Source organism: Hyla sarda, chromosome 7, assembly GCF_029499605.1.
Source record: "Hyla sarda isolate aHylSar1 chromosome 7, aHylSar1.hap1, whole genome shotgun sequence".
NCBI lineage: Eukaryota > Metazoa > Chordata > Amphibia > Anura > Hylidae > Hyla > Hyla sarda.
Window position 1 is genome coordinate 168637578 of NC_079195.1, and position 110198 is coordinate 168747775.

Consider the following 110198-nt stretch of genomic DNA (forward strand, 5'->3'; position numbering starts at 1 on the left):
ATGAATATTAGTTTATGTTAATCCATGAATATGGTTAGAAACTCCTTTACTATACAGTGGGGTTTATTTACTAGCGTGATCCCGATTCTCGTTTTTTGTGGCCAAATTGTGTCACACGTGCGACACATTTTGCGACCAAAAAAAACCCAAAACCCTCCATTTTATAAGAAAATCCTGAAAGGGGGCGTGACCATGGGAGAAAATGGGTGTGTCCCTGACAAAAGGGGCGTGGCCCTGGCCATTTTGAAAAATCCCAACATATTTACTAAGGTTTCCACAGAAAATGTGGTGTATTTGAGCTGGGATAACCCTGACAGATCAGAACAGTTGTAAAAAATAAAAAAATAAAACGTACGAAAAAGTGCAAAATGTAGGGAAACCTTAGTAAATACCTTGGGAAAATACCTGTCGGAAATCAGAACCCACAAAGAAAACTACACTCCACTTTTAGTAAATAAACCCCAGTATGTTTTGATTTGCCTGTAAAGGGACATGGATTCCTGCATGAGGGACTGGATTAACATTCATTAACAATGAAGGGGTGTTCCTCGTAAAGTTACGGCATATCTCCAGAATACATTTCATTTTTTTAATTTTTTTTACAAGATTGCATATTCCAGATGAAGGGGCACATCTGGTGAGTCTATGCCGCCTCTAAAACATTGCAACATTCACCGGCCTTAGTGTCTGTTACGCCTAGCGCTCCGGGTCCCCGCTCCTCCCCGGAGCGCTCACGGCGCCTTTCTCCCTGCAGCTCCCCGGTCAGTCCCGCTGACCGGGAGCGCTGCTCTGTCATGGCCGTTGGGGATGCGATTCGCACAGCGGGACGCGCCCGCTCGCGAATCGCATCCCAGGTCACTTACCCGTTCCCGTCCCCTGCTGTCATGTGCTGGCGCGCGCGGCTCCGCTCTCTAGGGCGCGCGCGCGCCAGCTCCCTGAGACTTAAAGGGCCAGTGCACCAATGATTGGTGCCTGGCCCAATTAGCTTAATTGGCTCCCACCTGGTCCCTGACTATATCTAACCTCCTCCCTTGCACTTCCTTGCCGGATCTTGTTGCCCTTGTGCCTGGTGAAAGCGTTTTGTGTGTTTAATACCCTGTGTACCAGAACTTCTGCTATCTCCCCTGACTACGAACCTTGCCGCCTGCCCCCGACCTTCTGCTACGTCCGACTTTGCTTCTGCCTACTCCCTTGTACCTCGCCTATCTTCAGCAGCCAGAGAGGTGAGCCGTTGCTAGTGGATACGACCTGGTCACTACCGCCGCAGCAAGACCATCCCGCTTTGCGGCGGGCTCTGGTGAAAACCAGTAGTGTCTTAGAACCGGTCCACTAGCACGGCCCTCGCTATCCCTCTCTGGCACAGAGGATCCACCTCCTGCCAGCCGGCATCGTGACAGTAGATCCGGCCATGGATCCCGCTGAAGTTCCTCTGCCAGTTGTCGCTGACCTCCCTACGCTGGTCGCCCAGCAAGCTCGTCAGATCGCCCAGCAGTCGCAACAGATAGCGCAACAAGATCACCAGCTGTCGTACTTGACCACCATGACACAGCAACTCCAGTCACAACTACAGCAAGTACAGTCGCAGCTACAGCAGCAACAACCATCTCCTCCGCCAGCTCCAGCACCCCTTCCGCGGCGAGTGGCCGCTCCTAGCCTCCGCCTGTCCTTGCCGGACAAATTTAATGGGGACTCTAAGTTTTGCCGTGGCTTTCTTTCCCAATGTTCATTACACTTGGAGATGATGTCGGACCAGTTCCCCACTGAAAGGTCTAAGGTGGCTTTCGTAGTCAGCCTTCTGTCTGGAAAAGCCCTGTCATGGGCCACACCGCTCTGGGACCGCGATGACCCCGTCACTGCCTCAGTACACTCCTTCTTCTCGGAAATTCGAAGTGTCTTTGAGGAACCTGCCCGAGCCTCTTCTGCTGAGACTGCCCTGCTGAACCTGGTCCAGGGTAATTCCTCCGTTGGCGAGTACGCCATACAATTCCGTACTCTTGCTTCTGAACTATCCTGGAATAATGAGGCTCTCTGCGCGACCTTTAAAAAAGGCCTATCCAGCAACATTAAAGATGTTCTGGCCGCACGAGAGACTCCTGCTAACCTGCATGAACTCATTCATCTGGCCACTCGCATTGACATGCGTTTTTCTGAGAGGCATCAAGAGCTCCGCCAAGAAAAAGACTTAGATCTCTGGACACCTCTCCCACAGTCTCCACTGCAATCTGCGCCTAGGCCTCCCGCCGAGGAGGCCATGCAAGTGGATCGGTCTCGCCTGACCCTGGAAGAGAGGAATCGCCGTAAGGAAGAGAATCTTTGTCTGTACTGTGCCAGTACTGAACATTTTTTGGTGGATTGCCCAATCCGTCCTCCACGTCTGGGAAACGCACGCTCGCACTCAGCTCTCGTGGGTGTGGCGTCTCTTGATGCCAAGTCGGCTTCTCCACGTCTCACGGTACCTGTTCGGATTTCCACTTCAGCCAGCTCTCCCCTCTCAGCCGTGGCCTGCCTTGACTCTGGAGCTTCTGGGAATTTTATTCGGGACTCCTTTGTGAATAAATTCCGCATTCCGGTGACCCGTCTTGTCAAGCCACTCCACATTTCCGCGGTCAACGGAGCCAGGTTGGATTGCACCGTGCGTTACCGCACGGAGCCCCTCCTAATGTGCATCGGACCTCATCACGAGGAGATTGTATTTTTTGTCCTTCCTAATTGCTCTTCTGAAGTTCTCCTTGGACTACCCTGGCTTCAACACCATTCCCCAACCCTGGATTGGTCCACTGGGGAGATCAAGAGTTGGGGTCCCTCTTGTTCCAAGGACTGCCTTCAACCGGTTCCCAGTACTCCCTGCCGTGACCCTGTGGTTCCTCCTGTATCCGGTCCCCCTAAGGTCATTAAGGACTCTGCCTGCCACAGGAAATGCCCCTCCCCCCCTCCCAGTTCCATCAGGCAAGCTTCTGTGTCCCCTCATGGCCCTCGTCCTGGTGTCACACTGCCCCGTGCCAGGTCTCGCCCTCTGCCCTCTCTCCCCATTCCTACCCCTGCGGTTCTGCCTGCCGTTGAGGAATCCCTCCATCCTTTCCCGGTGTCCTCATCCCAGGGGAGGCAGTTACCCGATAAAGAGAAGGGGAGACCTAAGGGGGGGGGTACTGTTACGCCTAGCGCTCCGGGTCCCCGCTCCTCCCCGGAGCGCTCACGGCGCCTTTCTCCCTGCAGCTCCCCGGTCAGTCCCGCTGACCGGGAGCGCTGCTCTGTCATGGCCGTTGGGGATGCGATTCGCACAGCGGGACGCGCCCGCTCGCGAATCGCATCCCAGGTCACTTACCTGTTCCCGTCCCCTGCTGTCATGTGCTGGCGCGCGCGGCTCCGCTCTCTAGGGCGCGCGCGCGCCAGCTCCCTGAGACTTAAAGGGCCAGTGCACCAATGATTGGTGCCTGGCCCAATTAGCTTAATTGGCTCCCACCTGGTCCCTGACTATATCTAACCTCCTCCCTTGCACTTCCTTGCCGGATCTTGTTGCCCTTGTGCCTGGTGAAAGCGTTTTGTGTGTTTAATACCCTGTGTACCAGAACTTCTGCTATCTCCCCTGACTACGAACCTTGCCGCCTGCCCCCGACCTTCTGCTATGTCCGACTTTGCTTCTGCCTACTCCCTTGTACCTCGCCTATCTTCAGCAGCCAGAGAGGTGAGCCGTTGCTAGTGGATACGACCTGGTCACTACCGCCGCAGCAAGACCATCCCGCTTTGCGGCGGGCTCTGGTGAAAACCAGTAGTGTCTTAGAACCGGTCCACTAGCACGGCCCTCGCTATCCCTCTCTGGCACAGAGGATCCACCTCCTGCCAGCCGGCATCGTGACAGTGTCTCAGAGCCTGAATGCTGTGTAATTGGTCACAATATCTCTAGCTATCCTTAGAGAGAAAAAGAACACAACTTTTAGTACTGACTGATCTCAGTGATGGGGTTAAAATCAGGGGTCAAGTTTTTTGGGGGAAAAAGTGTGGGAATTCACCCATGATTTCCACTCAAGGGCTGCTCCTGCTAATCGGAACATTGTTCATGCTGTGGAAAAAGTGCAGGGACTCAGTTCCCAAGCGTTCCTGCAGGACTTGAGCCATGGTTAACACCCTCAAAGACTTTTAAAACATATTTTTGTATGGTGTTGTATGGTGCTGTCTATTTTCAAATGTAATGTTTATAAACTCAGCTGAAGTGCTTATTTGGACAACTTTGAGCCAATATGAGTGTAAGCAGATGGCTGGGCTGATCAAGTTTCTTTAAAGCCATTAAAGCTGGTCATTTAGTCCCCTATTGCACTATTGTATCAGGCCTGCAAAATACTTTAAAGGGGTATTCCAGGCAAAAACTTTTTTTATATATATCAACTGGCTCCGGAAAGTTAAACAGATTTGTAAATGACTTCTATTAAAAAATCTTAATCCTTCCAATAGTTATTAGCTTCTGAAGTTGAGTTGTTGTTTTCTGTCTAACTGCTCAATGATGACTCACATCCCGGGAGCTGTGCAGTTCCTATGGGGAAATTTTCCCATCATGCACAGCTCCCGGGACGTGACATCATCATAGAGCAGTTAGACAGAAAACTTCAGAAGCTAATAACTAATGGAAGGATTAAGATTTTTTTTTATTGAAGTAATTTACAAATCTGGATAAGGAAAAGATAATAATGTGTAGCTCACTTATGATATAGAGAGAGTATAGTGCTTGAGGTTAAAGGTGATACCCCCACCCAAGGGGCCTAATCTAATGTAGGAAATTTTTTTTATATATAAAATATATAAAAACCAGTCCTCTAAAGCACTAGGGGTATGGAAAAAGAAAATGAGTGAACAGAATGTGGATCCAATTGTTTTAGTGAAAATAAAATTGTGTTTATTATGTAGAACAATATAGTATACAGCCAATCACCTGGCAGGGCCCTGGCAGGTGAAAGGCAATAAAATGTTAAAATATTAATAAAAAAATAGCACAAAAAAAAAAGATAAATTAAATTAATATCCGCTGTAAAGATAAAAAGTCTCTTTTCAATGATCACAAGTCTCCTTGAGAAGAATTAGAATCCATCAATGCTGTATGCTAAAAATCACAAATATAGCGCGGATGCCGGGAGTGTCACAAGTATCATATAGTCTTGCAGAGACTCAATAGTAACACTTATCAGGGGTAAATCAATTATAAGTCCTGCAATTATAAGTCCTGCAACAGTGTTGTGGTCTTGGATGCAGTAGCAAGTAAGCTGAATCGGTAAGTATAATTGTAGTGAATGTATCGCGGTGCACAGCACCACTCACCCTCCTCAACAGCCGCGATGGATGCAGTGCCTGTCTGTATTCCGGTCGGGGTGAGTGGCTCTCCGGGGGCTCCGAATGTCCTGGGCTGGCACGGAGAGGCGTCCGGCCTAACGGAGTAGTGTCCAGGAGTGGTGTCCAGGAGCTCTGCCGTCCGGGGCTGCGAATGAGTAACCGACAACAGGTGCGTGTCCCAATGATGCACTAGCAGTGCGCGCGTAATGGTGGTCCCGATACCGCAGGCATCCAGCAGTTGCAAGTTGGTAATTGAGCGGATAGGTTCTTTAAAGTTATATACACCTAATGTCTTTGTGCTTTAGACAAGGTCAGACGCGTTTCAAAGCCACTGGCTTTTTCTTCAGTGACCAAAAAGAATGAGACATTAACATTTTATTGCCTTTCACCTGCCAGGGCCCTGCCAGGTGATTGGCTGTATACTATATTGTTCTACATAATAAACACAATTTTATTTTCACTAAAACAATTGGATCCACATTCTATTCACTCATTTTCTTTTTCCACACCCCTAGTGCTTTAGAGGACTGGTTTTTATATATTTTATATATAAAAATTTTTTTTTCCTTATTTACAAATCTGTTTAACTTTCTGGAGCCAGTTGATATATATAAAAAAGTTTTTGCCTGGAATACCCCTTTAAAGCTTTGTATTTTAAAGGAATCCTTGTCCAAATGATGTTCTGGCAGTTCTTCTGGCAAAAATGAAGCAAAAAAATTATTTATATATATATATTCATAAATAAATATGGTCCATATAGTCCAGGCTTTTTTTCTCGTATTTTTTACCATTTATTTTTTTTTTTGTTACAGAAAATGTTATTATACAGCTTTGTATTATGCAGGTGGCTGAATTTTTTTTTTTTTTTTGGGGGGGGGGGGGCTGAACATATCATAGAGCTGTAAATTTCTTGAAGAAAAAAAAATGTTAAATTATACTGAATGGGAATTATGAGCTGTTTTTCTATTGAATTTGAATACTGAAGAATTTAGCATTAAAAAAAAACCAAAATACAAAAAAAGAAAAACGGCATTTTGGTCATTAACCAATATTGTGGGGCATTTCATAACTCACAAAATGGATCAAAATACTGTGTGTGAACATTTAAAACTGTGTTATTATGCTTCTTTATCCCTGTTGTTATTATACTCCTTTACGTTTTCTTGTGTTACTAATAGTCCAGACCAAATAATGTATTAATCTGACAAAATAAGCTGTCTGACCAATACAGTGCCCCTAGTACAGTGTTTCCCAAGCAGTGTGCCTACAGCTGTTGCAAAACTACAACTCACAGCATGCCCGGACAGCTGCAGGCACACTGGTTGGGAAACCACTGTCCTAGAAGCTAATGGTTAGGACTCATTTGCATTCAAGATTTTGCCTCTATTTAAATCAGTGGTCTCAAACTGGTAACCCTCCAGATGTTGCAAAACTTCAACTCCCAGCATGCCCAGACAGCCGTTGGCTGTCTGGGCATGCCGGGAGATGAAGTTTTGCAACATCTGGAGGGCCACTAGTTTGAGACCCCTGATTTAAACAGAAATGTATCTATCTATATATATATATATATATATATATATATATATATATATATATATACATATATATATATATATATATATATAAAAACTCAACGTGTGTGTGTATTTATGTATGTTCCACAAAAACGTCCAAACGGCAATGGATATTAACATGAAACTTGGCACACATGTTACTTATATGTCAGCAACAAACATAGGATAGGTGATTTAACCCTTACTTACCCCCATTTGCCAGGGGCGGGGGTTTTGTTTAAAGTCCCATACAAGTCTATGGGAAATATATGTTACTGCATAACTTCCAAACAGCTGGAGATATTTCGATAATACTTGGTCACATGTTACTTACATGTCCAATTAAAATATAAGATTGTTAATTTAACCCTTAACTACCCCAATTTGTGAGGGTCGGGGTTTTTTGTTTAAAGTCCCATGCAAATTAATGGGAAATGTATGTTCCCACATAACTTCTGTCTGGAGATATTTCAATACCTGGTACACATATTACAAGTCGGGATATGAGGTCGAGATAGGAGGTCGAGATAGGAGGTCAAGATAGGAGGACGGGATGTGAGGTCGAGATAGGAGGTCGAGTTAGGAGGTCGGGATATGAGGACGGGATAGGAGGACGGCATAGGAGGACAGAATAGGAGGTCGAGATAGGAGGTCGGGATATGAGGATAGGATAGGAGGTCAAGATAGGAGTACGGGATAGGAGGACGAGATAGGAGGTCAAGGAAGGAGGACAGGATAGGAGGTCGGGATAGGAGGTCGAGATAGGAGGACGGGATAGGAGGTCGGGATAGGAGGTCGGGATAGGAGGACGGGATAGGAGGTCGGGATAGGAGGACGGGATAGGAGGACGGGATAGGAGGACGGGATAGGAGGACGGGATAGGAGGTCGAGATAGGAGGAGGGGATAGGAGGACGGGATAGGAGGACGGGATAGGAGGACGGGATAGGAGGTCGAGATAGGAGGAGAGGATAGGTGGTCGGGATAGGAGGACAGATAGGAGGACGGGATAGGAGGTCGGGGTATGAGGATGGGATATGACAACAATGAATGAGGATGGGATATGAAGTCAAAAGCTTCCTCCTTTGTTGATTTTGCTCCCCAACAAGGATTAGGAAGGAAAAACCGGGCAACGCCGGGTACTCAGCTAGTATATATATATATATATATATATATATATATATATATATATATATATATTTATATATATATACATATTGAAAGCAATGACACTGTGACATATCCAAACTTACATTTGAGAAAGAACTAAGTTCAGATAGAAGCAGCTTTTTTTTCACTTGGAATAGAGAAGATTTGTTGCTCTCGGCCTCTGTTTTTTGTCTCGGTGAAATCGATGTTTCTGTCTATCTTGAACACAGCTTTCTTTATCTGGCCTTCCATATTCTTTGAAAGCCGTTTCTATTTGGCATTTATTTGAATTCCATACTTCAGACAAAAAGCTTACACATCAGAAATCCTTATATACAATTGATAGGTCTATTAAAAGCCATTGCTATGTATGGAGAAACTCCGTTGCACTTAGAAATAAAATCCAGAATTCTGGTAAGTGAAAGCACTTAACCATTTCCCTCCATGACAGAGAGGACAACCTTTGCCCCCACGTATGCTGTTTTAGTGGAAAACTACCGTTTTCTCTAATAATCAGACTTTCCATGCTAATGGATAGCAGGATACTTGCTGACCATAGATTCCAATAAGTGAATTTGTTTTCAAAGTAAAAACTCAATAATCTGAATTATCAAGCCATCTTGTTAATCATTTCAATTGGGAACATGGTTGGACTGACAGCTCTTTCATTCTTCTCCCAAATAAGGTTTCCACTTTTCTGACTTGTAAACTAGCTGAATTGCAAAAAATGGTCCTATTCTCAACATTGCTGAATCGCTAATATTTCCATCTATGTATCACACATTATGCATTTGATACACTGGCTACATTGTACTTTCTCAACATGTCTGCATAGCAATATAAACAGATTTCTAGAGTAAATTAGAAAAAAAAGGGGGCATGGCTTAGCATAAAGTGGGCGTGGCATTATTGAAATGGGGACATGGCTTACACGTCACGCTTTGTGGCAAGAGAATTGCCAGATTTTGATGAATAGTGTTGGCTTAAAAGTAAGCCAGTTTAAAAATGATTCCAAACCTAGACCAATTTTCTTAATCCTGAGCCACTGTTAAAAATCTGACAAACAATTAGGGTCCAATTACAAGGGCAATTGTCAGCTGAACAGGCCAAAATGACCATGTGTAAAAGGGTCAACAAGCAGCAGATCACTTCATTGTCTGGAAAAGAAAAACATTTCTCATTGGCTGCACAGCTCCCCGTCAAGTCTTGTAACAGGCTCTGTAAATGAATGCAGATCTACGAGATAAGTGCTCATTTATTAAGCATGTCGGGCCACCTAATAGGGCCCTTAGACTGTTGTCTAGTCTTAGTTTATATGGTCTAACAACTAGGCACATATTATTTATCTTCCTCAGTTTTTAAAAGAAAAATTCCCCTTTTTCTTGTTTTTATTTTACATTTGTTATGCCCTAAAACACTGCAACCAGATGTTACAAAAATATAAAACAAACTACATTGTACAAATGCATTTTACATTGTCGCATTTTTTTCAGGTATCTTTTTTTTTTTTGTACAAAACTCAGTATGCTCTAGGCATAGCATTTTTTCCCACAGGTTCACATGATTAAGAAAAAGTACCAAAAAAGGCCCAAAAATGTTTGTAGAAAAAAAAACTTTAGGTTACAGAAAGCCTTACAGTGGCTTACTCAGTTGTTTATTCCCATTATTAGAGATGAGCGAATCGAAGCTGACGCACCCAAATTCAGTACGAATTTCATGAAATATTCGATTCACAATGAATGCGAATATCGCTGCGATTCTATCGCACAAATCGCTTCATTAAACTCCACTTACTGCGGTCCAGGCTCCAGGGCATCTAAAATGGTGGATCCACATGTCAGTACATGGGGCAAGGGACGCTAGGAAGGCGAGAAGGGAAGCAGGCGGGATCACCCTAACATCACATGCAGGATGCAGCCTATCAGCAGCCAGTCACAGGGTGATGTCACACCCCCATATATTCGGCAGCCATTTTGCGGCTTGCCATATCATTCATTACAATGCATAGAGATAGGACGGACATCGCTGTGTGTGTGTTACACAAAAAATATCGTTCCAGCAGCGTTTCACATCCTAGTCTCTTCAGCATTCTGGTGGAAAGAGAGCAGTGTTTTTTTTCACAGAAATTTTTTTTTACTGCAGCCAGTCACTTTCTTCAGCATTGTATTACAGAGAGGGGGATAGAGCTGTGTGTTGCATCATACATTTCAACAAGCTGCCTCAGCTTCATAAACCTTAGCAGAGGAGGCAGGAATAAGTTTTCTGCGCAATTCTGTGTCTTTGTTCCACAACAAATCATCTGCTGGTTATACTAGTCTGTAGACGCTATAATACCAAGCAGTCTATTTCTAATAGTCTTTGACAGAGTGCAATTTTGTGTTTAGTACACAGCTTTTTTGTGCTGCAGCACTGTTGTGTACTGCTGGTGTTGTGTAAAAATAAGTTTTTTTTAAGTGTACTGTACTACTTTTTTCTGCCCTCATAAGTGCATACCACATACGTACATCCCAGTAGTGTACTATTTTGTACCTGTTAATCTGTCAAGGGCCTACATACTGTGAAAGTCCAGGCAAAAGTAATCAACGGCTGGTGTTTTACTAAAATAAACATTTTAAGCGTACTGTACTGCATTTTTCTGCCCTCATAAGTGCATACCAAAAAGTACATCTAAGTAGTGTACTATTTTGTACCTGTTAATCTGTCAAGGGCCTAGATACTGTGAAAGTCCAGGCAAAAGTACTCACCGCCTGGTGTTTTCACTCATACTTTTTTAAGTGTACTGTAGCACATTTTTCTGCCTTCATAAGTGCATACCACATACTTACATCTAAGTAGTGTACTATTTTGTACCTGTTAATCTGTCAAAGGCCTACATACTCTGAAAGGACAGCCAAAAGTAATCACCAGCTGGTGTTTTACTCCAATACGTTTATTAAGCATACTGTAGTGCATTTTTATGCCCTCATAAGTGCATACCACATACCTACATCTAAATAGTGTACTATTTTGTACCAGTTAATCTGTCAAGTACCTAGATACTGTGAAAGTCCAGGCAAAAGTAATCACCGGCTGGTGTTTTACCCCAATACGTTTTTTAAGCGTACTGTAGCACATTTTTCTGCCCTCTTTGTTCCACAACAAATGGTCTGCTGGTTATATTAGTCTGTAGACGGCATAATACATACCCAGCAGTCCATCCCTAATAGTCTATGAGAGAGTGCAATTTTGGGTTTATTACGCAGCGACTGTGTGCTGCAGCACTGTTGTGTACTGCTGGTTTTGTGCAAAAGTATGTATTTTTCCCCCTTTGTTGGGGAACACCAAACCCCCCAAACTTTTTCAAAGGACATGTTTTTTTAAACTAACTATTTCACTTTTTAATTGCTGCTCAACAGATGATAAGGGTGCTGACTTCATTTTTCACTCAAGAGCTGAAAAGTGTCAATTCAGTTTTCTAATACAAGACAGCAAACACATAATTATTTAAATCACAAAATCATTCAAATATTAATAACAATTACAAAACAACACAATCATATATTGTGACTCCTAACAAACAAATATTTAAAATAGTTATAAACTCTTTAAGCAAGTGCCCTGAGGAAAACTCTTGTATAAAAAATGGAAAAATAAATGAAAAGTCGCAGCAAACACGTGTAAAAATAAGTATTTTTAAGTGTACTGCACATTTTTCGGTCCTCATAAGTGCATACCGCATACCTACATCTAAGTAGTGTACTATTTTGTACCTGTAAATCTGTCAAGGGTCTATATACCGTATAAACTCGAGTATAAGCCAAGTTTTTCAGCACGATTTTTCATGCTGAAAACACCCCCCTCTGCTTATACTGGAGTGAACTCTCCGCCTTCACTGGTCTTCAACCTGCAGACCTCCAGATGTTTCAAAACTACAACTCCCAGCAAGCCCGGACAGCCAACGGATGTCCAGGCATACTGGGAGTTGTAGTTTTGAAACATCTGGAGGTCAGCAGGTTGAAGACCACTGCGGCCTTCGTCATCATCCAGACCCCCCCCCCTTTAGTTTTCTACTCACCTCCCCTTGGCGGGACGTTAGGGTGAGCCATCTGTGCTGCAGGACCGTCCGGTGGGGAGGGATAGTCGTTCCGGTCTGTCCATCTTCACCGGGGGGGGGCCTCTTCTCCGCACTTCGGGCCCAGCCCCGGAATAGTGACGTTGCCTTGACGACGACGCACAGGGACATTCATGAGCAACATCCCTGTGCGTCGTCGTCAAGGCATCGTCTCTATTCCGGGCCTGAAGCGCGGAGAAGAGGCCCCCCCGGTGAAGATGGACAGCCCGGAACGACTATCCCTCCCCACCGGACGGTCCCTGCAGCACAGATGGCCCGGACCAGCTCACGCTAACGTCCCACCGAGCGGAGGTGAGTACAAAACTAAAGGGGGTGGGGGTTCTGGATGATGTCGAAGGCCGATGTGGTCTTCAACCTGCGGACCTCCAGATGTTTCAAAACTACAACTCCCAGCATGCCTTGACAGCCGATGGCTGTCCAGGCATGCTGGGAGTTGTAGTTTTGCAACATCTGGAGGTCTGCAGGTTGAAGACCACTGTAATCAGACATTGACAAGCGATGATTATGAAGGGGGGGTGGGCTGATGACAGGTGGTGATGATGAAGGGGGGTGGGATGATGACAAGGGGATGATGACAGGCGGTGATGATGAAGGGGGGAGTGTGAAATGATGACAGGGTAATGATGACAGGCGGTGATGATGAAGGGGTGTGTGGGATGATGACAGGGTAACGATGACAGGCGGTGATGATGAAGGGGGGTGTGGGATGATTACAGGGTAATGATGAAGGGGGGATGATGACAGGCGGTGATGATGAAGGGGGGATGATGACAGGGTGATGATGATGAGGGTGTTAATGACGGGGGTCTGGATGATGACAGGGGGGATGATGTATTTCCCACCCTAGGATATAGTCGAGTCAATAACTTTTCTTGGGTTTTTGGGGTGAAATTAGGGGCCTCGGCTTATATTCGGGTCGGCTTATACTCGAGTATATATGGTACTGTGAAAGGACAGCCAATAGTACACACCTGTTGCTGTTCTAGACAAATACTGTTTTAAACGTAGTGAAGCGTATTGTACTCCCCTCATATACGCAATAAGTATGTCAGGCAGAGTAGTGCCAGGACATTCACAGTGGAGTGGCAGAGGCCTAAATTCATGAGGCGCAGGCAGAGGTCGCAGCAGAGTAGGGGCGTGTGGCAGTCGGAGTCGCAGCAAGAGGTCTGAGCTGCCGGTGTAAGCTAGCAGTCATGTCTTGACCATCAACACAGCAGCCATGATTGATCAGTTCACTCGATCATCCACTTCATCCTGAGCCTAGGCCTAAAAAGTTTTATGGTAGCAGTAGCTACCATGAATCTTCAATTAAAATTTCTAAATTCATCTTTTAATCTTAGGGATTGTGAAGCCCTAGTCTCTGCTCATACTGCTGCCAGCTCCAGGCTGTGCCATTCAGACACTATATGGTCTCCCCATGCTGCCACAAACTCCAATCATTCAGCCACTATATGGTCTCCTCATACTGATGCCACCTCCAGGCTCTGTCATTGTGCTGCCATGTGACATGTGACTCCTTGTTAGATTTGGTCCTTTGTACCCACACGCCATGGCCCGGGACACTAAAACTTGGGAGTTAAAATTTCAAAACGCTCATTTTCAATTTCAAAATCTTAATTGAAACTATATGGTCTCCTCATGCTTCAGCCACCTCCAGGCTGTGTCATTCAGCCAACATATGGTTTACTGATGCTGCTGGGCCTCAAAATTTTTATGGTAGCACTAGCTACCATAAATCTTCAATTTAAATGTTAAAATTCATCTTTTAATCTTAGGGATTGTGAAGCCTACTTGTCTACTCATGCTGCTGCCAGCTCCAGGCTGGGTCATTCAGCAACTATATGGTCTCCTCATGCTGCCAATACCTCCACGCTGTGTCATTCAGCCACTTTTTGGTCTCCTCATGCTGCCAACACCTCCACGCTATGTCATGTAGCCACTATATGGTCTCCTCATGCTGCCAACACCTCTATGCTCTGTCATTCAGGGACTATATGGTCTCCTCATGCTTCAGCCACATCCAAGCTGTGTCATTCAGCCACTATATGGTCTCCTCATGCTGCAAACACTTCCACGCTGTGTAATGTAGCCACTATATGGTCTCCTCATGCTGCCAACACCTCCACGCTGTGTCATTCAGCCACTATATGATCTACTCATACTGATGCCACCTCCAGGTTCTGTCATTGTGCTTCTAAAAGCGATGCCTGTAATCTGCATGTCATACTGAATAACAGTATTAGTTCACTACCCCCAGCACACTCCATATGTGTATTAGAACAAAGAAAAATGTTCTACACCCCTATTGAGGCTCTCTGTAGGACAGAAATAGCCATTTTTAATATAGATTTGCTGCAAATAATTTTGGATCGAAACACATTTTACGGATCGAAACTATTACATTCATTGACTATTCTTAAGCTTTCGTAACATGTTAAAAAAATGTTTATTTCTTTTCTGACAATGGTAACCAATCAGGGACAATCTATAGGAATAAACAGTTATCACAGTTATCATAGGAGTCACTGCTATTGAGTTGTAGATAAATGCAGTAAAGTTAAATGTACGATGAATAATTATCATATTAACCTTAATGTGATACAAAATAGAAAGATAAAAACCATAGACATATAAGGAAATGAATGGCAAGATGGCGTTGATAAGTAACATCTACTCTTTACTCTTACTCTTGTTTGTAAATCCACAATAAAGGTTGTCTTCAAGTTGTATTCCAGCATGGTTAAAAAAAAAATGCATGACTGGAGTGATACAGAAAACCAAAAATACTGGAACAGCTCCTGTTCCTTGCAGGTCTGACAGTAGCTCATGTTTCATTTTATTCCAGTCCCTGCTGCTTGATTCTTCTGTATATGTAGAGCTTGAAGCAGCACTTGTCACAGTGTCCCATTTTGGCCAGTGGTTGACTAAGTGGTCAGATCCTTTTTCAAGCTTCCTTCTCGGAAGCAGACAGAAGAGATGAAGATCAGGGGACCTGAAGGAGCTGAATGGATGCTGCAGCGGGACCTGAGAGGGGATAGAGGGTAGGTGAGTATAGCTTTTTTCTTTTCTGTACAGTCCCAGCAATGTATGGATTTAAATACAACCCATGCTTGTGGAGAATTGCTTGAAGTCTTGGTTGTCTTCAGGATAATCTTGTGCAAGTAACACACCCTTGTTTACATCTTCTCCAACACTACTTGCTGGGGATCCTGAATGTCTATAGTTGGGATTGTGCTAATGATTCTTATGTATCAAATTTACTAAATTACTGTAATAATGTTGCACGCTAATGCAGAATTTACTATAGAGCCACAAGGGCCCCAATAAAGTGTGAGGGCCTATCAACATAGTGGAATTTTCACTTGCAGAATTCTGCTTGGGAGTTCCACCTCAAATGAAAGCCCAATACACTTCTATGGGATTCTGCACTCCCATTGACACTTCTGAATTTCCAATTTCGGAATTCCATAAGCGGAAATTCATAAGTGTCAATGGGAGTGAGGAATCCCATAGAAGTGTATTGGGCTTTCATTTGAGGAGAAAGTAGGCAAGCTGTGTGAATAGGCACTTAGAGAGCAAAGGGCCCCACACATAACTATTCCTCTATAGCATCTTTTTGCTGTCTACCCTCTTCTTCTCATCGCATGTTACAGTTGCATACAAAGCAATATTAATGAGCACACTGCCTATAATAGCTTTTAAGGCCTGTTCATCATACAATAGTATACATTATGTAGCGATAATATAGGCCATAATTAATTCATTTTATACATAAGTAATGCTTTTCTCCTTCCATATGTTATTAGATATTTTAACCGAAATGAATAACTCAGAGCCTACCAATGGCTTTTTACCATTATAATATATGTATAAATATGAATGTGTTTCTTCATCAGATTTTTGGCTGAACATGGAATAATAAAATAATATAATCAAATATTTGCTTATTTCCAGAGGAATTTAACTTGTCATTGTTCTGAAACAAAATATCCCAAAGGGATTCAGCACATGGAGCTGCAAACCAGATTCGGTTATCTTTCAAAATCACACATATTTATATTATTGTGTGTATATTATTTATATTATTGACCTGGTGTTAGAAGTGTTTCTCTGTGGTGACATTCTGCCCTTGTATTTACATAACATACACATTAGTGTATATACAATACATTTACTCTCCAGGGTTGTTCACACTTATTGATTCACTGCTGCTTTTCCTCTTGTGATTCCCTCCCCCTCTGGGGATTAGGCAGATCTGCAATTCATATAGATGTGTTTGTGTGTATGTGTTGGGGGTGGATATCTAAGACCTTTATATAGGGGTGCAGGCGTCACACCATTACACTGGATTCAAGCAGGTCACAGGTCTTGGGTAACAATTGGGTCTGCTCTATAGTATGTGAGATTAGTGAGGACATCTATAAATGTAGTTTTACTATTAGGAAGAACTTTAGATAGATACAATTTTCTAGATACTGTACGTTACTATACAGACAAGCACAGGGCTTTCAACAAGTTTCAAGATGAAAGCTATATTAGCTATTTTCTTTATTCTGGTCCTTCTTGACCCTGCCACACTTTTACATTTAAGTTTGAAGGAGAGAAAATCTCCTCTAAGAACTTCTTCTTCTGAGGTAGTATCGGAGGCCATCCAGAAGTTACAGGAAGTTTTTGCCTTCGGAGAACTGCCTCACAACATCACACCTGCCAAAAAGCCTCCTCAGTTCATGTTGGAACTCTACAGTCGAGTTGCTGGACCAGATGGAAGCACCAAGGCACCTGGAATACTAGAAGGCAATGTTGTGAGAAGCTTTGAGAACAAAGGTAAGAATAGTTGTGAGATAAAAAAAAAAAAGATATATATATATATATATATATCAGCAATGAGACACAGCAAATAAGATGTCAGAGATATAAATATATATATGTGTGTGTGTGTATATATATATATATATATATATATACACTTAAATTTGTATTTATTTATTTATCTCTTCATTAAGTCCATGTTCACACACTATTTAAGGCCTGTATTTTATCAGCTGTAAAGAAATCATCAATTTTTATGAAGAAACAGCTATAAAAAATATCTGTCATTTTAGTGTGAAAATTTTTGGTTCTTAAAAAAAATGCAACTGTCAAAAAAGAAAACTTTATACATTTTACAGGCATATGAATGGCTGTGGTAAAATGAAAGTGTTTGAGTGCTCAATTTTATCCTGTTTTATTGAGCAGTAAAAATGGCATTTTACAGTCCAAAACTTGTACAAAAAATAATTGTGTGAACATGGCCTTATTCTAAGGAAATGACATCAAGTAAGCAAACCTTTAATACTTCTGTATTTAACAATTAGTAATATGTACAAAGTTAACTTAATACCATTATCCCAGCACTATCTGCTCCATTTTGCTGTCCGAACTGAATATTCATGGCATCCAGCTGGCTAAATTGTCTATACGTAGCTTAAGTGTATTCATGTGACTTTGGATAGGATTCTCCTGATATGGCCTCAATTATTCAAAACAATGTAAGCAATTAGAATACAATACAATGAACAAACATTTAGGCTAATGGTTAAAAACTAAAGTCCATTTCTTAGAATTCTTATACTACTTAAGCTTTATTTGCATTAAGGGTAAATATTCTCTGTAGAGTAATCCACTAAATCAGTTCCTCATAATGCTACATTAAATAAGATGATAACAAATATCTGAAAAAATAAATGTGTTACCCCTATACAGTACCATCACTCTACAGGTATCAGTAAGGCTGGCATCAAACAACAGTGTGAATACAATGATATTTTCTGAAGTTACAATGTAGCTATTTTACTATCTAGATCTACTAACTTCACTACTGATCTTGTTTTTCTACAGTGCTCTCAGAAGCAGGAACTTCATTTTTTTTCTTCAACATTTCATCGGTTGGAAGGAAGGAACGAATGTTGAAAGCTGAGCTTCGAGTGTTCAAGTGGAAGCCTCTTGGAATGCCAGCCAGATATCATTTTTGTAGGGTAAGTTTAAATGGGTACAAAGTATAGCCTAGTGGCATTGTTCTTATAGTCCTTTTTCTTCAGCATGCTGATTCACTAACATGTTGTTGCGGCCTGGATAATACAGATAAAGAAGTACTTTAAAGGTAAAAAATTTTTGAAAATCATTAGACTTCCAGTACTTATCAGCTGCTGTATGCTGCAGAAGAAGTTGTGTAGTTCTTTCCGGTCTGATCACAGTGTTCTCTGCTGCCACCTCTGTTCATGTCAGGAACTGTCCAGAGCATTAGCAAATCCCCATAGCAAGCCTCTCCTTCTTTAGTTAGTTCCTGACATTGAGGTGGCAGCAGAGAGCACTGTGGTTAGACTGTGAAAAGAACTACACAACTTTCTCTTGAGCATACAGCAGCTGATAAGTGCATGAAGGATTAAGATTTTTTTAATAGAAGTTTATTTGAAAAAAAAAAAATTCCCCTCCGGAACACCCCTTTAAAACAGCAGCAGATTATCGGTCAGTTTAGTGTTGGAAGGCATCTCTGAGTTAAAGAACTCAGTATTTCCTCAAATGGGTTCTGGATTGCCTATACATGTTTTTTATATACTCAAATTTAAAGGGGTACTCCAGTGGAAAACAAATGTTTTGAAATCAACTGCTGCCAGAAAGTTAATGGGGTATTCCAGGGAAAAACTTTTTTTTATATATCAACTGGCTCCAGAAAGTTAAACAGATTTGTAAATTACATCTATTAAAAAATCTTAATCCTTTCAATACTTATGAGCTTCTGAAGTTAAGGTTGTTCTTTTCTGTCTAAATCCTCTCTGATGACACCTGTCTTGGGAAACACCCAGTTTAGAAGCAAATCCCCATAGCAAACCTCTTCTAAACTGGGCGTTTCCCGAGACAGGTGTCATCAGAAAGGATTTAGACAGAAAAGAACAACCTTAACTTCAGAAGCTCATAAGTACTGAAAGGATTAAGATTTTTAACCCCTTAAGGACCAGGCCATTTTACACCTTAGGACCAGAGCGTTTTTTGAACATCTGACCACTGTCACTTTAAACATTAATAACTCTGGAATGCTTTTAGTTATCATTCTGATTCCGAGATAGTTTTTTCGTGACATATTCTTCTTTATCATAGGGGTAAAATTTTGTGGCAACTTGCATCCTTTCATGGTGAAAAATCCCAAAATTTGATGAAAAAAATGAAAATTTAGCATTTTTCTAACTTTGAAGCTCTCTGCTTGTAAGGAAAATGGATATTCAAAATAATTAATTTTTTTGGATCACATATACAATATGTCTACTTTATGTTTGCATCATAAAATTGGTGCGTTTTTACTTTTGGAAGACACCAGAGAGCTTCAAAGTTCAGCAGCAATTTTCAAATTTTTCACAAAATTTTCAAACTCACTATTTTTCAGTGACACGTTCAGTTTTGAAGTGGATTTGAAGGGTCTTCATATTAGAAATACCCCATAAATGACCCCATTATAAAAACTGCACCCCCCCCAAAGTATTCAAAATGACATTCAGTAAGTGTTTTAACCCTTTAGGTGTTTCACAGGAATAGCAGCAAAGTGAAGGAGAAAATTCAGAATCTTAATTTTTTACACTCGCATGTTCTTGTAGACCAAATTTTAGAATTTTTGCAAGGGGTAAAAGGAGAACATTTTTAATGGTATTTGTAGTCCAATTTCTCTCGAGTAAGCACATACCTCATATGTCTATGTAAATTGTTTGGCGGGTGCAGTAGAGGGCTCAGAAGGGAAGGAGCGACAAGGGGATTTTGGAGAGAACATTTTTCTGAAATGGTTTTTGGGGGGCATGTCACCTTTAGGAAGCCCTAGGGTGCCAAAACAGCAAAAAACAAAACAAAACACATGGCATACCATTTTGGAAACTGGACCCCTCGGGGAACGTAACAAGGAACTAAGTGAGCCTTAATACCCCACAGGTGTTTCATGACTTTTGCAAATGTAAAAAAAATATTTAATTTTTACATAAAATGCTTGTTTTCCCAAAAATTTTAAATTTTTTAAAAGGGTAATAGTAGAAAATACCACCCAAAATTTGAAGCCCAATTTCTCCCATTTCAGAAAACACCCCATATGATGGTGAAAAGTGCTCTACTGGCGCACTGGTGCCAGGACAGCAACCCCCCCCCCCACATGGCATTATATTTTGGAAACTAGACCCCTTGGGGAACGTAACAAGGGGTAAAGTGAACCTTAATACCCCACAGGGGTTTCACGACTTTTGCATATGTAAAAAAAATTATAATAATTTTACCGAAAATGCTTGGTTTCCCAAAAAATTTTCATTTTTACAAAGGGTTAAAGCAGAAAATACCCCCCCCCAAAGTTTGAAGCCCAATTTCTCCCGATTCAGAAAACACCCCATAGTGGGGTGAAAAGTGCTCTGCTGGCGCACTACAGGTCTCAGAAAGGAGTAGTCACATTTGGCTTTTTGGAAGCAAATTTTGCTATGGGGGCATGCCGCATTTAGGAAGCCCTTATGGTGCCAGGACAGCAAAAAAAAACAACATGGCATTATATTTTGGAAACTAGACCCCTTGGGGAACGTAACAAGGGCTAAAGTGAACCTTAATACCCCACAGGGGTTTCACGACTTTTGCATATGTTAAAAAAAAAATTACCGAAAATGCTTTGTTTCCCAAAAATTTTTCATTTTTACAAAGAGTAAAAGCACAAAATACCCCTCCAAATGTGAAGCCCAATTTCTCCCGATTCAGAAAACACCCCATAAGGTGGTGAAAAGTGCTCTGCTGGTGCACTACAGGTCTCAGAAGAGGAGTAGTCACATTTGGCTTTTTGGAAGCAAATTTTGCTCTGGGGGCATGCCGCATTTAGGAAGCCCCTATGGTGCCAGGACAGCAAAAAAAAAAAAAACACATGGTATTATATTTTGGAAACTAGACCCCTTGGGGAACCAAACAATGGGTAAAGTGAACCTTAATACCCCACAGGGGTTTCACGACTGTTGCATATGTAAAAAAAAAAAAAAAATTACCGAAAATGCTTGGTTTCCCAAACATTTTTCATTTTTACAAAGGGTTAAAGCAGAAAATACCCCCCAAAATTTGAAGCCCAATTTCTCCCGATTCAGAAAACACCCCATGTGGGGGTGAAAAGTGCTCTGCTGGCGCACTACAGGTCTCAGAAGAGGGGTAGTCACATTTGGCTTTTGGGAAGCAAATTTTGCTCTGGGGGCATGCCGCATTTAGGAAGCCCCTATGGTGCTAGGACAGCAAAAAAAACAAACCACATGGCATTATATTTTGGAAACTAGACCCCTTGGGGAACATAACAACAGGGATTTCACAAAAATGTGGGTTTCCCCACAAATTTCACATTTTTGCGTGGGTTCTTAGTAGAAAAGACCCCCCAAAATTTGTAACCCCATCTCTTCTGAGCATGGAGGTACCCCATAAGTGGACGTCAAGTGCACTTCAGGAGCGCCACAATGCTCAGAAGAGAAGGAGTCACATTTGCAAACTTTTCTGAATTGGGGGGGGGGGGGGGGGCGGGGTGCCAGGACAGCAAAATACCCCCCCCACATGGCATACCATTTTGGAAACTAGACCCTTTTGCATATGTAAAAAAAAATAAAAAATTCACTAAAATGTGTGTTTCCCCCCCAAATTTTACATTTTTACAGGGGTTAATGGCAGAAAAGACACCCCACAATTTGTAAATACATTTCTTTGGAGTAAGGACATACCTTATTTTTTGATGATTTAGGCTTGGCGGGTGCACAGCAGGTCTTGCTTGAGTGGGAGCGCAGTCAGGGACCTTGAGCTTGATATGGAGCCAGGATGAAGGACCCCCCCATAAGGAGCGTTAATGGGGGGAGCACTGAGCTCTAAAATAGGGGAACACTATGGGGGACAATGGGCCGTAACTGGGGTAGACAGGTGGGGTACAGAGGCCCGTAATAGGGGGTACAGTGGGCCAGAAAATTATAAAACATAATAAAACAGGATATGTTCCCAGAATGATGACCCAGAGCATAGCCAAAGCTAAAAAAAATATGCCCGCCCCAAACCCTATGCTCTGAATCATCATTCTGGGAATGTGATGTGTGTGGCCGTCCCTAACCTGTTGCCTCAAATGCGCACCCGCTCAGGTGGAGAGAGAGCGCTGCACATTTGAGGCAACATAAAAAAGTCCCCGATGATAGTGACTCAGTGACCTATGACCCATTTTTGACAAAACACCCCCAGAGGTCTTATCAAGTTTTTGTTTTTGTTGGGCAATTTAGTGATTTATGGGGGTTATATTTTGGAATGTACTCTTGACTTGGTATATTGGTCAAATTATGGAAAATTCAAAGAATAAGGGAAAATTTAGGGCTCCGTGGAAGTGTGATACTCCCTGAAGCAGCCTATGCAGAGGCCCGGATTATCTGGGCAAGTGTCACACTGAATGGTGGTGTCCCTTCGTCTCCCCTTCCTGTAACACACTCTGCATTTTTTCTGGGATCGTCCCTTCTTTCCACTGGGGGTGGGGGGGGGGACCTCACCTGGAAAGTGTTGACCTGGGACGATCCTGGCGCCTATAACTCCAGACCCTTGGGAAGTCTGGCCTGATCTTTCCCGGTCAGCAAAGATCAGGAACCTTAGGACTTCTTCTTGGTACTGGAGGAATGTCCCTGTGTTGCCAGCGTACTGGGATAGTACAAAAGCGTTGTACATGGCAATCTGTACCAAGTAGACCGCAACTTTTTTGCACCATGCCCGTGTTTTCCGCATGGCGTTGTATGACTTGAGTACTTGATCTGAGTGATCAACTCCCCCCATATACCGATTGTAGTCCAGAATACAATCGGGCTTGAGGACCTGTCCCACAGTACCTCGCACAGGGACAGTGGTGCTGCCATTCCCATGAATTGTGGTGAGCATAAAGACATCCCTCTTATCCTTATACTTCACCAACAACAGGTTATCATGGGTGAGGGCACGGGAATCACCCTTGGGGATAGGTGTCTTAGCAAAATTTAGAGGGAGGCCTCTCTGGTTCTTCCGCACGGTCCCACAAGCGGACGTGGATCTGGCAAAAAAAGGGATTTGAACAGAGGGATGCTGGTATAAAAGTTATCCACGTATACGTGGAAACCCTTATCCAGAAATGGGTGCACAAGGTCCCAAACGAGTTTCCCGCTAACACCCAGAGTGGGAGGACATTCTGGGGGTTCAATACAGGAATCTCGTCCCTCATATACTCTAAACTTGCAAGTTTACCCGGAGGTACTCTCGCAAAGTTTGTAGAGTTTCACGCCATACCGCGCCCACTTCGAGGGAATATACTGGCGGAAGATGAGACTCCCCTTAAAACTGATGAGAGACTCATCTACCGAGAGGTACCTGAGCGGTACATAGGCCTCCAAAAATTTGGCCCCAAAGTGATTGATGACCGGCCTCACTTTGTAAAGCCGGTCATGGGCGGGATCACCTCGGGGCGGACATGCCGCATTATCTGCATTATGCAAGCATTTACGAATGGCCTTGAACCGCCTCCGTGTCATCGCCATACTGTAAAGCGGGGTCTGGTAGAGGACGTCCCCGCTCCAGTAATGACGAGCACTTGGTTTTTTGACCAGGCCCATATGCAGCGAGAGGCCCCAAAATGTCCTCATTTCCGCTGCATCAATGGAGCGCCATTCATTGGACCTGGCCAAAAAGGAATCGGGTGTTGGGCAATGAACTGCTGGGCATACAAGTTTGCACAGGGACAGTGGTGCTGCCATTCCCATGAATTGTGGTGAGCATAAAGACATCCCTCTTATCCTTATACTTCACCAACAACAGGTTGGTTCTGTGTGGTGCTTGGTGTAAAAAGTGTATAACAGTAATAGGTAAAAAAAATTTTAAAAAAGCTGCGGCCAAAAAAATAAAAGGGGTGGCAAACGCAGCTCCCTGAACCCCTAATTGGACCCGGGGTAAGGGATCAGACCCTAATAGGACCCTGGGGGACCTATTAGGGGGTCAGAGGGGGGGATTAACTTTTTTTTTTACTTTTATAGAACTTTTTTAACCTATTAACTCCTACTTGTCCCTGCAATCAGCTTTCCCTATTCTACGGCTCCTGAGGGGGCTCCGGCTCCGAGGGGGGATCCACGGCTTCTTCTCACTGCGGCACCCGCTGACTGAACGAAAAGAGCGGGTGCAGCAGTGGGAAGGAGGCGTTAACCCCTCCTCTGCCGCTCTGCTATTGGCCGGACGATCGCCGGCCAATAGCCGCGTTGCTGGGGCGGTGACAGTATTGTCACCGCTCCCCAGCTACGGCAGGTGATTGGCGGTGAATTGTACACTGCCAATCACCATTTATTACCGGGTCATCGGGTCAAAGTGACCCGAATGTCCCGAATCACCGAAGATCGCTTGCGTGATTTTGCAAGCGATCTCCGGTGATCGCTGACATGCAGGGGTCCCGGGACCCCCCTAGGCATTTGCACGGCATGCCTGCTGAACGATTACAGCAGACATGCCGTTCTGATCTCTGCCTGGCACGCGGCAGAGACCGGAGAAACACCAGGACGTTCTGGAACGTCCTTGGTCCTTAAAGCCCAGGGTGCGGGGATGTTCCAGAACGTCCTTGGTCCTTAAGGGGTTAATAGAAGTAATTTACAAATCAAATTACAAATGCCATATAACTCTTTGAAGAGTTAGTGTACTGAGGACTGGTATATTTTCTTTTCTTTGATTCAACCCCTTTTTTCCTCTTTTGGGTGAGAGGTATCCAGTTAACCTCGTACATTTTATGTTGTAGAGCTACGCATCCGCATTTCTAATTTACAAATCTGTTTAACTTTCTGGAGCCAATTGATATATATAAAAAAAGTTTTTTTTTCTGGAATACCCCTTTAAACAAATTTGTAAATAACTTCTATCTAAAAATCTTAATCCTTTCAGTACTTATTAGCTGCTGCATGCTCCAGAGAAAGTTGTATAGTACTTTACTGTCTGAACACAGTGCTCTGAGTTGACACCTCTGTCCATGGCACGAACTGTCCAGAGCAGGAGCAAATCTTTATGGCAAACCGCTCCTGCTCTGGACAATTCCTGACATGGACAGAGGTGTTAGCAGAGAGCACTGTGGTTAGACTGGAAGGAACTACACAAATTTCTCTGTATCATACAGCAGCTGATAAGTACTGATAGGATTAAGATTTTTAGATAGAAGTTATTTACAAATCTGTTTAACTTAAAAAAATATATAGAGCTGATATAGTTAGTTGGCATTGAGGTTACTTAATTACATGAAATGCTTGGTGGATATGGACGGATATTATTTTTCGACTGTGTTGAATGCATTTGCAGGTGTTAATAAATGCAACAATACTTGGACAAACAAAACTGTATTTCTGACATAAATTTTTACATTCTTTTAGTCTTGGTATAACATGTTCTAGCATTGTAGTTTTTCTCTACATTTCATAGTTTATCTTGCCCTTTTTTACAGGTAGACGTGTATGAGCTCTTAGACAGTGCATCAAGACCATGGAGAGGAAACTTAATTACTTCTCGACTTCTTCCACTGCATTCACAAGGCTGGGAGATGTTTAACGTCACTCAAACAGTGAGTATCATGACACAACATTCTCTTTTTGTAGTCTTTTATAGGATGAATAATATGTCACTTGTTAATCCTTTTTGTTTGTTATCCTTGGGTAACATTGATGAGCCTGACTACATACCTTATAAAAATTGTGTATTATGGATCCTCAAAAGTCTTTTAACTTGGACTCTGCATCTGTGTTAGTTGCTTCCATCTAGGTTGTTGTAAGCCTTTCCAATATTTCTGATGGAAAAAATGTCACAGCATTATTCTTGCTGGGCCCCTGACGGACCCCATTAAAGCCAAAAAGTTCTCTCAGGATCTGTTTAAACTTATCAGAAAATCCACCTGTCACAGAGACTGCGGTTCTGTTATAAACAGTAGCCATGTAATGGTGTGAACACGGCTTTTTCTTGGTAAGCTGATAAGTGACAAAATACTATAATTTTACACACATTATTTATTACATGTTATGAATTAATAAACATTACTTTGAAAATTAGTTAATTTCCCAACAGATGTTCAATTAGGAAATCTCTTTGATATATGCCTCATATGTCATACCTCACATTAAGTGTTCAGTTAGAAGTTAGATTCCGTTTCCTCCACTAAGTAAATATAACATAAATATTAAATGTCTACATACCCCTGTTAAAATGGCAGGTTCTTGTGATGTTAAAAAAAATGGAACAGAATATAGTATGCAATTTTTTTTTCTTTCCCCTTTAAAGATTTTTTTCCCCTTTAAAGAGTTGTTTACATTATAGTCACATAATTTCTTTTTGTCTTATTCTTTAACATCACAAGAAATTGGCATTTTACAGGGATGTGTAGATCTACTGTATATACATCTCAATGTTGAAAATCCTGAGCCCTGTTGTAGTTTATTGTTGTGTAATTTGGAGAACAAGGCCGCCTCTTAATAAAAATATTTACATTTGCCAAATTACTGGTGACTTGTAAGTGGTGCGATGAGAGAAGTTTATCTATTATTGAATGACTTGGTTTAATTGATAAAATGAAAGGGGTATTCCGGCCAAAGACATCTTATCTCCTATCCAAAGGATTCGGGATAAGATGTTCAATCTCTGTGCAGCACCAGCATTTTATACGGGGCTGCAACTCCAGTCTCGGAAACCTCAGTTTTTCCAGGACTGGAGACGTGACGTCATGCCACGCCCCCTCGCAACGTCACGCCATGCCCCCTCTCAACGTCACGCCATGCCCCCTCGCAATGTCACACCACGCCCCCTCCATTCATGTCTATGAGAGAATGCATGGCGGCCATCACGCCCCCTCCCATAGTCATGAATGGAGGGGGCGTGGTTGTCACAAAATATCGGAAAAAAATCGGAAAAAAAAGTCAAATAAAGATATGTTTAAAAATAAAATTCTAGTCAAATAGTATAGTTTTTTTTCTTTTTATGTTTTACTTTCACCAGTATCCAAAGGAGGGTATTTTATTAAAACAGTATAGAATGATGTGTTTTGAAATGCTAATTAATTGTAATATGTGAAAATGTAAGTGAAGCGTTATATAAATAATACAAATATTAAAGAGAGTTTTATTTTTTCTTTACCAGGTATCTGGATGGGTTGGAGATGACAGCACCAATCATGGTTTTCTTATTACTTTTACTTTACCATCAGGGAATTTCCTAGATACAGATCTCTCTGGGCTGACTAAGCAGAATCTAGATAGTAAAAGATCTTATCTGGTCCTCTTCAGTGATGATGGCAGAAGAGGAGTTCCAAACCCATACATGCCACCAGCAAAGGCAAAAGAGACAGGTATGACCTAAGTTGTTTTATTATATATATTGATTATTAACATTTATGTTACCTTATGACTGGGATAGGCATATGAAGAACCCCTTCAGTACTGATTTGTCAGTTGTAGATTATGTTTGTATTAAAGGGGTACTCCGGTGGAAAACTTTTTTTTTTAAATCAACTGGTGCCAGAAAGTTAAACAGATTTGTAAATTACTTCTATTAAAAAAATCTTAATCCTTCCAGTACTTATTAACTGCTGAATACTACAGAGGAAATTATTTTCTTTTTGGAACACATAGCTCTCTGCTGACATCTCTGTCCATATTAGGAACTGTCCAGAACAGCATATGTTTGCTATGGGGATTTTTTCCTACTCTGGACAGTTCTTAAAATGGACAGAGATGTCAGCAGAGAGCACTGTGCTCGTGATGTCAGCAGAGAGCTCTGTGTTCCAAAAAGAAAATAATTTACTCTGTAGTATTCAGCAGCTAATAAGTACTGGAAGGATTAAGATTTTTTAATAGAAGTAATTTATAAATCTGTTTAACTTTCTGGCACCAGTTGATAAAAAAAAAAAAAAAAGTTTTCCACCAGAGTACCCCTTTAAAAGTATCAGATTTTTTTTATCATTATTATTATTATTGGTATACTTATGCCTCCTGAGTGTTTATCATAACTTGAAAGGAGTCTTTCAGATGGTTTCGCCCAGTATAACTAGACACAGCACCAGGTAGCTGTTGAGGCACCTGCACAAGCATACCTTTAGCTTTTCTCTTACTGGCAGCACACAGCATAAATATTATGAATTAAATGGAGGAAAAGGAGGCTAACAGTGATAGAAATGCTGACACTTGAGGTGATCGGCAACACCCTATGGACACTTGCTGCTCATTTGCATATATTATATCATCTAATTGCTCAGCCCAAAAGAGGAAGTTTACATACTTGTGAAGGTGCTTCCACATTCACGTGCTGTGATTAGTTACACTACGTGAAACCATTCAACACATTCCTATTACTGTCTCTTTCAATATCTTTTGACATGATACACAGATATGTCAAACATTGTAATCAGTCAGGGTCTTAGTGCTGAACCCCCCACCGATCCCTAGATTTAACTATGAGAAGCGAGACTCATTACAGGAGACACATTATGTAAACAGTCTACTGCAATGAGTCGGATCAAGCCACACACTCCTCCCAGCTATATCTTGTGATCAGTGGAGCTCTCAGGACTAACAAAACTGACATGTTTGCCATGTGTATCATGTTAAAAAGTTTTTTAGTGACAGCAACTATAGAAAACTATAGAATTTACACCAGAAAGCTCCATATTATAACACCAGAAAGCTCCATATTATCAGATCATATGCTCATATGTTTTTGACTTTCATACAGCAGAATACAATATTAATGATCTTTCTTTACATTTCCTTAGGTATTTCCCTCTCATCTGAAGACTCTTTACATCCAACAACATACAAAAGTCGGAAAGCTAGGGACGTGTATCCTGATAGATATCCTTCATGTCAGCGGAAGCCCCTGTATGTGGACTTTGAAGACATTGGCTGGGCTGGCTGGATTATCTCCCCCAAAGGATATAATGCTTATCATTGTACAGGCACATGTATCTTCCCTATGGGGAAGGGGTTAGGTGCCACAAATCATGCTACTGTGCAGTCTATTGTTCATGCTTTAAAGCTAAACAAGGATATCGCCACCCCATGTTGTGTCCCTGATAGGCTTAATTCTATTAACTTACTATACTTTGATGATGAAGAGAATGTCGTACTAAAACAGTATGACGACATGGTGGCTGTAAGCTGTGGCTGTCATTGAGCTGTATATCTGAGGAAGTATATGGACATATACTACATTTATAGAATGCATAGTTTTGCAGAGAGATCATCAGGAAGGATGCTTGGTAAAGAACCAAAATGTCAGGTCTTTATAGTATTTTTTGAGAGAGAACCTAAGAGCTAAATCGAAGCATTTTATTTATCTTCAGGATGATCCTAAATCATTCCTATGTAAATAAATGGTTAATCGCTCTCATTGTAAATCATTTGATAACAAATTTTTTAAAGGGAAACTGTTAGCAGGTTGGACAGAATTTAATGTACTGATAATGGCTAATATAATAGGGGCAAGAACATACCTTTAGTATCCCTCTCCACTGCACAGTTTCTGTGTATTATACATTTTTATTAATATTTTAGTGAGAACGTCTGGTGCATTGTGGGCATTACTGTGCCACTATGTGCACTGACCTGCCGGCCCCCTCCTATACTAGCATCTCCTCATAAACATTTATCCGGCTCTCTGCAGTGAGGAGTGGCCTTGACTTACCCCACTGTGGAGGGGCAGATGAATATTCATGAGGAGGCATTGTTACAACAGCAGGTGGATCAGTGCACCTTGGGCTAAAGAAACACCACTTGTGCAACAAACGCCCCCTCATTAGCATATTAATAAAAATGTATGTTACACAAAAACAGTGCAGCGGAAATGGACAATAAAGGAACGTTATCAGTCATAATCTGCCCTATTATCCCATGTCAGCAGTTTCCTGTGAATTATTCTAGAGCAGCTATCCATGTCTGTGTGTTGGTTTAATGTTGTACATGTGTAGATTAAATTAATTATATTTTCATGTCATTTCATATGTATATTTTATATTTGTATTTTCACTGTAATACTTTTATATAATTATAAATCAAATTATTTTTGATTCATTATTGAATGTTTATTACTAGTAATATTAAAGGCAAATAAGAATAAAATGTTATAAAGAATAGGAGAAAGGATTTGTAGGCTTAGATTTAAAAATAAATAGACCCTCATTTTATAACACATTTTAAAAACACCCTGGCGACTATCTGACAGTGTCGTAAATGAGTAGAAATGGCACCATTCAACATTTTCTGTAATTCTGATTTGAGACTGCATTGCAAATCAACATGGGTTTATTAGTTAACGCAGCCAATCTAAGAGAGAGTTTAAAGTGTACCTGTCATATCACTGAGAAAAGTTAATGCTTATATATGTTACTCACTAGGTCATGCAGATGCTTCGCATGTCTTGTTTTTATATGTCTATAATATATATTGGCCAATGCAAATGTGGCAGGATTCTCAAAGCCAAAGTAGTGGTTCCCCATGCTGGGGGGGGGGGGGGTAGCCCTGGTCGCCCCGGTCGCCCCGGTAACCCCCCTTAACCCCCAAGAGGAGGTTTGGACTTTGCTGAACAGTATCCCTAGGTCTCAGTCTGCAGAGTAATCACCAGTTGGCAGCTGGAGGTTGGGCCCATGACAGCACACAGACAAGATGACAGGGCCATCACAAGGCAGTAGGACAGGAGCGTTGTCAGATGATGCCAGGAGTCAGAGCTGATAAAGAAGAACAGAGAAGTACCACAAGTTCCAGATATACTAAAGGGCTAGGCTTATGCGGCTACCCCCCAAAAAAGTGCTCCACATATTGCGAAAAATACTTATCCTGGCTTCATCTTTGCTCCACGCTGTAAGCAAGGCTCCCTGCCCGAATCATATGAGCTCTGTTGCAGGAGGGGGTGGTCAATATGAGTGTGGAAGTATAGACAAAGTGGACAGCAACTAAAGAGTTTTACACCCCCCCCCCAATAAGGCTGATGCCAATTATTCCGTAACTGACTTCAACTCCTTCTCAACTCCATTATAGTGTTGCTCGCAAATATTCGCAATGCAAATTTTATTTGCGAATATCACATATTCGCGAATTTGTGAATATCCGCGAATATAGCACTATATATTCGCAATTACGAATATATATATATATTTTTTTTTCTATAGTACACATCACAGTGATCATCCCTCTCTGCTTCCAGCTTGTGTGGTGTAAAGAAGGCTCTAATACTACTGTGTGGGACTGGCGTGCAAATTTTTGCATATGCAAAACTTTATATATGCTAATTTTTTCATATGCAAATTTGCGCATATGTAAATGTTGGTATATGCTAATTTCCGCATATGCACATTTTTATGAAAAACGTGAATATTACGAATATGTGAATTTAGCAAATATATGACGAATATTCGTCCATATATTCGCGAAATATCGTGAATTCGAATATGGCCTATGCCGCTCAACACTACTAGAATTTAGAAAAAGTCCCCGGATCAAGATACTATCCCCATGAATCTGATATGGATAAGAGGGAAAAGAAAAAAACACCAGAAATTCTGTTAAATAAGACTTAAACAAAAGGTCAATTTCTAAAATTTCTAATGATTCTCCTTAAAGGGGTACTCCCGTGGAAAACGTTTTTTTTTTTTTTTTTTTTTATCAACTGGTGAGAGAAAGTTAAATAGATTTGTAAATCACTTCTATTAAAACATCTTAATCCTTCCAGTACTTTTTAGGGGCTGTATACTAAAGAGATATCCAAAAAAGAAATGCATTTACTCTGATGTCATGACCACAGTGCTCTCTGCTGACCTCTGCTGTCCATTTTAGGAACTGTCCAGAGCAGCATATGTTTGCTATGGGGATTTTCTCCTACTCTGGACAGTCCATAAAATGGACAGCAGAGGTGAGCAGAGAGCACTGTGGTCATGACATCAGAGGAAATGCATTTCTTTTTTGGATTTCTCTTTAGTATACAGCCCCTAAAAAGTACTGGAAGGATTAAGGTTTTTTAATAGAAATAATTTACAAATCGGTTTAACTTTCTGGCACCAGTTGATTTAAAAAAAAAAGTTTTCCACGGGAGTACCCCTTTAAGGGTACTTTCACACGTACGCAGATTTGATGTGCAGGATTTGATACTCAGGATTTTCTGCTGCAGATTTCAATGTAAACTAAATGACTGAGCACAACTTCTAATCTGCAGTTATAAATCCTGCACAACAAATCTGCGCAGGATCTTGTATGTGTGAACGTACCCTAAAACAAGATGGTACAGCATGAGCCTTCCATACTGCTGTCTGCCATAGGAAATGAACCGCTGTGTTTTCTACAAGATTTCTACAAGACTGCATGTTTTAGGAAAATTAAGAAAACCATTGAATCCTCAGTTTACTGTTCCTTTAATCATATTTTTAATACTATGTTTGAGACTTGAATTGTCCTATTGATCTACTGATACTGACAAGACTCATTTTAACTGCGTTTACAATCGTGTTCTAGTTCGTTTTACTGGCAGTAATGATAAATGAAGCTAACTTTTTGTTGGTGACGCTTTTGCCTTAGGCTCTCATTATTTCGAAATGAAAACACAGGATTTCAATGTGACCCGATATATTTAAATCTTAAAAATCGACACCAAAGTTCCTCTGTGGTCTCTAATGAAGTACTGTAGTTCTAAGAAGCCGTCTCCAATTACTCTGTTAATTTTGTAACTCCAGGAGTCTCAATTACAGAATAAATAAGACGCGTACATTATTTTTGTTTCAGAAATGGGGAACTTAGAACGTAACCTTAAAATTATTAGGTAGCTGACAAGTGTTTTTATCAGAGGACAATACTTTGCAGAATGTACTTCTGATGGTGAACCTCAGTTAGGTGCTTGAACAGGTTAATATATCCAGACTCCCCCACTCTAACACTTTGAATTGATAGGAAAGTTACTCTACACACTTCTGGCAGTAATTATTTACTTCTTTTCCTGCCCTGTGTGATTCTGCACCATTAAACACTGATAATTAAAGCCAATTGCTATTGTTTATTCTGGGGCTGGCAGTTATTAAGGCTGAAGAAGTATTCACCATGCAGGGTTGTAATATGAATATTAATTGCCAAACACTTTTCTGGGATTGAAATTATACAGAAACCTGAAGATTAATCTTAAACATTATATGTATAAATATATATATATATATATATATATATATATATATATATATATATATTATCATATGCTTCTTTTTATATGCGCTCTAAAAACTTCTCTAGTTATTATGGCTAAATACACTGTAATGTAATGTACAGGCAATTTTTTTTGCCCACGTACAGTATCCAGAACAATCTGAAATGTTGGTAATTATGGTATATATAAAAACAGGGCTGATGTGTCCATAATTACAGGTCTTACAATAAAGTAATATCCAGATCCAGTGTACAGATGAAGTGACCTGTGCCCCTGATCTTTATAAATCCTTAAAAAAAAAATCCTATGACCTGCCTACTTTTCTTAGAGGGGTGTTTCTATCTAGACCATTAAATGGCATATCCACATGTTAAATGCCTGAATACTGAGTCTTTCCTTTGGGACTCTCACCTTTTGGGAGAATATGGGTCTCATGATTTCCTTTGGCTGATTCAACTTAGCTGTCACTGGGCATTTTACTATTGAAATCAATGGAAGTCAATTGCACTTGTGTGAACCTCTCTCCATTGACATCTAAGAGAGTTACTAAAAGCTGAGCACAGTAAGAAGGTGAGAATCAATAGACAGCCTTCAGATAGTGCTACTCACATGAAAGCATTCAGTACTGTGACAGGAGAAGTTCATTGCTAAATTCTTTGTATAAATCTTAAGAATGGTGCATGATATGCTTGCCACTAATTGTCTCTGATAAACAATCCCTACCTGTTCAACTTTTCAATACACTTATAAACAGATACAATAATGTAGAAATAATATTAAATGTTCTACTTTGATAAATACTGGTAATTCAAGTTGATAAAATAAGTGTCCTAAAGGCGTGACCAAGCTGATGGTTCCCTAGCCTCCTCGAAACCCTCCTACACCACCCCCTTCCCCTTCTCACCCCCACCACATTGTTCCTCTTGTTTAGCAGTTTGGGCTTAGCATACAGTGGGGGATATAAAGACTGAGCTTGATGATCATCCAATCACACCACATATGGAACCCAAAACTTAGACTATTCTGAGTTCCATATACCTACCCAGTTAAAGAAAGTTGGTTCTAACAGAATTATTTGTTTCCTACCATCAAAATTCTATAACAGCACAGAGTAAGGCCAAATGGGAAACAGTAGTAGATGTTATTGATAAGGAAGACTGTGAAAATATCCTGTCCATTCCTAACAAAGTTTCCTCAAGGTACCCGAGAACCTCCCAATTATATGTTATTCATCATAACAAACATGACTGCCAAATTGTGATCAAGGTGCTCTACTTTTACATGTTTTTTTTATAATGTTACTAAACTGACCCTACTATTTTATTACAAACTAGCTGAGAACCCGGTGTTGCCCAGTTTTTCCTACTTAATCCTTGTGGGGGAGGAAAAGAAACAAAGGATGAAGCTTTTGTCCTCATATCCCATCCTCATATCCCGTCCTCAAATCCCGACCTCATATCCCGTCCTCATATGCCATCCTCTTATCCCGACCTTTTATCCTGTCCTGATATCCTGACCTAATATCCTGTCCCCATATGCCCCCTTCATATTTTGTCCTCATATCCAGACCTCATATCTCATCCTCATATCCCGAACTTATATCCCGACCTCATTTCCGACCTCATATCCTGACCTCACATGCCCATATCCCGTCCCCATACCTCATCCTCATATGCCGTCCTCATATACCAACCTTTTATCCCATCCTCATATCCCAACCTTTTATCCCGTCCCCATATCTCGTCCTCAAAATAGAAAATAGAAGGGGCGTGGCTTTGTGGGAGTGGGCATGATTTGCAAGCCAGACTGATGCACAAAAAGGGTAGAAAACAAAAGGGTGGGCATGGCATGCAGGGGGGGTGTGGCTTGCAAGCCAGACTGCTCACACACCAAGAGATGCACAGTGGAGCTTGTGGAGTAAGGGTATGTTGAGATGAGCGGATCCATGGCGTATTTTACGCTGCAGATCTGCGGCTAAAGGACCCCTAAAGGGTGCCTTTAGATGTGCCTGCTCGGAGCAGTAATACGCAGCTACAAGCAGACACACTGCTGCTATGTGCGAGTTGCCGATGTGGTGTACTCGCACACATTGTGGCTGCTCCCCCTGCTCTTTGAGTTGGAAGAGAGCAGCCGCGATCTACAAGTATTCTGCACATGCGCGCAGCGACTCGCACATCGCAGTGTGTCTGCTCGTAGCGGTAGATTGCCAATCTGAGCAGGCACCTGTAAAGGCAGCATACAGCGGTCCTTCAGTGTTGGATCCGCAGCATAATACGAACTGGGGATCCGCTCATGTGAACGTATCCTAAGGTACTGGAAGTCCCATATATTTGCATGGGAGTTGAAAAGTAAATAACATCCGTCACTTAAGTAAGTAGGTTAGTGTTAATTTAACTATCATATATATTTTAATTTGACATATAAGTAGCATGTGTACCATATATTATTAAAATATCTTCAGTCGTTTGGAAGTTATGCTGGAACATACATTTCCCATAGACTTGCATGGAACTTTAAACAAAAGCCCCGACCCTCGCAAATGGGGGTAGGTTAAGGTTAAAAACCCATCCTATATTCTTAACCTCTTAAGGACCAAGGACGTATGAGCACGTCCTTGGTCCCGCTCCCGTAATATAACGCGGGGTCCCACGGTGACCCCGCATCATATCATGGCGGGCCCGGCGTCATAGTGAAGCCGGGATCCAACGCTAATAGCGCGCGGCACTGATCGCGGTGCCGCACACTATTAACCCTTTAGCCACGCGGCTAAAAGTGAAAGTAAAAAGTGCCGGTTAGCTCAGTGGGCTGTTCAGGATAGCTGCGGCGAAATTGTGGCATCCCCAACAGCTTACAAGACAGCCGGAGGGTCCCTACCTGCCTCCTCGCTGTCCGATCTCCGAATGACTGCTCAGTGCCTGAGATCCAGGCATGAGCAGTCAAGCGGCAGAATCATCGATCACTGGTTTCCTATGAGAAACCAGAGATAAATGTAAAAGATCAGTGTGTGCAGTGTTATAGGTCCCCATGGGAGCTATAACACTGCAAAAAAAAAGTGGAAAAAAAAAGTTAATAAAGATCATTTAACCCCTCCCCTATTAAAAGTTTGAATCACCTCCCTTTTCCCATAAAAAAAAAAACACAGTGTAAATAAAAATAAAAATAAATATATATGATATCGCCGCGTGTGGAAATGTCCGAATTATAAAAATATATCGTTAATTAAACCGCACGGTCAATGGCGTACACGCAAAAAAATTCCAAAGTCCAAAACAGTGCATTTTTGGTCACTTTTTATATCATGAAAAAAGGAATAAAAAGAGATTAATAAGTCCTATCAATGCAAAAATGGTAGCGTTAAAATCTTCAGATCACGGCGCAAAAAATTAGCCCTCATACCGCCCCATATGCGGAAAAATGAAAAAGTTATAGGGGTCAGAATATGACAATTTTAAACGTATTAATTTTCCTGCATGAAGTTAGGATTTTTTCCAGAAGTACGAAAAAATCAAACCTATATAAGTAGGGTATCATTTTAATCGTATGAACCTACAGAATAAAGATAAGGTGTCATTTTAACCTAAAAATTTACTACGTAGAAACGGAAGCCCCCAAAATTTACAAAACGATTTTTTTCTGTTTCACCGTAGATTTTTGGGCAAAATGACTGACGTCATTACAAAGTAGAATTGGTGGCGCAAAAAATAAGCCATCATATGGATTTTTAGGTGCAAAATTGAAAGAGTTATGATTTTTTAAAGGCAAGGAGCAAAAAACGAAAGTGCAAAAATGGAAAAAACCCCGGTCCTTGAGGGGTTAATGAACATATAAGTAACATGTGACCAATTATTATCAAATATCTCCAGCTCTTTGGAAGTTATGCAATAACATATTTTTCCCATAGACTTGTATGGGACTTTAGACAAAAATCCTGACCCTCGCTAATGGGAGTGGGTAAGGGTTAATTTACCTATCCTATATTATTAGTTCCAAAAATGGAACTTCAGACGCTGAGGGACCAGATAGCATTCTGGGAATAAAGCTATTTGCTTATACTACTATCTGGTCCCTCAGCGCCTGAAGTTCCATTTTTGGAGGTGGATTGTGGTTATTTCTGGTCACTTGTGGAACTTATTGATATATACTCCTCTCCATGTTGTGCTGCCGTTGCACAACATTTTATGGTAAGCGCTTGTTCACATTTGGCGTTTGTCATTACTGGCGATATTACACTATGGATCGCTCCTTCTCTCCCTTTTTCTATATTATTAGTTGGCATATAAGTAACATGTGACCAAGTTTTATGGAAATATCTTTAGTAGTTTGGAGGTGGTGCTTGAACATACACATACATATCCACATACATTGGCCCTGATTTACTAAGAGTGTAGGGTTTTTTCTGTAATTTTTTTTGTCCTCTTTTTTTGTCTGTTATTTACTAAGATGTCATTTTTTTTTTTTTTTTTTGGGGGGGGGGGGGGGAGGCACATAAGGTTTTTTTTTTGTCCACACCAGAAGGGGCAAGAGACACCACCCCATCAACCAGCCATGCAAAAGCATGACATTTCCAAAGCATTTGCCGAATTCTGGAGAAATTGAGTTGGGTGTAAAACCTGCTCTGTGAACCATGATGATTTTATTAAAGAAATAACACTCTTTCACAATTTTGACACTGAGGCTGCGAGCCATAGGGACAATATTCTACAGACCAGATGGAAGAAAAGGCTAATAAAAGTGGATTATGTTAGCAATCCTAGAAATAAAGTTGTGCAATAAATATTGAATAAATCACAGATAAAGTTAGAAAGTACTACCATGTAACAATGCAAGCATCAAAGTAAACAGTAAAGTTTCCACACATTTAAAGTGTACCTTTAAAGTGGGAGGAGTCCAAATACAGGAAGTGAGTACACGACAAGAAGGGCTCTGTGCAGGCTCCTGGCTTGTTAACCCCTTAAGGACCAAGGACGTACCGGTACGTCCTTGGTCCAGCTCTTCTGATATAACACGGGGTTACACAGTAACCCCGCGTCATATCATGGCGGGCCCGGCGTCATAGTGAAGCCGGGACCCGCCTCTAATAGCGCGCAGCACCGATCGCGGCGCAGCGCGCTATTAACCCTTTAGCCGCGCGCTCAAAGCTGAGCCGCGCGGCTAAAAGTGAAAGTGAAAGTTCCCGGCTAGCTCAGTCGGGCTGTTCGGGATAGCCGCGGCTGATCGCGGCATCCCGAACAGCTGACAGGACAGCGGGAGGGCCCCTTCCTGCCTCCTCGCTGTCCGATCGCCGAATGACTGCTCAGTGCCTGAGATCCAGGCATGAGCAGTCATCCGGCAGAATCGTTGATCACTGGTTTCTTATGAGAAACCAGTGATCAACATAGAAGATCAGTGTGTGCAGTGTTATAGGTCCCTATGGGACCTATAACACTGCAAAAAAAAAGTGAAAAAAAAAGTGAATAAAGATCATTTAACTCCTCCCCTATTAAAAGTTTGAAACACCCCCCCTTTTCCAATAAAAAAAAAACACAGTGTAAATAAAAATAAAAATAAACATATGTTGTATCAACGCGTGCGGAAATGTCCGAATTATAAAAATATATCATTAATTAAACCACTCGGTCAATGGTGTGCGCGCAAAAAAATTCCAAAGTCCAAAATAGTGCATTTTTGGTAACTTTTTATATCATTTAAAAATGAATAAAAAGTGATCAATAAGTCCTATCAATGCAAAAATGGTACCGGTAAAAACTTCAGATCATGGCGCAAAAAATGAGCCCTCATACCGCCCCATACACAGAAAAATAAAAAAGTTATAGGGGTCAGAAGATGACAATTTTAAACGCATTAATTTTCCTGCATGTAGTTATGATTTTTTCCAGAAGTCCGACAAAATCAAACCTATATAAGTAGGGTATCATTTTAATCGTATGGACCTACAGAATACATATCAGGTGTCATTTTTACCGAAAAATGTACTACGTAGAAACGGAAGCCCCCAAAAGTTACAAAACAGCGTTTTTTTTTTTCAATTTTGTCGCACAATGATTTTTTTTCACGCTTCACCATAGATTTTTGGGCAAAATGACTGATGTCATTACAAAGTAGAATTGGTGGCGCAAAAAATAAGCCATCATATGGATTTTTAGGTGTAAATTTGAAAGAGTTATGATTTTTTAAAGGCAAGGAGCAAAAAACGAAAAATGCAAAAACGGAAAAACCTCCGGTCCTTAAGGGGTTAATCATCCTCATGTTTGAGCCTGTAGCATGTCACAGAGCCTCACTGTACAGAGCCCTGCAATAGCTGCAGGGACAAAAATATGCATAGTTTTTAACCAATGCATATAAAAAATGTACATATAATGGTATTATCTATGGTATATAAAAAGATTTTGTTGATGACAGGTACACTTTAAGGTATAAAAATAAAATTTGTCCGTATATCCTTTCAAGTCAGGAATACAAGTTCCGATGAAATTAGAGTTAAGTGAACGAGTCTTTTTAGTTTTGGTTTACCTAGTTTATGCATATTGCCCATAAGAAACCAACCATTTTTCCTGTTTTGCACCAGCCTCTGGCAGTCCGGTTTTCAAAATTCACTCTTCTCCGCTTTTCTGTGGGGTTTTGGAGAAGAAAAAAAACAAAAACGGAGGGATTTTTTAAAAATGTCGGGTTACGACCATTTTTTATAAGTTACGCCCCTTTGTAGGGTTTTCTCAAACTCTCTGAGTGATTTGTGAGAATGTAGACTATTTTTTGTCCAAACATGTTGCAAAAAGTGTCGCACAGGGGTGCGCCTAAATTTAGTCCACAACACTCAATGAAAACTGTAGGGATTGGCTTCGTAAATGAGACCCATTGAGTTTTATATATATAGATTTAATACAGATTTATTTTCTTTGTTTAGTATTGGTATGTTGACCCATGTATTACATTCTCCTTTGCTCTGTAAGGAACCACATGCCCACACAATATTTTCCATACATTACAGCGGCTAGACCATGCTTTCCCAGCAGCTATCTAGCACTGAGTACATGAAAAATGTGCTAACAGATGCCCTATAAGCTGTCTCCCAGAAAAGGTGCAGAGGTACCCCTAAGATAACAAAAAAGTAATGCTATCTATACCAGCTTCTTTCTGATCTCATATAACCCCTTCCGTTCCATCCTTTGTAGATGAGGCAACTTTGTATTTTTATTCATGACTTAAATCTGATGATCCTTTATGTTTGTTTGTTTTTTTTTTCTTACTTTTTAATGATGTTACTAACCAGTTCCTGCCCATAAGAGCCCTTTTTGGTGTGTTTATGTAGCATGCTGTGTTTTTATGCTGCCTCTTCCCATAATGCCATTTTTTCAGTATTTGTTTTATTGCTCTTGAACCAACACTGCTTATGACCAGTCTGTTTTCTGTGTAGAAACATTGTTTGACTGGAAGGAACTTGTAGTTCTCCATACCTCAGTGTGGGCAGGTTAAATTCTGGTTCTGGAGCTGGTTGAGTACCTATAAGCACAAATAGTTCACCTGGAAATAGAATCAATAGGTGAATATCAATATGCACTGTGTCACTTTTCCTGATCACCTTGTTGTACTTCAGGATACATAGTAATTACATTCTAACCATATAAAATAGACTGTCTATTAATAGCAGCTTCATACATCCATGTAATTTATAGATATATAATAATACACTGCATACCACTAATAAACCTAGTTTGAGAAAGGAATGATGATATTGTTTATTAAAACGTTAATAATGCCGTCATAGCTTGGACAGCCTCTGCAGTCCAGCATGTTTTCATTAGAACTCTGCATCCAACTGTCTTTAGCAAGTGGCTGATTCGATAAGAAGTCAAACTGTAGATTATAATGATAGGCCCTAAACAAGGCATGTAATAAAACTAGTGGGTCTCCCCACATTATCTTCATTAAAGCAATGATCCATGCACAGAACCAATTAACGTAGGGGGGGGGGGGAGGGGGGAGAGGCTACTAACTGAGACCAGTCACCTTGCTCTTCAGAGAGATATGTAGAGACCTAGACAAACATCCTAGAATAACTTAAAAGATTGTCCAAGCGAAGCAAATCTGCCCATTGAGCTAATTGCAAAATACATTTTATTGCAGAGGAGTTAAATCAGATCCAGACTATTTATGGCCATTCTAGATAGAGAAGTATTTTAGGGAACAAACAGAAGTGGAGCCGTCCTTTCTCACTACTAAGTACCACTTAATTTTATGTATCATATACACAACTGAACAAACTAGTAAACAAATGTTACTTGTGACAATAAACATAATACACAATCAAATATTTCATTTTTATATTTAAATAGGCAATATTTCCAGGGCTATGGTTATGTCTAGTAAGCACAAGTCTGTTCATTTATATAGGAGTACTTTAATGAAAACATTTAATAGTGTGTCACCTTTTTACATTAGACTTTTACTCTACTATATCTTTGAGTGTATGCTTGGAAAACCATTGTATGGCAACAGACAGCATTAGATTGGAGCTTTCCACTTTTGGACTGCTTGTAAAAACAGCTCCACGTACTGGTAGGCTAAGCTGCTGCTGAAGGTGACTACAAAAAGGAGAGCAACTTATGACACATTTAGGGAACAAAACAGAAGTAGAACCGTCCTTTCTCATTACGAATCTGGTTATGAGAGCGAAAACCGACACGAGGCGCCTTCATGTATGATCTAAGTGACCCTGGGAAAAAACTCAAAGGGAGATAACAGCCCATAGGTAATGGCCGCTCACCTGGAGTAAGTTAACTACATGCATAGCTGCTTGCCAAAGGTCCCAGGAGATGGGTGTCTAGTCCTGATGTGTGGAATGTGTACAGCATCCTAGAGAACATCAAAGTTGAAGGAAGGTAGTAAAAGGCAAATGTACAGCTCTGAAACATAGGTACTTCCTAGAAGATGTATACAAAAAGGGATGACAATTCCTTGAAGGGAAGGGACGAGTTGGAAACATTTCAAGAAAATACAATGAAACAGGCTTTCTTTTTCTTTCGACCTTACAACCCATGTTTTTATGACTCAGGAAAGTATACATGCATATGTTTAAATTCAATGACACATCTGATATGGTCTTAAATGAAAAATTAGTTTATTCAATTATTATTAAAACCTGATATGCCTAATTTTCTGTAGATCCTACCAGTGACACTAAAACAGCTCTGGCCTATTAGGGATTGGACTCCACAACACCTCTGAAGATGCCCTGTGATGTCTTGCATGAAAGCAATAACAGCAAATGACTTAAAGGGGTTGTCCACCTTCCAAAATTCTGTCCTAAGGAGAGGCTATGAACATTAGCTAGGTAGGGGTCTGACTCCCAGCACCCCCACTGGTCAATTTTTTATGGAACTGTGGCATTTGTGCAACTACCACAGCCGATTTAATGTTCACAAGTGCTCTATACCTAATACCAATACCCAGTGGCATCGTGAGGAATGGGCTAACGGGGCTATAGCCCCAGCTCTGATGCCATTAGCCCACCTAACTACCTAGCTAGCTAACTGGCTACCTTACTACCTAGTTTGATACCTACCTATTGTTAAGATTCGGCAGGCTGGAGGTGGATCCTCTGTGTCAGAGAGGGATTGGCGTGGACCGTACCGGTGGGCCGGTTCTAAGTTGCTACTAGTATTCACCAGAGCCCGCCGCAAAGCGGGATGGTCTTGCTGCGGCGGTAACAACCAGGTCGTATCCACCGGTAACGGCTCAACCTCTCTGACTGCTGAGACAGGCGCGGTACAGAAGGACAAGGCAAGAGCAAGGTCGGAGGTAGCAGAAGGTCAGGGCAGGCAGCAAGGGTCGTAGTCAGGGGCAACAGCAGAAGGTCTGGAACACAGGCTTGGGACATACACAAAACGCTTTCACTAGGCACAAGGCAACAGAATCCGGCAATGCAGGGAAGGGGAAGTGAGGTTATAAAGGCGTGGAGCAGGTGGGAGTGAATTACACTGATTGGGCCAGGCACCAATTAGTGGTGCACTGGCCCTTTAAATCTTAGAGAGCTGTCGCGCGCGCGCCCTAAAGAGCAGAGCCGCGCGCGCCAGGGCGTGACAGCCGGGGACCGGGACAGGTAAGTAGATTGGGGTGCGATCCGCGAGTGAGCGCGTCCCACTATGCGAATCGCATCCCCGCCAGCAGTGTCAGTGCAGCGCTCCCGGTCAGCGGGTCTGACCGGGGTGCTTCAGAGAGGAGAATGCCGCGAGCGCTCTGGGGAGGAGCAGGGACCCGGAGCGCTTGACGTAACACCTATGTACCTGACTACCTAACTTTCTACCTACGTACCTTGCTACCTTACTTCCTAGCTAGCTGCCTACCTACTTGTCTGGCTGCCTACCAAGCTGGCTAGTTACCTAATTACATACCTGACTACCTAACTACCTAGTATGCTACCTACCTGGCTACTTACTTACCTGGACTTTTAATGTGCAAGACACCAAGGTGGGCCAATAGATGGGGAGATTCTGTAGAGGAGGAAAGAGCATTGGAAAAATGCAAAGTCTGATATGTCTGTCCTGCCGATGCTGAAGAGATGAGTTTTGGCTTAAAAAAGTCATCATGGCAGTCTCATCTGGATGGAAAAAGAAAGATGGTGCCACCGTTCAGAAAATATGTCAATTGTAAGTCCCTAGATGTAACTGTAATATATCCACATCCTGTGTACAGCTGGTATCTACCTCTATATAGTCCTGTATGTAATTACTTACTGTATATGGTATACAGATCCTGTGCATAGCTGGTATCTACCTCTATATGTCCTGTATATAATCAATTATATAGTATACAGATCCTGTGTACAACTGGTATCTGCCTCCATATTGTGATTTTATGTGAGAATATTGGTCTTTTGTATAGTGAATGTTTTTCAGTAACAATATAGTGGTTTTACTTTGTGCTAATGGTAATGGTGGTCATGGAGTGGTCGGATTAGTCAGTGGTAATGGTATTGGTGGTCATGGTGTGACAGTATTAGTCAGTGGTAATGGTAGTGGCAGTAATGGTGTGGTGGTACTATTTGTCTCTTACAGGTAACACAAAAAACTAGCATTGTGCCAATATTTCATTTTGTTTTTTTTGGATATGATGAGCGAGCATTTTTTTTTACTGGTAATATTAATATTATTAGCCTCAGTTTTGGTCAGATTTGGTCACAGTAACAGTATAATGGTATGTGTATAATATATGTATGGTGATAATATTTCTACTTGTATACTGGTATTATTTGTAACATTGATCTCAGTATACAGGATTTGGTCAGTAACAGTATGAAGGTAATAAACCAAACCTCAAAAAAAAGTAAACACAGTAAGTAAACACAACCTCAAAAAATGTAAATGATGGAGAATGTTTAGTAGAGCACTAAAAATGTTCACACTCTCAGGATAAATGTCATTATATTTTAATTGTTTTGATACATTATCCCTTAGACAACCCTGTAAATGTGGATCTGCTTTGGCCCCTTCACTTGACAAACAGCTAATTTTGGTGGGGAGTCCAGGGCAATTCAGACATTTCCCATGGCTTTCTATTATTACTATACTGTATTAAACACAGGGGTTCCAAACAGGGGACCGCCATCTATGATAGTTCATAAAGGAGGTGAAGGGAACGGGTATGGCTGAAAAAAGAGGAGGGAATTCTATATTTCTGTGTAAGCATTAATGTGGTTTTGTTCTAGCAATGTATCTAACACCGTTTTGAAGCTCTCATACCCCCCCCCCCCCCCCCAAGTCTCTTCTCAAGACTAAACAAATGTAAATTATCTTAATCTTTCCTCATAGCTAAGATGTTTTATGCCATTTATTAGTTTAGTTGCGTGTCTCTGCACCCTTTCCAACTCCAGAACATCCCTTTTATGAACTGGTGCCCAAAACAGCATATTCCAGGCGAGGCATTACCAGTGCTTTATAAAGGGGGAGTATTATGTCCCTTTCCCGCGGGTCCATGCCTCTTTTGATACATGACAATATCCTGCTGGCTTTGGAAGCAGCAGCCTGACATTGCATGCTATTCTGTAGTCTATGATCTACAAGTACACACAGATCCTTCTCTACCAGTGACTCTGCCAGTTTTACTCCACTTAAAACACATGTTGTATACAGGTTGATTGTACCCAGATGCATAACTTTACATGTATCCACATTGAACCTCATTTGCCAAGTGGATGCCCAGACACAGTCTATCCAAGTCATATTGTAACCTATACACATCCTCTATAGACTGTACCGTGCTACAAAGCTTGGTGTCATCTGCAAAGATAGAAACAGAGCTGTTAATACCATCCTCTATATCATTGATAAATAAATTAAACAACAGCGGTCCCAGTACTGAACCTTGGGGTACACCACTAATAACAGTATTTTTCCTAAGAAACAATAGAATGGAAAAGAAAGAACATTGTATAATTCTCCCTTCTTTTAGATTTACTCCAAATATTATCAAGGCCTGTAGCTTAATTTCAACGTTGCAGGTTTTGTGTGCTTTCCATGACATAGTTCATTTCTTAAACATTTCTTAAACATTCCCTCTCCCAGGAATTGGTGTAGCCTTCAATAGGAACTAACAACTCCTGGCAGGAACATCACATGAAAAAACACTTATGATTCTGTTTTCCAACAGAAATATTGATCATATTGAACATTTCCTGCAATTTCTTCTGAAGGAAGGGCAACTTTTTTTTTTTTTTTAAACCATTTTTATTGTGGAACATGCAAACACTTTTAGTATGTCAGAAGTGAACCATATAGTATTACATTAGGCATGAAATAATCAATTGACATTTGTTCTATAACAATGTTCTACACTGTCCATTTATTATTTTGCTAAACTATTGTGAGTTATCTCAATTCTAAACAGTATTAACACAATTATAAAGAGAGAACAAAGAAACATTATTCAACCCATCATCTCCCTCGGTGACCAGTTGTTATATCTCCCTGGAACAATCTTTCAATCTGCCCCAAGTGCCTTTTAGGTTCTGTGCATTGTGCCAGGCTGTACAACTAAAAGGTTACATTAGCCTCGGTATCTAGAACATGCTCAGTAAATTTCCTCAATTTCCTATAAAACAGCCTGTCTGTGCATTTGTGTGTCTTTCTATATCTCTTTGATCCAGTACCAGGTGTTTCTGATTTTAGCGGTGTTGGAATCTGTAGTTGTAACCAATGTCACAAAATACATTTTGTATCTATCAATAATAGCAAATGTATGCCCTTAAAGGGGTACTCAGGTGGAAAACATTTTTTTCTATTAACTGGTGCTAGAAAGTTAAACAGATTTGTAAATTACTTCTATTAAAAAATATTTATCCTTCCAGTACTTATTAGCTGCTAAATACTACAGAGAAAGTTCTTTTCTTTTTGGATTTCTTTTTTTTTCTGTCCATGGTGCTCTCTGCTGACACCCCTGTTCATATCAGGAACGGTCCAGAACAGGAGCAAATAAATCCCCATAGCAAACATAGGCTGCTCTGGACAGTTCCTGATACAGACAGAGGTTTCAGCAGAGAGCACTGTAGACAGAAAAAAAAATGTAATCCAAAAACAAAAGAACTTTCTCTGTAATATACAGACGCTAATCAGTAATGGAAGGATAAAGATTTCTTAATAGAAGTAATTTACAAATCTGTTTAACTTTCTGGCACCAGTCGACTATAAAAAAAAATGTTTTCCACTGGAGTACTCCTGAAATATATCATCAGTGTTCACCTTCACTAACCTGTTGGTACAGACAGGTAGTGCAGGTGACACCGATGACAACCATACTTACAATGTCCCATTCTGTGCTGTCGTTCTCCGGAAATCCACTTCGGTATCTTCAGCCCCGGGCCCGTCTTGGAGCACAGGCCTGGCTTGGTTATGTCACCACTGCTGTTTCCTAGCAGCTTGACCCAGCAAAGAACAGCAGCGGTGCTGTCACCAAGCTCTTCCCATGCTCCATGTCGGGCCCAGAGCTGAGGATACCGAAGAGGATAGCCGGAGAACGACAGCAAGGAATGGGACAAGGTACAGTTGTCATCAGTGTCACCTGCACTGCCTGTCTATATGAACAGGTTAGTGCAGGTGATACTGATGACAGATTTCCATCCATGGACTTTGATGCTACATTTATAGGATCCATCGGGATAACTATAACAGAATTGGCCATAGCAGCTTCTATGTGGCTCAGAGGTTGGGTGGACCCACTCAGGTACAAGAACATCATATATTTTGTTAGGAATAACAAGTTGGCATCAGTAATACTATGTGGGTTCACTGATATATGGTTCCATCAGCTATACTGTTATTTATTGTTATTTATACTGATATTACAGTTCTCTGTCATTAGGTGGTAGGGGCCCATCTCTTTTAACTATGAGGCCCTATGAATTCTAAATACTTTCCTGGTAGAATATATGGGGATAAACTAAAAAAATGCAACTTTAAAGGAACTATCTGGACATAAGAAAATGTTTATGTAGATGGGATAAAAATATAAAATAACCTATACTCACCTACAATGATCCCATGCAGCTTCCATATCAATGCTCCTAGTGCCTGGTCCAATCGGCTACTTCCTGATGCTAATTGCATTTTCCCCAAAACATCTGAATTGTCCACGTCAACACCGCTGAAGCCAGGGATTGGCTTGTTGAGGCAATGCCAGTGGGGATGGTGCAACCAGGAAGTTTCCTAGAGGACCAAACACTGGGAGCGGCTGCAGCTGCAGGGGATTATAGTAGGTGACTAACAGTTCTTCTTTATTTTACTGCACCACCAGCCACATATACTTTTTTAAGCAGGATAACCTCTTTTGTACCTTTTGCCATTTTGGATCTATTTGTGGGCATTCCCATGATCCATGAATAAAACTGGCTTTAGGTAAATAGCTTTTTGGCATTTCCTGAGATGTAATGTGCAGGTGTTTTTTTTTAAGTATATTAGTGACGCTTATGCATGACCCTAGTACTGCACTGTTATGGTCAAGTGTGTTTTTGACCTTACAGAAAGAAAACTGAGTACTTCAGTTTAAAGAGTATTTTTGATGACATTACTAGTTAAAGGGGTATTCCAGGAAAAAAACATATATATATATATATATATATATATATATATATATATATATATATCAACTGGCTCCAGAAATTTAAACGGATTTGTAAATTACTTCTATTAAAAAATCTTAATCCTTCCAATAATTATCAGCTGCTGAAGTTGACTTGTTCTTTTCTGTCTCGCAACAGTGCTCTCTGCTGACATCTTTGCTTGTCTCGGGAAATGCGAGAAGAGGTTTTCTATGGGGATTTGCTTCTACTTTGGACAGTTCCCGAGACACGTGTCATCAGAGAGCACTTAGACAGAAAAGAACAACTCAACTTCATCAGCTAAAAAGTACTGAAAGGATTGAGATTTTTTTATAGCAGTAATTTACAAATCTGTTTAACTTTCTGGAGCCAGTTGATATATATAAAAAAGTTTTTTCCTGGATAACCCCTTTAAACAGATTGACACTATAATAATCTGCTCACCGTGGCCAACACTCAGTGGTTCAGGAAGATAATCGTGTATTCCATATTTAATGGTTGTAGCATATTTCACTGCTGCATTCAATTAGATCAAAATGTGAGAAAATGAGCCTCAGTTTAAGTGGATGTATATATATATATATATATATATATATATATATATATATATATATATAAATATACAAGAAAGTAACCAATAAAGGTAAAGCATTTAATTTATAATTGACAGCTGGGGAAAGATAGTACAAGAATTAGCACCATACTGTTAATCTTAACTCTGACAGATTAGCAACATACTAAAAACATCTGCTGCCTGGCATTTGAGTCTGCCACATCCTCCATGCCTACAGCTTATACTGGCAGCCTACAGAGTCCTATTGGAGCATAAACAGCTAAGTCCAGTATTCTTCACTATTGTTCTTACTCAGCATTTCAATTACTTCCAGGGGTGGCATAACTTGGAGCTACTAGGCCCCACTGCAAAAGCTGTAACAGGCGCCAATGTCAACTCTGTGCCATTTATAAAACTAGTGTCTTATTTTGTGGCAGATGGCACTATATAAGCTTATTGGACATCTATTTTTCAACTATGGGTTTTAATGTGGATTTGGGCTTGCTCTTGCCAATATAAAAGCCACTATTCTTCTGGTAAGGATTTCTACAAGATTTTGGAGTTTGTGACAATCTGTGCATAAGCAGCTGGAATAACTGAGATCAGGCAGCAATATTGGACAGGAAGGTCTAGCATGGTGTTTAAAGGGGTACTCCACTAGAAAACATTTTCTTGAAATCAACTGGTGCCAGGAAGTTAAACAGATTTGTAAATTACTTATATTTAAAGACCTTTGGCCGGAAGAAGCGTCAAGTCTGTGACGCGAAACTAGTTGCCGCTGGTGGTGTGCCCCCGGATCTTGAGAGCGGCTGCTCTTACTCCCCGCGTGTGTGACCGTATTTTACCTTTCCACTCTGCCGGTGTGAATAAAGGACAAGACTTTTTATATTGCTTCCAGTGGTGAGTGTGACTTCTTTCTTCTTCGTCTAACATATTGATCTGAATTACCTGCCTGTTTGGTCTGCACCTCCACGTAGCTAGAAAGATCTACCTTTAAGGTCACAGCAGCGCTTTTCACCCCATGCATTAAGGCTGATATATTGGATTAGCCGTGCCTGGTGCTATATCTGTTCTTGCAAACTTCACAGTAATTTACAAATCTGTTTAACTTTCTGGCACCAGTTGATTTAAAGAATTTTTTTTCCAGCAGAGTACCCCTTTAATGAGGTAGGGGTCAGGGAGGGGTGTTGACCATTTAAGTTTATCCGTGTTAAGCTCATGAAATGTCTTTATTGACCTCACTTTGTACACATACATGCTAGAAAAAATTAACCAAGCCCAGATAGTTCCAGTAGGCTGTCAGACAGTAAAATGTAAGAGAACATATTTCCACTGCTCTGGAGACCAGTGTTGAGGTACTTTTCACTACTCTTAAACATGGTAACCTTAGGCCTTATAGGTAGAGGAAGAAAGTTCTCCCGTGGTAATGGTGCAGTCAGCGGCGCTCTCCCCACAGTAAAGTAGGGTTGGTGAATAAAACCCGGCAAGGTACGGACTTGATGAAATAACAGACAGGTTATTTCACAAAGTCATGTGAACAACACGTTTCGAGGGGCGGGACCCCCTCTTCATCAGGTTAGGCCTTAGCTGCTCAGCCTTAGAATCTCTTTTCCTGAACCTCTTGAGGCACAGTTCTTGTGCTGAGGTCATTTCTAGATAGATTGGAAATCTGCAGTGATACAGCAAAAGATATTTACATGCCACATGCTTGAGCACTCAGAGGCCGTGCTCTGTGAGCTTCTGTGGTTACTGTTTCAAGGCTGAGCTTTTGTTAAACATAAATACGTCCACTTTATAGTAATGGTACTTCCAGCTTACAAGAAAATCTAGTAGATCAGTAATTTCACAAATTAACTAGTAACAAAGGTGGCATCATATAATCCAAATTAATGGGCTGTGTGCTTTATTTTAGGTATCCGGTGTCAATAGTTGTGGCTAAAACACCTGAACCAAATAATTAGGAGGGGTGACCCAATAATTGTCATATAGTGTACTTCTGTATAAGCTTGGTGGGTGCTCCAGAAAGCAGCCACAGATTTTCTCCATCACAAAATGCAACAGTGCCCCTACATGCATTTTCCCTGTTCAGCTGTACAACAATGTCTGTATATATATACATATATATATATATATATATATATATATATATATCCAAATAGCTGCAGGAAAGGCAACAAGAGTCAACAAGCAATGTGGTCAGCTGGCACCCATATCCATTATTGTGGGCAGAGGCCACCAATATATGCAGTAGCCAATACAGCAATGCCTTAAAAAAAAAGTTTCATGCCTGACAGTACAGAAAAACTTTTAGAGGGGGGTAAGTTTTAGATTGCGGTGATCCGAGCGCTGTGGCCCCCTGCCATCACTTGTATGGAGCTCTCCCACAGAGTGACACGTCACGACCCCCTGCCCGAAGCGGGGCCCATCATGCCCCCTCCATATATCTCTATGGGAGAGCCATTCGGCAATCTTCGGCTCTCCCATAGCGATATATGGAGGGGACGTGGCGGCCCCCGCTTCAGGCTGGGGTTGTGAAGCGTCACTCTGTGGGAGAGCTGGGGCTTTGTACAGATGATCGCGGGGAGCCACAGTGTATAGGGGATACGTTTTTCTGTACTATTGGAGCATGAGACTTGTCCTTTAAGGAGGAGGTTCAGTTCCTAGGGTAGGGCAAAAACTATTTTTAGGAAAGGCTCCCAGGAATGTGCATTTGTTCTAAAAGTAGAATAGCTGACTATAACAAAATAAATAAATAAATATAAGAGAAAAATGCTTTTATGCATGAATCTCTTATTTTTTGCATTTCACACATTCTCATTATATCTAAACCTAAAATGCCAGATTTGTCTTCCTGACATGATATCTACCCCTATTCGTACATTCCTTAAGTAGATATCCATTCCTATATTTGTACACTGTATTATATTCATTATTTCGTACCTCCATGGAGTGATGAATTGTTCATCACTTCCTTTTCCCTATACCCCAGAGAATAACCTGACAGGGACTTCACCTGGGTGTACATTACATTTTCTTAAATGGAAAAAGCTAATATATTCCCTAGTGAATCCCTGAAAAGCTTCCTACTAATGGACGGAGTCTGTGTGAAGTAATCTATTTCAGCAGCGTTTGTTGTATAAACACATTGATTAGAACAGATACAAGACAAGGGAGAGCTCCAGAGGCTTAACTCGAGAGGGTAAACACCCCGGGTGATGTCTCAGCTTCACATCCAGACCTGTATTAACCCCTCATTTCACCCTGGAGCCTCTAGAACTGGTAGGAGATTGCCAGATACTGCGCCATGTTCCAGGCTACCATTCTCCTTGGTGTTCACCACATTCTAGCAATGAATATTTCCATGTTTATAAAATATTAACTCTGCTTATTCTTGACCCTAAAACTAACAGTCTAGACACCAGGCAGACAACAGCAACCTATCAACAGCTGTCTGACTTTAGATCTCCTGATGTATCTTGAGTGGGTCATCAGGCAAACTTTATTTTCAGTGGTGCATAAATTAATTACACGCATTTAATAACCAAAATATCATTAGATTTCCCCTTTAATATCATCAAGGCAATGCGCCAGGGAAGCTCTTAATAGTTCAGAGGGCCATAACAGGCTATTATCCTTGTGTAATGCTATTACAGAACCAATTAGGTACCATTACGCTGGGGTTTTTTTCGTCTTTTTTTTCTGTTTATGTGATCTGATCCAATCAGTAGCCTCTGACTTGAATGTTTCAGGCTTGGATACTTTAGAGCTGGAGCTGAGAGACGCTCTCCATCCATCCATCCATCGCTCCCCTCCCCTTCGTCTTTCGCTGTCTCTGATGCATTTTAAAAACTAATTGCTGGGGTCCCGCTGCATATTATTTACAGGGGAAAGAGGCCATAAATCCGGCTACCCCATGCTGAGAACAAAATCAAACTTTGTCTGTGCTACCGCTTACAAAGCGCAGCTCTGCGCTAAGAGCTCCCTGAAAGCCATCCACACTGACAATTAGAGGGCTGATTGCCAGTTACATGCCAGCAGCTCGGATCCTAAGGGCATCTGGAGCAATCTGTGCCACAGAAGGAGGAGGCTGCACACACTGGAGAGACTGTCACATGCAACTTGGGAGCAAAGCTTCAATATCCTGAATATCTGCACAATCCTGTAAGTACAACCTTCCAACTTCTCTGGGTCAGAGACTATGCCAGTGTTTCCCAACCAGGGTGCCTCCAGCTGTTGCAAAACTACAACTCCCAGCATGCCCGGACAGCCAACGGCTGTCCGGGCATGCTGGGAGTTGTAGTTTTGCAACAGCTGGAGGCACCCTGGTTGGGAAACACTGCACTATGTTATACTGCAAGCCCCATACACAGATCCAAGATCCAGCTGTAGTAGTAGAGGCAACTTGCTGCAACCCAGGACTCAAGTCCTGCAGGAACGTGACGTGTGGGAACTGAGTTCCTGCACTTTTTCCACAGCGGGAACACCATTCCCATTAGCAGGAGTTCTGCAGGGCCAGCCCTTGAGTGGAAATCTTGGGTGAGTTCATGCACTCTTTCCACAGCAGGAACACCATTCCCATTTGCAGGAGTTCTGCAGGACCAGCCCTTGAGTGGGAATCTTGGGTGAGTTCCTGCACTCTTTCCACAGCAGGAACACCATTCCTATTAGCAAGAGTTCTGCAGGACCAGCCCTTGAGTGGAAATCTTGGGTGAGTTCCTGCACTCTTTCCACAGCAGGAACACCATTCCCATTAGCAGGAGTTCTGCAGGACCAGCCTTTGAGTGGAAATCTTGGGTGAGTTCCTGTACTCTTTCCACAGCAGGAACACCATTCCCATTAGCATGAGTTCTACAGGACCAGCCCTTGAGTGGAAATCTTGGGTGAGTTCCCGCACTTTTTTTTTTTTTTTGTTCCCAGGGCTTGACCCCCCCCCCCCCTCATCACAAGGCTCATAGTTCTGTAGGTTGCCCTATGAATAAAGCATTCTGAATTAAAAGTATACAGCAGCCATGTGAGCTGCACATACCCATGAGGGAAGCCGCCTTTGCCCATCACCCAGGAGCCAGGCTCAGCTCTGCCTCTTTGCCAACAGGAGAAGGAGGCTTTTAAACGTCTTGCAATTTGCTGGGACGTGACGTGCTGCACCTCGTGACTGAGTGGTACCCAGCAGACCTATCCATGTTACTGACTGTACACAGCGCAGCAAATAATCCGATTAGGGCCAATTATGCGTGAGATTATAAAGGCAAGTGCTGAAAGGCGAGGCAGCAGCATCCAGGCGCGCACACACTTGGCCTTTCAGCACCGGGAAGGGGACAGCTCCGTGCTGCGCTCCACATCACTTACCGGCATCATCTCTCCCACTTCAACTATTTCTCACCTACTCCCTAGTTAGTCCCCTGATAAATCTCCAGCTTCCATCCATTGGACTGCATCTCAAGCAAGCTTACACTTAAGACAATTTATTACCAGCCCCCTCCTTCCCCATATTATACCATTACCAGCAGTCCTGATACTGGTTCTGAGTATTGACCATCCAGAGAAAGACACATCAGCCCCTGCTGAATCCAGGTAAGACACCATGGCATGGGTAGACATAAACTGGGGTCACCTGCTGTCTCTTGTGTATTACTGCTAAAAAGACTTTGGTGAGTTCTCAAACAGATTTTAGGAAGCTTTTTTACTTTAATATTGTTTAATAAAACATCGCAGGAAGGGAAAATACACAGGTCGATCTTTATTGGTTTTGGAAAACTGTATAAAGATTTGCTTTCTGGTGTCCCTCAGGTCCCTTCATCAGGAGTTTTATCTCCATGATTAGAAATTGTATCTGAATCAAAGTTCCTGCTGACAGGGGCTTAGGACCTACTTATTGTACAGGAGGACTGTGAGGGCAGCTATAGACCTGATGGGAGATAACATAGCCTGACACAGGATTTGGGGTTTGTTTTATTGGAAATGTGAATATGTGAAGAGCTAGTAGAAGACTGAGTGATTGAATGGCTTTTATATCATCTATCTATCTATTAATCTATATGTTTGTCTGTATCCATCTATCTATCTATCTATGTTTGTATCTATCTATCTATCATCTGTCTACCGTATATATTTGTTTTACATCTATATTTCTGACTATCATCTCTGTAGCTCTCTATGTTCTATCTATCTATTTATTTATCTCGTATCTATCTATTTATTTATCTGTTTAAATGTATTGGTGCAATATCTATCTATCTACCATCTATCTATATCTATCATCTATCTATCTATCTATCTATCTATCTATCTATCTGTCTGTCTGTTTAACTACCATCTATCTATATCTATCATCTATCTATCTATCTATCTATCTATCTATCTATCTGTCTGTCTGTCTATTTATTTAACTCATATCTATCTATTTATTTATCTGTTTAAATGTACAGTATTGGTGCAATATCTATCTATTTATCTACCATCTATCTATATCTATCATCTATCTATCTATCTATCTATCTATTTATCTCATATCTATCTATTTATCTGTTTAAATGTATTGGTGCAATAACTATCTATCTACCTACCATCTATCTATACCTATCATCTATCTATCTATCTATCTATCTATCTATCTATCTATTGTAATATGCATGTATCTATCGATCTATTTGTTATCACTTTTCCTGTGTTGTCCCAGCATGTATTCTTAAAACTCATCCAGATCCTTGTTAATATAACTTTTTTTTTACTGACTACTTTTGCAGGGAAAGGAAATGTTTTACTTTCACTGCCCCCCTCAGCTGGAAGGTGAGAACCTATTTTTAATTTCATTCATAGAAATAAATAAATAATAATAATAATAAAAAAAAAAAATATATATATATATATATATATATATATATATATCCTGTACAGTAATTTTCCATCTTTATTCATTTATGCAGTATTCAGCAGTATCTTCTCTACTTTAGTTGTACTTTCTCCCCCTTATGTCCAGATCTCACTCCAACTGTTATTGAGGACTCACTAATGTTGCATAAAATATGAAGCAATCCTAAAAGTGTTGTTCCATTTGGTTCAGTAACAGACTGGGGGGGATGTAAGTGGGGTGTGTGGGGGGTGAAGCCTGCCTCTCCCACCTGCTCACTGGAGCCTGGGGGCACAGTACATAGATCTGGTGACACAGATGTTCACTGTCCAGGCTTGTGTCACAGCTATAAGGCTCTGGAACTGTTTTTCCAGCCCATCAATCTTTCATGTTGTTTTACAAACATCCTGTGGAAAAAAAAAAAAAAAAGGAAAACAATAAAAGACTTTACAACCCTTTTAGTGCCTGGGGGGGTCAGCAGCAGAATGGCACTACCACGCAGTGTTTGTTGACCCCTTTAGTCCCTCAAGGGGTTAAACATCTAATCTCAATTAACAGTACAAAGTTTCGCCTCAGGTGCATACATGGAGAATAAAGGCAGCTACTAATTAATAAATACAATCAATTATCGGCGTAATTAAATGCTAAATCTTCCTATCTGATATTTTGTTTTAAAATAATGACTGGATATTGTCTTGTCCCAGACAGTCCTGATCTTATTACTAGGGGACTGTTCACACTTAGGGAGAAGTTATACTAAATTATGCTGTTTCCTTTCTCTTATTGGAATGTTTTTATTTATTTTTTTATTTTTATTTATTTTTATTTTTTTTTCCAATTTTTTGGATAATATGTCAGGCATTTTTAGTTCTTCTGAAATATAAGTTGCGACTCCTTTACATTCACTGTTTCTCCGTCCACAGAAAAAGTCTATTTCGTCATTAGAATTTTATATCAGATTGAATTTATATTAAAAATCCATTACAGAACTTTAATAAAGAATGTCATAACGTCTGGGGATGAACTGCTGAGGTCACTTTCAGGACTTTATACTATATCAGTGGTCTCCAACCTGCGGACATCCAGATGTTGCAAAACTACAACTCCCAGCATGCTCGGCTGTCCGGGCATGCTGGGAGTTGTAGTTTTTCAACATCTGCAGATCCGCAGGTTGGAAACCACTGTACTATATTATTAGACTGTTTTTTTTGGAACTCAGTGAGGATTTCCCTTTTAGAGCCTAAAGATAGTTAAAATGAAGTCATATTTTGGGAAGTTTTCCGGGAAGATCGAGAAAGCTCCAGACACGATATTTCCGTCACTTTTTAGAATAAGATTCGTTAGAGGGAACGATATCGTGATGCGATTTTATGTGCAGAGATGAGATAGTTTATTGCGGATTGTATCGGTGGGTGTAGAACAGTGTTTCCCAACCAGAGTGCCTCCAGCTGTTGCAAAACTACAACTCACAGCATGCCCGGACAGCCTTCGGCTGTCCGGGCATGCTGTGAGTTGTAGTTTTGCAACAGCTGGAGGCACCCTGGTGGTGAAACAATGTTGTAGAGGAATGTGATCGGTGGTGCAGAGAGGACTGGTCTGGATATAACGGGATCCGATCCTCTGCGGATGTTTTGGACACTTCTTGTTTGTAGAATTGGCGTTTAGGTTCAGAGGAGTCCTAACTCTGTCTTGTTCTCAGTAGGGTCTCCTCCTTTTGGGGGACATTCGTCTGCAGAGTTTGATGATGGATTCCTACGCAGAAAGCAGCGGAGGAATAGAACTACTTTTACTCTGCAACAGGTAAAGAAAATATGGGTGAAAGTGCTTTTCTAGATGATGGAAGGAGATAGATGGATAGATACACAGGCAGATGGATAGATAAACACTTATGAGATAGATGGATAGATACACAGGCAGATAGATAGATAAACACTTATGAGATAGATGGATAGATACACAGGCAGATAGATAGATAAACACTTATGAGATAGATGGATAGATACACAGGCAGATAGATAGATAAACACTTATGAGATAGATGGATAGATACACAGGCAGATAGATAGATAAACACTTATGAGATAGATGGATAGATACACAGGCAGATAGAAAGATAGATAGATAAACACATATGAGATAGATGGATAGATACACAGGCAGATAGATAGATAAACCCATATGAGATAGATGGATAGATACACAGGCAGATAGAAAGATAGATAGATAAACACATATGAGATAGATGGATAGATACACAGGCAGATAGATAGATAAACCCATATGAGATAGATGGATAGATACACAGGCAGATAGATAGATAGATAGATAGATAAACACATATGAGATAGATGGATAGATACACAGGCAGATAGATAGATAGATAGATAGATAAACACATATGAGATAGATGGATAGATACACAGGCAGATAGATAGATAGATAGATAGATAGATAGATAGATAGATAGATAAACACATATGAGATAGATGGATTGATACACAGGCAGATGGAGAGATAGATAGATAAACACATATGAGATAGATGGATAGATACACAGGCAGATAGATACATAAACACATATGAGATAGATGGATAGATACACAGGCAGATAGATAGATAGATAGATAAACACATATGAGATAGATGGATAGATACACAGGCAGATAGATAGATAGATAGATAAACACATATGAGATAGATGGATTGATACACAGGCAGATGGATAGATAAACACATGAGATAGATGGATAGATAGATAGATAATAGATAGCTAGATAGTTATGAGGTAAATGATAGATAAACACATATGAGATATATAAATAGATAGATAGATAAACACATTTGAGATAGATAGATAGATAGATAGATAATAGATAGCTAGATATGAGATAAATGATATGTAAATAGCTAGATAGATAAACACATATGAGATAGATGAATAGATAGATAATAGACAGATAGATATGAGATAAATTATAGATAAACACATATGAGATATGTAAATATATAGATAGAGATAAACACATGTGAGATAGATGATAGATAGATACATAGATAGATAATAGATAGATAATAGATATGAGATAAATGAAAGATAAACACATATGAGATATATAAATAGATAGATACCTGTAAGTGAATGATAAATAAATAAATAAATAAATAAATAACTATGATAACAGGTTTATTTAGCTAGATAGACACATAAATACAGTCAGATAAGTAAATAGATAGATAGATAGATAGATAGAGAGATAAACACATATGAGATAGATGGATAGATAGATAGATAATAGATAGATAGATAGATAGATATGAGATAAATGATAGATAAACACATGTGAGATATATAAATTGATAGATAGCTGTAAGTGAATGATAAATAAATAAATAAATAAATAACTATGATAACAGGTTTATTTAGCTAGATAGACACAAGTCAGATAGATAAGTAGATAGATAGATAGACTAATACATATGAAATAAATGATAGACAGATAAACACCTATGAGATATATAAATAGACAAATAGATGTAAGTGAATGATAAATAAATAAATAACTATGATAACAGGTTTATTTAGCTAGATAGACATATAAAGACAGTCAGATAAGTAGATAGATAGATATTTGATACTAAAAAAAAACTAGAGATATATATTTATGTAACCCAAATAGCTAAGAGGTTAGAAGGATAGACAGATAGATATAATATAATAGCTGTAAAGAGATGAGAGCTAAAAAAAAAAAAAAAAAAGGATAGGTACATAGATATGACATAGATAAAAAGGAGGGAGAGCTAGATAAATATAATAGATACAAACTGAAGAGCAACAGACAGAATGATAGATAGAAAGATAGATGTAAAGATGCAGTAGATATGAGATGATAAATGTAAATAGATAAAGATAGTCAGAAGGGTGGGATAGATGATACATGTAACAGTCATAAATAAGAGATCAATAGATAGATATGAGATAATAGTTGTAAATAGGTAAGATCTAGGTAAAAACATGAATAGATAGATATAAGATTGCATATTTTGTGGTAGTTATGAGTTGATACATTTTAATAAATGATAGATAAATAAATAAATAGATAGAAAGATACAGATTGATAGATAGATTCATTTTATCTATTAATTTAACATCCCTAAATGAAATGAAAATGTTAATTTTTCGCTGCACAATTCCCATCAGGGGCCCCTTTTCTCCCTATAGTAAAGTACTGATGTAATATTAGGCATGGACAGATTTGCCAGTTTATGAGGCTCATTGGATCAAGTAGACAGAGAAGTTACAGTCATTTTCTAACAGTTTATTATTAATTTAGACCAGAACAAGATGGAATACAATATGGAGCTCTGGGGTCCTGTGAGAATTTCATCTTCTTTAAGTGTTCCTGAAGAATCTTCACTTTCTGTATATTATATATTAATCTTCTAGAAAGCTCAACTTGCAACATACGATGGATATAATGAAAATGCAACTTTGTATAAATCTTATATAGGACGAGTTTTGGAATAATAATGAGATAATAATAGTGATATGTTTCATAGACAGCTGAGAATACATAAGCACACATCTTATTCAGTCAGGCTTAAGGTAGATTTACAGAGGTGTTCATATTGTAGACTATATGTTTTTTTGTTCTGAAGGGATTATTTTCCCTGGGCTATTTCTTAAAATAAAAAAATATTACTAGAATTGCACCATAAACAAGCCTTAGTTTTTCTCTCTTTTTCTTGTCATAGTTTCACCATGAGTTTGCCTAGTCCTGGGCACTTACTTGATGAACTGTTAATATTGTATATTACATATCCCACAGAGGAATGTGCTGAGTAGTTATTGAAATATGAAAGACGATAGGGATAAATATATCAGGCTTATGAGTAGATATACTTTGCTATAGTACTCATTATTGTTCAATCCTATGCTTTCTGCAGTAAGTGTTATTACTCCTTAGTGATTTCTAATGTCCACTAATAATAGCTTTTGGAAGGGGTTTTATATATATATATATATATATATATATATATATATATATATATATATATCACGTGTAAGGTATAAATATATTCAGTATATAACATACATATTTCATGAAAGGAATCGTATTAACAAAGGCAGAACAGAAATCTTCTCGTAGTCCGGCAGACACAGCTGTGCTTTAGAATCCTCCAATTAGAATTAATTTTGTATTGATAGGTTTAGTATGATTTAGTGGATTATTATATCATGGAAATGATCCTGGAGCATAGCCAATAGGCTTCCTCATCTGGTATTTCGTGCAATCTTCCACAGTTGTGCGTTTTCTGTTCAAGTAGCTAAAAGTCCTATAGAACAGCTGGAATAATTCAGAAGAAAGTCAATAGTTTATCTGTACCTTGTTAAAACCCACCCCTTGTGCCTGGCATTTTTCCTACCACCACCATCCGCTTTGTTTAGCTTTGAAATCTTCTTGTAATTGGCCATGAGAGGTTCACCCTGCTGATACTTGCCTACTTTACTGCAGCTGGAAGCACTAGAAGCTGTGTTTGCTCAGACTCACTATCCCGATGTCTTTACCCGAGAAGAGCTTGCCATGAAAATAAACTTAACGGAAGCCAGAGTGCAGGTAAGAAACCCAAAGTGTCAACATTTACTGAGCAGACTCACTGCATTGGTGGTAGGATGGGATCTTGTTTATTTATTTATTTATTACACACATCTGTTTGCAGACCAGTTGCCATGTTTATTTCATGACTTTGGGTTGTCCTCTGTTGTGTTTGAGTGGTTTTCACTGCTACAGATCCCCCTATCAGCTGAATGACTACCATGTGTGCTTTTGTCCTAATGTCATGGCACCAGAATGATTGTTACAGAGCAGCCAATGGGATTCATTCCACCTACAAGACACTTAACCCTCCACTGCACTTGTGATCCGAGACTGTAAACATTGCTTAACACTACTGGCCACTCAATTACTCAGTGGTCAATACAGGAAGATGCATTTCCTCTTTGTGTTGGAGGGATCCATTCAAATATAAAGGAACAAAAATCTAATACAATTTCTTTTTAGCGACAGTTTTCTACAGGTGAGGACCAGGAATTCAGTTTTTCAACCTAGTAAGGAAAATTCCTCATGATAAATTAGGACACAACATTGATATCTGAGCCAGCACGCTTTCATGGACAATAGGCAAACAATGCAACTTACGACTAAGATAAATAGAATAGTTTGTAGAATTATATTTTAAAATTGTAACAACCCATGAGCATGTGTTGGAGAAAAGATCTTTACCTCTCGAGCATGGCTATCTTCGGAAAAGAGTTTACATGAATAAGGCCCACTGGTTGGCTTAAATTAGGCTATAACTTGATGTTGCCTATTAAATTGAATACCTGCCCGCTATCGCTGCTCTCAATGAGTGACTCTGAGTCAGACTGAAACAGCAGTAAATCATACATGCGCCATTTACATCTACTTATATGCTGGTCATCTTTTTATACTAATACTTATATACATAGAAAAGGCAGCTAGGCTTATGATATGAACAATTTTGGGGATAGTTTATTCCATTTTATTTAAACTTGAGAAGGTGACACCAGTAATGTAAATAATTAATCTTACCTAGAAACCATTTCCGATTATGTAACATTTTATTATGCTTTTTCTGACAAGCTGTAGATGCAGATGCTTTAGAGGTTGTAAGCATTACAGAACTAATAACTTTATTATCTAGTCATGCACTGAGGCCTAAAATCTGAGCGAGCTTGAGGCCAAAAGCAGATAATGGATTTTTTTTTTGGTTTGTAGTACTTCTGTGTTTTGAAAATGCAGATATTGTTTAATAGAAGAGTATAGAAGAATAATCTATTAATAAGAGTGATTTGCATATGTTACATAGGGTAATGAAAGCAAAAGGTAGACCCTTGCTCCCGAGACTACCCATTTGGTCCTCTGTCCCATTAGAACACACCATCACTGTCATAGATGGGAAGCACCATTACAGATTTTGCATCAGGCCATTGAAGCTTGAAGTTGCCTTTTTTTTTTAAATTAGAAGGCTTTATTGTAGATGCTAAATCTCCTAGGCCTAGAGGTGTTTAATGGCAGAAATTTCAAATAATAATAATAACAACAATATTATTTGTATAGCTCCATCATATAATGGCACTTTATCATTCTGAGGGTACATATGTACAAGAAAATCAAACACTGCAAAATTCGTCACTAAATATTTAAACAAGAGGAGTGAAGGCCTTGCTGGCGAGAGTTTACAATCTTTGGGGAATGGGGTTTAGGCAAAAGGCAGAGAGTGCTTTATTGATACAATGGTCCAGTCATGTTTTATAAATATTGTAGATTACATAAAGGTCGGTCAACTAGTCAACAACCAATCTGTGAACGTCTAAAGCGCAAAAAGCGTAGAGGGACACTGCTAAATAAGAGTAAGTGGAGGAACGTAGAGATAGTCGGGGAGACCAATTAAGTAATGTCAAATTATTTTTAACACTGTTTTCAAAAATATTAAAAAATAATGCAAATAAATATTTATGATAGCACATGAATTATGTTTAAAAGCTTTTCTTTGTTATCCTCAAGCAATATAAAATTTTTAGTTATCACTCACATTTTTTTATTGAGTGATTGATTGAGTAAATGTGCCTGGGCAAGCTTAGTTAAATCATGTTAAATTCGCACACACATCCAGAGATAAGTGTGTTATCAAGCTCTGGGTAATTTCACACTTCAACAAATTTCTAAAGAATCTTTTCAATTAAGATCTTTTAATTAGGATTGTTTTGTGGTAGAAGCCGAGTAGTAAACAGATAACATAACTGTGTTATATGACATACGACTGCGGTAGCCTAATATATTTGTTGCATGCATGGTCAACTTCCTTTTCATGTATTCAGTGCAGTACGATACCCCCATATGTACATGCAGCTGCTGCAGATGACATCTATTTTATCCCATTAATACAGCAACATTATACATATTAAAAAAACAAGCTTTTTGTATGATTTCATACCAGAAGAACTTATAAAAAGAAGTGGAACCAATAGCACAAGTTTTTGGTGCGAAATCATTCCATTTCACCTTCTATCTCCAACTCGTCTGGTAAACCAATTGCCCCTAACATTTGAAGAAAACAAAAACGCCATGACCATTTCATCAGTGCATTATGTAGACAAAAATATGTATCTGTAGAAATTGTGGCAAAAGCAACGTGGTAAATTTATATACATTATATATACATTCAAGTATTACTAAATTTAAAGGAATTGGACATTTGGTTTTAGATGGTGTCTTGGAATGGCACAAATTTTGCAGTATTCCTCCCTCCCCAACCCTTGTCTCCTGACATCAGTTCATAGAGCACATTTGGCCACTGAGAGCAAATGAAGGCTATCTGTCACTTTCACCGTGCACTTTAATAACATCAACATAATGTGGAATATTAGATTAGCTTGATTAATCGGTCATTCATAATTAACTAGTGATAATGTTCTACACTAATTTGTCCGCGTCTCTAAGGTACTGGATTGCATCAGAGAACATCCATTTCCTTGCACTGGGAAAAAAAAAGGAGAAAAAAAAAAACTGAGAGAATAGCGGCTCCCAGCTCCTGACTCAGGTTTACCATCATACTTGCTCTCTGAATACAAGACCATTAACCATTAATATTATAATATATATATATATATATATATATATATATATATATATATATATTTGTGTGTGTGTGTGTGTGTAGTTATATAGATTGTTCACACTTTTAATAACTGTTTGTAACCCTTGCATTTATTTACATACAGCTTGCTACTATTGCCTTTATAGCTATGTGCATATTAGCTTTTTTATTCACTATGATCAACGTTTTTGTATTCAGGGAAAGAATATCTTGTTCATACTTAATCTATATTTTTGTAACATAGACGGATGACACTATATTAAATGTGACATTTCTGTTCTCACTGTGTGTAATTTAAGATGATTGCACATATATTGAAGTTTACTTGTTGTGTCTCCAGTCACAGTTCCCAGGTCAGACAAATAATTAAAGCTAAGTTTCCCTTAGTCTCACAGCCCCTATCATCAATGTTCACAACTGTAAGTGAGATGAATTGGACAATTAGTGGCTTGGGGGTGGTATCGCTGAGACGTTTCCACTCTCTCTAAAATGTACACCATCACTGTGTCTGTATTCGGGCCAGTTTTGCTGTATCAGTACTTTTTTTTAGCCCCTTGTGTAGGATAGTAAATTGAAAATGTTCACAATTAGGAGGTGACCATTCAATATGGGATCTTTATTCGATAACCCAATAATGTTCTAAAATTCATTAGAACAGACATTAAAATGGAAACATCTGCTCTCCCAGATCTTTTATGCCATAGTAAGGTCCTTAAGTAATAGTAATGATTGTGTTCTATTCTGACCTATGAATAGCTACACTGCAAGATTCTCAAGATGGAAGGTCAGGCCCTACAACCCCCGTTCCTCAGATTTGAGTTCAAGATCTCAAAGTTTATAATTTCTGTTTTTGTAAATGTATTACGTCTGCATTACCTGTTTGTAAATATATCATGTTTTTGTGAGTCTACCACCAGTTATTTGCCATGTACAGTGCTTCAGGAGTGATTATTAAGAACTAGCATACTCACTTATTATTTATTCAGATCTATAGAAATTGTAAAGATGTCCATGAATTGAGATGTCCCCATTTACCCCTTGGTCATAATATTGTTTCAGGTTTTAGAAGGTGGGTGTCAGTCAGACATGTGCTGGGTGTGTGCGAACCAACGGGAGGGGTTCCATATAGAGTACCCTATCACCCATTCAATGATGATTAATGGGAAAGAGATAACAGCTTCATGTTGTCAAACAAAACCTTAAATGGGGAAATGAACGAGTTTCTCCCCAGCTCGCTAGTGCAAAGTCATTAAAATATGATAATGAAAAATAACTCAATTAAAGAGCCTTCCAGCTCTGACCTTCTCTCAATTAACAGACAAAGCTTCTGCACAAGTGACCTAAATTTAGACTAAAGATTCTCATTACTCAGCGATTGCCGATGCGTGGGATTAAAGGCTACTTAAATATAATAAAGAGAATCATTAATTACCGATAACTAATAAACACCCATACATTGAACCGGCAGCAAAACATTAACTGTTTCACTTCTGGGCTGAACACATGTTGCTAGTATCGTAAACACTGTAGTTTATAGTAATATTATAGTAAACAATAAACAGGCTTGTTGTTTTAGGTTTAGCATATAGTCATTATACACTCGGACTTCAGCATTTTCTGTCTCAGCAATTTTATTTCATTTGGAAACGTTTACATTCCACGATCTCCATGGTCATATTATTGTTTTAGACTGAGTTTTTTTCTTTTATAAACAGCACAGTGGCTCAGTGGTTAGCTCTGTTGCTTTGCAGTGCTGGGGACCTGGGTTCAAATCTCACCAAGGACAATATCTGCAAAGAGTTTGTATGTTCTCTTCGGTTTACTCCCACACTTTAATACATACTGATAGGATTAGATTGTGAGCCCCAATGGGGACAGGGACCAATTTGAGTTTACAGCGCTGCAGAATCTGTGTGTGCTAAATACATTTTATTATGAAAAGCCAGGAGTGGAACCAACACAGAGAAAGAAAATCTTAATGGAAAGATCTGCAGCTTTTTCTGTGTCTTGGGCCCTCTCCTGGTTTGTCTAAAACTACTGACCAAAATACCAGCCTCTCTTAAAGCTTTAGGAAGCAGTAAATCAAATATTAGTAGATACAGATAGCTTTGCTAGTCAAAGACGGAGAGGCACAGTGAGACATGACTTCATACTGTTCTACGTAAAAGGCTCCTCAGCAGGCTGTAGATGTTGCTCTCCTTGCAGAAAGATATTACTTGCTTTTTAATCAGCATGTTCAGTGGGTACATTACACTGTTGAATATTAAAACCAGAAATAGCTTTAGGTTTTGTGACTTGATAAACATTTTTTGACAGACTCGTTTCAGCAAACACACTGAGTTAATGTCTTTAAGTGTGCATGTATTACATTAGTAGAACCCCATATTGTATTTATGTCCTGTTCTCATAGAGCCTGGCACTCTACAGAGACTGCCATCACTCACATAAACCACTCCCTTTCTGAAATATGGAGTATGGAAAAAAACTAGAGTACTCAATTAACCATGCAAAAACACTAACACATAACAAAAAACACGGAGAGACTCCATGCAGATGTTATACTTAGTTGGCATCAATCCCAGGATCCCGATTCTGCAAGACAACAGTACTTGAGGAATACACAGTGTCCATAAACAATGGTTATAATAGTAACGTTCTGCTATTCTGCAGGGTTTTTTTCTTCATCCATTGCTCAGTTATTTATTATCGTGTCCATCTCTTATTTTTGTTTCAGAGATGTTTTATTCTTATTTGTATCTGGTTTAGAAAGATGTAAGTAGTTTAAAGTTAAAACATTTAGAATTTGATATGGAATATGTAGAAGAACTGCCAATGATGGCTGCTAGATACCAACCTGTCCATTCTGATATCCAACCTTCCCTTTTTGACATAAAACACACTGGTCAGTAAATCCTGGCAACGATTTGAGGATCTACAAAAATGAAACACTTTATATCACCTAATAATATGCCCCCAAAATTGTTATTTTTTCGGGGCTCATTCTGGTCAGTATTTTTCCCAATACCAGAAAAGAAAAAAGTGCAAATGTGTCTACTGTAGTTTTTCTCTGTGTCAGGTCCACTTTTGGTTTTGTTAGAAATACTGACCAAAATGAGATTCAAACACAGGTTAAAAAAACAAAAAAAGTGGAAACATAGCCTCAATGATGACACTACCATTGGTTATAGTTCACACATTCATAATTTGTCCTTTTTATGTGCAGATTAGGTATACAAATAGATATTTCAGTACCTTGATTCATCCGGTGTCTAGACTATATCCTTACTTAAAACTTTTCCATTTTTTATAAGGATTGATGTGTAGTACAATAAACTTAAAACATTGTGCAAAATATGACATATGACTACATTATACAAATATATTTATTCCATTATATGCATTAGCTTCAGTATTATGCACCATATGCTGCTTCCCATTCTGACTACAGCTATTATCTATAGTATCTAATTATGATCTACATGTATGTAGAATAAAGAATAACCTTGCTCTATATTCATTTACATCATTGCGTTTAAAGATATACGGTGGTGCTGAAGTATTCAGCCTTACCCAGAAAAAATGGAGCAAGGAAGCCGTAACTTACATACTAGTTTACATATTACCCCAGGAAGTCACTGTATTTGTGACATCTGTCCTGCAGCTCTGATGGGAGTTTTTTGTTCTAATTATGGTCATTGCATGGTATATAAAAAAAATACACATCTACTTACCTTCAGTGCTCATGTGGTGCCTCCATTGTCCCTCTCTGGCCCCCTGATGCGGTAATGTTCCGGAGCTGCAGCGTAACGTGTTGTCCACAGAAGTACCCAGGCCCAATGTTGATGTTCCATCTCAGTGATTTGCTGAGCTGCAACATTGGGTCTGGGTGCTTCCGTGGACAACACATCACGCTGCAGCTCCGGAACATTATCACATCAGGGGGCTAGAGAGGGACAATGGAGGCTCCACAGGAGCACTGAAGGTAAGCAGATGTATATATTTTTTTACATCCCACACAATGGCACTGTAACGATGCAGGATGTGGATCCACTGACCTGTGAGGACGATGACTTTGGCTGTATGGGGGAGCGGCGTCTAAGGTGCCACTGGTTTTCACCAGAGCCCGCCGCAAGGCAGGATGGGCTTGCTGAGGCAGGCTGCACCCAGGTTGATACTCCGATATGACTCAACAACACAGCTAGCTGGGCGAGTTACAGAAGGATGAGGCAGAGGCATACTCGGACTTAGCAGAAGGTCAAGTCAGGCGGCAAGGTGGCGTAGTCAAAAAATGTAACGGAAGGGTCTAATACATGGGCAAACAACAGACTTGGGAACACTTAATCTCAGGCTATGGGGCACTGAAGAACTGGCAGGGAAGAGGGGGAGGTGCAGGAACTTATAGAGTGGGGACAGGTGTAAGACATAATTATCCTCTTAAGGACGCAGGGCATACCTGCACGCCCTGTTCCCGGTCCCGGTATATAACGCAGGGTCAAGCTGTGACCCTGCGTCATACCGGGTCTGTCCCGGGGGCGAATGAAAGCCGGGACCCTGGGCTAATAGCGTGCGGCACCAATCGTTGTGCCGTGTTCTATTAATCCTTTAGACGCAGCGTTCAAAGTTGATTGCCGTATCTAAAATGAAAGTGAAAGCTTCCCGGCAGCTCAGTCAGGCTGATCGGGACAATAGCAGTGAAATCGCGATGTGCCGATCAGCTAGGATGCAGCAGGAGGGTCTCTTACCTGCCTCTGTCACATCCTATCGGCAATTGATTGCTCCAAGCCAGAAATCTAGGCTTGAGCAATCGACTGCCGATAACACTGATCTTTGCTGTGTCAATGCACGGCAATGATCTGTGTATGAAATCGGTATGTGCAGTGTAATAGCCACTAGGCGGAGCTATAACACTGCAAAAAAAAAAAAGTGTAAAAAAAAAGTTAATAAAGATTATTTAACCCCTTCCCTAATAAAAGTAAGAATCACCCCCTTTTCTCATAAAAAAAAATGGTGTAAATAAAAATAAACATATGTGGTATCGCCGCATGCGGAAATGTACGAACTATCAAAATATATCAGTATATAAGTCCAAAATAGCATATTTTTGGTCACTTTTTATTTAATGAAAAAAATGAATAAAAAGCGATCAAAAAGTCCGATCAATACAAAAATGGTACTGATAAAAACTTCAGATCACGGTGCAAAAATGAGCCCTCATACCAGCCCCTTGGCAGAAAAATAAAAAAGTTATAGGGGTCAGAAGATGACAATTTTAAATGTCTAAATTTCCCTGCACGTAGTTATGATTTTTTTCAGAAGTAATACAAAATCAAACCTATATAAGTAGGACATCATTTTAACCGTATGGACCTACAGAATAAAGATAATGTTTCATTTTTACCAAAAAATGCACTGCGTAGAAACGGAAGGCCCAAAAGTTACAAAAGGGCATTTTTTTCTTCAATTTTGTCACACAATTAATTTCTTTTCCGTTTCGCCGTGAATTTTTTTGGTAAAATGACTAATGTCTTTCAAAGTAGAATTGGTGGCGCAAAAAATAAGCCATAATATGGAATTTTAGGTGCAAAATTTAAAGCCTTATGATTTTTTGAAGGTGATAAGGAAAAATGAAAATGCAAAAATGGAAAAACCCTGAGTCCTTAAGGGGCTATGGGCGTACTGGCCCTTTAAATTTTAGAGCACCGGCACGTGCGCACCCTAAGGGATGGGGGCGCATGCGCCGGAGCTGGGACAGAGCGGAGGCAGCAGGGGAGCGAGAAGGCTGGGATTCGCATGCGGGCGTGTCCCGCAGTACAAATCCCAGCCCCACCTGCAGTAGCAGGAGACGGGGCCATAGCGGAGGCAGGCGAGAAGTGGGGAGCACTCACGGTCGGAGCGCCGGACCGGAGCGCTCACCGTGACAGGCCATAGTTAGAACAAAAACTCCCCCTGGCAATATTTTCCTTTATGTCCCTGCTAATAAAATTCTTCTGACAGCCTGTCGTTATACGTAACCACTGATTTACAGCATTAGTTTCCTCTGGAACATTACCAAATTGTTGTCCCTTTAGTTATTTTTTTTTAAGAATGGGGAACCGATGATTGTGAGAAAGAGACAGATTGGGGTAACAGGGTGGATGGGTATTGTGTGAAGGCCTAAGAATCTTGATTATGGTCCTGTGCCCTATCACATAGAACTTTTTGGAGGTACTATCATGTTCACTTTAAAATAAAAATAAGTTAAAATCATAGATAGTTGATTTGTGCAGCATTGAATATAGACAAATTGCCAGTATACCCTGGGTAAGGCTCAACACTTATACGCACCCTGATTGTATGCTAAACATATGTATACTGTAAAAAAAAGAATATTAGATATTAGAAATTTTAGACTCCCAAGCCTATTCACACATAAGGCAGAATTACCTGTGATAGCACATTTGTAATATTGGAGGACCTTTGGCCACTTAAAAAAATTGGTTTTAGTAACCAGTAGATGGCTTAGGGGGGGTTGTTACATACCTGTTCACAGCATGATGATTGGCCCTCCCCTTTGCCAAGTTATAGGGCTTTGTAGTCCCCTGTCACTGATTTCTGTGCAGTGACTGTATGGGGGGTACATATTAAATGAAGGAGGCATGGTCTTTCACAGAAATCAAAGATCTTTTTCCCCTAAGCCTATGCTCCCTTCATCAAATATACACATCCCCTTACAGTCACTGCACAGAACTCTGTCCATATGAAAATAAAGTCCCGCCCATCTGACAGATGAATAAGTCAGAGGGGACTACAAAGTCCTATAACTCAGTAAAGGGGGTGTGATCATCATGCTGTAAACAGGTCCTCTTTAATACAATAAATAATAATGCTGAAAACAACAGCTTGGTTTTCCCATGAGGATACTCTCTACAGAGTGTGCTTCTTAGAGAAGAGAAAGTATCTGTACTGATCCTTTAAATAAAGATTCCATATGTTACCATTCTGTGTTCTAGCTGACCAGCGAGTGAGTGTGTGGGGGAAGGTACGTGAAGGGGAGATCACCAAGAGATGTGATGCAGGTCCAGCCAAATCTTCTTGGGGCTAGGGAGGAATTTTAAGATGGATGTGTTAAGTTGTGGCAATGGTTTGTTTGTAACAGATATTGAAAGTTTCCATTTGAGGTCACCTGATAGGAAATATCAAGATAAAGCCCTGATCTGGCTTGTGATTCACTTTACAACATCCCTTCTACAACAAAAGATCTTGTTGGGGCAGAAAAGTGGTCGGCATGTCAGATTTCAATTGCCCAGCCCTATTGTTCTGGGAAGGATAAGTTGGTGTTAGAGTTGTCTGGCTGTGGCTTACCTCTCCGTAGAGGCAGATGTGCCAAATGTTCCTGTGTATGGGGAAGTTGTTAGACATAGCTGGCAGCCAAATAAACATATTGAAAGTGTATGGCTATCTTAAGTGTTTCAAAATCTCTCCTTTTCCCCAGTTATCTAACCAGATAACATTTATGGAATGGGACAATCCAATGTTCCTGTCACCTTCATGGATATTACAGCAGCACCTCTATTTGCTGTCCATATGGACATCCTTGCTTAATGCCGATATTGTACACTTTTCTTCTATGTATCACCTCACTCCCTAATAGATCTAATTTTTACCTAAAAGAGATGCACAATGTACAGTCATCATGTAGATCAAGATTTAAAACTAAATGGTGAATCTAAGTACATGTATATGTAGTAAAATGCAGTATACCTAATGAAAAGAATAGGCATTTATGTGCACATACAAATATTTTCATATATTTAATTGATTCATTTTATATCAAGGCTATATTCTCTACTAGTGTACATATAAGAAATGATTATGTCGTCGATGACAACATTAATTAAAGGATCGGCTTAAAACATGGACATGTCAGCGCTGCACAGGTGTATGTTGTTGTTCTATGCTCAGATATGAAATGTTAATAGAAACAGCATTATTGTCATTTGTGACAGCTTTGTTAGTATGCAGATGGGTCCGTAGTCACTGAGTGCATTCCCAGTAGGGGGCTGTTAAATTATTTCTAAAACAAATACATGTGTAAAACAGCATGGCTCTTAGATTAACAAAGATTGAAAATTACAGGTCCACTAAATTCAATCTGTACATTATATTGTATTGCACTGCAATACCTGATACAGCCCATACAAAGAAATGACGTTATTCTGGAAAAAATTAACCAGCTGGGTTAAGCCAGTTTCCCACAGCAGTATTTTGGTCAGTATTTAGCATCAGTATTTAGAAGTTGAAGTGACACAAATGGAAAAATGTATGGAAATATATCATACTAATGCAAAATACTGAAAGGAATGCTCATTTTTTTTGCCTGATCGACAGGTTTTGACAGGTTTAAATATAATAGAAGCAAATGGCCTGATACCAAACTCAATATTAAAATCTTGACTTAATATAAAGTAAACAATTACACCTGTTATGGGTACTGCAAAGTAGTAGATATAATTATTTCTGTAGATATAATTCTTTCTGTAATAGCATGACATTTCAGTAATTCAGAAATAATATCATACCTGACAACATTGGTCTGTATGTTTTCCAATAACATTCCCTGTTCTGCCTTGGTTGGTATTCACATGCATTGCAGTCAGGCAGTTTTAGGTTATAATACCTGATTTTGCATAAACTGGGAGCAATGGGGATTAGCTAAAGCAAGAAGGGACTAAATGGATGTAGTAATGTTACTATATGTCAATGGTTAGGTTTGTCACTTTCACAGGCTTTGGCATGAGTATTATATCACATTCATTGTACCTTTTATTATTTCTGTAATTCTCATGACCTCCATGATGATTACTAGGGATGTGTGAATCGAATCTGATGAATCCGAATTCATTAGAAATTTCAGGAGAAATTTGATTCGCAACGAATGCGAATATCGCCGTGATTCGATCTGCGAATCGCTTCATTAAACTCCATTTAGTGCGGTCCAGGCTCCAGGGCATCTAAAATGGCGGATCCACATGTGATGACATGAGGCAAGGAATCCTGGGAAAGCGGTAACAAGGGTGGGCGGGACGATCCTGAATCACATGCAACATGCAGCCTATGACCAGCCAGTCACCCCTGTGATGTCACAGCCCTATATAATCGGCAGTCATATTGCGGCCAGTCATGACAGCCTTTCATTGCAGAGATATAGATAGGCACAGACAGCACTGTGTGTTGGTCAGAAAATCTTTTTTCCAGCAGCGATTCACCTTCTAGTCACATCAGCGTGCTGTTGCACAGAGGGACATAGTGTAGTGTGTTGCACAGTGTGTTGCACAGAACAGCAGCAATTCAGCTCCTGATAGGGAAGGGAGGGAGATTGAGAGAGAAAGTGCAATTTTGGGTGTAGTACACAGCGACTGTGTACTGCAGCACTGGTGAGTAGTGCTGGTGTTGTTCACAAATCCTTTTTTTAAGCATAGTGGAGGGCATTGTACTCCTCTCATAAGTACATACTACGTACTTACATCTCAGTGGTGTACTATTTTGTTCCTCTTAAAGTCTCAAGGGCCTAGATACTGTGAAAGACCAGGCAAAAGTACACACCGGCTGGTGTTGCACACACATACTTCTTTAAGCGTACTGAAGCGCATTGTACTCCCCTCATAAGTGCATACCACACACATACATCTCAGTGGTGTACTATTTTGTTCCTGTTAAAGTCTCAATGGCCTAGATACTGTGAAAGGCCATGCAAAAGTACACACCGGCTGGTTGTACACAAATACTTTTTTAAGCGTGGTGGAGCCTTATTGTACCCCCCTCATATAAGCACTAAGTATGTCAGACAGAGAAGTGCCAGGACGTGCACAGAGGAGTGGCAGAGGCCTAAATTCATCAGGCAGAGGTTGTTTCAGACTAGGGGTGAATGGAAGGCGGAGTTGCAGTGAGAGGCCGGAGCTCCCGGTATCAGCTAGTGGTCGTGTCTCGACCAGCAACCCATCTGCCATCATCGATTGGTTCACACAGTCATCCACTTCATCACAAGTAACATCTGACAACCCCAGTCAACAGTTGGTGGGTTCCTCAGACACAACCCTCAGTTGACATAGCCAGGGAGCAGTCCCTGTCCTCCCATTGCATCTGTCCTATTCTGTTTTCTCCCCCACAGAAGTATCTTATGTTGTGGGTTGAGCTCCACTATTTAGTGAGGAATATCTAGAGGACAGTCAGCAGATGCTAGCCAGCCAAGAAATGGAGGAGACACCCGCCGCTTCCTCCGCTAGGCAGGCAAGTAGTAATGAGGAGAGTGGCGTGGGAGGTGGTGTTATGAGTGTTCAAGCTCCAGAGGTGGACTTCAGTGACGTGCAGACACAACTCGATGATGATGAAGCCGATCGCACTTGGGAGCTTGGTGCAGAAGGGGCTTCATCATCATAAGGAGAAGAGGGTTGCAGGTTGCCTGTGAGGCAGCAGCTGAGCCAGCAAGATGGTAGCACGGTTGGCAGTCAGCATGGTGGCAGAAGTGGAAAGTCTGGAGCCAAATGTGCCTGGGGTTGCTTTGTGAAAGCCTACCTTCCTGGGAGGTAATGAAACAGGGGTTCTTTGAGTCGGCGGCAGTAGCAATCAATGAGTGCGTACTGTTGGTGGGAAAATCTCCTACTCTGCAGTGTGGCAATTTTTTTTAATCAAGCATCCAGAGGAGGTTAACATGGTCACATGCAAGATGTGTCACAGAACGTGAAGCGTGGCCTGGGTCCCAATGTTGGCACCACAGCCCTGCGTCAATATATGCAGCGTCACCATAAAGCGGCCTGGGAAAACCATTGCTCCAATGTGGTGGTCCAGCCTGCTGCATCACCCAGCAGCAGGCTGTTTCAGCCAGCCAAGGCTCCACCACCTCAACCTAAGGGAGCTGTGATTCATACCCATCTTCTGTCGCTCCAGATGTTCCTGCTCCCCCTACTTTGAGTCATTCCGCCAGCAATCCATCGGCGAAGCCATGACCAAGAGACAACAGTATGTGCCCACTCATCCAACGGCACAGAAGCTGAATGTGCTCTTGTCCAAATTGCTGGTGCTGCAGTCCCTCCCTTTTCAAGTGGTGGACTCTGCACCTTTCAGAGAACTAATGGTTTGTGCCGAGCCGAGGTGGAGAGTCCCAAGCCTCCATTTCTTTATGAAGAAGGCAGTACCAGTCCTGATTCTAATAGCGATGCCTCTGATCTGCATGTCATATTGAATAACAGTATTATTTTACTAACCCATCACACACCCTATGCGTGTTACAGCAAGGCAAAGTGTTCTACACCCCTATTGAGGATCTCTGTAGGCCAGAAATAGCCGTTTATAATAGTGATTCTCTGCAAATGAATTCGGACCAAACAGATTTTTTTTCGGAAAATTCGGCGAATCGGCTGAATAGAATTTTTTTTAAAAATTCGCTCATCTCTAATGATTACATTGACATGTCTTCTAGGTCTGGTTTCAGAATCGTAGAGCAAAGTGGAGAAAAACTGAAAGAGGTAGTTTCGATCAAGATGGTTCAAAAGAAAGTACAGCTGAAGTCACCTCCCCCACCAGAAACCTTAGTTCACCTTCTTCAGGAGATCCAGCAAGGGGTAAAAAGGAAAACTTGGAAACACAACAGAGGTAAGGACATAAAAATATTCATCTTAATATCGACAGCATGAACTCATTCTATAATGTGTAGAAAAGAGTTATTGTCAGGGGTGTGATTCAAATTTTATTGTCTATCAAATATACCAACTTCTAAATTAAGTTAGAGTGTTTTTCCTGTTGCTTTTACCATGTGAAAGTACAGCTCCCAGATCTAAGTGTTGGTAAGGGTATGCAGGGAGTTGTTGTTTCACCCACTGTTGCTACAGACCTTACAAGTGACAGTAGCTCTGATGGGACAAAGACAGAATACACAATGACTGACTCACAGGTGACATCTTCTCTGTAATTGTTTCTTCTTAGTTTGCTCCAGATTATGATGACTTGTATGATGACTTGTTTCTTAACACTTTTCCTTTGCAGCAGATCCTCATCCTCTGTACTAAGACAACCTCCTCATAGTAGCTCACACTGCACCCCTGAGTGCAATACTGCCACACACTATACCCATCCCTGTTTCTTCCTAGTTTGTCTGAATTCTATTCATGTACTGTCCCCCTCCAGTTTCCTCTGTCCTTTCCTAATAACCCCTCTGACCTCCTCTAGACTCCTCTGCCCCCTCTTACAGAGCACCTCTGTTTCCCCCTCCAGACCCCTCTGTCATCCTCTAGACCCGCACTGTTTCCCCATCCAGGTCCTTTGTCATCCTCCAGACCCTCTCTCTTTCCCCCTCCAGACAACTATGTTATTAACTTCAAGGCCCCTCTGTTCTCTCCCTCAGACCAATCTGTTTTCCCCTCCAGGCTCCCCTGTCCTGCTCCAGACTTCTCTTTTTCTACTCTTACAGATTTCTCTGTACTCCGTCACCCCTACAACCCCTCTATCCACCTTCAAATACATCTGGCAGGCAGCAGTTGCAGAGCAGCACTTCCAGTATCACAGGATTAGGGTCACAATACCAGGGCTACCTGCAGGGAAGTTCTGTGCTAAACACATTTCTCTCACCTGCTTGTCGACAGTCATCATTTCTAACCTTTTGCCATCTCCACCACCCCGCCATGCACTCCAGCCCAGCCAGTGGTATTGCACAGTAAGAATGATGCCATCACATGGGTACTCCCAGTGGTGTGGTAAAATACAGAACCTCAAACACCAGTGCTGTCAATACGTAGTTCGGCTGGGCAGCCACAGTGAATTGGTGCCGGGATCCTGCTTCTCCCTGGATCTGCAAATTGGCTGTGATTTTAAAGTTATTCCTGTGATCCGGGGGGTTAAAACGTGGATGGGGGACAAGTATCCCAGCAGTCGGACTTTCCACGGTCACCAGAGAGAGCACTGTGGATAGGGGATGAGTAATTCTTCACTGGACAACCTGTTTAAAGCAGCTATAACAGGTGTCAAATACTCCCTACCTGGCAGGAGGAGAGATGATAATGCTCAGACATAATTTTTAAGCTCAAAATCAAGACACTGCAGAACAAGGCATACCCCTTCCTCCTGTAATCTGAGCTACATCATAGTGATAGTGGAGAGGAGAGCCGACACGCTGGATAGTGAATTCAATTATACAATCTACTGAAGATATAGTCTATCGAAGATTTAGTTGTGGTCATTTATATTCCAAATGGCACTTTATACAAGAAAGATAGAGCTGCTGCAGATGAGATCACATAAATACATAATATTACTTGACAGTAGTATACAGTGCATTCAGATAGTCTTCAGACCCTTTCCCTTTTTCTTATTTTGTGCTTGTGCTACAATAAACAAAAATTCAAGTTTTCCCCCATCATTCAGCACTCAGTACCCCATAATAAGAATGTGAAAACAGTATTTTAGATTTTTTATTTTTTGCTAATTTACTAAAAAGGAAAAACAAAAATTCCACATGGACATTTTGCTCTGGAGGCCTCACAATTCTCATGATCATCTTTGAGATGTTTCTACACCTTGGTTGGTGTCCCTTGTGGTAAATTCATTTTACAGGACATGATCTGGAAAGACACAGCCCTGTCTATATAGGGTCTCACATTTAATAAAACCAAGAGCAAGAACCAAGCCATGAGGTAGAAAGAACTGCCTGTTAGGCTCAGAGACAGGATTGTGTGGATGTGCAGATCTCTAGAAAAGTACTACAAAAATTCTGCTGTACTGAAAGCTCCCAAGAGCACAGTGGTCTTCATATTTCTTACACAGAAGAAGTTTGGAACAACCAGGGCTCTTTCTGAGCTGGCCACCCCACCAAACTAAGTAATCGGGGGAGAATGGCCTTGCTAAAAGAGGTGACTAAGTTCCCAATGGTCTGGCTGAGCTTCAAAGATCCTGTGTGCAAATGGGAGAAACTACCACTCCACTCAGGTCAGTATCAGCCTGAGAACTCAGGACCTCAGTGCACCGCAGCTACAGCAGCACACACAGGTCCTGAGACTGACAGGGTGACACAGTGACCGGAGGTCCAGAGGTCCGAAGGATACAGAGTCTGCATTACATACTGTACAACCAGAGTTCTCACTGCTGCCTCTACTGTCTGCCTTCTCATTACTGGTTCTGGCTCCTCCTGCTGATGACACACAGGAACAGCTGCTCAGGGGAAGATCTGCTATACTGGGTGAGGAGAACCTGATCTTATTACTGTGTGAGGAAGGGGGGCTGAGAGTCCTGCTATATGTGTGAGGGAGGACTGGATGGGGGGGCTCTTAAGTGGAGGGGAGGAGGATTTTTAAAATCAACTGGTGCCAGAAAGTTAAACAGATTTGTAAATTACTTCTATTAAAAAATCATAATCCTTCCAGAACTTATTAGCTGCTGAATACTACAGAGGAAATGTATTTCTTTTGGAACACAGAGCTCTCTGCTGACATCTCTGTCCATTTTAAGAACTGTCTAGAGTAGGAGAAAATCCCCGTAGCAAAATATGCTGCTCTGGACAGTTCCTAAAATGGACAGAGATGTCAACAGAGCACTGTGGTCATGTTGTCAGCAGAGAGTACTGTGTTCCAAAAAGAAAACCAATTCCTCTGTAGTATTCAGCAGGTAATAAGTACTGGAAGGATTAAGATTGTTTAATAGAAGTAATTTACAAATCTGTTTAACTTTCTGGCACTAGTTGATTTAAAAAAAAAAAAAAAAAAAAAGTTTTCCAAGGGAGTACCCCTTTAAAGGGAGCCTGTAATCAGTTTTATGCTGCCAAAACAAAGGCCAGTATAAAACAGGCATTGCGATTGCTGGACACTATGATATATATCCTATAATGAAAAGAATGCAAAGTTAGGCGAAACTCACCAGGCAGGAATGTGTTATTTCATAGCGGAGGGACACCATGCAGGTAACAGGCAGGGGAGCAGGGGATGGCCGGAACAAGTTGTTTTGTGCGTCTTACGCACTTCCGGCTTGAGGAAGACTTAAGACACACAAAACAACTTGTTCCGGCCATTCCCTGCTCCCCTGCCTGTTACCTGCATGATGTCCCTCCGCTATAAATATATACATTCCTTCCTGGTGAGTGTCGCCTACCTTTGCATTCTTTTCATTTTTGGATTCCTTGTCTTACGGTGGCTGAGCACCTCTGTTGCAGGCTTACATGAGTCAGTTCTATGTGCTTCCTCGTGTTTCTCCCTTCACTTAGTCTAGTATGTGCTGGCTTCTCCTCTTTGTATGCTATATGATATATATGCTGTGTATAGGGGATAAGAAGTACGGTACCCCTTTAAGCTCTGTCAAATACAGGATTTGGTCAGTAACAGTATGATGGTAATGTGTATGGGGATATTTCCTCTTTCCTTCCTCATTGAACTCACTGGCTCTCGTATTTCTTGTCCTGTTTTTAATTTTTTTTTTATGGATGATGGGGTAGATGGCAGTCGTGCCCTGGGGGGCATCTACAAGAGGTTGGGAGGTCGGGGGCCCAGGCTTTGAGCCGTTTAAGGGACCCCAACATTTCTGATGTCTGATGGCAGCCCTGACTCCACTCATCTGGGCTTTATGGCAGAGTGATCAGAAAGAAGTCTCTCCTTAGGAAAAGATACATGAAAGACACATGGAACCTGCAAATAAAAAAAAAAAAAAAAAAAAAAATTACTTTCAGACTGTTTGCACAAAGCTACAACATAACAAAATGGAAAACAGTGAAAGAATCTGGAGACTTTCCAAATGCATTGTACATAAAGCAAAGTGGGCTGCATAGCAAATGTTAATTCTTGTACAGCTGGTTAACATTATTACCTGACCACCTGGGACAGGTGGACTTAGGGCTTTTTACCATCTCCTTTCAATGATCTTCAGGTTAATTCCAGACATGATTGTAGGACCTATGAAAAAAAGGATCCCTGCTCAAGTTCTCACTATCCATTTACTCCTTCCTGTGAATTAATAGTATATTGCAGGAACTATGCAGTTAATGTACCGGTAAGCCAATATATTATTATGGTACAGTGATGGTGTGGGTACTAGTTGACCTCTGCATACAATGGATAGGATTGAAAATAGCCCTTTGTTTTCTTTGAAATATGTTTACAGGATGTATATGCTTTGCTATGGCAATTGGGAGCCTAACACTGCTGCCTACTGTAGGTCTTCATTCAGTGTCTGCCTAGTTCGGTAGTGAGACAAAAGTTCCCTAATGAAATCTAAAAACTGGAAAAAAAAGTTTAGAAAAAAACTTGACCATTGGGAAAAAAAACTTGTTTTTCTATACAGCAACCTTTATCCCCTGAGGACACAAAACATTAATGTATGGCGCTGAAGTGAGTAACTTTGTGCGCAGCACCGTCTATTTATGGCACGGCTATGATGCGGGAGCTGGAGCAGTGCTTACTGTATAGCAAATGAGCTCCAGCTGCTATGAGCACCGGGGTGCTCTCCGATAATAATGGACATCAGCGATCACGCTGATACCCGCCATTACCCCTTCAGATGCCGTGATCAATGCCAATCATGGCATCTGAAGAATCTATAGGGCTCACGAGGGATTCATCAGACCACCAGCGCTGCAGTCGCGGGGTCTGATCAATCAAGCTTGCCGCCGGAGCTTCACTTACCTGCTCCTGACCGTCTGCTGCAATATTCTAAACTGGTGTGCCTTCTAGCAGACCAGAGAAGTAGATTGCAGATAATATGGGTCAGTGCTATGCCTATGCACTCACTGCTCTTACAGAAAATAATCCCTGTCTGTGCTGGAGTAAAAACCTTATTTCCTCCAGATGTAGCGGATACCCCCTTGTTGTAGATACAGTCCTGGGTATAAATAGGTCATGGGAGAGATCTCTGTACTGCCCTCTCATATATTTATACGTAGTTATTAGGTCACCCCTAAGCCTTCTTTTTTCTATTTACTGTTGACTAAAACTAAGTCCTTTTCCACGTCAGTCGTCCACAGTATTTTCCCATTTAATACATAATCCCAGCCTGGATTTTTCCTTCTCATGTGCATAATCTTACATTTATCAGTGATGAACCTCATCTGCCACTTCTCAGCCCAAGCCTCCAACCTATCCAGATCCAAATGTAGCAGTGCATTGACCTCTATTATGTTAACCACTTTGCAGAGCTTAGCATCATCTGCAAAGATTGATACTTTACTATACAATCCGTCAACAAGGTCTTATTAGAAAAAGATGTTACCTCCCACTCATGAGATAAAAGTACATCATTTAATGGTTGCAAGTTAACATTTCATATCAAAAAGAGTTTTAAGCATTTTTGGGATGGAGCACTTAAAGAAATACTGTAATGGAAAATAACTTATCCCCCATTCGAAGGATAGGGAATAAGTTATAGATGGGGGGGGGGGGGGATCTGACTGATGGGACCCCCGCAATCTTCTGTATAGGGCCCTGGCAGTTTGCATGAATCCCCGTCCCCAGCATGATGAGGCAGCCGACACCCCCCATATATCCCATAGAGATACAGGAAGGAAGCGTGTCAGCCACTGCGTCATGTGGGGACGAAACGCTCCTTCCTGTGGACTGCTGGAGCCCTGTAGAGGAGATTGCGGGGGGGGGGGGGGTCCCGGTGGTCAGACCCCTGCGATCTATAACTTATCCTTCGGACAGTGCACTACAGTTGTAAGACCCACCACAGTCGACTGGAACTCAGTAGGAGATAGTAGATCCGCAGTACCACGGTGGTCTGGAGCTGAAGAGGTAGTGGATTCGCTGGACTTGTGTGGCAGATGACGCGGGCCATGCCAGGGAGCAGAGTCTAAGGTGCCGCTGGTTTTCACCAGAGCCTGCCGCAAAGCGGGATGGACTTGCTTCGGCAGGCGGCACTCAGGTCACTACCCCTGGCACGACTCGACCACACAGGCGGCTGAGGTGAAGTGTGGAGATCAGGGCAGGCGGCACAGGAGCGTAGTCAGTAGGGTAGCAGAAGGTCAACAGACAGGCGGCTAGGTACACGGTCAGGTCACAGAATGCAAGGTCTTGCACTTTCTCAAAAGTACTGAAGCAAACAAAGATCCGGCAGGGGCATGAAGGAGGAGCTGGAACTTATAACAGAGGTGCAGGTGTGAGACTAAGTATGGGTGCACTGGCCCTTTAAATTTCAAAGCTCCGGCGCGTGCCCTAGGAGGCGGGGAACGTGCGCTGGAGCTCAGGAACAGAGGCAGATGGCAGAGGTGAGTGATGGGCTGGGACTCGCATGCGGGCGCATCCCACCATGCAAATCCCAGCCCCACCGGCTGCTGACATGAGCTGGGAGATGCGCTCACGGCCGGCATGTCCGGCTGGAGCGCACTATTTTACAACAGTATTCCTTTAATTTATAATAGCCTACTCTTATTTATGGATATATTATGAACACCCCTTCCCTTTATCCACCTCCTCCATCTCTTGGTTGAACTTGACTTGTGTAATTTTTTCTCCTTACTAACTATTTAACTATGTTATCTTACTAGATGTATATTTTAAATGAGATTTTTAAGCAATTTTACATGTAACAATGTTGTAAGCACATATAATTTGTACACACTTTTTTTTATTCACCTGTTCTTTCTTTCTTGTCAGCAGCAGGTGTCTGTCTCATGATAGAGCCGTTCCACCAGCAACATCCTTCTTTCCATCTTGTTTGCCAGGAGCTCTGATAAACACTGCCAGCTATGCCCAAGCCTTGTCACATGTTGCATCTCTAAAAGGTGAGCAAAGTCAATGGATGCAGCTATGAGGGTGAATTCACACGTGGCAGATATGCTGCAGACGTTTTTGTAACAGTCCCATTTATGTAGAACGCTATGTGGTTGCTGCCCAAACAGTTACATTTTTTTTATATATGAAATGAGATTTTCAGTCACAAACATTTATTACATTTATACGTTTTAGACACATTAGGGGGAATTTACTAAGACCAGTGTTTTGGCATATACACACATGACCCAAAAGTACCTTGATAACAAGGCACAAATTCACAAAGAAGGTCAAGTTTGTCAGTTCTACATTGGTTGTTCACAAAGCTGGTCTTTCTATTAAATGTAGTTTATGTTGTTTTATTGAGTTTGTATTTGCGGTGCTCAGGGTTATTTTTTTTGGGCTATTGTGGTCATTATTATGGCACACCTTGGGCTTTATATTTACGATTTTTTTGTCCAGAGGCCCAAACCAACACTGTGCACTCACTCTTTTAACCCCTTAATGACATCGGATGTAAATGTACGTCATGGTGCGGTGGGACTAAGCGCACCATGACCTACATTTACATCATCATGCACGGGAGGTCCCAGCTGCTGTCAGCAGCCAGGAACCTGCCGGTAATGGCCGACATCAGCGATTGTGCTGATGTCAGCCATTAACCCCTACAGATCACGGCATCTGCGGCAGTACGGCACTTAAAATGGATGATCGGATCACCCAAGGCGCTACCGCAGGGATCCGATCATCCAGGAGACAGAGGTCCCTTCACCTGCCTCTGTCCGTCTCCTGGGGTCTTCTGCTCTGGTCTGAGATGGAGCAGACCAGAACAGAAGATCGCCGATAACACTGATCAGTGCTACGCATACAGTGATGGCCGTAAATGTGGACACCCCTTAAATTTTTCAAGAAAATGAAGTATTTCTCACAGAAAAGGATTGCAGTAACACATGTTTTGCTATACATGTTTATTCCCTTTGTGTGTATTGGAACTAAACCAAAAAAGGGAGGACAAAAAGCAAATTGGACATAATGTCACACTAAACTCCAAAAATGGTCTGGACAAAATTATTGGCATCCTTAACTTAATATTTGGTTGCACACCCTTTGGAAAAAATAACTGAAATCAGTTCCTATAACCAACAATAAGCTTCCTACACCTCTCATCCGGAATGTTGGACCACTCTTCCTTTGCAAACTGCTCCAGGTCTCTCTTATTGGAAGGGCTTTTCCCAACAGCAATTTTAAGATCTCTCCACAGGTGTTCAATGGGATTTAGATCTGGACTCATTGCTGGCCACTTCAGAACTCTCCAGCTCTTTGTTGCCATCCCCCATATTTCACTGTAGGTACTGTGTTCTTTTCTTTGTAGGCCTCATTCCATTTTTGGTAAACAGTAGAATAATGTACTTTACCAAAAAGCTCTATCTTGGTCTCATCTGTCCACAAGAAGTTTTCCAAGAAGGATTTTAGCTTACTCAAGTTCATTTTGGCAAAATGTAGTCTTTTTTTTTATGTCTCTGTGTCAGCAGTGGCGTCCTCCTGGGTCTCCTGCCATAGCGTTTCATTTCATTTAAATGTCGATGGATAGTTTGCACTGACACTGATGCTCCCTGAGCCTGCAGGACAGCTTGATTATCTTTGGAACTTGTTTGGGGCTGCTTATCCCCATCCGGACTATCCTGCGTTGAAACCTTTCATCAATTTTTCTCTTCTGTCCACGCCCAGGGAGAATAGCTGCAGTGCCATGGGTTGCAAACTTCTTGATAATGTTGCACACTGTGGACAAAGGCAAATCTTGCTCTCTGGAGATGGACTTGTAACCTTGAGATTGTTGATATTTTTCCACAATTTTGGTTCTCAAGTCCTCAGATAGTTCACTCCTCTTTTTTCTGTTGTCCGTGCTTAGTGTGGCACATACACAGACACACAAAGTAAAGACTATGTGAACTTCTCTGCTTTTTATCTGCTTTCAGGTGTGATTTTTATATTGCCCACACCTGTTACTTGCCCCAGGTGAGTTTAAAGGAGCATCACATGCTTGAAACAATCTTATTTTTCCACAATTTTGAAAGGGTGCCATTAATTTTGTCTAGCCCATTTTTGAAGTTTGGTGTGACATTATGTCCAATTTACTTTTCTTTAGGGCAATTTAAAACATACAAATTTTGTTAAAATAGTTTGAGACTTTTTTTTAAAGCGCTACAATTATAGAAAAGCATATAACATGGGTATCATTTTCGTATTGACGCACAGAACAAAAAAAACATGTAAAGTGTACAGCATGAAAACAAAACCTTCCAAAATTTTCTAAATTGCGGTTTTCTTTTCAATTTCCCAAAATAAATAATATATTTTTTTTTTATTGCGCTGTACATGTTATGGTAAAATAAGTGATGTCATTACAATGTACAATTAGTCACGCAAAAAACAAGCCCTGGATCTGTGGATGAAAATATAAAAGAGTTATGATTTTTAGAAGGCGAGCAGGAAAAATGAAAATGCAAAAATAAAATTGGCTTGATCCTTAAAGAGTACCTGTCATCAAATAAACTTTTCTAAACTAACTCAGGCTATGTTACCTAACTACTACTAACACTCCTCCCACCCTTAGAAAACATTTCTGAGCTTTAAAAAGCTCTGTATCTCACCTTTCTTCTTGTTCACATAGTGAAATTTTCCAGCAGAAGAAAGTGGGCGTTTCCCAAAAAGCATGATATCACTGAAGCCTGCTGGGGGGACCACTTCCGCCCTCATATAGTTGCAGTGCTGTGATAATGAAAAGACCTCAAGCTCTGTGCAGCAGCTTTCAGTCTGTGTATCTTTCATTGAGGCTCTGTTCAGCTTTCAGTCTGTGCAGCTTTAAGTCTGTGCAGCAGCTTTCAGTGAAGCTCTTTGCAGCGAAACACTTCCTGAGTTTGGTCCGCTGCCATCACAAGCAGGAGACCAAAATCTGAGATTTTGACCAGACGGAATGTGTTCTGGCCAAGAAGGGAGACCCCTGGTGGCCAGAAGTATACCGCTGAAAAACTAACAATTTTTTTTTTTTTTATGGAAGCCAATTACAAAAGTTATTTATTTGGCATAAGGAATCAAATATTAACAATCATGTTTAATGACAGTGCCCATTTAAGGCCAAAATGTGCTTGGTCATTAAGGGGTTAATACATGCATTTGAAAAAACAGATCTATTACAGAAAAGGTTGGGGGCCCTGAAGAGCTAGCTAACTGTTGAACTAAAAACTATTGACATTTTTTGTCTCTGCAAAATAACAGGCTAGAAGAATAACTTATTTTTATGAAAGGGAATCTGTCAGCTCTATATCTTGCTCAGAACTCCTGTCAAGGAGGCAGTACTGAGCTGTAGCATGCATACCTCCACCCGCCTCCACCCCTCCCTGCTTGGCTTGCAGGGAGTGGTTGGGGTGGGAGAAAGCGTGAATAATTTGGCTCGGAAATTCCTCAATGACACTGGAGCTTTAAACATGATCTAGCGCAGACAGATTCCCTTTAAACATGCCTTTGACTATCACAAATTGTGATAGAATATTTGGAAACTGTGGTACAATCATTTAGAAGATTAATTACAGAGAATGATGTCTTATCTTTCTGTGCACCAGCTTCCTTGTCACCTGGAAACAATTATGGCACTCCACAAGCCTGACATTAAATGTTTTAAATGGCTGACCTAGTGCTGATAAATATTCCTCACAGTTTCTCTCTTTCTAGTATTGCTGGGTAAACCTCTTCCAGCACAGCGCTCTGTGGTTTCCTGCCCCAGTTATTGCCTTGGTGTTTACTCATGTTGAGCACAGAATGGTCTTGTGATTGTGTGGTCTGACGGAAGAGATTTCCTGCCATTTCAATTACTTACTGTTAAAAGCATCAGGGGCATGCGATGTAGTCACATCCTTTAATGACCAGCAGCATAACTCAGCAAGTAATTAATAGTAGCCACCAGTTATTAATTGGGGAGCAGCAGGTTTTAACTTTATATATATTGGCCTTTGATTTCCTGCATAATCTAATCACGCCTCACCATATCATACCGTAGGTATCATACAGTAATATAATCACATATTGTATTGTACCATATGTATAGTATAGTAATAATACAATCACTATTATAACCAGTCATGTCATTCTGTTTTGTCAGTCCAGAAGTACTAATAACTTTAGCTTAACATTTACATTGGAGCAATGTAGAATTGAAGTAATAATTGATTTGAAATTAATTATTTTTTACATCAAGAATAGGACAGTCTGTAGATCTATTACTCATGTATAAAATATTTCCACTGGAAGTCAATGGAGACTATTGGAATCCACCAGTATCTTTTTTAAGTCAAATCCCGTAGAGCTGTCACACTTCTTTTATAAACCGAAGTCAAGATGTTAGTGTAAATTCAGCCAAAGATGAACATCATATGTGTTTTTTTTAGTATTTTTATTTTATTTGTTAAAATAAACTCATCATGGACAATTTAAGGACCTGTTTTCGTTGGACATATCTCTTCATCATTCTTTGTTTAGCCATTTGCAGGGAATGGGGCAATGCCTCCTTGTGTTGACCGGTGGTTTGTCAAAAGTCATAGAACCTTAGATTATTACATCAATATCATATCCACATGCACGTATGCCTTGGCTGAGTATTCATATGTTTTCAAGAGACATCACTGGCAGTGACTTTTCTTTCCTGAAATCAAAAGGACTGTACATGTCCTAATGTCGGCTTTGTTCTCCCCCGACATCTCTTGGGGTTAGGAAGCCACCATCTACATTTTAAGGTCAGCGAGTGGTACCAAAACCAGCTGGTGAGGCTGACAAAGCCTAAATTTCGAGAGACTTAAAAGGTTTTAACTGTTGTGACATCCTAGACATGTAATAGTTAATTCCTGTTTCCAGAGGTCGATTTGTTTGCCCATGTCCAGAGCTTTGATCAGAGGTGGGGAGGTGAGATTTGGTTCTGTGCTTGTGTGGGGAGGGGTCTTCTTCCTGTCAGACTCACAGAATTGATTCCCCTACTCCCCACCACAGGGAGGCTGGATTATTACATTAAGTATTAATCTGTTCAGATGATCTCACCATGCGATACTCTGATTCAGCACTATATTTGCAGCTAATGGAGAGCAAACCCTTTCACTGCCAGTTGACTTGCAGAAGTATGCAGAATTTAAAATGTGCAGCAAGAAAGGTAGATAGATAGAAGATAGAAAGACAGATAAGTATGTAGATGATAGATAGACTATTTTTTATTTATTGTGCATTAATGAATGTAAACCATAAAAAGTTAACTTACCACTTCCCGAATTATGTAAGTTAAGATATAATTTGGATATTTCAATACCAATAATGTAAAATTACACATAAATGATACTATATCTATTATGGTAGCAGTCTAAAATTAACCGGAATAAAATGGGGCGCGGCTGAGCAAGAAACCTTCAGGCACATTTTACATTAAGCCTGTCCTCAGCTTTAACTTGCCAAATTTACCCTACAAAAGATATCTTCCCTGTGAATCCTACACATTCCCAATGTCAGAGCACAAGCTAAGAGCAGGCATTTCTTGGCCACGCTCCACTGTAGTGCCCTATAGGCAGCTGCTCTATAATTTAAAGGCTCCCTGACAAGCTCAGCCCTGAACCTATGGTTGCTAGAGATTACAAGGCCCAGGCCGGACTTTATTGCATTAAAGGGGTACTCCGCCCCTAGACATCTTATCCCCTATCCAAAGGATAGGGGATAAGATGTCAGATCGCGGGGGTCCCGCTGCTGGGGACCCCCGGGATCTCAGCTGCAGCACTCACCTCAATGGCTTCCAGCAACGTTGGAGGCTTCGGATCCCGACCACGCGAGCGAAATAGCGTGACGTCACGGCTCCGCCCCCGTGTGACGTCACACCCGCCCCTCAATGCAAGTCTATGGGATGGGGCGTGATGGACGTCACACGGGGCGGAGCCATGACGTCACAACGCTCCGGCCCCGTGATCAACAGTAATCAGGGGATAAGATGTCTAAGCGCCGGAGTACCCCTTTAAAGGGGTTGTCTGACTTATTATCTAGGGCTCGAGCTCATAGTAAAATACATAAACAGTGTAGCTCACAGAATTTAGGCAACTCCCGTTATAGTCAATGGGCTTTACGCAAACGGTGTAACCCACAATTCAGAAAAAAAACACGATCTCAACATAGCTGGGAGTCTCAGAGGTGGGACTCGCATCAAGGGGACAGTCATGTCATATCCTGTGGATATGTCCTAATTGTCTCAGATTATCAAAAAAAAAAAAGGAACATTTGCTGTTCTTCTTTTTGGAATGACTGGATTATACCTGGACATGCCCCAGACAGAAAAAGATGTTTATGATAGTTGGATAGTGTGGTGTCCTATATTACAAATTCAGCAGCACTTCCAGAAACCACCTGTACAGTGACTAAAAGAGAATGTATGACCTATTGTTAAAATCAAGTTTTTATGTTAAACACATTAGTGATGTTTTTGTCATATTTTAGATGCTTTTTTCTAATTTTCAATTTTACTACCTATATTATAAATTAATTTTGAAATCTTGCAATTTTTAATTTCACCACTAAGACTAAAACTAAGTTCAGACTCCCTGTTCTGTCTGTTACAATAAGGCTATGTTTCCTAATGGAATGCAGCGGAAAAGGTTATCTCAGAAACTCCATTGCAGCAGGCACCCATTCTTTTCAATGGGGTTTTGCTGCGCACAGCAGAATTTCCGCAGCAAAAACATCTGCGGAAATTCTGATTCCGATGTGCATGCACATTTACTGTATAGATAAGGGGAATTCCCTCTGAATTATTCCTTTTGGTGGTTACAAGGAGTTGTACACTGCAGTGAACTCATATAGGAAGCATTTTATTCAGATGGTTGATAACACTTGGATAATGACTTGGAGAATGTTACTATGGCCTCATAAACATAATACGGGGCACCAGTGGTCAACCAGGGCTTACAGAAGGTAGACCAAATCTTCTAGGTAGGCAAACATAAGGGAGATTGTGCATGATTTGGGCTGATTGATAGCAGGGATCCTTTGCTGTTTGTATATGCCCCTCACCATTATGTGAGTACATGCAATCTCCTGACAGGGATGTTATTTCTATGGATTTCTATGTAAACTCTCTTTTCAATGGTGTTTATAAGAGGGAAGTAGAAGTTATATGCTTTTAAAAAGTACAAAAACTAATCCACAGTAACATGACCTGCAATGTTTCAACTTGCAATAAAGTCTTTGTCAAACATAGACAAAGAACCGTATGCAGGTCAAAACATTGCAGGATATGTTATCATGGAGGAATAACGTTTTTGCACATTTTCAAAGCATACACCGAAGTGGACGCTGTTACTTCTTTGCTATAGACTATTTATTGTCTTTATTGTTTCTGTGGATCTGGGGGCTTGTTCCCCATTGCTGTGGAGCGCTGTTGACATTTTCTGCCTGTTTAAAGGAAACCTGTCACCCGTTTCACCTTCACTAACCTGTCTGTACTGACAGGTAGTGCAGGTGACACTGATGACAGCGGTACTCACCTTGTCCCGGTCCATGGCGGGGATCTCCTGTAATCTTCTCTGGTATCTTCCCTCCGGGCACTGGCTTGGGGCATGGGCGGAGCTTAATGACATAACCGCTGCTGTTCCCAGGACCCGGGACCCAGCAGAGAGCAGCAGCGGTAACGTCATTAAGCTCCGCCCATGTCCCAAGCCAGTGCCCAGAGCGAAGATACCAGAGAAGATTACAGGAGATCCCTGCCACGGACCGGGACAAGGTGAGTACCGTTGTCATCAGTGTCACCGGCACTAGCTTCCAATACCGACCGGTTAGTGCAGGTGACACTGGTGACAGATTTCCGTTAATGCTCTCACAATGTTTTGCTACATTGACTATATTTTGTCTTCCAGGTAGTCCCCTGTGTTCCTGCTGTGTGTCCGACCCACTGGCTCTTTCTTTTCTCCCTCCTTATAGCTGCCAGAGTCACCGTACAGCCAGTGTGGCAGCTCTACGAATGAAAGCAAGGGAGCACTCGGAGGCAGTCCTGCAGTCTGCACAGTTACTTCCGCCAACAGGGAGTAGTTCTGGGGGTTCAATACCAACCCAACAAGAAGGTGCACAAGAAAGAACATCTCAGGTTCAAGAACAGAATGAAACAGAAAAAAGTGTATGATTTTCGGCGTCTGCACACAGCCAGTGATTGAATCAGAATCCATTGCATCTGGACTTGGGCTGAAGATATGCCTAGATATATATGTATTCATTCACTTTACAGCATTGCTACAGTGATTTAAAAAAGAGTCACGCGCCTGGAACTTTAATAAGTATATTTTGGGCTACTATCGTAACTTGCTACAGTATATGCAGAGATGGGAAGCATTTAGATGTATTTTACTTTCATCTCAAACAAATTGAAATACTAAAATTAAGTTATCCCTGACCTCAAGAATGCTGTATTACTACTCAACATGGATGACTACAGCACAATACTTTAGATCTCTTGCAAGAAATATTGTATTATTGTAATGAGCTATGTTTAATGTCTCTATTTATCACTATTTTATTTGGTGAGTGGATAACAGGTAGAATGTCTTAGATACAGTGTTAGGATTAGTTGCCCTTCTTGTCTGCCATAAAGATACTCATTTTTAAATCCTTACCTTGCCAAAGACATACAAGAAATTATTTTTTGACAGCTGAATTGCCAAACTGTCCTGAAATTAAAATCTCCACCCTTGGAAAGGGGCTGATGTGTTCCCTGTGCTGGTGTACATGAATTCAGGAGTTTCCATTGTAGCTAGTTTTGTATTTATATTAATTAATCAAGTTTTCCAAACTCTGCCACCAGGAGGAGCTGTGTACTTGGTGATAGGCATAATAGGTTTTCAAAAGGTCTGCTTTGAATTCAAACATAATAAAGTATCAACCTTTCCTCATTAACAGATCCCCCCCCCCCCCCCCACACACACACACAGTGGAACCTGTATGGTAGAATACAGGGTCCCAACAGAGCTGGGTGCTGCTGTATAGGGTCTCAATACAGCCCTGGATTAGAGGAGTTTCCCACATGCTGCAGTTTCATAGCAGGTTTTCTTTCAGGTGTTTTTTTTTTTTTTTTTAACCAAAACCAGAAGTGTATTCAAAAGGAATAAGAAGTATAATAGAAAGGGCTTGCATTTATTCTACTTGCTGGAGCCACATCTGGCATTGGCTCAAAAAAACTGCATTAAAAACAGCATTAAGGGGTATTCCAGGAAAAAACTTTTATATATCTACTGGCTCCAGAAAGTTAACCCCTTAAAGGGGTATTCCAGGCCAAAACTTTTTTTTTATATATCAACTGGCTCCGGAAAGTTAAACAGATTTGTAAATTACTTTGATTAAAAAATCTTAATCCTTGCAATAGTTATTAGCTTCTGAAGTTGAGTTGTTTTTTTCTGCCTAACTGCTTTCTGATGACTCACGTCCCGGGACAAAACATCATTAGACAAAAAACTTCAGAAGCTAATAACTATTGAAAGGGTTAAGATTTTTTAATAGAAGTAATTTACAAATCTGTTTAACTTTCCGGAGCCAGTTGATATATATAAAAAAGTTTTTGCCTGGAATACCCCTTTAAGGACCCGGGCTTTTTCGTTTTTTTCATTTTCCATTTTTCCTCCTTAACTTTAAAAAATCATAACTCTTTAAAATTTTCACCTAAAATTCTATATGATGGCTTATTTTTTGCATCACTGATTCTACTTTATAATGACATTAGTCATTTTACCCAAAAATGTACGGTGAAACGGGGAAAAAAATCAATGTGAAACAAAATTGATGAAAAAACACTATTTAGTAAGTTTTGGGGGCTTCTGTTTTTACGCAGTAAATTATGAGGCAAAAATGACACCTTATCTTTATTCTGTAGGTCCATATGATATTTTGTATCACTTCAGAAAAAAATCATGAATACATGCAGGAAAATGTATACGTTTAAAATGGTCATCTTCTGACCCCTATAACTTTTTTTATTTTTCTGTTGATCTGAAGGTTTTAGCGGTACCATTTTTGTGCTGATCAGACTTTTTGATCACTTTTTATTCACATTTTTTTTGGTATAAAAAGTGATCAAAAATGCGCTATTTTGGACTTTGGAATTTTTTTGCGTGTACGCCATTAAACGTGTGGTTTAAAAAGCAGTATATTTTTATAATTCGGATATTTCTGCTCGCGGCGATACCACATATGTTTATTTTTATTTTTATTTACACAGTTTTTTTTTTTATTTTTGGAAATGCCGGGTGATTCAAACTTTTATTAGGGGAAGGGATAATTGAAAGGGTTAATGATTTTTTTTACACTTTTCTTATGCAGTATTATAGCTCCTATAGGGGGCTATAACATTGCATTAACTGATCTTTTACACTGATTGATCCATCTCCATAGGAATGGATCAATCAGTGTTTTCGGCGATTGAATGCTCCAGCCTGGATCTCAGGCTTGAAGCATTCATTCGGCGATCGGACAGCACAGGAGAAGGTAAGAAGACCTCCTCCTGTGCTGCAGCTGTTCGGGATGCTGCGATTATACCGCGGCGATCCCGAACAGCTCCCTGAGCTAGCCGGGCACTTTCACTTTCGTTTTTAGCTGCGCGGCTCAGCTTTGAGCGCGCGGCTAAAGGGTTAATAGCGCACGGCACCACGATCGGTGCCGTGCGCTATTAGCGGCGGGTCCTGGCTTCACTATGACGCCGGGCCCGCTGCGATATGATGCGGGGTCTGCGTGTGACCCCGCATTATATCGCAGGACCGGGACTCATGACGTACGCGTACGTCATGGGTCCTTAAGGGGTTAAACAGATTTGTAAATTACTTCTATTACATTTTTTTCATCCTTCCAATAGTTATCAGCTGCTAAAGTTGAGTTGTTCTTTTCTGTCTGACAACAGGGCTCTCTGCTGACACCTCTGTCTGTCTCAGGAACTGTCCGCAGCATTAGAGGTTTGCTATAGGGATTCGCTCCTACTCTGGGCAGTTCCAGAGACAGGTGTCAGCAGAGAGCAATGTTAGATGAAAAGAACAACTCAATCCTTTCAGTACTTATCAGCTGCCTAAGTTAAGATTTTTTAATAGAAGTAATTTACAAATCTGTTTAACTTTCTGGAGCCAGTTAATATATAAAAAACAGTTTTCCCTGAAATTTACCTTTAAAAACAGCAGGGGCAACTTTCCAAAAAATACTGTGATGGACACATGAGGTGTTATCTCCTTGAAGCATTAAGAATTTTTCTAAGAATTTCAGATATTATATGAGGAAGCATTTCACAATACATTTTCCGTTGAATTCCCCGTAGATCTAATGGAGGAATTTATTCAACTTTTTACGTGAAAGCGTGCAGCCTTCCACCTTATTAAGAGCACCATGCTTCTAAAATCTATACTAGCTCCGAACTAGCATAGATATTAGCCACTACTTATGCTAACTGTGTAGCATAAATTGGGATAAAGTTGCAGGAGGCCACGCCCCATTTCATGCCTACTTTACGACAAGCTCCTTCCACTTCACAACATTTTTGCACAAAATGGAGGCTTATGTAAAAACTTTATGACTATTTACAGTCTGCGCCTAGTGCAGAGAATGATAACTTCCCCCTATAATGTGTGTCGGAAACGCTGCATGTCACCATATGCATCTGTAGCCGTATAGATGTACAATATGGCCTACAGTGTGTCTGCATACAACTTGGAGCATGTACTGAGCTATAATACGGTGAGTACATGAATCTTTATAAATATAACCTCTGTCTTTTTTAATCTTTTTTTTTCTGATCCACATTACTCTTCCATTAAACTTGGAGTTGGATTTAAATGATTTTTCAGAATCTTTTATTATTGTTCAAAAGAAATCTGTTCATTTACTGCACATATGTAAAGAAGAATAGGAATATAACTTTCTGATGCACTATTATTGGTAGCAGAATATTCCAAATGGGCAAAATCTAACCAAAGAGTTTGATTCCCATTTAAAATCCTACAGCGTAATACTTTATTTTCATCTGATTCCTTATAGGTATCAATAACAATAATGTTGGGCTTGTTGAACTGTTCATATTGATGCACAATATCTGAAGACCTTTATCTGTCATATGAGAAGCAGTTTAGCAAGCATTAGTCAGAGCTTTGTGATATTTCTCTTTTTTCCTGATATTTTATGCTGATATTTTACGATAGGAATGGGATGGTGGGGCATGTGCTCTTGGTGCTGGGTGCCAGGGGGCATCAACAAGCCTTGGCCAGGATATTTAAAGGGGTTTTCTCATATGCTAAGTTGTAGTTTATGTAAAGTTACACACTTTTGCACATACATTTCCATTTCTGACTTTCCCTTTCCCTGTTCTGGATGTTCCTCTCTCTTACTTGTTTACAGGTGGAAGTCTTGGTTACCGACCACTGCTCTGCATAGCAGGAGAGGGGGTTGGCCGACAGCTTCAGGCACAGTATAAGCGGTCTGTGAGTGCACTGAGCTCTGACATCAGACTTTGGGGGGTGGGAGGTCATAGAGGAATAGCAGAGACAAGGATGTGTGGGATAGGAGTAGGGGAAAGCAGTTCAGGGCAGCCAGTACAATGTATAGAGACAAATATGGCACTCAACGATCTGTGGAAAACTTTAAGCTTCTATTACATCAGTGCAGCAGCTTCACATACAGTGTGGAGATTCACCTGGAAACAGCTGTTTTGTGCCTAAGCGCACACTTCCTCTGGCCCAATGCACATCCTCTTGGTTGGCTGGAGGAAGTGTCTACGAACGAAATGGCTGTTGCCAGGTTTTGCTCCTCCTGCGCTGATGTAATAAAACCTTTAAAAAGTTGTCCAAAGACCTTTATACCAGACACTATTGCTGAGTACCACTCACTGAAGCACAGGTACAGACCTGATCAGTAATCTATGAGCAAGGTGCATTGAAAACCGGAAGAGTAGTGCCCAACCTGGACTATCTATTGATATGCCTATTTTCTAAATATTAATGCATAATTGTCATTACAAAAGACTTTAGTATTGTTGTATCAAAGTTTTGACAAGATGCTTTTAGTACTCATACTACTGTTATTGAGGCCATGAGAGCACCCACCATTGTGTACAGCTATTTCTAATTCTCTCCATTTTAGGGGATAGGACCAGAAATAAGCTGTTTGCCAGTAGTACATGCACAGTAACTTCTACACTTACTTCTCAAGCTGTTTACAGCACAGCACATACTCCTCTATTCTATGTAACACAAAAATAGATATAAACCTATTCCCACCAGGATGTGTGTGATTATTAATGGAGACTCAGTTCCATATCCATAGCATTAAAACATAGAAGGATCACACTGCACAAATTTTTTTTGTTTCTTATGCTCTCTTTAGTTAGTTTTCTCTTTATATAAATACAAAAGATCACCAGTCTTCAAATGTATCAAAAAAGTATTGAATACAAAAAATACTTTCACCCTTGGTGCACAACTAGACATGCCCGACTGTCCCCAGCAGGCGGAACTTCTGCCATTTTGGAGGACACGCCCCCTTTCTCAAGTATGAGAAAGGGGGCGTGTCCTCCAAAACGTCGGAAGTGTTCAACGATTGCTTAACTGTCTGTTCCTTCATGAGAGGAAGGTGCTTCAGCTACAGGATGCCCGAAGCAGGGGTACAGTAATTACGGCTGCTGATGACCGTCGAGCGTGTCTAGCTGTGCACCAAGAGTGAAGGTATTTTTTGTATTCAATACTTTTTTGAGAAATTTGAAGACTGGTGATCTTTTGTATTTATATCAAAAGAAAACTCTATACTATGCCATGAGTGTTGGTGAAAGTGGACTGAACAGCCTGGCATTTTGTACAGTAGAAAGGATTACTGATGCACTGACTTATGTAAGCAGACTGGAAAGAAACAGCAGCAACACAGTTTATAGTAAGCCTCTTTTCCACTTGCTGTAATTTGTCCTGGGACTCTGTATTACTAGAGACAAATTTCCCCTGACAACAGGCAGTGGACAGCAGATTGCAGAAAATTGAGACGCCTAGTGGCCAAAACTTAAGGGCTGTTTTTCTGTGGTAAGGATTATTTTATGGTAAACGAAGTGATTTACAAATATGTTGTAAAATCCCGTCAAATGGAGAAAAGTTATTTGAAACAACCGTGACTATTTAAAAATAATGTGTTATGTATTTAATTTTCCCCCTAATTAGGTGTTTGTATATAGATGAGAAATAATGTGTTTTTATGTTGTAGTTATTTATTTTTTGTTTCTAAATCCTTTCCTGGGGGCAGACATATTTGAGACACACTTTCTTCCTGTACTTATACCCTGCAATACTGCACTTGTGCAGTCAGTACTGTAGGGTGAGTGTGCTTTATGGCAGCACTATTGTACAGTCTCTAGGAACTAATGAAGTACGATCTCCTCCTCCAGAGACAAAGTGAGATGCATACAGAGCCTTTTCTGTGTGTATAATATATACTGCTGCTATTCTGCTTTATAAAGGCTTTCACCAGTACAATATACCTGTCAGTGACTTGCCCGCTGTCTTTAACCTTTTCATCATATGTTTGTATATATACAGCAAGGATGACAAATAAACTACAGAGTATGGTAAATATCAACTTAATTATGAGTGCTCTAGAGGCCAATGTGAATATTGTAATATTTCTAGATTTTCTTTGTGAATAGACATATAAAATTATTAAAGAAAACACTAAATAAAAAAATCTGTATAATAAAAACCCAATTTACAGTTTATGGAAACATTTTCTTTCTTTCATTATTTCAAAGTTCAGCAACTTTTTAAATGGTTTCAATTTCCTACCGTTTTACTACTGTGGGAGAAAGAGATAAGAAAATTTATTCCGTTAGATGGGATTTCTGCTTTCCAGCGTTAGGCTATGTTCAAATGGGAGAATATCGTCAGCCTACATGATTCTTCCCTGCACACTACCTTTTGTGTGTTTTCCTCTCTTTCTCCAGCCTCTTTGAGATGTGCTGCAATGTTTTTCTTCCCCAGTCCACTCTTTGTTCTGATTTGTTTCCCTCCCCTCCCATCCCTGCTGTTATCTCTAACACTGAGAACAGAAAGTCTGTCTGATTGATTAGAAGCTAAATTGCAGGAAATATTTAAAGTTATCCTGATATTTATAACAACATTTGACATGTTAGACATGTCAAAAGTTTTGAACACTCAGGTCTGTGTGGTCAGATCTAGACTGATCTCTAGACATTGGTGTTAGAAGCACACAATAACACACTGGCTAACCACAATTGCCATCCAGCTGCTCTGGAGGGGCTCCAAAAACTTATAATGGAGTCCATCTAGGTCAACTGGATGGAAAATGGAGGCCAGCCAGAATGTGAAGGGCACTATTCCATGCAAAGGCGGCTCTACTATTAGGCAAATTAGGCAGCAGCCACCTAAGGCCTCGCGCTGGAGGAGGGCCTTGCAGCTGGCTAACTCGCCGACCTAACAGAGTGGCCATATGTTCAATGTACGCATGGCCACTCTGCAGCCCCAGCACAGAAGCAGTAGGCCACTGTTTACACAATGGTCTCTTGCTCCCAGGGGTGGACTGCAGCATTAAAGGGGGCCCGCTGCTGCCAGTACTTTTTCTAAACCTGCCGCTTGCCGGTCCTTTAAGATGAGCGCAGGGGCTGCCACACTGACTTTCTGGGAGAAGGAGAGACAGGAAATACGCCGCTCCCCTCACACTATTGGTGGAGCAGGAGCACATGTTTTGTGTTTCCTGCTTTACCACAGACTCTGAAAAAGAAGACTTCCCATGCCGACTGCTGGATCCACCTGTTAGATTAAGTACCTGTCTGGGGAGGGGCGGGGAAGGGTTACAATGTGGGCATGCTGGGAGTTGTACTTTTGTCAAAGCTGGAGGCACCCTGGTTAAGAAACAATGAGATAGTGCCTATAAACCTCCATCTCGTTGTTTCTCGACCAGGGTGCCTCCAGCTGTTGCAAAACTACAACTACAAATCTATCTATCTATCTATCTATCTGTCTGTCTGTCTGTCTGTCTGTCTTTCTATCTATCTATCCATCTATCTCGCTTCCAGCCCTAACCCCAGGTCTCCCACCTAACCCCCCACTCCCCTCCTCCCTTCCCGTGCCCCTATTTACTTAGATACCAAGAGGGGCTGCAGGTCCTTTAAAATCAGCACATGGACTGCAAATACAGGGGTAGCTACTAACTACTAGGGACACTATCTACGGGGGCATTACCTACCTGGGGGAACATCCTACTGATGGCATTACCTACTTGAGGTGCTACTTGAGGTACCTACTATCAACTGAGGACTTTACCAGGAGCGGACTGACCGGACGGTCCGATCGGACGTCGTCCGAGGGCCCAGCTGGGTTTTTTACGTCACTCATCGGCGCCTGTACTGTGGAGGGGAGAAGACGCGGGCCGCTGCTGCTGAGGAGATCGCTGTGTGGGACATCTGGTGAGCACAATTTTTCTTATAGGTTATTCTATACCTATGGGGAAGAGGGTGGTAACTCTGACTATACCTATGGGGAAGAGGGGGGGGGGTAACTCTGCCTATACCAATGGGGAAATGGGGGGTAACTATGCCTATACCTATGGGGAAGAGGGTGGGTGGGTAACTCTGACTATACTTATGGGGAAAGGGGCAGGCGAGTGGAGGGGGGGTAACTCTGCCTATACTTATGGGGTAACTGTCTATACCTATGGGGAAAAGGGGGTTTAACTCTGCCTATACCTACGGGGAAAGGGGGAGACTGCTGAGAAAGGGGGGTTAACTCTGTTCCTATACCTATTGGGAAGGGGGGTTAACTCTGCTGCCTATACCTATGGGGAAGGGGGTTAAGTCTGCTGCCTATACCTATGGTGAAGGTTGGGGGGCTAACTCTGCTGCCTATACCTACAGGGAAGGGGTTAACTCTGCTGTCTATACCTACAGGGAAGGGTTGTTAACTCTGCTGCCTATACCTACAGGGAAGGGGGAGTTAACTCTGTTATCTATACCTGCAGGGAGGGGGGGTTAACTCTGCGGCCTATACCTACAGGGAAGGGGGGGGGGCTACCTAACTTTATACCTGGATCCCTAACTACTTACCTACATACCAGGCTATCTAACTACCTACATATCCAGCTACCTAACTGTGTACATACCTGGCCTTCATACATGGATGCCTAACTACCTAGATACCCCTCTACCTACCGGGCTTTTCACCTACCTACATATCTGACTTCCTGATCTACCTACCCAGTTACCTATTTACCTGGCTATCTACCTACTTTTACTGTGCAGGACACCAAGGAGGGCATTATTACAGTTTGTGGGCCTATAGATGGAAAGATTGTGTAGAGGAGGGGAGGGCACTGGAAAAATGCAGAGTCTGACATGTTTGTCCTGCAGATGTTAAGAGATCCCCATGGCGGTCTTATCCGGACGGAGAAGAAAAGGAAAGAAGACGCTGCTGATCAGAAACTACGTAATTGTGAGTCCCAAAATTTAAAAGTAATCACTTATATAGTATACACATCCTGTGTACAGCTGTTATCTACCGCCATATGGTCCTGTATTTAATCACTTATATTGTATACAGATCCTTTATAGTATACTGGTCTGTGCATAGTGGTTTTATTCAGTACAGTATGGCGGTATTATCCAGTTATTGTGTGGTGGTATATATTTACTCCTTGTATACCAGTATTATTGGTCATGGAAATTTACCTACATTAAAGAATTTCTTACATTTATAAATTTTTGTTTATTGTGTGTGGGATTTGGGCGGAATAGGGGCGTGGCAGAAGATTGACGAGCTGCAGAGTCTAGCAGGGGCCCTTGCCTCTTGGTCCGGGGGCCCCAAGTGTTATAGGGGGATTCCCTACCAACCTTACCTGTGTAATGGGGAAATCAATGTAAAGGGACCTGTCTACCCACTTGAGCGACAAACTGGCTAATGGGGGGGGGGGGCTACCTATTCTTCCTCCAACCCACTTATCTACCCACTATACTGTGTGGGACACCCATGGGGCTATTATTACTGTATGGAGTGCTGTAAGTGCTGGAAAAGTACAGAGTCTTAAATGTTTGTCTGGCAGGTTCTGTGGATATGAGTTGTGGCTGGAAGAAATCGCCATGATGGTCTTGGCCGAATGGAAGAAAAGGAAATTGACTGACACCGAACAGAAAAGACGCCACCTGCAAGTCACCTGATATAACTGTATGTAATCATTTATCTGGTCTGCAGAGCCTGTGTAGAGCTGAGGCAACTAACATCTGAGTAAAGTGGTTAATTCAGTATTAGTATGGTAATATTATCCTGTTACAATGTGGGGGTGATGAGTAGTCGTAGTGTGGTACAATTATTTGACCCTTGAATAGTGGTGTTGTTGGTTATACTGGTCTGTGTATAGTGGTGTGTTAGAAGATACTGGTATCAGTATAGCAATATTATCCCGTCACTATGTGGGGGTAATGTGTAGTCCTGGGGTGACAGTATTATTTGTCTCTTGTATAGTGGTGTATTTGGTGATACTGGTTTGTGTACAGTGGTTTTATTTGGTATCAGTATGGTAGTATTATCCCCTCAGTCTATGGTGGTAATGTTGCAGTGCAATTATTTGTCCCTTGAATAGTGAAGTCATTGATCTCTGTATAGTGGTTTTTATATAATAACAGCAGAAGTAATATGTTGTCCTGGTGTGGAAGTATTATTTTATGTTTTTAAACCCCAACCCGTGAGAAAATCCGGCATGCGCCACTGGCGAGCAGCGATGAATACACTGTATGCGCCGCCATTCCCTTAAATTCGCAGGCTGGGGGGTGGGGGCTTCATGATTGAGATTCGCCTAAGGCCTCACAAAGTCTAGAGCCGCCTCTGACTCCATGCTTCTCCCAGTAATGTTAAAGGATCAGTCAAGGTCCAAACACTGAGTCCCTTAGTGATCAAACTTCTGACATGTCTGCCTAATATGTCAAATATTTTTCTTCATTTTGCATTGACATAGCAAATCAACAATAAAAAAAAAATCAGTGCAAAGGTGTCAATATTACTTGCAATTCTAAGGTTTTCTAAAATCCAGTCTAGGGTTGCTGAAAAGTTCTGCATTCAAAGGGGTTGTGCGCTGCCCTGCCTTTCGGAGCTCCGTTCGCAGCGTCCGGAAGTTCATTACTTCGAACGCTGTGTGCGGGTTTCCGTGTTCGCGGCCGCCCCTTCGTGACGTTACGCCCGCCCCCTCAACGCCCGCCCCCTCAAACACGGAAGCCCGCACACAGCGTTCGGAGTAATGAACTTCCGGACGCTGCGAGCAGAGCTCCGAAAGGCAGGGCAGAGCACAACCCCTTTAATGCAGGGAATTTCATCCTGCTTATATATTAGCTGTCTTTGATCATTCTAAGACTAGGGGTTTCATTATGGAAAAAAAAAATACATAGTTCATAAGGTTTTCTAGGGGTTTCATTATGGTAAAAAAGTTACATAGTTCATAGTTCAGAGTCACCATAGAGTTTAGAGCTGGCACTGTGACCTCATCCGCAACCCCCTCAGTGGATCCAGCCTGTAGGTTCCTATACGTACAGCCACTAATAACTCCCAGCGTATAACAAGCGGTGCACAGCCTGTAGCACAAGCAGTCCAACATAGTTCAATATGTAGAAATGAACGGGCGGCACACACGATTGCAGTTCCAAATGCTTTATTCTCAGGAGCAGCAGGTAACAAGCAGTTGTGTTAAAGAAAGTAAGGCTTCTTTCACACTATGATGTGTAAAAAACGGACGTTTAATAATGGATGAAATAACGGGTGCTAACGGCTGAATAAATATTCATCCGTTAAGACCCATTATTCCTCATGTATGGCCGAACACCTCTGCCTACAGACTCCCATAGCCGGGACTACTACTACTCCCATCATGGACCAGACTTGTTTCCATGATGGGAGTAGTAATTACCTGGCTGCGGGAGTCTGCAGACAGCTGGGGAGGCTACATTAGTGTTTGTACTACTACCCCCATCATGGAACTGAGTCTGTCACATGATGGGGGTTGTAGTACAGGGGCTGAGGGATTGATCGCATCGGGTTTCACTTCTGAGACCCGATGCGATCTGAAGTTGTTAAGCAGGGGAGCGGGCGGAAAGCTTGAATCCCCCGTGGGGAGCCCTGAATGGCCGGTACTGAGGAGCCATTCAGGGCTCTCAGAGGGTGATTTAAAAATGAACACTGTGACTAGCAGGGGCCATATGTATATTAAAAGCGCTGTGGGGGCAAGATATATATAGCGCTGCAGGGGGGCAGACATATAGCCTATATATCTAGCCCCCCCAGCATCGCATTAGATATGACCCCCGCCAGTGCATTAATAAATATATACCCCCCCGCTGGCACATTAAATATATACCCCAGCAGCGCATGTATAATGTAGCCTCGCAGCGCTTCTATATACCTATGCCACTGCAGCGCTATATGTGAAAAGCAACCTAGCAGCAGCATCGGCTGCCCGATGCTGCCGATAGAAATACTTTTCATACATATCGCAGTACCGGAATATGTATATAGAAGCGCTGTGGGGGGCAAATAACGCTATATGTCTGCCCCCCCAGTGCTTCTATATACATATACCCCTGCAGTGCTATTAATGAAAAGCCGTCTCCTGGCACTATGCGCTCCTTATAGAAATACTTTTCCTTCATAGCGCTGTAGGGATATATGTATTTAGAAGCACTGGGGGGCAGATATATAGCGTTATCTGCCCCCCACAGCGCTTCTATAAACATATGCTGGCACTGCGCTATGTATGAAAAGTATTTCTATCAGCAGCATCGGGCATCGGGCCGATGCTGCTGCTAGAATGCTTTTCACATATAGCGCTGCAGTGGCATAGGTATATAGAAGCGATGCGAGGGTGCATATACATGCGCTGCGGGGGTATATATTTAATGCGCTGGCGGGGGGTATATATTTATTAATGCGTATGGGTACTGAGGGCATTTGGGTACGCTAGCTGGTTGGGGACTGGACCGGGATGCCTGCACATCGCCCAGGGTGGTCCTGAGACCCCCCATGTCGGCAATCGCCGCAAATCGCCGGTCTGAATCTGCGGCGATTCCGGGTCATACGGGTCCCCAGTGACCCGGAAAATAAGGGGGATCAGGGGTGTCCAAGACTCCCACGATCCCCTGAAGGAATAGGAGTGAGGTGGCAGGGGTGCCACCCCTCCAATCCCTGCTATTAGTCGGTCAGAAGTGATGCTGTTTGCTGTATGGGCATGCTGGGATTTGTAGTTTTGCAATATTTAGAGGGGTACAGTTTTGAGATCACTGTGCAGTGGTCTCTAAGCAGTTTGCGGTCTGGGCATTCTGGGACTTGTAGTTTTGCAACATCTGGAGGGCCACAGTTTGGAGATCACTGTGCGGTGGTTTCTAAACCGTGGCCCTCTAAATCTTGCAAAACTACAACTCCCAGCATGCACAAACAGCAAACTGCTGTTTCGCCATGCTGGAAGTTGTAGTTGGGTACCTCCAGCTGTTGTGTGACTACATCTCCCAGCATGCCCTTCGGTGATCAGTACATGCTGGGAGTTGTAGTTTTGCAACAGCTGGTGACACACTGGTTGGAAAATACTGAGTTAGGTAACAGAACCTATCTGAAGGTTTTCCAACCAGTGTGCCTCCAGCTGTTGCAAAAGTACAACTCCCAGCATGCTGGGAGTTGTAGTTTTGCAACAGCTGGAGGTACCCCCCCCCCCCAGGCGATTTACAGTGAGTTTCCTGCTTCAAGTTTGAGCTGCGGCAGATTTTCGGACGCAGCACAAACTCCTAGCGGGAAACTCACCATAATCCCCCGCCAGTGCGAATGTACCCTAAAAACACTACACTACACTAACACATAATAAAGGGTAAAACACTACATATACACCCACTTACATGGTCCCCCCAATAAAAATGAAAAACGTATCGCACAGCAGTGTTTCCAAAAAGGAGCCTCCAGCTGTTGCAAAGCAACAATTCCCAGCTTTTCCGGTCAGCCACTGGCTGTCCAGGCATGCTGGGAGTTTATCAACAGCTGGAGGCACCCTGTTTAGGAATCACTGGCATAGAATACCCCTATGTCCACCTCTATGTAATCCCTAATTTAATCCTCAAATGCGCATGGCGCTCTCTCACTTCGGAGCCCTGTCGTATTTCAAGGAAACAGTTTAGGGCCACATATGGGGTATTTCCTTACTCGGGAGAAATTGCACTACAAATTTTGGGGGGCTTTTTCTCCTTTTACCCCTTATGAAAAGGAAAAGTTGGGGTATTCACCAGCCTGTTAGTGTAATAAAATAATTTTACACTAACATGCTGGTGTTGCCCCATACTTTTTATTTTCACAAGAGGTAAAAGGAAAAAACTTTTTGATCAAAAATGTATACTAACAACCTGTTAGTTTTTGATATTATGCTGAGAAGCAATCAGATCATTATACAAGATTGTAGATGTGCACCATGTCTGTTTTTCTACCCGAATTCAAAAGGAAAAAAGACCCCCAAAAGTGAGTACAGAAATACGCCATATGTGGGCGTAAAATGCTCTGCGGACGCACAACAAGGTTCAGGAGTGCGCACTATGTACATCTGAGGCCTAAATTGGTGATTTGCCGGGGTGGTTTACAGTGGATCTGACATAAACGCAAACAAATAAATACCCACTTGTTACCCCATTTTGGAAACTACACCCCTCACAGAACAGAACAAAGGGTATAGTGAGCCTTAACACCCCACAGGTGTTTGACGAATTTTCGTTAAAGATGAAAATGAAAAAAAAAATTGTAACTCCATTTCTTCATACCCCATATGTGGATGTAAAGTGCTCTGCGGGTGAACTACAATGCTCAGAAGAGAAGGAGCGTCATTGGGCTTTTGGAGAGAGAATGTGTCTGGAATTGAAGGCTATGTGATTTTACAAAGCCCCCATGGTGTCAGAACAATGGACCCCACCCCACATGTGACCCCATTTTGGAAACTACACAACTCACGGAATATAATAAGGGGTACATTGCGCATTTATGTCCCACAGTTGTCTGACTGATTTTTGGAACAGTGGTCTGTGAAAATGAAAAATTTTACGTTTCATTTGCACAGCCCATTGTTCCAAAGATTTGTCAAACGCCAGTGGGGTGTAAATACTCACTCCACCCCTTATTAAATTCTGTGAGGGATGTTGTTTCCAAAATGGGGTCACATGTGTGGGGGGGGGATTCCGACACCCCGGGGGGCTTTGTAAATGCTCATGGCCCCTGACTTCCATTCCAAACAAATTCTCTCTCAAAAAGCCCAATGGCACTCCTTCTTTTCTGAGCATTGTAGTGCGGCAGCAGAGCACTTGACGTCCATACATGGGGTATTTCCATACTCAGAAGAAATGGGGTTACAAATTTTGGGGGGCATATTCTCCTATTACCACTTGTAAAAATGTGAAATTTGGGGGAAAAAACTGCATTTTAGTGAAAACTAATTTTTTTCATTTACACATCCGACTTTTACGAAAAGTCGTCAAACACCTGTGAATTGTTAAGGCTCACTGTACCCCTTTTTACTTGTTGCTGTTCTGGCACCATAGGGGCTTCCTAAATGCGACATGGCCCCCAAAAACCGTTTCAGCAAAATTCACTCTCCAAAATCCCATTGTCGCTCCTTCCCTTCTGAGCCCTCTAGTACACCCACGGAGCACTTTACATCCACATATGAGGTATTTACTTACTCGAGAGAAATGGGTTTACAAAATTTGGGGGGATTTCTCTCCTATTATCCCTTGTAAAAATTTTAAAACTGGGTCTACAAGAACACGTGAGTGTAAAAAATTAAGATTTTATAATTTTCTCCTTCACTTTACTGCTATTTCTGTGAAACACCTAAAGGGTTAACAAACTTTCTGAATGTCATTTTGAATACTTTGAGGATGTAGTTTTTATAAGGGGGTAATTTATGGGGTATTTCTAACATGAATCCACAAATCCACTTCAAACTGAACTGGTCCCTGAAAAATTCAGATTTTTTAATTTTCATGAAAAATTGGAAAATTGCTGCTGAAATTTGAAGCCCTCAAATGTCTTCCAAAAGTAAAAACATGTCAACTTTATGATGTCAACATAAAAGTAGGCATATTGTACATGTGAATCAATATATAATTTATTTGGAATATTAATTTTTCTTACAAACAGAATTTCAAAGTTAGAAAAATGCAAATTTTTTTTCATTTTCATGAAATTTGGGGATTTTTCACCAAGAAAGGATGCAAGTAACGACCAAAATTTACTATAGTAGAATATGTCACGAAAAAAATGTCGGAATCAGAATAAACGGTAAAAGCATCCCAGAGTTATTAACCTGTTAAGGACCCATGGGGCACGGGTACATCCTGACACCCATCCATTCATTAAAAAATGAATAAAAAGTGATCAAAAAGTCCGATTAAAACAAAAATGGTACCAATAAAAACTTCAGATCACAGCGCAAAAAATAAGCCCTCATACCAATAAAAAAGTTATAGAGGTCAAAAGAGGACATTTTTAAATGTATAAATTTTCCTGCATGTAGTTATGATTTTTTTCCAGAAGTACGACAAAAAGGAAACCTATATAAGTAGGGTATCATTTTAACCATATGGACCTACAGAATAATGATAAGGTGTCATTTTTACCAAAATATGCACTGCTTAGAAACGGAAGCCCCCAAAAGTTACAAAAGGGGTGTTTTTTCTTCAATTTTGTCACACAATGATTTTTTTTTCGGTTTCGCCGTGAATTTTTGGGTAAAATGACTAATGTCACTGCAAAGTAGAATTGGTGATGCAAAACATAAGCCATAATATGGATTTTTAGGTGGAAAATATAAAGTGTTATGATTTTTAAAAGGAAAAAACGAAAGTGCAAAAACTGAAAAACCCTGCGTCCTTAAGGGGTTAAGGACCCAGGACGTACCTGTACGCCCGTGGAAATTTCAGTCCCCGCCACGCGCCGGGCGGGGACCGGACTGGGGTGACTGCTGATATCGATCAGCAGGCACCCCGCGCAAATGCCCAGGGGGGTCATTAGACCCCCCCCCCCCCCCATGTCGGTGATCGGTGCAAATCTTCGGTGAATTTTCGCTGATTCCGGGTCATACGGGTCTATGGTGACCCGGTGACCAGGAATATAAGGAGGATCGTGGTTGTCCAAGACACCCACAATCCCCCTGAAGGGATAGGAGTGAGATGGCAGGGGTGCCACCCCTCCTATCCCTGCTACTGGTCGTATAGACATGATGACCAATATCAGATCGGGGACAGGGGGGTTAACTTTTTGTTTCCCCGTTCTGCCCACCCACAATAGGCAGGGCAGAACGGGGAAACCGACAGAGGACCGGCGCCAAAGTCCACGGTGTCGAGATCGGCTGGCGACGATGTCATGTGGCTGGCTCCCTGGATCCTACGGAAGTCGGCGAGTTGCCTAGCAACATCTGGAGGGCTACAGTTTGAGACCACTATACAGCTACTAGACAGCTGTTTGGGCATGCTGGGATTTGTAGTTTTGCAACATCTGGAGGGCCACAGTTTGGAGATCACTGTGCAGTGTTCTCTAAACTGAAGCCCTCCAAATGTTGCAAAACTGCAACTCCCAGCATGCCCAAACAGTTGTCTCGGCATGCTGGGAGTTGTAGTTGCGTACCTCCAGCTGTTGCATAACTACATCTCCCAGCATGCCCTTCGGCGATCAGTACATGCTGGGAGTTGTAGTTTTGCAACAGCTGGAGGCACACTGGTTGGAAAATACTGAGTTAGGTAACAGAACCTAACTGAAGATTTTCCAACCAGTGTGCCTCCAGCTGTTGCAAAAGTACAACTCCCAGCATGCACGGTCTGTCAGTACATGCTGGGAGTTGTAGCTTTGAAACAGCTGGTGGTATGCCCCCCAATGTAAATGTACAGGGTGGATTCACATGGGCAAGTTTACAGTAAATTTCCTGCTTCAAGCTTGAGCTGCGGCAAATTTTTCGCCGCAGCGCAAACTCCTAGCGGGAAACTCACAGTAACCCTAAAAACACTACACTAACACATAATAAAGGGTAAAACACTACATATACATTCCCCTACACTGTCCCCCCCAATAAAAATGAAAACGTATCGCGCGGCAGTGTTTCCAAAACGGAGCCTCCAGCTGTTGCAAAACAACAACTACCAGCTTTTCCGGACAGCCACTGACTGTCCAGGCATGCTGGGAGTTTAGCAACAGCTTGAGGCACCCTGTTCGGGAATCATAAAATGCTCTGCAGACGCACAACAAGGCTCAGGAGTGAGAGCGCACCATGTACATTTGAGGCCTAAATTGGTGATTTGCACAGGGGTGGCTGATTTTACAGCGGTTCTGACATAAACACAAAAAAAGAAATACCCACATATGACCCCATTTTGGAAACTACACCCCTCACGGAACGTAACAAGGGGTATAGTGCCCTTTAACACCCCACAGGTGTTTAATGAAAATTCTTCAAAGTTGGATGGAAAAAAGAAAAAAAAAACATTTTCCACTAAAATGCTGGTTTTACCCTAAATTTTTCATTTTCACAACGGAAAATAGAAAAAAGCCCCCAAAATTTGTAACCCCATTTCTTCTGAGTAAGAACATACCCCATATATGGATGTAAAGTGCTCTGCGGGCAAACTACAGTGCTCAGAAGAGAAGGAGCGCCATTGGGCTTTTGAAGAGAAAATGTGTCCGGAATTAAAGGCCACGTGTGTTTACAAAGCCCCCATAGTGCCAGATCAATGGACCTTCCCCCACATGTGACCCCATTTTGGAAACTACATCCCTCATGTAATGTAATAAGGGGTACAGTGAGCACTTACGACATACAGGTGTCTGACAGATTTTTGGAACAGTGGTCCATGAAAATGAAAAATTTTATTTTTCATTTGCACAGCCCATTCTTCCAAAGATCTGTCAAACGCCAGTGGGGTGTAAATACTCACT

At 41.2% G+C, this 110198-nt stretch overlaps 2 protein-coding genes across 3 annotated transcripts; both read left to right on the plus strand.

Moving 5' to 3' along the window:
• Nucleotides 1-16650: 16650 nt before the first annotated feature.
• LOC130283184 (bone morphogenetic protein 2-like) lies at nucleotides 16651-29314 on the plus strand. The gene is made up of 5 exons (XM_056532386.1): nucleotides 16651-16951; nucleotides 18005-18141; nucleotides 25605-25721; nucleotides 27284-27491; nucleotides 28914-29314. The coding sequence occupies exons 1-5, from the start codon at nucleotides 16651-16653 to the stop codon at nucleotides 29312-29314; spliced, it is 1164 nt and encodes a 387-aa protein (XP_056388361.1).
• A 24957-nt stretch (nucleotides 29315-54271) lies between these two features.
• Nucleotides 54272-92104, plus strand: DRGX (dorsal root ganglia homeobox). Of its 2 annotated transcripts, none has more exons than XM_056529957.1 (7): nucleotides 54272-54528; nucleotides 55701-55743; nucleotides 57507-57604; nucleotides 61318-61419; nucleotides 75939-76111; nucleotides 83080-83207; nucleotides 91125-92104. In XM_056529957.1, the coding sequence occupies exons 2-7, from the start codon at nucleotides 55710-55712 to the stop codon at nucleotides 91385-91387; spliced, it is 798 nt and encodes a 265-aa protein (XP_056385932.1). In that variant the 5' UTR covers nucleotides 54272-54528; nucleotides 55701-55709; the 3' UTR covers nucleotides 91388-92104. The 2 variants fall into 2 exon arrangements, with proteins under 2 accessions (XP_056385932.1, XP_056385933.1); XM_056529958.1 differs by having other exon boundaries at nucleotides 83083-83207.
• Nucleotides 92105-110198: the final 18094 nt, after the last annotated feature.

Excerpts from the sequence above, each read along its gene's own strand:
- LOC130283184 (XM_056532386.1), top strand. The coding sequence starts at position 16,651 with ATGAAAGCTATATTAGCTATTTTCTTTATTCTGGTCCTTCTTGACCCT. Across the intron at positions 18,142-25,604 it reads CCAGATATCATTTTTGTAGG|GTAGACGTGTATGAGCTCTT; the intron begins GTAAGTTTAAAT and ends CCTTTTTTACAG. Across the intron at positions 25,722-27,283 it reads TGTTTAACGTCACTCAAACA|GTATCTGGATGGGTTGGAGA; the intron begins GTGAGTATCATG and ends TTTCTTTACCAG.
- DRGX (XM_056529957.1), top strand. The coding sequence starts at position 55,710 with ATGTTTTACTTTCACTGCCCCCCTCAGCTGGAAG. Across the intron at positions 61,420-75,938 it reads TAACGGAAGCCAGAGTGCAG|GTCTGGTTTCAGAATCGTAG; the intron begins GTAAGAAACCCA and ends CATGTCTTCTAG. Across the intron at positions 76,112-83,079 it reads AACTTGGAAACACAACAGAG|CAGCAGGTGTCTGTCTCATG; the intron begins GTAAGGACATAA and ends CTTTCTTGTCAG.